Raw genomic sequence first — 144,179 nt, 5'->3', positions numbered from 1 at the left:
AGAAATTTGGTTAGGGTAGATAGTATGAGGTTGTCATTTATGACAACATATACTTAGTATGAAGTAAGGAGCTCATAAAGATACAATTTTTGTTGAAGGGCTTAGAATATTGTCTAAGTTTCATAAATGCTATCTATTAGCACATGCACAGTTTTGATTTGTGAGATTCATAGAGACATTATTCGCATATGCATAGTTACCTAGTGACAGTACAATATGTTAGGATACCATACCTAAGTGTGGGAGTTAGTACAGTTAGTACAAAAAGAGATATTTCAGGTTTACCAGTTACAATTATGGACAAACATACTAGGATAGAGTTAAGGAATCATATATTTTAAGTTAAGGAATTTTTTTGTTTATCAAAATAATTACTTGACTAATTAGGGATGAGATTATAGATGTTAAACCTAAGTGGAAAAAGTATGATTATACATTTTGGGACACATGTGAAAGCATGAAGGCTGACAATACAAAATATTATTGAATATCATGGTATAAAGGAACGCTTTGAAATGTGAAGTTGAGTGTAGTTATTGTGATATCTATGCTATTGTGTTGTGGTGCAAACTTGATGATAAAATGAGTAAAGGTGGAGAATGTGAAGTTAGTACAATGAGCTACAAAGATCATATCAGATATTGAAGATATCAATAGTTGTAAAGAGGTTTTTATATCTATTCCTTTTGTATACCAAATATCATTGTATATTGCATGTTTGGGTAGTGATCTCATCTTGCATACATTTTTTAACTGTAATAAAAATTCCTAATAGGGCTAAGACTTCTAACAAGGCATAGTCCTCTAATAGGGACTGAGACACTATACATATGTAATAGAATCTTAAAATAGCCAATGTCTTTCATAAGATTCTTTTGATTAGTGGATCATTTTGTGGGTACCATCCCCACCAAGGCTTTTGTAAAATTTTAGCTTAACCAACAAATAATCTAGCTAGAATGATAAAACAAAATATGCAACTTTAGAAAGAAAAAATTCAGAACAAAAGATGAAAAATGGAAGTTCTCATTAATTACAATGAAAGAATTACAATAATATAGGCTTCCTCAAAGCATAAAGCAAAGGAAAAATAGGAAAAAAATAGAAAAAAATAGAAGTATTCCTTAGTTATCTTACATACTAAGAAAATGAGCTTTATCCAATAAAGCATGGATAAAAACATAAAACATGCTAAGTTTTATTTTCTAACACCCCCCTTAAGTCTAACTAAGGAGATAAAAGCCTAAGAGTAGGAAAGAGGAAAGAGGGAAAACTCGGAAGGAACAAACCCCCCCTCAAAATATGCATTAAAAAAACATCTTTTGAGACAAAAGAAAAGTGTAGACGATTGTCGAATGATAACTGTCACAGTGTTGAAAAAACCTCTTTTGAAGCCAGGATGAAAATCAGGATCAATTTGCATGAGTGCCCCCAACGATACTACTCGAACAATGAGTTGATGGCAAACTAGGAAAAACATCTGTCAATCGAAGATACAAAAGAGAATAATGTGCATAGTGCATAGAAGCCCCCAAAAAATGAATAGATGAAAAAAAAATGCAAAAAGCCTATTAGTTAAGGATGTAGATGACACATAAATCTGTACAAGTGACCTGAACAACACTATTCAACCATGCAAAAATAAATTGCTAGTTGAAAATGCAGGTGCCAATTGTCTACAAAACTGATCAACTATAGAACCAAGGAAACATCAACACGAATTGTAGAAAACCCTCCAAAATATTCAAATGAAAGACATGACAGGTCCACTAAAATTATGTGTCACTAAGAAGAAGATGAAGGCAAGACCCATGCAAAAAGAGCATTATCTTGGCCTGTCTGTGATGGACCAACAAAATTCAATTCAACCTCTATTGCCATTACTATTCCATGCAAGTCTCTACTTCTAAGATGAAGCAAAATCTTTGAATTCTATTTAAAATAACAATATAGCTTCAAGCAAGCAAAGGCAAAAAAATCCATTCTTCAAAAGCTCTATGTTTCTTCAATACCTGCAACAAAAATATTCATTCTCCTTTCTAGTGGCCATGATCTCTGATACCATGTAAAATTTTATCTTAACCAACAAATAATCTAGCTAGAATGATAGAACAAAATATGTAGCTGTAGAAAGAAAAAATTTAGAACAAAAGATGAAAAATGGAAGTTCTCATTAATTACAATGAAATAATTATAATAATATAGGCTTCCTCAAAGCATAAAGCAGAGAAAAAACATGAATAAAATTGAAAAAATCAAATGTATTCCTTAGTTAGCTTACATGCTAAGAAAATAAGATTTATTTGATAAAGCATGGATAAAAAAAAAAAACATGCTAAGTTTTATTTTCTAATAGTTTTCCCTTGGTTAGGATTTCCATGGTTAGGATTTCCCTAGTTAACAAAATATGGTATTATGTGTTTCATTGTTTTATGGTTGTGTTTACCTTTCAACTTAATTAATTAATTAATTTATGAAAGTTATAAGATTGTGAATGATATCCATAGTTGGGAAAAAGTTTGTGGAACACTACTTCACCCCCCTCTCCGAATTTCCTATTTCTAACAGTTGGTATCAGAACAAAGTTACTGAGAAGGGGCCTAATACTTTTAGTAAGATCTATATGGATATGGATTAGTTATAAAAAAACCTAGAAGAAGCTCTTGAGAAACTTGATGTGCTTACAAAAGAAAGAGGCTTAAGAAAGAGAATGGGATCTTGAAGCATGAGCTAGAGATTACAAATATGAAGTTGAGTCTAAAGGATGATGACCAGAAGATTGAATTGGATTTGAGATATGAGATCAGAGAATGTAGATCCGAGATCAAAGCTTACAAAGGTGACATCATAATTTGATTCTTCAAGATTACAATATGAAGAACTTGAGAAGTACAATGCAATTTTAAAAGGAAAACTTACACAATCCAAGCAATATCTTGAGGAGTTATATTCAAGCATTGAGAAGCTTGATGGGTAAATTTTTTCACAGACATCCTTGTGATAAGAAAAGTCTTGGATGCTTTGGAGGAGAATCATCTAAGAGATCCGAAGTTACTAAGGAACTAGATTTTGTGATCCAAAAGCCTGAACCACTACAAGAAGATCTGAAAAAGGTTGAGATTAATTAATTTGAAGAAGTACCTAAACAATTTGAACCACCTAAAGAAGTAAGGAGGTAATTTAATAGAAAGTGTTATGCATGCAATAAACTTGGTCATAGAATGGACTATACAGGTAAGTATACTAATCCTATTTTTTGTTATTGTTATAATTGTTACGATTTTGGGCAATGTAGGAAACCTATATTTAGCAATAATAATGGTAGATAGTGTAGAGGTACAAACCTTGCAGATAATAGACCTATTAGAGGAACCAATATTATAAGAAATAGTATCATGCTTTATAAGTGCAACAATTTTGGACATATTGCTAGTGATTCTAGATTACAAACCAAATAGTTAGGACCTAGATATGCAAACAATGTGATAACATGTCAGATTTGCAACAACTTAGGACATACAACAATATTTTGTAAAATGAACAATGCGAGAATTGAAAATGACATGAGGATCAACACGAGAAACCCAAACTTTAGAAGCAATGTGAATAGTGTTAGAAGGAATGAGAATAAAAACAATACTTTGAAATAAAATGTGAAAGAACATGTATAAGACTTCAATGAAGCATTTGTTAGAGCTTAGGATTAGGAAAGTTCACAAGTTGTCATAGAAAAGTAGTCAAGTGAAATACCTAAAAACAAGATGAAGTCAGTAATTGTTATTAATCAACTCCTATCTATTTGAGCAACATAGTTCATAATAAATGAAAGGAATTAGCATCAGAATATTATTTGAACCTATTGGCTTATGAATTAATAGTTTTTTGAATAAACTAGTAATAAGAACACATACACCCTGGGGTAGATAATTCCCATGGTCAATGCACCTATTCAGACACCAAGGCCAACTATAAGGCTATATTCTCCTTTTTCTTCTTCAAGCTCTACAAAAGCTAGGTGTGTGGACCTTAGATTCTTTATATGGTACCAGTGTAAAGGCATATAACTGAATCTAGATAAGAAATAAAAACCCCTCAATATTCTATGTTTATGCAAACATTCATAGATATGAAATAGCTAATAACATGACACATGAATTTGATAAACCAAGTGAGGGTAACTCTTTTCAACTCTTAAACATAAATGGGAAAATATATTCGATTAAAGATTGAATCGACATAGCCCAAGTATCCAACAACAAAAACATGTAACCTCTAAGCTGATCAATCCCTTATCCATTGGGCATAAACCAATTCTAAACACACACATGGATACCTGATACATACTCATATACTCAGATATATGATCTATCTATCTACTTTGTCAATAGGCATTTGTTTTCACAAGAACTCTCATACTTATTGAATATCCTCTTGGTGAAACATGCAACTCTATCATTGTAAATAAACATTTACATGGCTCTTTGTTTCAATAGAAAATCTATCCAAACATACAACCTCAAGGGATTGCGAAAGAGTCTAAGTTCTTTGTTCTTGAACACAAAACATTCTAGAAAATAGAGGAAGGAGATGAGAATCAGAATGAAACTAATAAAATGAAGCTTTTGTATTGATCTAATTGAAACCAATACATCATCTATATGCCAAAACTCAAAGAATATACAAAGGATGACTATACAACTTAAATTCTTCAAAAGAAATACAATTGTCGCTATTCATAACAAAAGAAAATATGCTAAGAATGGTATCACAGTAACCAAACTGGAACTGGAACCAACCTTATGGTTTCTTAGTTGTAGAAAAATAGAGCGAGAACAAACTTTGTGGTTTCTCAGTTGTAGAAAAATGGAATCGAAACCCTTACAAAGAGAAAAGAGAATGAATATATAGAGAAGAAGAAAGCTCCCGGATTTGAAATCTGATTTTGACAAGTGTCATGCTGAAAACTCTTCATCCTGTTGCTATTAAAATAGATCTCCTCTCTTCCGTGAATCAAATTTGATCACAACTATTATAGAATACTTGAAATATCTTCGCAAAATTAATGAGAAAAACATCCTCTAAAGGAAAATCTAATATCAAATAAGATGTGAGAAGTCTTCAATTTGATTTTGCTTGTCTTCTATTGCTCTTGGCCATGAAAATCCAACTGCTTGTGCCGACAAAAACCTTATCTGCAATTGCCTTCAAAAGACATTCAATTCATCATTTATGGTCACCAGTGAATCTAATCTTATCAAAATCTAATTTAATCCCATCTCATTCCACCTGAAAACATAAAATCTACATTATCATTGAGAATGCCCCAAAATCATAAAACCTCCTGTAGCTTCTTCTTCTGATGGAGATCTATGCAAAATTTGACCTCAGAAATGGAAAATTCAGATTCTTCTAGTTTCGACGATATATCATAGTGCATATTTCTGATAAAAATAATGCCTCTAAGGTCAGTTTGAAATTTCCATCCCCATGCCATGAATTAGACATTATAATTGGAAAATTTAAAATAACTATATAGTTGAAAACTATATGATATCATTTAATTTATTTAAATCTTCCTAAAAATGCATGCTTATAACCAATTAAACTTGAATATTCAACTTATTTTAATTTTAATACTTGCCCCTTGCCACTTGTCGAAATCTTATTTCCTGGTTGATCTGGGCGGGCCCACATTTCCCTATACAATGTTTGCACAACATTTGAAGTTTTTGAATCTTCTCCTCCCAATTGTACGATTGATTGTAACATCGTAGCCTATCAAACCTTTCCCTTCGATCTCATGCCATGTCATGAAATCTTATCTCTTCTTACCAAGCTTTACGATCCTACGATGCAATTTTTGGGTTGCGCCATGTGGCCTCACCTCCTCAACATTAGAATGGTCAAAATATGTTGGCTTTGGTCACCAACTGCCTACAGTGGGCCCCTCCAATGACCCTCCACATCTCTTAAAAGACGTTGTCTTAACAAATACTTATTATTTGTGTCTCCTTTCTAAAAAAGCCCATTATGTCTGTTGCATGTGGGATAAAATATCTCGCATCCTCTACACTTTGTGTTTTCCATGGAATGCTCTTTGTACTTTCTTTGGACTGCGGGTCTGCTTTTCCATGAAGCCCTCCCTTTTGCGTGGAGCATGTAAATCGAGTCTTTTCTCTGGTCCTACACTCTATTCTTGCTTCGAATTGCTGTGGATTGTAGGCATCTACCCTCCTCCAGTTCAAGACACCTCTAGATGCAATGTGGCCTCCATCCCTCTGCAAGGATCCACATGCATCAACTGTTGCTGCCGGCTTCTACACACCATAACATCCTAGATCATATAGTGCCCAAGTTAACAACACTCTCCATCTCAATTCAAACCTCCTCCATTTTGTCGTGGGTGTTCTTCACTCTCCAGCCATGGACGTGGGTGCTCCTTCAACACCGTGGGAGTGCTCTGCTCCTTCCTATGCCCTGCTTGTGCTTGCGTGGAGCTCTTTCTAAAACCCATGGAGCTTTTTTTTTCTTCTCTTCGCTATTGTTTGTGCCTCTGTAGTAAGGATCACACCTTTCACACTTACACAATGCCATTAACCATGCACTGGTCTATCCTTTTGTTTACACCAATTAGTGGTATAACTGTTAGAGAGATTCCTTATGCGACGTCTGGAGAGGCGAGTAATCTTCCATTATTGCATGTGATAGCATTGTAGAATTGAAATGACAAGCTGTAATTTTATTCTCTGATTCAAGTGCCTTATCCAATATGGCATGTAGATGACTATTCTCAGTAACACCATTATCATCCATGGTAGTGTCATCCTTCACATATTGCCTTTATATATTAGTCTATGTCATCCACTTGGGAAAGTATCACCCTGTATTTGTTCAAGTTGTATCTTTACATCCATAACAATAGTAGAAAACTAGAAATGGATATGAAAGCATTCTCCTTTGACAACCTTAATTAATATCTTCACATTTTATGTAAATCACAACACACCCAAGATGCACCCTCAACCCAACAAAAGCCACACATAGAGTCCTGCATGATATATCTGTGATAGTCCGAAAATTTTGTTTGGAGGATAGATGATAAATGTCTAGTCATGGGCTTCAAACTTCATAGGTACATATGCTCAAAGTGTACATGTCCATAGGTATGTTGAACATCAAATTGCACACACTTTATCTCATCATTGACAAGATTTTGCATTGCTTTGGCATATAACAGGCAGAATAGGCCTTCACCTCTCCTTTTGATGCATGAGCATCTTGGGTTTGCTTGCAATCTTGCATGTTTGAGAGAGATTTTGGTTAAAGGTTATGGAGCTTGGTTAATACTGGTGCTTAGTATACACTGGGATCTCGACATGGTCTTGGGAGTTCGGCATGGTCTATGGAGATCGACATGGTCTAGGGAGCTCGGCATGGTCTATGCAGCTCGACATGGTCTTGGGAGCTCGGCATGGTCTATGGAGCTCGACATGGTCTAGCGAACTCGACATGATCTATGGAGCTTGGCATGGTTTGGAAGCTCGGCATGATCTTTGGTTCTCGGCATGGTCTTTGGAACTCGACATGGTCTATGGAGCTCGGCATGGTCTTTGGTTGCTTGACATGGTCTGAGAATTTGGTGTTTGTTTCAGGCTGTATAACTAATTTTCCACAATGAGTTAAAGGATGAAACTATCAGAGATTGAAGAGGGCCTATACTTCTACCTACGGTTCAAATCTCGAGTTCTAATTCATTTGGAACTAGAAGATATTGCAATTTTACTAAGACATCAATTTTGGGAATTTAATTGTTGTAAGAGGCCGACTTGTGGCATTTAATTTATCTATTTGTATTTAATTTGTGTTCTAGGATGACTTGTGGCTTAGATTTGTTTAAGTAGGGGTTGGGGGGGGAGTCTTTAGGAATTAATCATCCATTGTGGAGAAAAGGAGGAGCTTGGGGAGAGTGAATTTTGAGAAGGGCTAGTAGCTTCTTGTATGGACTAGCTAGGAGCTTGGGGAGAGTGCTTTGTATTTGGGCGTAATCAAGAAGGCCTTACAGCCTAAAACATTGCATGTAATCAGTTATATTTTATGAATATATTATTATGATTTGGTATCAAATCTTGCATTGTTGCTTCTTGTTGTTGTGTTTCCACTGCATGGTTATATAGTTGGGGGCTAGGACATCTCCTTTGGGGACTCCCCTACCTTGCACTATGTCACCTTTGATTAATTAAATCAATCGTTAAAAACAAACCCATATCTTTTCTTCAAATCAGAAAGGTGATGCCCCACTACTGGTGTGTTATCACGATTTATAAGTTTGAAGTTAGGTTTATATTTTAGATCTACAATCTGCTCCCACAATAGAAGGATGGAACCCCATACTCACACATATGATTCTAATTGTTCTCAAAAATGGAAATACTAACGTCCATCCCTAGATTTCATAAAAAATCTCCATTTCCCCTCCAAAGTCTGAAAGGCCTGGAGTATCAATACTATTGATCTTTGTATCCTTGTACACTATTTCTACATTTTAGCTGAGTATAGTTATCCCACACTTCCCTTTTAGATCATTGGAATCCATGATTCTTACTCAGGCTAATTCTCACGAAACACCTTTTCTTGCTTGAGTTATTGCATCGACTAAGTTTTGTCCTTTCATGATCAACAAGAGAAATAATGTATATTCCTTACATCTCTTCTACCTTTCATCTTCTCAACGGGCTCAAAGTATTATAAAACTACAAACCACATTTCCTTGATATGAAACTCATTTTGAAAATGCCTACTTCCATATTAACAATGGCATATTAATAATCAATATCTCTTTGGACTTCCTTGTACCTTATTCCACACACTTGTTGCATCCTGACTAATGATAATATGTGTAAAATGAATCCAAACTTGGTGATCATAGTCATTTTAACCTTTTGAGACATTTTGTCCTTCATAACATATTGTTGATCTAACAAAATCAGTCAGGCCCCAAAGTGGGTCTGGCTAAATTATTTTCGAACTGAAACAAATGATATCTCAAACTAATCAAATGAACACTTGACACTTACTGGAATCAAATTCGAGCACTATAAAAAACTTTCAAACTTATTTACCCTATTTTCACAAACTAATATTTTCTGACAGGAAGGCCTATAGGTTGACTTTAAAAATTGATTGAAACAGATAATTAGGCTTTGAAAATTGACATGTTGATTCTTCATTCCACATTCCTTCACCCTATCAAATCTTACCTCATGAAAACTTTAGGGTCAAAAGATATTGACCGCCAAATATTTTTAGTTAAAACTGCCTACAAACATGTTAGAAAACCATAAAACACATTTGGTTTCGACTTCAAAAATAGGACAAACAGATACTTAAGGGTACAAAAAATGGGGAATTAGTTCATTCCCATGAGGAGAATATAGATTTGTGACTTGGGTTTATGAAAAATAATGAGGCGCATTTGAAAAGTTTGCGAAATTAGGTACTCAAAATTGTAGAACAGGGGACATCAACATAATTGTGATTTTCGCAAATGGAATGGCCCTGGGAAAGTGTGCAGATGGATTGGTCAAGACTTCAAAAGTAGCATACTTGAATTATTTTTAGATTAAAACATGATGGTATAGACCATTTGATCTCATCATTCACGGATTCAGAGTTATGACATCTCGAACAAGGGTACTGATCAATCTACATTTTAAGACACTAATAAAACTTTATAAGTTGCATTTGGAATCACATTTGAAAATTGATCAAATGAATTCGACATAGGCTCAAATCTGGAACATAGCAAGTGTCTAACCTCTAGAATGTAATGCAAAAAGAACCTTCTTATTATGGTCAACTAGGTCAAAGTTATAATCAGTCAAAGAGGGCCTCCCAAATTTCTGAGAAATATGCATCAGCATGATAGAGATAAGTAACCGACTTTGACGGATTCAAAACCTAGTCAAAATATATTGAAATGACTTGAAAATTGAAATATAGGTTCATTGATATATGTACTAAGTACTCCCAAAGTGATGAGTCATGAAACAATGCAAACTAGGCCTCCTGTTGTTGTTTGACACTAGCAAAAATGCAAAACTGAACACTGTTCAATATGAAACTTCACAAAATGACTCGGAATGGAAGTTTATCATTATAGGATGCATGGATATAATGAATGCAAGGTTTTAGAAATATTAAACACTTCTTAGGCTTGAAAATGAAAACCAGACACAAAAGCAAGAAAATGCATTTATGGGGCTCAAAATGACTCAAAATTTTGTAATGGTACTCAAAACAAGAATGTAATTTTGAGTCCCATTAGAACCCTTGGGTGAAGGGTTGAGATTTTCACAGTCAATGTGAGGTAGAAGAGGATGCAAGAAAGATATGGTTAAGTGCCCATGATTTTTTGAGCTCATATGTGTGTGTATAGAGAGAAAGAAGATCTATGCAGGTTGATAGAAACAATTTTTTTTTGCCTACATACTTGCATAATTAATGCATAAGTTAATCAAAAGTGATTTTAAGGTCAAAACCAGATGATGAGTTTGATAGATTTGGAACTTTTGTGGAGAGTATGTAGTTGGCTTATCAAGCCAAGTTTGAAAATTTTGTCAAGATAAATGTAGATAACACAATGAAAAAAGTTATGAAAGCGACGCAAATGACACCACAAGAATTTGTAGCAGTCAAGAAAAGTATATTTGGGATGAAGTAGATTGGATAAGAGAACATCTTGTTTGTGCCACCATTGGTAAAAACACCATTAGAATCAACACCATAATTAACTGAAGGAGTTTTAATTACTAAGCCACCAACAAAAGCATCTACTACATCTTATGAAATAGTTGCATCAGTGCAACCACAATTTATTCCACCAGTTTAGTCTAGTAGAGAGGAAGAGGAAGACGTGAACATTATTGAAGTTAAATCATCGAAAGGCACTAGGAGATCAACATAGTTAACACAGGTTATGAAAAAAAAGTGAATTCACCTAGACCTAAGAGAGAAAGAAGATGACTACTAGACTTGGAAAGAACCAAAAGGTTACGGTCACCTATGAAAGAAAGAAAATGAGGAGACAAGTTGTTACTATTGAAATGACAAGACAAGAAGAGGAAAAATAAGAGAGAAAAATAGAGACTACTCGCAAAGGCAAGAAGTAATGGAAGCCTAAGATTGAGAAGCTAAATTGCATGACTACTAATGATGGAAACTTTGTAAAATTAAACATGTGTTATCACTTGTATGAAAAAATTGAAAAATTTCAGTTAGAGAATGTTATTATTAGACACATATATTGTCTAATAAGAAGTTTGCAGGTATTTGAGATCATATTCCTAAGGACTTGTTTGAAAGGTTAGTAAATAGAAAGAGAAGAGTGGTAGAAGGAGACAAGATGAATAGAGAAAGATTAATAAAAAATTAATGTGAAGTAAAAAATGATGAAAACCTTGAGAGGATAATGAAGAGAATTGAGCCATTGTTATGGTATAAGACAATAGATATCCTTATAATGGGAGGCAACTACAAATAGGTTAATAGAGAGACAAAGTAATCTATTGTAAAGATTATTGCTAAAGGTAGAAGACTTATGAAGAAAAAATACTGTCTTCATCAGACGTAGAAAAGAAGAAGAAATCACAATGTTAGGGGAAGAAGTCCCTACTCATGTCACAACAACAAAACCAATAGAAGTAGTCTCCTTCATCAATACTAGCAAAAGACATAGAGGATAAAGAAATGAAGGAGGTAGAGGACAACAAAACAATAGGAGCACCAACTTCATAAGCCTCTCAGATTATAATTGGTACAAACACAATGAATGTTGATAGCACAAGTATTACCATTCATACAACTGAAGATCCCTTCAAAGACTATGGCCCTAGTGTTGACAATTTGGTAGGATATAGTACTAGTTTTGAGAATAAGGAGGAAATTAAGGATGAGGGAAAAAAAAAGAAAAAATGAGAAAGTGGAAAAAGAGAAGAAAAATGATGAAGTGGAAGAAGAAAATAAAGATGAAAAAGAGAAGAAAGATGAGGAAGAAGGAAATAAGGAGGAACACTAGACAACATTAGAGATAGAAAAGAAGAGCAATGAAGATAGTTAGGATTTATAGTTGCATCTAGTCACTTGTGTTAGAGATACAAGAAGAGAAATAAAAAGTTCTTCAAAGTCACCCTTAGAAGCTTTGATGACAAACATAATGAGTTCTACTCCAATAGAATCAATAAAACACATTGAATTAGAAATGCTCAAAAAATTATCAGTTTTGACCACTAGTAGAATAATTGAGAAAGGTAAATGTATAAAAGGAACTCAAGAGATTCTTGAGAGATGAAAAATAAGATGGAAATCCTAATGGGTATCTAAATTAATGAGGTGAATTTATAGAAAAAGGCCACTAGAATTCTAGAAGAGTTTGATAGTCACTTTAGGACTATTACTTAAGTTTGTATAGTCAAGGCACAAGCAGAGCATGATACAAATTTATTCAGTAAGGTATGTCATAATATGAAGCATGACCTGAAAAATCTAGATATTTGCATTAAAGAAATGAGGAAATGTGTAAATGAAGGAAAGGAAATTTATGAGAAATGTGCACTAGCACATGAATATATGAACACCTTCACTGTATAAATCAAGATAAAATAAAATGAGATGAGGAAAGTAACTAGTGAGTTGAAGATGGCAGATTTTCAAGTAATCCACTTGGAATGGAGGATCAAAAAAATCTATGATGAGAGAAGGATGCTAGAGAGCAGTAAAGAGAAAACATTGCAGATCTTCTCTTTGTTGAGAAAACATCTACCCTTGAAGATTGATACAATGTATAGGTAGCTTGAAGATGATATGAAAATAAAGAAAACTTATGAATAATTAATCTATCCATATTTTCAAGCTACTAAATTAGAATCTTATGGATTATGTGCACTTTTAACAGTTTCAGATCCAATGAAAGCTGCATGGAATGAAGGTCTAACTAGTCTAAAGAGAAACTTTGCTGGCTATACTGCATTGTTGAATAATCCATCATCATGAAGAAAATGGTGGTAGCAGTACAATTTTGCTTTGTATATAGTTTTTTGGCTCACCTTTGTCATTGATGTCAAAGGGGAAGTGAAGTAAGGAAAATTGTATGTATCGGTAAGGAGTGTAGTATGTAAAATTAAAAATATTTTATGTAAAGGGAGATATAAGCTAGAGTATAGTCAAAAGGGGAGATTTAAGTAGTAAAAATATTGTAATTAGGAGGTATAAGGATGTAAAGATGGTTTAAATAGGAAATTATCCACATTTTGAATTTTGTAAAGGCCATGTGAAGATTCACAATTTTTGAAGTTTTTATTTTTGGGCTTAGCCAATTTTCCCATATGTTGCCATCAATACCAAGGGGGAAATTGTTGGAAATTTGGCTAGGGTAGATAGTATGAGGTTGAAATTTATGAAAAAATATACTTAGTATGAAGTGAGAAGATCATAAAGATATAATTTTTGTTGAAGGACTTAGAAAATTATCTAAGTATCATGAAGGTTATCTACCAACACATGCACAATTTTGATTGGTGAGATTCATAGAGAAATTATTGACATGTGCTCAGTTACCTAGTGAAAGTGTAGTATGTCAAGATACTAGTACCTAAGTGTGTGAGTCAGTACAGAAAGGGATATTTCAATTTTACTAGTTACAATTATGAACAAATAGCCACAACATAGTCAAGGGATCATATATTTTATGTTAAAGAAAATTTTTTTAATCAAAATAATTAGTTGACTAATTAGGGACATCATCCTAGATGTTAACCCTATGTGTGAAAAGTATAATTCTATATTTTGGGATATGCGTGAAAGCATGAAGGCTGAAAATATAAAATATTATTAAATATAATGGTATAAAGGAAAGATTTGAAATATCTATTGTGTTGTGATGTGAACTTGATAAAGAAAGTAAAGGAAGAGAATGTGAAGTAGGTAAAACAAGCTACAAAAGATCATATCATATATTGAAGATATTAACAGTTGTAAAGAGGTTTTTGCATCTATTCCTTTTGTATACCTAATATCATTGTATATTGCATGTTTGAGTAGTGGGATCATCTTGCTTGCATTTAATAAAAATTCCTAATAGGGTTGAGGCTTCTAACAAGGTCCAGTCCTCTAACAAGGACCAAGATACTATACAGATGTAATAGACTCTTAACATGGTCAATATCTTAGAAGATACTTCTGATTAGTGGATCATTTTGTGGGACCCATCCCCACAAGGGTCTTCCCTTGGCCAGGTTTCCCTAGTTAACAAAATATGGTGTTATGTATTGCATTTCTTTATTGTTGTGTTTAGTGTTCATCTTAATCAATTTATTTATGTATGTAAGTTATAAGATTGTGATTCTTATCCATAGTTGGAAAAATATTTGTGGAATATTGATTCATCCCCCCAATATTTCCTCTTTGTAACAAGAATCTCCTAGTAGGGATTGAAAGTCTCCTAACAAGGAATCACATGTATTTATCACATTTCATTAACTCCTAATAGGGCCCATCCTTTTACAAGGAACTTTTATATTTGTACATTATCTTGTGGATACCATCTCCACTAGGGTTTTCCCTTTGATCAAGGGTTTCCTTAGTTAACAAATTTGGCGTTATTATGTATGGTTATCTTTCAATGGTTGTTCTATCTACTGCTTACATATTTCAAATTTAATAAGGATATTGAAAGTTGGTTTAATTTCATAAATGATTCACCCCTCACATCCCCCCACCCCCCTCACTCTCAATTATATTTTTGGACTTTACTTTCTAACAATTGGTATCAAAGCATTAGATCCTTAAAAGAAAAGCTTAACATCTTAAGGATATCTATGGTGTAGTTCAGGAAAGAAAGTCCAAAGTATGATTGTTGGAAAGAGAAGATGAAGACATGTTTTTTATGCATGGGTCCAAGTTACTAATTGATTACTAAAAATCAAAAGGATATGATTGAAGAAGACAAGATTGAAGGTTGTGATGAAACCCGGGAAGATATATTCTATTCAATATGCTTGCTAAAGAAGCACTATAACCAACTCTTCCTGAAACTAAATTTTCTCAAGTAAGTTCTTTAAGACTTGCTCATGAAATTTGGAAAGCTTTGCAAAGTACATTTGAAGGTGATAAAAATGCTCAGAAGGTTATATTATATAATTGGATATGCTTATTTTAATATGCTAAAATGATGGAAGATGAATCTATAAGAAGTTACTTTGGTAACAAAGCAAACATTGTTACATGAATTGAGACTTGTAGGGGAGATAATATGAAGATGAAGTCATATGGAAGATATTGAAGACTTTAAAACATACATATAGATAGACAAAAAAAATGATTGAACAAGTTATTCCCTTGACAACTAATTTTACAAGAGAGAATCTTCTTGAAAAACCTTAGTTAGTAGAAATGTGGATGGGACAAAGTGGAGAATTTCCTAGATTTGAAACTGCCTTCAACACATTAAGTGTTCAACCTATGTTGACAAGGAGTGCAAGTGTTGATTATGCAAGTAGCGTAAAAAAAATAGATGAAGACAAGAAGGTTGAGGAAGGGCTTTCCCTTCTTATATTATCTGGTCATAACCTAGAAGGCCTTATAGTTGAGCATGTATTCTAATAATTTGATGAATCAATAAGAGTGTCGTGTTCTCTCTCTCTCCTTGGCATTGTTCTCTATGGGTCATGTTTACTTAGCAAAGTGGTTGGATAGTTGGATAGTTAGGTTGTGTTCCAACTTCAACTTTACCTCCTCATGCAAAGACTTTATAAAACCAACAAATTCTTCCTCTTCAACACTTCTCTTCTTTTCACCAACAACATCCCTCAAATATGATATTTCTCTAGGTTTTATTCTAGTAACAATCTCAAAAGGTGTTTTTCCTATACTTATATTCACAGAATTTATTTATGCAAACCCTTACGCCACGCTCTCTTCGTGGAGGCATCTTCTTAACTCAAACCCACAACCACACAGTCCTGGTGCAAACTACCTCACAATCGGCGCTTTGTCTACACACTCAGGAAAATCGGCTTTGATACCACTTGATGGGGACACAACCCAAGAACAGAATGGACACAATAGAAAAGGGAAATTGTATTATTTGAAAAATAAGCTAGTACATTCAGTACAAAGAAAATAAACTTCAAAACATGCCCTAAGGGCTTACAATAGCATAAATGTGGAGATAATTTCTCCTTTCAGTACCTCTGCTCAAACTCCACTCCGAACTGCTTTTTACAATGCTAGAAATCTCTTTAAATAGACCCCAGAGGGTTAAGGACTAGGAGTACATTCTAGAAAGTGCTAGTAGGCATCCACCGACCAAATAGAAGGTTTCAGAAGCTGCGTTAGAAGTCGATGCAAATCTAGAAGAATCCAAAAATGGTAATCGAACTTTCGGAAGGCATAACTTTGAATCGTAGCTCCAATTGACGAACCGTTTATATTTTCGAAAAGCTCTCGAAGCGCTCTATAGCCCTATGGACCAGCTTCACTTGTCCCCCATTTTTTGGCCCTTTTTGAGGTCATTTAATGCCCCTAACTTGACTTTTAAGCATTCTTAGGAGGTCTCCACAATCCAAAAAATTGCAATAACTTTCAAACTGTGGGGCCTTTTGACCTGATTCTTTTTCTGGAATGCTCTAAATTACAATTACATTCATCTAGCCAATTTACACCTCCTAGTTCACCAAAATGATGGCTCAATTACATACTCCTATTTTTTTAGGATTTACACGAACACTGATAGTGGAACTATGAGAGTTGGAACCTTTATTTGACCCAAATGGGTATCCAAAAATGAAAACACATGAAACAGAAACTAAGTCTAAGTATTTTTTTTTGGGTGACACAAGATTGCCCTTATACCTCTGGATGCTCTTGCATCAGACACCCAGGGTAGATTGAAAAGTGACCCTATCACTTTATGAATGGTAGAGGAAATCCCAAATGGGAAACCTCAGCTACTGAAATCCAAGTTGAGTCCTCGATTAGTCATCCCTTCCATTTGACCAAATACTCTTCATACTGCCTATTTTTTGTACTCCTACCCACACGATGATCTAGAATGTCTTCTATCTCCTCCTTCTTAGAAGCAGGAATTGGACATGGCTCTAACACCAGCTCCTCATTTGCACCATCATCATGATACTCTATTAAATCTGCAATGTTGAAAATGGGAGAAATGTGAATACCATCTGGCAGCTCCACTTCATATGCATTTCTTGAGTCATGTTTCTTCAAAATTTTGCAAGGGCCAAATTTCTTCATTTTCAGCTTGTTGTAAGTACCGGCTGGAAATCTTTCTTTTCGTAAGTGCACCATGACTAGATCCCCTACTTGGAATTCCTTATGTCTTCTCCTTTGATCAGCCCTAGCTTTATACTCTTGATTCATCTTGGTAATGTGTGCTTGAACCTCCTCATGTAGACGCTTGACATGTTCAGCAAATTCCTCAGCTTCAACACTTGTCCTCCCCCCTTGTTCTATCTTCCTCAATTCTGGTGCAGTCCTTGGGCTATTCCCATATACAATTTGGAATGGTGATTTTCCAGTACTCCTATTTATAGAGTTATTGTAAGAAAACTCTGCTTGTGGTAGAATCAAATCCCATCCCTTGGGCTTATCCCCAACTAAACATCTCAGCAAATTGCCCAAACTTCTATTTACCACTTCTATTTGGCCGTCAGTTTGTGGGTGATGTGTGGAACTAAATTTTAGGTCTATTCTCAACTTCTTCCAAAATGTCCTCCAGAAATACCCCACAAATTTAGTATCTCTGTCAGAAACTATACTCCTTGGAAGACCATATAGTCTTACCACCTCTTTGAAAAACAAGTCTGCAATATGGACAACATCATGAGTTCTGTGGCATGGAATGAAATGTGCCATTTTGGAGAACCTATCAACCACCATGAATACTGAGTCATTACCCCTTTGTGTCCTTGGCAATCCAAGAACAAAATCCATACTTATGTCCTCCCATGGCCTTGATGGAACAGGCAATGGCTGATATAGGCCAGTATTGTGACTAAACCCCTTGGCAACTTGACAAACCTGGCAACTCTGTACAAACTTCTTCACATCCTGTGAAATTTGAGGCCAAAAAAAAATGTTCTCTAAGAATGGCAATGGTCTTATCTCGACCAAAATGTCCTACCATCCCTCCACTATGTTTCTCCTTAATCAGATTTTCTCTCATGAAACTCCTTGGAATGCACAATTGACTACCCTTGAACAACATGCCATCTTGAATCAAATAGTCTAACCACTTGGTTCTATCTACAACAACAGGTTCTTTAAGAGCTTTCCATGCTTCAGCAAAATCAGAATCCTCGAGGTACAATTTCTTGAGCTCATCAAACCCAACTACTTCAACCTGCATTACTGTAAACAACAACTGTCTCCTACTTAGTGCATCTACAACCTTGTTAGATTTTCCACTTCTATGCTTCAACACAAATGTATAGCTCTACAAGAACTCTACCCACTTCATATGCCTTTGATTCAATTTACCTTGGCTATTTAGGTACTGTAATGCCTGATGATCAGTATACAAAAAAAATTCCTTTGGCAATAAATAATGCCTCCATTTCTTCAAGGCCTGAACTATTGCATAGAACTCTTGATCATAAACAAAATACTTCTTCTTTGCATCATTCAATTTTTCACTAAAATATGCAATAGGCTTACCTTCTTGGCTTAATATAGCCCCAATAGCATTTCCATTGGCATCATAATCCACCTAGAAAACCTTTCTAAAATCTGGAAGTGGCAACACAGGTTGTTATGTTACCTTCTTCTTCAGCAATTCAAAACTTCTCGCAGCTGCTATAGTCCATTTGAACTCTTTTCTATCCCCTCTTATTGTATCAGTTAGGGCTGCACATATGCCACTGAAATTCTTAATAAACTTCCTATAAAAACTAACTAGACCATGAAATGATCTTACCTCAGTAGCAAACCTTGGAGTAGGCCATTCCAAGATGGCTTTTACCTTCTCTAGATCCATTTTGAGACCTTCGGGTGATATAGAAAACTCCAAATAGACTAACTCCCTTTTTGGAAAGATACACTTCTTCAGATTAATTAACAGTTTCTCTTCCCTTAGCCTCTCAAGGACACTACGAATATGCAGTAAATGTTCTTCCAAAGTCTTGCTGAAAATTAAAATATCATCCAAATAGACAATAACAAATTTTCCCAAGAACTTCTTAAGTACCTCATTCATGAGCCACATGAAAGTGCTTGGGGCATTTGTCAATCCAAAGGGCATGACTAACCACTCATAAAGACCCTCCTTGGTCTTGAAGGCTGTTTTCCACTCATCTCCTTCTCAAATCCGTATCTGATGATAGCCACTCTTGAGATCTATCTTTGTGAAGTACTGAGCTCCACTCAAGCAGTCCATAAGATCAGCCATCCTTGGCAAAAGAAACTGGTACTTGACGGTTATCCTATTTAAAGCTTGAGAATCTGTACACATCCTCCACTCTCCATCCTTCTTTGGTGTGAGTACTGTAGGTACTACACATGGACTCAGGCTCTCTCGAATCAAGCCCTTCCTCAACAGCTCCTGAACTTTTCTATTTAGCTCCTCTGTTTCCTGAACCTTTTCACCTTCCTTTTTCATGGGCTTTAATTTGTGGTGAACTCCATCCTTTGTCAGAGAGTATGTATTTGCATGTCCATCATGTACTGCATGTCTATCAAACTGCCATGGTCTACCCAACAATAGATGGCAAACATCCATCGGAATAACATCACAGAGAACTTCACCATGGTAACTCCCAATTTTGAATTTCACTAAACATTGTTCACTTACCAGGACCTTATGATCATCTTTTACCCAAGCAATCCAATAGGGTTGGGGATGTTTCTCCCTCTTGAGCTTCAGCTTAGAGACCATCTCTTCTGATACCAAGTTATCAGTGCTACCACCATCAATGATCACGTCACAACATTTATCCTCACACTTGCATCTGGTACGGAAAAAACTCCTCCATTGTCCTGGTTCAATCTCACCACCTAGTAGGACTCTTTCATTTACCAAGGTCTCTCCTCTTTCTGCATCCTCTGAATGTGATGATTGTGCATCCTCATCCACATGAACAACCCTAGCTTGGCCCTCAGCTCTCCTATCTGTCCTTCCTTGTCATTGAGGGCATTCAAAGGCACGATGACCTTCTTCATTGCAATGGAAATAGGTACCACAGAAGCCTCCTCTTCCTTTTCCACGTCCTCTACCTCTTCCTCTCTGATTTTCAAAGTCTTGATCATGGGAGCGGTTGAAACCCTCATTCCTCTGGTTGCTGCTAGTACCCACATCTTCATTTTTCTTTTGGGTTTCATTGCGGCCTCCAGATGATCTACCGCTTCCCCTTCCTCCTTGATCGCACCCTCTTTGTCTTCCTTCAAACCTTTTATTCAGCTTCTCTTCAACTTGTAGGGAAAACTGGTATGCCTTTTCAACGCTGGTCATTCTTACCAGACTTAATTCCTCCTGGATGCTAGGTCGCAACCCACTGATATAACGAGCAACCTTCTCCTTATTTGCTTCTGCATGCCCCGCTCTAATCAAGAGTCGATAAAATTTCTCTGTATATTCTTGGACTAATCTTCCTGCTTGCTTTAATCCATGCATCTTCTTAAACAAATCAAGCTCATAGTCCACAGGAATGAACTGCTTCTTCAATTTTTCCACCATGCGATCCCATCTTGTGATCTTCTCCTTTCCTCTTCTGTTTCTTTCCAATTGAACCTCTTGCCACCAGATTTTGGCATGGCCTTTCAGGTTGGCCTTTGCAAACTTAACCCTATCTGGGTCCCTAATATCCTCATACTCAAACTATTCTTCCAGTTCATTGATCCAATCGATCAACTCATCTGGTTTCAGACTTCCTGAAAATATACCCACTTCAATTGTAGGTCTTTTTCCAAACTTAGTAATGGCCCTAAAAAGCCTTTCCTCTGCATGATTTAGAACTTCCCCGTCAAATTCCCCTTCTGGTCCCATTTCTTCTTCTTCGTTGTCATCTTCACTTTCATCACCTACGGCCACAGTTGCTCCTCTACGGAGCTCCTGCTGCAATGCTTGTACCTGCCTTTGGAGGGCTCTAACCTCCTCAGGATTAATAGCTCTAGCCCTTCCACCATGCTCTCTTCGTGGAGGCATCTTCTTAATTCAAACCCACAACCACACAGTCCTGGTCCAAACTGCCTCACAATCGGCACTCTATCTACACACAGGAAAAATGGCTCTGATACCACTTGATGGGGCCACAACCCAAGAACAGAATATACACAACAGAAAAGGGAAATTGTATTATTTGAAAAATAAGCTAGTACATTCAATACAGAGAAAATAAACTTCAAAACATGCCCTAAGGGCTTACAATAGCATAAATGTGGAGATAATTTCTCCTTTCAGTACCTCCTCTCAAACTCCACTTCGAACTGCCTTTTACAATGCCAGAAATCTCCTTAAATAGACCCCGAAGGGTTAAGGACTAGGAGTACATTCTAGAAAGTGCTAGTAGGCATCCACCGACCAAATAGAAGGTTCCAAAAGCTATGTTAGAAGTTGATGCAAATCTAGAAGAATCTAGAAACGGTAACCGAACTTTTCGGAGGCATAACTTTTGAACCATAGCTCTGATTGACGAACCGTTTACATTTTCGCAAAGCTCTTGAAGCGCTCTATATCCCTATGGACCAGCTTCACTCGCCCCCCATTTTTTGGCCCTTTTTGAGGTCATTTAATGCCTCTAACCTAACTTTGAAGCATTCTTAGGAGGTCTCCACAACCCGAAAAATTGCAATAACTTTCAAATCATGGGGCCTTTTGACCTGATTCTTTTTCTAGAATGATCTAAATTACAATTACATTCATCTAGCCAATTTACACCTCCTAGTTTACCAAAATAATTGCTCAATTACATACTCCTATTTTTTCGAGATTTACACGAACACTGATAGTGGAACTATGAGAGTTGAAACCTTTATTTGACCCAAATGGGTATCCAAAAATGAAAACACATGAAACAGAAACTAAGTCTAAGTTTTTTTTTTTTTGGGTGACACAGGATTGCCCTTATACCTCTGGATGCTCCTGCATCATGTGATGGATGAGACTCTAATTTTCCTTATATTACTTGTAGCCTTCAAAATCACATACTCTTCATATTTCATACATTCTCATACTCATTTGTATATGAAAAGATATCTCTTATATATACCAATCCAAATAATTACCTTTTAAGTTTAGCTACAACATTATATTAAACAATCTTCACTAAGTTAGCTCATTGCTGGCACTCATGTTTAGAAGTCCTCTCAGGTGATAATTTGACACTCAACAACATAGTAAACTAAGAAAACTTTGGCACTCAATTGGCACTGGTGCACAATCTACATTGATCAATCAAGAGTAGGTGTGAACTTGGTTAATACTGATGACTCAAAAAAATTGTAGAGCTCAGTTGACACTGTGACATCTCATTGAAACTTGGTCAACATTACATTCATTTAGCTTGGTTAACATGATTAGCTCAGTTAACACTGCCTTAGCTACTCTGGTCAATTAACACTCCATGTTGGCTCAGTTAACACTGTCTGCAAGGTTAAGTCTATGGTGCTCGGTAACAATGCAACCAACTAAATGATTAAATCTTTTGGCACTAACTAAGAAATAGTCTGAACATAAGGCCAACAATTATATTTGGTGGAAATGACTTTCTATGTAAATCATTTGTTGATCAAATAAGAAAATAATTTAAGATGTCAATGTTTGGTGAGATTAATTTTTTTTCATTGGCTTACAACTTCATCAAAAAAAGGATTCTATATATGTGACTTAGTCTAATTATATAAAAAAAATCTTGAAAATATTTGGAATTGATGAATCAAAACTAGTCTATACACCTATGGTGATTAGAGTGAAATCATCAAAAGAAGATACTACTGTTGAGGTAAATAAGACACAATATAGATCAATGATTGAAAAAATTTAATATGTTGTACAAAATAGAGCACATATATCACATGTTGTTGGAATTGTTGCAATGTTTTCCTCTAATTTTAAGAAAACACATATGACTGTTGTCAAGAGGATATTCAAATATCTTAAAGGGACTATTTTTTTTGGATTGTCGTATAAATAAGATGGTAAATTTACTCTTAAAGGCTACACTGATGCAAATTGGGTTGACAATGTTTATGATTAAAAAAAACAAGTGGTGGAGCTTTCTTTTCAGGAGAAAGAATAATTACATGGCTGAGCAAGAAATACAACTACATTTCAAAATCTACTGTTGAAGTTGAGTATGTTGCTACTGCAATTAATTTTTCTAATATTGCCTAGATTAAGAAATTCTTAAAATAAATGGAAAAGGAGATAATCAAGCCTATTATTATTTATTGTGATAATAGTAGTGCAATAAATACATTAACAATTCTAGTGATGCATGAAAGTACAAAGCATTTACCAATCAAGTATCACTATTAGAGGGAGAAAGTACAATAGAAACAAGTAAGACTTGAATATCTAAAGTCTAAAGAATAAATTATTGACATATTTACTAAGCCATTGCCTAAGGATGCTTTTGAGTATCTAAGAGGTAAGATGGGGGTCCTTCCCTAGTCCAAAATTCACTAAGTAAAGATGCATGTTGCATCAATATAAGTATTATTAGACATATCTTTGTAGAATTGGTACAAGAGTGACACAAGAGCATCCTATTTGTAAGAAAAATCTTGCATCACTAAAAAATATTTCCTTTTTGTTTCTTGAATAAGGGTTATCTCAATATAGAGTTGTTTTTTTTGGAGGCTTACTAGTTAGTAAGTCTCTCATACAATCATAAAATGTCATAATTTCAAAGGTGGATGTTCATCTTGGATATATCAACCTGCTAGTTGAGACTTACTTCCATATCATGAGTATTTGTGAAGTAATTGTGGATTTTTGTGTGTAGTTTTGGTATAAATTTTTTAGGCTCAATTGTAAAGGCCTTAGATGCACTAGATGGGATACAAATTGGGGACATATGGAGCTTATGTTAGTTGAGCCCTGTAGATCTAAAGATGAGGATTTTGAAAAGTGGTTATAATAGCCAATAAGAGAAACGATTCAAAAGTTATGGTCTTCTAAAGTTGGTCTAACTAAAATTTTCCAAATAAGTGTCAAAGGTGTATTGGGCTATCTCTATATATAATTTTAGGGTTAGTCAGTCTCAAGGGTTAGGGTTTGATGTTTGAAAAACCTCTCGAGTAGTGTATAAATGACAAGGACACAATCCAAGACAAAAAAATGTACTAAACAAGAAAGGGGAATATTATTATAAAAAATGATATGCTATTACATTCAGTACAACAAAAATAGAATCCACAACATGCCCTACGGGCTTACAATGTTATCCGATTCTAGAGAAAATCCTTCTCATAGTACCCTCTCCCAAACTCCACCAAAAATTTCCTTTACAATACTCGAAATGTCCTTAAGTAACCCGAATTAGGTTTAGTTTTATGAATAAATTTTAGAATATACCATTTGGCATCCACCGCCAAAATAGAAGGCTCTAGAAATCTCATCAAAAGTCAGTGTAAAATCAGAACAATCCAGAAATGGTAGTCCAACTTTCGGGAGGCATAACTTTTGATTCGGGACTCCAATTGATGAACTGTTTACATTACCAAAAAGCTCTCCAAGCACTCTATAGCCTTATGGATCAGCTTTAATAGTCCCCCATTTTTCATACCTGTACAAGGCTGTTTAGTGCATCAAATTTGACTTTGAAGTGCTCTTAGGTGGTCTCCAGGCAACTTAAAATTATAATAACTTTCAAATCGTAAGACCTTTTGACCTGATTCTTTTTCTAGAGTGATTTAAATTACAAGTATAATAATCCCCCAACTTACACCCTCTAACTCATCATAAATATGGCTCAATTACAAAATTATCTATTTTCTACATTGACACATATCCCAAGGTGCTCAAAAACTTTAATCCAAAAAATCAAAAGTTGAACTATGAGAGTTGGAATCTTAATTTAACCCAAATGGGTATCCAAAAATGAAAACACATTAAACAAAAACTAACAAGTTAAGCATATTTTTGGGTGATACAAGATTGCCCTTACACCACTAGATGCTCCTACATCAGACACCTAGGTAGATTGAAAAGTGACCCTATCACTTTATAGCTGGTAGAGGAAAACATAAATGGGCAACATCCATTGTAGATATCCAAGTTGAATCTTATATTGGTCATCCTTTCCACTTCACCAGGTATTCATCATACTGCCTGTTTGTGGTACTCCGACCCAGACGATTATTTAGAATTTCTTCAATCTCTTCCTTCATAGAAGTAGAAATTGGACATGGGTCCAACATCAACTCCTCATCTACACCATCATCATGATATTCTGTTAAGTCTGTAATATTGAAAATAGGAGAAATGTGAATCCCATCTGGAAACTCCACCTCATATGCATTCCCTGAATCATGTTTCTTCAAAATTTTGTAGGGGCTATATTTCTTCATCTTCAGCTTGTTCTAGGTACCAACTAGAAATCATTCCTTCCTCAAATATACCATAACTAGATCCCCAACCTGTAACTCCTTATGTCTCCTCTTTTGATCTGCTCTAACCTTATACTATAGGTTCATCTTGGTAATATGTGCTCGCACCTCCTCATGTAGGTTCTTGACATGTTTAGCAAAGTCTTCTACCTTAGCACTTATCCTCTCCTCTTGCTCCATCTTCCTCAGCTCTGGTGTAGTCCTTGGATTACTCCCATACACAATTTGGAATGGTGATTTACCAATACTCCTATTCACAGAATTATTGTAAGCAAATTCAGCTTGTGGTAGAATCAAATACAATCCCTTCGATTTATCTCCCACTAAACACCTCAACAAATTGCTGAGACTTCTATTCACTACTTTTGTTTGTCCATCAACCTACAGATGATGTGCAAAACTAAACTTCAATTCTATATTCAACTTCTTCTACAAAGTCCTCTAGAAATACCTAAAAATTTAGTATCTCTATCAGAAACAATACTTTTTGGGAGACCATGTAGCCTCGCTACCTCTCTAAAAAACAAATCCACAATATGCACTATGTCACGAGTCTTGTGGCATGGAATGAAATGTGCAATCTTGGAGAACCTATCAACCACCACAAATACTGAGTCATTACCCCTTTGTGTCCTTGGCAATCCAAGAACAAAATTCATACTTATGTCCTCCCAATGTTCTGTTGGCTCCTGATTTAACAATTTTGAAACTGACTAAGAAATTAGACGAATGCATCTAAGGCTAGCAACTTCCTATGATAGATACACCTGACTGTAGTCTTGGGCCAACTATAAGGCATAACTCCTTCTTCACTTTAGGCTCTGCAAGACCTAGGTGAGTTAACCTTGAGGTTCTGAGATATGGTACCAATGCATTTAAACATAAATCTGAACCTATTTACTGCAGATGAAAACCCCTATATCTCCTAATAGCTCATGTAATAACACATATCTATAGTAGAAAATTGCAAATCCTATGACATTCACAAGCTGAGTGAGGGCATTACATTTAGGTTCTTCAACATAAAATGTAAAGATGATTTGAATTTTGATTTGATTTTATGTGGGTGGGGAAAGTAGATGAAAACTAGGTATGAACAACAAACTTATGATCCTGTAGCTGATTAGTGCCTGATCCATTGGGCAATTCATGAATCTCCCTCATAAATTTTGGATATCTGATACTTATTCATATATTCAGATATATGATCTATCCATTCACCTTGTAAATAGACATCAATGTTAAACTTAAATCTCATTCTTACCTGATAACCTCCTCAATAAACCTGCATCCCTATTGAATCTCTAAAGCATTTACATAATTCTTTGAATTACAAGCAACAATGAAGCAACATATAGCCTTAAGGGACTGCACTTATGATTTAGGTTCTTTGTTCAAAGACCATAAAACATCATAGCTCAATTGAGAAAGGAGACAAGATTTAAACTGAAACTAAACACTTGTTGTTCCTTGTATCGATTTCATTGAAACAATACATAAAAATGCATGAAATTAACTCATAAAGAACCTAATAAACTAGACTATACAATGAGAAAATGCTATCATACAAGAGAGAAAATGGCAGAAAATGAGAAACTAATGGGATGGGAAGGAGGTATCACAACCAAAGCAAAAGCTTCATGGTCTGGAACCAACACATCCCAGATCTTCCATGCAGACTTCATCAATTCCAAGGCCAATTCTACTAACTATCTTCATTCCAAAGAAAACTTTCTAATATTTTCCAACCCTTACAAAAGAGAAGAAGAAAGTATAAATATCAAGAGTGCAATTCTCGGATTCAACTTGCAAGTGACATGTGTCACCTTTGAATTCCTTCCTAAGAAGTTGAAAAAGCCTCTCTCTACCTTCTCTCTGTAATTGAATATCTAATTCCATCATTTGGCCTCTACAAGGTATCAAATATCTCAGAAATCTCATGATGAAAGAATGTAACTAATTTTGGTGTTAAAAATGAAATCACGGTAAAAGTGAAAAACCAGTTACAATAACCTCAAGAAGCCAAGAAAACAACTCAGAATTGATTTTCTTCACTTCCACATTTCACCAAGCCTTCATATCTGTCCTTTAACCAATTATGATGATCAATGTTTAAATTTGCCTGTTCTGCAAAGAACGGCCCAAAATTCACAAATTACCTTATAGCACGAATTGGTGAATACCTGTGCACAAACTGACTTCATATTTGGAAAATTTAGATCTTTCCAGTTCTGGCGGTATATTGGAGTGACCATTTTTGATAAAAAATGTTTCTGTTATGGCCTTCTGAAGTTCAGGTTCTCAATTAGAGCTTCTCATTAAAAAATGCAAAAATTTATCCTTATATATAGTTTCAAACTATATGATAAGTCAAATTTTATTTAAAAAATCTTCCCCTGCATGTGAAAACTTTGAAAAAAATAAACTTTTATTTGAGACCTTTGAAATTTCCTAGCCTTTCAATTTGGGTAAAACTTGGTTGACCAACCTTGACATGTGGCACATTTTGATTGGTTTGCACCTGTACAACTGGGTGCCACATGTCACCACATTATCTGTCATGCTCATCACCATGTCAACATGCCACCATATACTCGCTATGTCGCTATACTAATGAGTGAGCAACTTCCCTATAGCGAGTTAATGATGGCCGCACGATCCGCTACATGTCACGATCTCAGTAGTTGGATTCCACATCAGCTCTCATCATCCTGTCGGCTGCCACTTGTCAAATTTTGGTTCACTGACACTACCACATCACTGCCACACTGGATCCGTGACCGTCTAGTAGATTTTGAGTTTTTTCGACAACTCGCTATGTCGCTAGCCAAAAATTCTGGATTTTTCGACTAGCAAGGTAGCGACTGGCCAAATTTTCTAAATTTTTTGGCAGCTTGGAACATTGTTGATGTCATCATGCTCTACGTGTTCATTTTTTCAAAATTATTCTTTATTCACCTCCAACAGGCGTCATCAATGGGTCCACCACAGGCAACTAGCGCTTCAAAAAGCACATGTCTTTGAGACATTGTGATATGGGCGTGAGTTTGTATTTAAAAAACTAAAAACTTCCCAGCATAATGAATGTGGGATAACTCCACTTTGCTTTCTTTTTGTCTCTGCTCTAAAACGTGGACCGCAAATTCCTCATTTGTCTGGCTATCATGAGAGCATTTTGTTCGAAGAGTATTCTGCCCAGAAGTATATTTCACCATTGGTCATGATCTATCCTCAGCAAATGGATCAAAGTTCCTAGCCACAACTTCACCTTGGGACTCGTGGCTCCCTTTGATTGACTGGTGGCTTCTTTCTAAACATTGCCCCTACAAATTTTCTTTTATGGCGCGATCTTTTTACATTTTTCAAGCTACTCTCCTGGCTCTCCTTGTTTCATAATGTGGGGCTCATTGTCAGCCGCATCAAGTTCTCCACAATCAACGATCCTGCAATTCCTTCAATAACTTGTCCAAATACAACGTGGTGATTGCCCAACCATGGAGTTTGACTATGCATATAAAGATTTGACTGCCATTTGTGTTAGGACCGACATTGGCCATACTTAGAATGCCAGGTCCAACATGAGCCAATTTAATTTTTTATCTTCAAATGTGCGCACATAGATGCTCTTTCCTCCCGTACCATCACCTCTGTCGAAGTCTTCACCCTGAATCATAAAGTCTCTTATTGCTTGAGCCTCTTCTTTTACGTGTTTCTCTTTTAATAACTGCCTTTCATGTGGAAGTAATCTCCCCTGCATATTGGCAGCCCTTTTTTTTATACACTGACTTTTTATGCCGTCTTTCATTTTCCTTGCCTGCTCACGACTATTTCCCTTTAGCATGAAGCATATTTCCTTGACGTTCAAGCATGTCAACTCCTTGCATTTGATATGTAGACTAAGCCTTTGCATGACTGCAATTTGGTCAGGTGAAGCATTTGACATGTGCTCCCTTACCTCATCCATAATCCCTCTCGAACAACTTTATTCGCTTTGCTACAATTCTTAAATCTCCAGTCTTCAAAATCTTCATGCTTTCTATCGTTATCTTCATTAAAGCTAGATTTGACATGCTTCCAGATTGCTTCCTGTTTATAGCATTAAGTGGTCTAGTAGATAAAATCTATAAGAAGGGGTATCAAATGCATTCTTTGAGATTCCTTTTTTGCACACTGCCTCTGCTCTAATTTTGCATGTAAATAGTCACTGGGGAGATGACTTGATCATTGAGTATTACATGTACTGAAAATCCCATAAAAATATGCTAAAAGGCTTGTCACTGACTCAACTTCCTTATGTTCATGAAAACCCATTTTCATATGCATAGCTCCCTTTAAAACAGATTCACCAAACTATCAAATGAGCCAGACTAAAGAATCTATTCCCACTCCAAGAACCTCTTGTATGGTACTTCACAAAAGTTGACTGCCTTCTCAAAGTCAAGACTCTTGAAAGTTTTGTTATATTCTATTGAATATCTGACTGTGTCTATTCTTCCCCTTACAACCATGTGTAAATCTTGACAATTCCTAGCAGCATGGTTAAGCAACTATAAAAAACATGTGTGATTGTCGTCACAAATATAAAGCGATGAAGTTTCTCTAAGCCTTCAAAATTCACTTCCATAGAAAGGTTAATGAAATGAGAGAGTCACTACCACTAACACTTTGTCAAAACCATCACTTTTATCAATCAGGTGAGATTCAGTCGGGCCCCAAAAATGGGTTCGACTAAATTTTTTTCATTTTTGGACAACTGAACCATCAAATTGATCTACTAAACATCTTGAATTGATTGTATTCAAAAATGAGCATTGCTCTGTCATTAAAAACTCATTTGATCATTTTCTACAAATTGTCAATTTAATGCCAAAAGGTCTGTTGATTGGCCTTAAAAACTGACCTAGACCTCTGACCAGGCTCTAGAATCAGACCCATTGATTCTCTCTTCTACATACTCTTACCCTGTCACATCTTGTCTCATGATGAATTTGGAGCCAACAGATATTCGCTGTCAAAGTTGACCTCTTAGAACTGCCTGCAAGAAAATGCGTTAGAAAGCAGTAAATTGGGTTCAGATTTAGCTTTGAAAATTGGGCAAATGGACACTTGGGAAGATGGAAACTGGGACATTGGTTCTTTTTCATGAGGACATTATAAATCTACAATTTGGGCTCATGAAAAATAACAGGACACAAATGGCAAGTGGTCAAAGTGGGCTACTTGGATTTTGCGGATTGGAAATACTGACAGAAAAGTATTTTTTGCAAAAGGAATTGACCTAGAAAAGTGTGCAAATGGATTCGTCAAGACCTAAAAATTGGCACACTTAAAGTATTTTTAGAGTACAACATAATGGTACAATCCATTCAATCTTACCAATCATGGATTTCAAATTATAACATCACGAACAAGGGAACCAAACAATTTGCATTTGCTGACACCAGTAAAAAGATAGAAATTGTCTTTGGAATCACGTTTGAAAACTGATGAAACAGATTTGTCATGAGGTAAAACTTGAAACATAACAAGTCTTTGACATCTATAATACAACACAAAAGGAATTTTGTCATTTTGGTCAACTGGGCCAAAATTACAACTCGTCAAACAGGGCTTCCCAGAATTAGGTGCAAAGTGCAAATGCATGAAAATAGTAATTGACCAACTTCGAGGGATTCAAAACCTAGTCAAACAGACTCGAAACAACTTGAAATCTGAAACATAAGTTCTTAGGTATGGATATTAGGTACTCCCAAAGTAGCAGGTCATGAAACATTTCTGGGTGCGAGATACTCAATTGCATAAACAACCTCTTGTTGCTATTTAACACTTACGGTAAATGCAGATTTGAAACTAGTTCAAATGATACTTTGCAAAATGGCTCAAAATCTCAAATTAACTTCATGGAACATGGGGACAGGCTGAATGGAAGGTGTTAGAAACATTAAACACCTTAGGGGCCTCAAAGGTATAGCCAGGTACAATCTCATTTAAAAGCATTTATAGGGCTCAATTTTCTCAATGGTACTCAAAATCGGGAAGGCAATTTTGAGTGCCAACATGTTCGATGGAACAGACAATGGCTGATAGGGCCTAGTATTGTGACTAAATCCTTTGGCTATTTGACATACTTGACAACTTTGCACAAACTTCTTCACATCCTGTGACAATTGAGGCCAAAAATAATATTCTCTAATAATGGCAATGGTCTTATCTTGATCAAAGTGTCTTGGCATCCCTCCATTGTGCTTCTCCTTGATCAAGTTCTCTCTTATGGAGATTCTTGGGATACACAGTTGACTTCCCTTGAACAACATACAATCCTAAATCATGTAATCTAGCCACCTGGTCCTGTCTAGAGTAACAGATTCTTTACAAGCCTTCCAAGCCTCTACAAAGTTAGGATCCTCAGGGTACAAATTCTTAAGTTGATCCAACCCAACCACTTCAACCTGCATTACTATTAGCAACAACTCTCACACTTAATGCATCTACAACCCTATTAGACCTTTTGGTTCTATGTTTCAATACAAATGTATAGATTGACATGAACTCTACCCATTTCAAATGTCTCTGATTCAATTTACCTTTGCTATTTAGTTATTGCAATGCCTAGTGATTAGTATATGAGACAAATTCTTTTGGCAACAAATAATGCCTTCATTTCTTTAAGGCCTGAACTATTGCATAGAACTCCTAATCATAAACAGAATACTTCTTTGAATCATTCAATTTTTCACTAAAATAGGCAATAGGTTTACCTTCTTGGCTCAACACAACCCCAATAGCACTGCCACTAGCATCACAATCCACCTAGAACACTTTTTTGAAATCAAGAAGTGCTAACACAGGTTGCTCTATCACCTTCTTCTTCAAGAATTCAAAACTCCTTACAACTCCTATAGTCCACTTGAACTCTTTCCTATCCCCCCTCATTGTTTTAGTTAGGGGTGCACATATACTACTAAAATTCCTAATGAACTTCCTGTAGAAACTAGCCAGACCATGGAATGACCTCACCTCAGTGGCAGACCTTGGAGTAGGCCATTCCAAGATGAATTTTACCTTCTTTGGGTCCATTTTGAAACCCTCAGCTGATACAACCAACCCAAAATAGACTAACTCCCTTTTGAAAAAGCTACACTTCTTCAAATTAATTGATTATTTCTCTTCCCTCAACCTTTCAAGGACACTACGAATGTGCAATAAATGTTCATCCAAAGACTTACTAAAAATAAAAATATCATCTAGATAGACAATAACAAATTTTCCCAAAATTTTCTTTAGTACCTCATTCATAAACCAAATGAAGGTGCTTGGCACATTGGTTAGTCCAAAGGGAATGATCAACTACTCATAAAGACCCTCATTGGTCTTGAATGCAGTCTTCCACTCATTCCCCTCTTGTATCTGTATCTTGTGATAGCCACTCTTGAGATCTATCTTTGTGAAGTACTGAGCTCCTCTCAAACAGTCCATAAGATCATCCATTCTTGGAAAAGGAAATCGATACTTGATGGTTATTCTATTTGTAGCTCAAGAGTTTGTACACATTCTTCACTCTCCATCCTTCTTTGGTGTCAGTACTGTACATTTTTCACATGGACTCAGGCTCTCTCGAATCAAATTTTTCCTCAACAACTTCTAAACTTGTCTATTTAGTTCCCCAGTCTCATTAGGAGTCATCCTATAAGTAGCCTAGTTAGGCAAACTAGCTCCAGGGACTAAATCCATTTAATGAGTGATTTGCCTTATTAGTGGCAAACCTTCTAGAACATTATCAAAGATGACATCTCCATACTCATTTAATAGACCTAGAACTTCAAGTGGAATTTCACTACTACCTTCCTTATCTTTTCTAGGAATTAAAGCAGAACACAAATGTTGATGTTTCATGCTATCCAAAAATTTTCTTCCATCAACAAGACATACCCTAGCAATACTACATACCTTTTCACCCTCCTTTTTCAAGGGATCCAATTTGTGGTGAACTCCATCTTTTGTTAGAGAGTATGTATTTGCATGGCCATCATGTATAGCATGTCTATCAAACTATCATGGCCTTCCCAACAATAAATGGTAGACATCCATTGGAATGATTTCATAGAGAGCCTCATCATGGTAACTCCCAATCTTGAATTTCATCAAACATTGCTCACTAACTAGGATCTAATGATCATCTTGCACCCAAGCAATCCGATAGGGTTGGGGGTGTTTCTCCCTCTTGAGCTTTAGCTTTGAGACCATCTCCTCTGACACCAAGTTGTCAGTGCTTCTACCATCAATAGTCACATCACAACATTTACCCTCACACTTGCACTTGGTACAAAAAAACTCCTCCTTTGTCCAAGTTTAGTCTCATCTCTCTATAAGACCCTTTCATTAACTAGAACCTCTCCTCTTTTATCATCCTCTAAATGTGATGACTGTGCATCATCATCCACATGAGCAACCCTTGCTTGACCATCATCTCTCCTATGTATCATTGGTGTTGAGGGAATTTGAATGAAAATAGGTACCATGGAAGCCTCCTCTTCTCGAACCTTGTCTACATCCTCTACCTCTTCCTCTCTAATATCCAAAGTTTTGATTACAGGAGTAGTTGAAACTCTCATTCCTCTAGTTTTGGCTAGTATGCACATCTTCATTTTACTTTTGTTTCTCATTTCGTCCTCCAAATGACCTGCTACTGCCCCTTCCTCCTTGATTGCACCTTCTTTTCCTTCCAAAAAACTTTTTGTTTAGTTTCTTCTCAACTTGCAAGGCAAACTGGTATGCCTCTTCAATGCTAGTCATTCTAATGAGACTGAACTCCTCCTGAATTCTAGGTCTTAACCCACTAAGGTAATGGGAAACCTTCTCCTTGTTTTCTTTTTCATACCCTACCCTAATAAGGGCTTGGTAAAATTCCTCTGTGTATTCTTGGAAAATTTTTCCTACTTGCTTTAATCCTTGCATCTTTTTGAACAAATCAAGCTCGTAATCAATAGAAATGAACTACTTTTTTAGTTTGTCCACCATGCGATCCCATCTTGTGATTTTCTCCTTTTCTATTCCATTTCTTTCTAACTGAATCTCTTGCCACTAGATTTTGGCATGGCCTTTCATTTTGGACTTCACAAACTTAACCCTATCAAGGTCCCCGATATTGTCATACTCAAAATATTCCTCCAGCTCATTGATCCAGTCGATCAACTCATCTGGGTTTAGGTTTCTCGATAACATGCTAACATCAATTTTAGGTCTTTTTCCAAGCTTGGAAATGGCCCTAAAAAGCTTCTCCTCTGCTTGGCTTAGGACTTCTATGTCTCATTCCCCTTCCTGCCTAATGTTTCCTTCTTCTTCATTTTCTTCCTCACTTTTGTCACCTACAACAACATTCATCCCTCTAAGGATCTCCTGCAATGCCTGGACTTGTCTTTGGAGGACTATAACCTCAGGAGTAACAACTCTAGCCCTTCTACCATGCTCCCTTCATGGAGGCATCTTCTTGTATCAAAATCCACAACCACACAATCCTGGTGCAAACTGCCTCACAGCCGGCGCTCTATCTATACACTCAAGAAAACTTGCTTTGATAGCACTTGATGAGGACACAATCAAAGATAAAAAAAATGAACACAATAGGAAAAGGGAATATTATTATCAGAAATGATATGCTATTATATTTAGTACAAAAAATAGACTCCATGACATGCCTTATGGGCTTACAATGTTATCAAATTCTGGAGAAAATCCTTCTCATAGTACCCTCTCCCAAACTCCACCAAAAACTACCTTTACAATGCCCGAAATGTCCTTAAGTAACCCAAATTAGGTTTAGAGTTAGGAATACATTTTAGAATATGAAATTTGGGATCCAACGCCAAAATAGAAGGTTGTAGAAAATTCATCAAAAGTTGGTGTAAAATTAGAAGAATCCAGAAATAGTAGTCCAACTTCTGGGAGGCATAACTTTTGATTGAAGACTTTGATTAATGAATTGTTTACATTTCTGTAAAGCTCTCCAAGTTCTCTAAGGCCCTAAGGATGAGCTTAGCTAATACTCCATTTTTTGAGCTCGTATGAGGCCATTTAGTGCCTCAAATCTAACTTTGAAGTGCTCTTAGGAGGTCTCCATGCAACTTAAAACTGCAATAACTTTTAAACTATAAAGCCTTTTGACCTAATTCTTTTTCTAGAGTGCTTTAAATTACAAGTATAATCATCCCTCCAAGTTACACCCTCTAACTCATCATAATTATGGCTCAATTGCAAAATAACCTATTTTCTATGTTGACATGTATCCCAAGGTGCTAAAAAACTCTAACTTAGAAAACCAATAGTGGAACTATGAGAGTTGGAATCTTAATTTGACCCAAATGGGTATCCAGAAATAAAAACACATTAAACAAAAACTAACATTAAGCAAATTTTTGGGTGATACAGGATTGCCCTTACACCATTGGATGCTCCTGCATCAACAAATTCCTATATAAGGAATGCTCATACATTATCTAGGATAGATCTAGGTAATAGTTCATAGCTATGTGTTCTAATGTATTGTAAGGAAGGAAGCCATGTGAGTTTGTATATTGTATTTCAAAATTTGTAATTCTGCATTTGTGATAATAATAAGAAGTCCATATATTGTTGTTATTTATTTGTTTCTTTTACATATTTTTAGTATTAAGGGGAACACCCTTCATCAAGTGGTATTAGAGAAGGAGTTCATGATTGTGTAAAAAAACCATTGATTGTGAGGCAGTTACACTAGGACCATGGTTTGGACTGAATGTTTAGACAAATCATTGGTTGTGAGGTAGTTTGCACTAGGCTTTTAGTAGAAGCATGAAAGTGCCTCCATGAAGAGAGTGTGATGGAAGAGTTGTAGGTGTTATACCTGAGAGGTTTAGAGTACTCTAGAGATAGATGCAAGCATTGGAAGAACAAATGCATAGAGGAATACATCTTACCAATATAAGAGATGAAATTGAGGATGAAGGAGGAGAAGAAGAAGAAGCTAAAAAAGTGGTAGTTTTAAATCAAGAAGAAGAGAGGATTTTTCAGGCCATCTCTAAGATTGGAGAATGACCTAAGTTTTAGGTTCCCACATTTTTGAAAAATCTTAACCTAGAGGATTTGACCAATTGGATCAATGAATTGGAGGAATACTTTCAATGTCAATATATTGAGGATCGTGATAGGGTCAAGTTTGTGAAGGCCAAACTAAAGGGTCATGTGAAGATCTAGTGGCAAGATATTCAGTTGGAGTGAAATAGAAGAGGGAAGGAAAAAATCACAATATGAGATTGGATGATAGCTAAATTGAAGTGACAATTAATTTCCATGGATTTTGAGCTTGATTTACTAAAAAAATTCAAGGGTTGAAGTAAGTGGAAAGATATGTTCAAGAGTATACTAAAGAGTTCTACAGAGTTCTCATCAAAATAGACCATGCAGAAGCTAACATGGAGAAAGTTGCCCATTATCTTAATGGGTTATGGCTAAGAATTCACGAAGAATGGAATTTTGTCTAAATGAACAATATTTAAGAGACATACTAGTTTTCCCTAAGAGTTGAGGAAAAGATGATTAAGAAGTTTGATAACAAGAAAAGTGAAAGAGGTAGTGGTGGAAGATTTTGTAGACAATCTTATGGAGGCTGAAATGATGATCAGAAGAACAAGGATGAGACCAATAGTAGCAACAAAAACTAGAGGGTAAACAATTCCAATTGTTTCCATGACTAGAATAATGTGAAATTAGAGAGGAACAGGGCAAGGATTCAGAAGATGAGGTTTCTATGGAAAAATTTTTCACTATGGAGAAGAAGGGCATAGAGAATTTGAATGTTCCCAACACCAAGGAAGGACTGATAGAAGAACAAAAGTCTAGGACATAATTGTATAGGTTTGTGAAAATGCCAAATCATCACATTCTGAAGATGTTGAAAGAGGAGAAGTCCTAATTAACAAAAGAGTCTTGCTGAGTGGTGAGAATGAACTTGATTCAAAGAAGAGTTTATTTCACACAAGGTGCAAATGTGAAGATAAGTGTTGTGATGTAATAATTGATTATGGAAGTTCTGACAATAAGGTATTAGAAAAGATGGTGACAAAGATAAATATCAAGATATAGAAATACCTGTGTCTGTACCATATTTCCTGGGTGTCACACTTGGACTCATCACACTCTAGATACCTAAGGAGGGCAGCATCTAGATCCCATCTCTATAAATTTTTTCTATGATAAAATACCATGAAGAATTGCAAATAAGGTGGTTCTTCTCATTCTGAGATAGAGTTTCCAGAATGGTCTAGCCATACAAGTAAGAATAAATATGGTGGTAGAAGGATTAGTGTTTTCCTATGATAGAAAAAATCATCCAAGAGTCAAGAGATTCATAGTTAGGGTAGTATATCGTCTCCACCAGGAAATCATGTTAAAATTCATTTTACGACATTTGAAGCATGGAGGCCAGAGTAGCCATGTCATCAACTTCCTTATTATCCACTTGGGAAATCTTATAAAATGTGACATACAAGAAATACTTCTTCTAGTCATATACCATCCTCTTGTAAGGTATTAATTTCTCATCCTATGTCTTGTAGACATTTTTGACTTGATTGATTATCAATTTTGAGTCTCCATAGATATTCAATTTGTCTACCCTAGATCCAATGACAATCTTCATACCATTGATCAAGACTTTGTATCGAACAATATTGCTTATACAAGGAAAGATAATCTTGTAGAGAATATATCTAAGTTATGATGAATAAAGTTACAACACCATATCCTTGTTATGTAAAAGATATGTCAAAGAAAATCTTCCATGTTTGTTGTGTGAGAAGTAATATGGAATCATTGGGAAATTTAATTTCCATAGGTTTATGATCATGCAATGGTGATTGTTCTATCCTATCAATGATGAATTTCCCTTTGATATCCTTTTAATCCACATATTCAATGTTAAAATCACTCAGAATCATGACCCATTTCGCCAGTCTCCTTGTTAAAGTTGTCTTACTCAACAAGTACTTTAATGGATCTATTTTTTCAAATTTTATAGAATGAGTCAATATATAGAGCCTAATATTTTGGAAAGAAAAGAAACCTTCTAGAAAGGCCTTCTCAATTACAGTTTTCTTCATTTCATATGTGACTAGTGTTTGACTAATGTAATAGATAGATCTTCTTTCTTATTTTCATCTTCTTGAGCCAAGGATATGTTTGTTGCTAAAATATACAAGATTAGAGTTTTCCCTTGGATAGGAGGCATCAATATTAGAGGATTCAAAATTTATTTCTTTAGCTAAGTCAATCTTTTGTCACATTCTTCATTCTATTTGTATGTCACACCTTTATGTATAGTCTTAGTAAATAGTTGTGACTTGTTAGCTAGCTATGATATGAACCAATGAATAGATTGTTGTCTTCATTTTTACCCTCTCATTTGACTAATGTTATGAGGTGGTTTCATTTCCATGATAGACTTGACCTTCTCAAGATCTACCTTGACACCTTTGGGTGACACAATGTATTCCAAATCAGTTACTTGATGTGACACTGCATACACACTTCTTTGGATTTAGACTAAGACTAAATTATTCCATTCGGTCTAAGATTGGGCCTAATTCTTCAAGGTGTGTATTTATCTTAATGCTCTTAGCCAATGTGTTATCAACATAACCTTCCATAGTTTTATGCATCATATTATATGAAGATGGTTGTCATTACATGCTTATATGTTGCTCATGTGTTTCTCAAACCAAATGGAATTACATTCCAACACAATATACTCCAAGCACATGTATGTGTTGTTTTCTCTTGATCCTCTAGTACAATCTTGACTTGGCTATATACAGAAAAAATGTCCATTAATTAGTACATTTTATATCCAACACTCATATCCACTATCATGTCTATTTTGGGCAGTGGTAATTTTTCCTTTAGACATGCCTTGTTTAAGTATCATAAATCATTGTATACTCTTATGTATTTGTTAGGTTTTGATATCGGCACTATGTTGGAGATCTATTCAACATAATCAATGGCCATAATAAATCTAGCTTTCAATAATTTCTCTAATTCAACCTTAACTAATAGTGCCACATGAGTGTGCATCTTGTGGAGATTTTGTTTCATGGGCTTTATTCTTGGTGTAATGGACAAATGATGTATTATAAGATCATGAACAAGTCCTAGCATGTTAGAATATGTCCATACAAAGTTGATCTTCTTTTCTCTAAAGAAAGCCATAAATTGTTCTTTTTCCTCTACTAATAAAGACTATGTTAGGTGTATAATCTATGGGTTTTTCTTTATATCCCAAGTTCATGGGTTGTGTTAGATCTATTAGAACAAATGATCTTTCTTGTAAGTGACTTGGAAGTGTATCTAATATCTCATCTTCAGGCACCTTGAGGAGTTTTCACCCATAGATGCATCTTTTATTTCTAGTATTTTTAGCTTTGATACTACTATAATATGACTAAGATATTTTCCACACTTTATTTGTGATGAAGGATGTTAGAGTTCTGGCAATATTTAGGTAGCAAGAAAGAACATAGTCACTTTAGAATGTTGGGACTTCACTGGATGTAGAGTTAGAGTTATAATTAATCAGCTCAAGATAGACAAGTGAGAGAGAATTGATAGGCTATAATTCATTCAAAACATAGTCACACAAGCATGGACTAATAAATCAAGGCCTAAAGCGATCTCATCTAGAGGTGTGTTTAAATTACTATGATACCTAATGTCATTCAAAGAGGACATGTTAACATAAGTATAATTGATCTTGGAAGACCTGACCATGGAATTCTCTCCTACTTTGAGATGGTTTTCATAGGCATAAACCATGTCTATTTCATTGTCTATAGTTGTATAAGATAGAGATTCAATTTCATACACATGAGAATTAGTACTTTGATCAATTTCTTGATTTTGTCCATCTCTCTTGTCGATTGAGCCCTACAAGATTCACCTTGTTCAAAGTGAGTTTGAATTTGTGCAAGTATATATATTTCATTATGTTATTTAGAATTTTTGGTTTGAATATCTTTTAGCTTTTTGTTGGTCATGGGAGTGATTAAAGAAATCTAATTAGAAGTACTATTCTCAGTTGTATTGACAGGTGGAATAAATCCATCAAGTTCTTCAAATAGTGTGGAGAGTTCTATATGACTGGGATAAATAAATTTTTTCTCATCATCTGAGATCTCTTGATTTTCAAGTTTTGACTAATTCCTAGGTTCTAATGAACTTTTAGGTTCTAGCACAAACTTGCTTATTGCTAGGTGAAATAGTAACTTCTTGAAACCATGTCCCATTATATCATGTGTTCTCTTAAACCCTATTTCAATAGGCTCTATAAGACCTTTGTTATTTTTTCCTAGAGGAACCCCCAATAGCCTAGTCCCTTTATTAACTTAAGGCCTAATCTACATTTTCTATAGGAAACCTCACAAGTTTTGATTTTAGTGTCATCTATGTCTTCTTCCCTATATATCTAAACTAAACTAGCTTTATCCTCCAAGGGTATCGTTGACTATACAAAAGTGCTATTATGAATAGTTTTAGGTTGTATAGAAGAGGGTTTCTTATCTTTAGAAGTTCTTGATATCCCTACTTTTAAATAGGATATAGACTTTTTTGATTCAGGTCTAGAATGGTTAAGTTGTGCACAGAAAGGGATTTTTAAAATTTTACCTTGTCATTTTTACCCTGAAAAATAAATCCATAGCACTACCCCATGTTTCAAATTAATGTTCAAATTTCTTAAGTCCTAACCTTTAATTTAATACTATCCATTTTCCCTTATTCACAACTTTGCATGATCTATAGGATTTTGTCAAAAAGGGTTGCAAATTAGTGATGCATGTATTAGTCTCAAGGTCTTATGTCTCTTATAAATACTCAAATCCAACGTTGTGATATTGTGATCTATGTGAAAGTGTGACTTGTCAAGGATTGTTTTCCTGTAGATAAAGGATGTTGCAAACTTATGATAAAGCCTTTAGTCACTACATCTCTTTCTTTTTCCATTTAACTATTTTTATGTTGCGATAAATATTTTGTAAAGAAAGCACAAATTCTCCATGACTAAGAAAGTATAATGAAGAGGGGTTGTGCCTGTGAGATTAAAGTATTTTTGTTTTTGGGCATCACATTGTAGTGGTTAGTCAAAGTAACATCAAAGGGTTGCGATGTCGTGATAAACTATTTTGGTAATAGATCACAACTTCTCCATGGTTAAGTGGGTAAGGTGTTTTAATGTTGCAAAGTTGCTAGGAAGGTTCACACATGGTTGAGTACCACTTTAAGGGTTTGAATCAAAATAGTAAAATGAGGTTGTGACTTGGCGATACAATAGAGCATAGCTTTGCAAGTTGATTTTCATGGTTGAAGTAAGAGGCTGTGAGGTTGCACAATGAAGAAAAAGTGGTAAGCATGAGTTTGTAGCTTCCTCTTGTAGTTTAAGAATAATAGTTGTGAAGTAGAGATAAATGGGATATTGTGACTTCAAAAGGATATGAATGAAGACAAGAAAAAGGTTGCAAAGCTCAAGGAAATTGAAAAATTGTTAGGATTTTTAGTTAGCGCTACATTGTGATAGCCATGGGTTATAATTTAAATCAAGAAATGAGGTTGTGATAAGCATAAAAAAAAATGGATGTGACTTCACATTGATTTTGAAGGTTATGAGATAGAATCTCATGAAGATGTGACAATAGTTAAGTAGGGAATTGAGCATGACATCACAACCTTCAATTGAAGAGTCATACAAGCCTACGAAGAATATATAGGAGGGGTCTAGGCAATGATTTAATGCTATTGTTGACATGTGAAAACTATTGTCTAGTTGTACAAACTCTGCCAAAACTACGATACTTTTTTTTGAGAGTTTGAAAGGAATTCATCCATGCAGAGTTTAATGCCATTAAATTTGGTTCTAACTTATAAAGGCTATTAAATTATTCATAAAAATTGCATTAGAAAAAAGTTTCAGAGCCAAGAAAATCATAGAAAAGAGAAATTCATGGAGATTTGCATAATTAGCTTATGAATTTGAGATGGCAGAAGAAAGTACATTGAAAGATGAAGTTGAGATAGAGGAAGTTCCAATGTCTACAGTTCAAGCTAAATTGAGGAAGTTGAGTCATTATATTGAAGAATGGTTAGAATTTCTCCATGGTTCATCAAATGCCAAGTCCGTTAACACACATGAATGGAGGGATCCCTACTCATTCTATAGAGACACTATAGTTTGAGATACCAAAATGAAATATTATGGTTCTTTTATAATAATAGGGTAAAAGACCCTCCTATTTCAAATCCATGGGATAGAAATTTGAAAAAATTGATTGTACTAGAGGTGTTTGTTAATGCACACTTGGTTGAAGCTCTAATCAAGGCTTACAATCCTACTACCCATTCATTTGACAAAAGGGACATGAACATATTATGTACATTGGATAGAGAAACATTTATGAACACATTTAGACTCCAGGGACCGATGCGTGTAGAAATTGATTCGGAAATGTTTGAAAATACTTTTCAATCACAAAAGATTTTCTTCCCTAGTAGGGTCATGCAGTTGCATATCCCAAGGAGCAAGAAGCAGATGGGAGAAATTCCCAAGAAGGTCAACAAACTTATGCCATTGGATTATTTCTATAGATATTTTTAGTACACAGTTTTTGGTGTGAACAAGGTGATGGGTTTCGATGGAACCATGAATGTAATAAGTGTTTCTTATGTGATGGTAATAAAGATACAAGATTAGTATACAAATGTGGGATATGATTATGTGAAACATATACTTACTATGATGCATAATAAAATTATGGCTACAAAATAGGGAAACATGGGAAATTTCAAGTTCCACCACTACTCATTGCTTATGCATATGATCTTATATATAAAAATTGGCCACATTAGCCTTGACTTCATTGAACACACTAAGGAGATGGGAGAATCACTCCCTATGTAGCTATGGACCAAGGTATGTAGCATATTATGCCCTAATTCCAATTTTGCTTATTTTATAATGATTTTGTTTTCCCTATCATGAATATGTTAGTTTTTGTTGAGTTTCAGGATCACTGCAAATGTAATGGCACTTACTATTCAAAGGTCTGTGTTTTCCAAAATTCAACTCCCTCTCTTATAGAATAATCCATGAAGGGATATATCCCTTCAAGGGACATGCTCATAATCACTCCTTGTGTAGTTGTGGACCAAGGTATGTATCATATTATGCCCTTATTCCAATTTTGTTTCATTTTATAATGATTTTGTTTTCCCTATCATGAATATGTTAATTTTTGTTGAGTTTCAGGATCATTGCAAGTGTAAAGGCACCACCTATTCAAAGGTTTGCATTTTGCAAAATGCAACTCGCTCTCTTATAGAATAATCCATGAAGGGATATGTCCCTTCAAGGGACATGTTCATTTGTTGATATAATAATTAATTATTTAAAAACACACACAAACATATTTTATTATTATTATATATATATATATATCACACACACATAATATAAACTGTACATAACTCCAGTTTAGTCTCTTGAGTTTATCCAACAAAAGCTACCAAACATTAACACTGCCTCTTTTTTAGGGAGGATAAACACACGAAAAGTATTATACCATTGGTAATGTTAGGCATGGAAAATTTAAAGGATACCTTTGATCAAATATTTCTATTAGTTTTATATCACATATAATATCAAGAGTATAGGTCTTCAAAATATCAACAAAATATGATATTCACCAAAACTTTGAGTAATGGTCTCTAGAATATCAACACTTGATATTCACCATTTACTCAATAAGGAAATGGTATGCTAAATATCAATATATGATATTCATGATTTTGATATTGCATTTGAGTATTGGTCTCTAGAATAAAAATAAATGATATTCACCAAATAGTCTTTGAGTAATGGCCTCCAAAATATCAAGTTATATGATATTCACCATGTACTCGATGTAATGGCCTCTAGAACATCAATTTGCATTAAATTCATCATATACTCAAAAGTGTTTATAAGGTATGTCTATACACATTCTCATAATGCTTACCATATAAACACCTGCTAAGAAAAGTATGATCTATTATGATCTATATAGATATCGTAAGATATCCATAATCATAGAAAAAATTATGTTATTGTAAGATTTTCACCTTTCAATAACTTCTTCAAATATAAGTGACATCATTTGGAAGTAGTCACTTCCTCATGATATACACAAGGGGTAGGTCCATTAAAATCACATAGACACAAGTTATATTCATGAACTACAATCATCTTGATGGCTACAACCTAATGATCATTGGAGAATCCATCTTAACATGGTTTGCTCCCTCTGAATAATTGAAGGTTGAATCATATCCTCTACCTGCTCCCTCTCTTTTAAGGTTTCTTGAAATGTCAGACTCCCTCTGAATCTCAATCTTCTAAGCTCCTCATCCAAAGATGCTTATGATGAAGTGTTAGACTCCCTCTGAACCTGATATCAATCCTCCTTTTCTTGCAAGAACATTCTCAGAGGAAAAGATCAAGACACATTTCTTTTATGGTACGTATTGAAAATAAAAATAAGAATGTTACATTTATTAGGATATTAGTAATCTAACTCATACCTATTACTAATAACAACATAAATATTTATAAAATAACTCTTTATTTTATATTTTCAATAAAAGAAGTAAGATAACATAATACACAATGTTACCTTTCATATTCCTATAATAAGTCTCTTTGTATTTAACAAATATTATAAAAAAATATCACGTTGATTGAATATATATATATATATATATATATATAAAATTGTACATATATTGTCAATTATATATCCCATATGATGTTTATTTAAGCTTAGAAAAGAACATTTATAGTTGATCATTATTAATGAAGCATACCTTAATACTTCTCTTTATTGGATTGATGCCCAAATCCTTTACCCATTATGGTAGTATCACTTCAGTCCCACCTTTAATATATATCAAGGTGTTTGTGAAGTTAAATCTTAAACTTGAATTGGATAAGGTGTTAAGTCCTAAATTAGTCGTTGATGTTTGTGAAATTAAATCTTAAACTTGAATAGGATAAGGTGTTAAGTCCTAAATTAGTCATTGATGATAATTCACCCCTTTGGTCATATCAAATGCCATATGTAATATGTCTTTTCCACTTTGTTCTCCATGGTTTATGAAGGTCTATGGCTTCCTCCTTGCCTTTTCCCTTGTCCTTGGCACTCGACAACCCTTCAACATTTTTTAGTTCTACAATCTCTTTCAAGACTTTATCAAAACTTCGTCTAAATAGTCCTATAGACATAATATTATTTGATTCAATTGTATCTATTGTAAACCACTGCCAACCTTGACTAATAAGATATTGTATTCAAATAATCTTGGACTTCTATGCTTTTTAGTGTATATATGTAGGTCATGGTATGCTCTTGGATTGTATTGATGATGAAATCCTCTCAACAAATAAAATAGTTTAGTTTTGAAAGTCCACTGTAGTTGCAAGGGATTTATGAATATTTTCTAGTAGATTATTTAGCATTGAAAAATGTATGCCTTCAAATAAGAACCATATCTAAATATAAGTTTGGGTGGAGGATTATAAAACTATTCTTTGTTTTAATAAGACATATATTGTAAATATTGTTAGACCACTTGTAATTGACAAGGGTAGTCTCCCATAGTGACAACTTGAGATCAATGATATCAATTTTATGAACTTCTACTATGGTTTAAAGGATCAAACACACTGTATCCCATATTGCTTTTGTAGGAATTTTCCTATTGCTATGCATCAACTTTCAAACACCTTTGTTTCATTCATGCACATGCCTAATAAGATCTGGATACTGTATTTTCTATTTCCCATAATCATATTTTTATATTCTATGAATCAATTTTTATACGAGGTTGCATAGATTTTTTGTTTTCACATGACATAGACTTGATTTATTACTAGCAGTTTATGCACAATATGCTTTAATGAAGTAGAATTTAAGAAAACTCTTGTTCATCAAGGTTACTGCCATGAAATTTTTTTTCATATTGATAGAGTAACAACTTAGGGGTTTCACATGGATCAGTGTAGAACACTACAATTGAGCTCCCCATCCATAACATGAGCCTCCTTTCTAGATTATATTTTAGCTGACTTGATCTAATCTACATAGAACATAGGTCTTAGCCCTTCTCAATGTGGTCTCCATTTCTACATCCTTACATTTGCAGCCTAGCTATTTATCTCCCTATCAATTAATGCCTTAGCCATATCTGTGATTGTAGTCCTCTATTATGTCTGATATCATGTTGAGTTTCAGGATCACTACAAGTGTAATGGTGCTGCCCGTTCAAAGGTCTGTATTTTCCAAAATGCAATTCCCTATCTTATAGAATAATCCATGAAGGGATATGTCCCTTCATATTCATTTTTTATTATAATCATTTATTATTTAAACATATACACACATATATACTTTATTATATATATCAAACACACACATAACTCAAATTCAGTCTCTTGGTATTATCCAACTAGAGCTACCAAATGTTAATAGTTCCTAATTTTGAAAGAGTTCCACGAGAGATTAGGAAGTTACTTAAGCCAACTTTATGTCATGATAAGTGTGAGTAATAAAGTTTGTTCTTATTAATTAAATTATATTGATTTAATTATTAAGTCACTTATTATCTCTAGTTTACGTAAACTAAACTTTGGGCATATAATACTTAATTCTTTTAGTAATTATTATAATGCAACCTAGGTTAGTTACCTATTAGGGTTTTGATCCTTATTTTCAATTTTGATTATAGAAATTTCTTTATTTCTTATCAAGAATGTCTCATTTGTGGATCTGCGAATTCTAACATCCATAGCTTTTGCTTCTCTCTTTCTATGATAGGTGTTTGCATGTAGGTGATTCTTGGGAGCTGTGGAGTTGAGCTTTCATAAACTTCAACATGGTATCAGAGCTAGAGATTGATTTTTTTGTTTCAAATAATTTATCATGGGTTTTAATATATGTTGTATCAGCCTCATGTCTCTTCTAGTCTATTTAGACATCTTTTCTAACATTTATGCAAACACGCTGAGATAACGTGCCACTCTATTGCATTTTGGGATCTTACACATCTTTGTGCATTTTTGTACACTCACTAAATTATAAAGTTCCTTGGGGGGTTTCATGTTGGCCATATTTTACATCTTAATTTTTTAAGTGAGTGTTCCTTCTATGACATTAGCCTCATGATGTGTCCATGAAATGTGCCATTACAGGTATTTGTACTTCTTTTGCACTCTCAATATTTCCAATTCTTCTTTCTGTAGGAGATATTGCATTTAGTTTCAGTGTTCATGTCTTATCTCTCAGCATTATAGGGGTTTATGTTGCTTTTATTTATTTCTTGGTTTGATGGAGTGAGGTATGTATTCAATATTTTGATGTAGGAGCATCTAGTGGTGTAAGGGCAATCTTGTATCACCCAAAAATATGCATAATGTTAGTTTAAATTTAAAGTTTTTTCATTTTTGGATACCCATTTGGGTCAAATAAAGATTCCAACTCTCATAGCTCCACTATTGGTTTTCTAGGTTAAGAGTTTTTGAGTACCTTGGGATATGTGCCAATGTAGAAAATAGGTTATTTTGTAATTGAACCATAATTATAATGAGTTAGAGGATGTAAGTTAGAGGGATGATTATACTTGTAATTTAAAGCACTCTAGAAAAGAATTAGGTCAAAATACTTTATAGTTTGAAAGTTATTGTAGTTTTAAGTTGCCTAGAGATCTCCTTAGAGCACTTCAAAGTCATATTTGAGGCACTAAATGACTTTGTATAGGCTTATGAAATGGGGGATGAGAAAAGCTCATCTATAGGACCATAGAGTGCTTGGAAAGCTTTCCAGAAATATAAATATTTCGTCAATCGGAGTCCCAGATCAAAAGTTATGCCTCCTGGAAGTTTGACTACCATTTATGGATTCTTCTAATTTTAAACTAACTCGTGAAAAGTTTTTTAGAACCTTCTATTTTGGCTGTGGATGCCAAATGACATATTCTAAAATGTATTCCTAACCCTAAACCTAATTCAAGTTACTTAAGGACATTTCGAGCATTGTAAAGGTAGTTTTTGGTGGAGTTTGGGAGAACTTATTGTGAGAAGGGTTTTCTCCAAAATCTGATAACATTGTAAGCCCATAGGGCATGTCATGGAGTCCATTTTTGTTGTACTAGATGTAATAGCATATCGCTTCTAATAATAATATTCCCTTTTTCCTGTTGCATTCATTTTTGTCTTGGGTTGTGTCCTCATCAAGTGGTATTCGAGCAAGTTTTCCTGAGTGTGTAGACAAACCACCAATTGTGAGGTGACAATTTGCACCAAGACTATGTGGTTGTGGATTTTGATACAAGAAGATGCCTCCATGAAGGGAGCATGGTGGAAGGGTCAGAGTTGTTACTCCTGAGGTTAGAGCCCTCCAAAGACAAGTCCAAGCATTGCAAGAGGAGATCCATAGAGGGATGAAAGTTTTTATTAGAAATGATCTACTACTACATTCAGTATAATGAAAATAGACTCCACAACATGCCCTATGGGCTTACAATGTTATTGGATTATGGAGAAAACCCTTCTCATAATACCTTCTCCCAAACTCCACTAAAAATTGCCATTACAATGCCAGAAATGTCCTTAAGTAACCCAAATTAGGTTTAGGGTTAGGAATACATTTTAGAATATGTCATTTGGCATCAACCACCAAAAAAGAAGGTTCTAGGAAACATGTCAGAAGTTAGTGTAAAATTAAAAGAATCCAAAAATGGTAGTCCAACTTTTGGGAGGCATAACTTTTGATTCAGGACTCAGATTGACGAACCATTTATATTTTTGAAAATCTCTCCAAGCACTATATAGCCTTTTAGACCAGCTTCTCTCATCCTCCATTTTTTTGGGCCTGTATGAGGCCATTTAGTGCCTCAAATCTGACTTTTAGATGCTCTTAAGAGGTCTTCAAGCAACTTAAAATTGCAATAACATTCAAACTGTAAAGCATTTTGACCTGATTCTTTTTTTTGGAGCGCTTTAAATTACAAGTATAATAATCCCACCAAATTAAACCCTCTAAATCATTATAATTATGGATCAGTTACAAAACAACCTATTTTTTACATTGACACATATCCCAAGGTGCTAAAAAACTCTAACCCATAAAACTAATAGTGGGGCTATGAGAGTTGGAATCTTTATTTGACCCAAATGGGTATCTAGAAATGAAAACACTTTAAACATAATCTAACACTAAGCATATTTTTGGGTGATACAAGATTGCCCTTAAACCACTGGATGCTTTTGCATCAGACACCTAGGGTAGATTGAAAAGTGACCTTGTCACTTTATAGCTAGTAGAGGAAAACCCAAATGGGAAACCTCCATTGTGGATATTCAAGTTCAGTCTTATATTGGTCATCCTTTCCACTTCACCAGGTATTCTTGATACTGCCTATTTCTGGTACCCCAACCCATACAACTATCCAATTTTTTTTCAATCTCTTCCTTTGCAAAAGTAGAAATTAGACATGGTTCTAGCTTCAACTCCTCATCTACACCATCATCATGATATTTTGTTAAGTTTTCAATATTAAAAATAGGAGAAATGTGAATCCCATCTAGCAACTCTAGATCATATGCATTCCTTGAATCATGTTTCTTCAAAATTTTGCAGAGGCCAAATTTCTTCATCTTTAGCTTGTTATATGTACCCATTGGAAATAATTCCTTTCTCAAATATACCATAACCTGATCCCAATTTGGAACTCCTTATGTCTCCTATTTTGATCTGCCCTAGCCTTATACTATAGGTTGATCTTTGTAATATGTGCTTGCACCTCCTCATGTAGGTTCTTGACATGTTGAACAAAGTCTTTTGCCTCAACACTTGTTCTCTCTCCTTGCTTTATCTTCCTTAGATTTGGTGCAGTCCTTGGTCTACTCCCATACATAATTTGGAATGTTGATCTACTAGAACTCCTATTTATAGAATTATAGTAAGAAAATTTTACTTGTGGTAGAATCAAATCCCATTCCTTGGGTCTATCTCCTACTAAACACCTCAGCAAATTACCCAAACTTTTATTCACTACTTCTATTTGTTTATCGATATGTGGATGATGTGCAGAACTAAATTTCAATTCTATCTTCAACCTCTTCCACAAATTCCTCCAAAAATACCTAAAAAATTTAGTATCTCTATCAGAAACAATACTTTTTGAGAGACCATTTTACTCACCACCTCTCTGAAAAACAAATATGCAATATGCACTGCATCATGAGTCTTATGGCATCAAATGAAATGTGTGATCTTGGAGAATCTATTAACCACCACAAATATTGAGTCATTACTCCTTTGTGCCCTTGGAAATCCAAGAACAAAATTCCATACTTATTTCCTCCCAAGGCTTCGATGGAATAGGCAATGACTGATAGAGTCCAGTATTTTGGCTAAATCCTTTGGCTGTTTGACATACTTAACAACTCTGCACAAATTTTTTTTACAACCTATGACAATTGAGGCCAAAAGTAATGTTCTCTAATAATGGCAATAGTCTTATCTCAACCAAAGTGTCCTCCCATCCCTCCACTATGCTTCTCCTTGATCAAGTTTTCCCTCATAGAACTTCTTAGAATACATAATTAACTTCCTTTGAACAACATACCATCCCGAAACATGTAATATAGCCACCCAGTCCTATCTAGAGTAATAGGTTCTTTACAAGCCTTCCAAGCCTTTGAAAAGTTAGGATCCTTAGGGTACAAATTCTTGAGTTCATCAAACCCAACGACCTCAACCTGCATTACTATCAGCAACAACTATCTCCTACTTAATGCATCTACAACCCTATTAGACCTTCTGCTTCTATGTTTTAATACAAATGTATAGATTTGCATAAACTCTACCCATTTTAAATGTCTTTGATTCAATTTACCTTGGCTATTTAGGTACTACAATGCCTGGTGATCAGTATAAAAACAAATTATTTTGGCAACAAATAATGCCTCCATTTCTTTAAGGGCTAAACTATTGCATAAAACTTCTGATCATAAATAGAATACTTCTTTGTATCATTCAATTTTTTAGTAAAATATGTAATAGGTTTACCTTCTTGGCTCAACATAACCCCAATAACACTACCACTAGCATTATAATCCACTTGGAAAACTTTGTTGAAATCAGAAAGTGCCAACACATGATGCTCTATCATCATCTTCTTCAACAATTCAAAACTCCTTGCAGCTCCTATAGTCCACTTGAACTCTTTTCTATCCCCCCTCATTGCTTTAGGTAGGGGTGCACATATACTACTGAAATTCCTAATAAAATTCCTACAAAAACTAGTCAGACCATGTAATGACCTCACCTCAGTGGCAGACGTTGGAGAAGGTCATTCCAAGATGATCTTCACCTTCTCTAGGTCCATTTTGAGACCCTCAATTGATACAAAAATCCCTAAATAGACTAACTCCTTTTTGACAAAGTTACACTTCTTCAAATAAATAAATAAATTCTCTTCCCTTAACCTTTCAAGGAAACTACAAATTTGCAATAAATGTTCATCCAAAGACTTATTGAAAATCAAAATATCATCCAGATAAACAATAACAATTTTTTTCAAAAATTTCTTTAGTACCTCATTCATGAGCTGCATGAAGGTTCTTGGAATATTGGTCAATCCAAAGGGCATGACTAATCACTCATATAGACCCTCCTTAGCCTTGAATGCAGTCTTCCACTCATCTCCCTCTCGTATTCATATTTGTGATACCCCCTCTTGAGATCCATCTTTGTGAAGTACTGAGCTCCACTCAAATAGTCCATAAGATCATCTATTCTTGACAAAGGAAACTAATATTTGATGGTTATTCTATTTATGGCCCAAGAGTTTGTACACATTCTCAACTCTTCATCCTTCTTTGGTGCTAGCACTATAGGTATTGCACATGGACTCAGGCTATCTCAAATCAAACCTTTCATCAACATCTCCAGAACATGTCTATTTAGCTCCTCAGTATCATTAGGAGTCATCCTATGAGCAGCCTTGTTAGGAAAACTAGCTCTAGGGACTAAATCTATTTGATGACTAATTTGCCTTATTGGCAGAAACTCTTTTTGAACATTATTAGAGATGGCATCTCCATACTCAGTTAATAGAATTGAAACTTCAAGTGGAATTTCACTACTACCTTCCTTATCTTTTCTATAAATTAAAATTGCCACACATATGCTAATGTTTCATGCCATCCAAAAAATTTCTTCCATCAACAAGACATACCCTAGAGCTACTATATACCTTTTCACCCTCCTTTATCAAGGGCTTCAATTTGTGGTGAACTCCATCCTTTGTCAAAGAGTATGTATTTGCATGACCATCATGTATAGCATGCCTATCAAATTGCCATGACCTTCCCAACAATAAATGTCAGACATACATAGGAATGATGTCATAGAGAGCCTCGTCATGGTAACTCCCAATCTTGAAGTTTACCAAACATTACTCACTAACTAGGACCTTATGATCATCCTGCACCAAAGCAATCTGATAGGGTTGGGGGGGTTTCTCCCTCTTGAGCTTTAGCTTTGAGACCATCTCCTCTAACACCAAATTGTTAGTTCTTCCACCATCAAAAATCACATCACAACATTTACCCTTGCACTTGCACCTAGTATGAAACAAACTCCTCCTTTTTCCAAGCTGAGTTTCACTACTTAGTAAGACACTTTTGTTAACTAGAACCTTTCCTCTTTCTGCATTGTCTAAATGTGATGAATGTGCATCATCATCCACATGAGCAACCCTTGCTTGACCAACAACTCTCCTATCTGTCCTTCCTTGGCATTGAGGGCATTCAAAGGCACAATGACCTTCTTCATTACAATAAAAATAGGTACCATGGAAGCCTCCTCTTCCTGAACCTTGTCCACATCCTCTACCTCTTCCTCTCTGATCTCTAAATTTTTGATCACAGGAGCAGTTGAAACCCTCATTCCTCTAATTTTAGCTAGTAACCACATCTTCATCTTTATTCTAGTTCTCATTTTGGCTTCCAAATGACCTACCACTACCCCTTCCTCCTTGACTGTGCCCTCTTTGCCTTCCATCAAACTTTTTGTTTAGCTTCTCCTCAACTCACATGGAAAATTGGTATGCCTCTTCAATGCTAGTCATTCTAACCAGACTTAACTCCTCCTGAATGCTAGGTCCTAACTCACTAAGGTAATGGGAAACCTTCTCTTTATTTTCTTCTACATGCCTCACCCTAATAAGGACTAGGTAAAATTCCTCTGTATTCTTGGATAGATTTTCTAGCTTGCTTTAACCCTTGCATCTTCTTAAACAAATCAAGCTTGTAATCAATAGGAATGAACTGCTTCTTTAGTTTGTCCACTATACAATCCCATCTTGTGATTTTATCCTTTCCTCTTCTATTTCCTTGTGGTTGAATCTCTTGCCACCAACTTTTCGCATGGCTTTTCATTTTTTTCCTTTGCAAACTTAACCCTATCAGGGTCCTCGATATCCTCATACTCAAAATATTCCTCCAGCTCATTGATCTAGTCGATCAACTCATTCTGGTTTAGATCTCTTGAAAACATGTTGACATCAATTTTAGGTGTTTTTCCAAGATTGGAAATGGCCCTAAAAAGCCTCTCCTCCACCTAGTTTAGGACTTCTCTATCTCCTTCCCCTTCCTGCCCAATATTTCAATCTTCTTCATTTTCTTCCTCACTTTTGTTGCCTATGACAACATTCATCCCTCTATGGATCTCCTCTTGTAATGCTTGGACTTGTCTCTAGAGGGCTCTAACCTTAGGAGTAACAACTCTAACTCTTCCACCACACTCCCTTTGTGGATGAATCTTCTTGTATTAAAACCCACAACCACATAGACTTAGTGCAAAATGCCTCACTATCAGTTCTCTGTCTACACACTTTGGAAAATTTGCTCTAATACCACTTGATGTGGACACAACCCAAGACAAAAATGAATGCAAAAAGAAAAGGGAAACATTATTATCAGGTGTGATCTACTACTACATTTAGTACAATGAAAATAGACTCCAAGAGATGCCCTATGGGATTAGAATGTTATCAAATTCTGGAGAAAACTCTTCTCACACTACCTTTTCCGAAACTTCACCAAAAACTACCTTTAGAATGCCTAAAATGTCCTTAAGTAACCAAAATTAGGTTTAGGGTTATGAATACATTTTAGAATATGCTATTTGACATCCATGGCCAAAATGGAAGGTTCTAGAAAACATGTTAGAAGTTGGTGTAAAATTAAAAGAATCCAGAAATGGTAGTCCAACTTTCGGGAGGCATAACTTTTGATCAAGGACTCTGATTGAAAAATTGTTCACATTTCTAGAAAGCTCTCCTAGTGCTCTATAGCCCTAAGAAAATGATTTTATCATTCTCCATTTTTTGGGCCCATATGAGGTCATTTAGTGCCTCAAATCTAACTTTGAAGTGCTCTTAGGAGGTCTCCAAGTAACTTAAAACTTCAATAACTTTCAAACTGTAAGGCCTTTTGACCTGATTCTTTTTCTGGAGTGCTTTAAATTACAGATATAATCATCCCTCAAACTTACACCCTCTAACTCATTATAATAATAGCTTAATTAAAAAAACCTATTTTTTGCATTGACACAAATGCCAAGGTGCTCAAAAAGTCTAACCTAGAAAAACAATAGTGGGGCTTTGAGAGTTGGAATCTATAGGTGTAAATATGTATTTACTATTTACACTTACTTAAGTTTACTTAGGTTAATGCATTATTTTATTATTTTACATTATTTTATTTTGTGAGACACTTAGGAGTTTGTGTAACTTTATGAGTTGTCATGTTGACAACAGAGAAGTATGCAACTCTATTTTAGCACATGGTGTCTACAACACTAGAGTTTTCATCATTCAATGAGTTGTCATATAGACAAGATAGTTATTCACATTCCTTTTTTTTGCACATGTTGTCTACAACACTGATTTGCATGTTACACCTTTGTAGGCTTATCCTCTCATCATCGCACTTACTTTCGTGCTTAATGGAGGATAACCGATATTTGGTGGACATGTGCCTGGTTGTATGAATTATCATGTAGTTGATTCTGAGGCATTGTAGATGCATCTTAGAGGCTTTTATATACAAGCACTCATAGTGTACTCTCAAGGCATATTCAATGAATATATCATCATTTTGATCATACTCTCTATTTCTGGTCTTCAGTTGTACTTGTGTTTGAGTTCTTAGTTCTTGGGTGAATTTTTTCATAAGAAAAATTCTTACATGGTATCAGAGCTTGGAGATTTTCTCATCACATAGCCATTCGAGACCATTGTTGCTTCAATACCTCAACCTAAATCTAGAGTATTGCAGAAATTAGGAGTGTCTAGAGCCAGATCTAACCTCACCATTACGTCTAGAATGTTGATTTGGTGAAGATCTACTATAAACTCAGCTACCCTAGCCCAAAGTTGACCGTGAGGGATTTTTTTTTTTACAAATCGACATATAGAGGCCCCGATTTGCAATTCGGGTATGTTCATTTATAGATCTATTTGATTAATTTTTCGAGTCTATAATTTAATTCTCTACATATTCGACTATATTTTTTTGAATTTTTTTTTGCCCTTCGGGCAAGTAACAGAGAATTTTTTTTGTAGGTATCCGACTAGTAGATCCTGACCCTGCATAGATGAATATTCCTCTATTATTATTTTGGCAGACAATATTTATTGTAATGGGCACTGTACCACATTACTCTGGCCATGGCATATAATTTCCACTAGTCCGCCCACAAAATTTGGCTGACTAGCCGCTGGCCAGGCACATCCCCCGATGATTGCAACCTCCATCTGGTAGCTTTACCTTTGAATGAATCTGCATGACATTTTGTTTTTAAACTGTGCATACTGCAGTCTCCCAACAAATGTTGGATAAATTGTACAAAATTTTCTAGCTTGCATAACAAAACCAACAATAGAGTTTTAAAACCTCCAGCTGGTGTCAAACTCTCCAGCCACGTAGAGATAGGGCCATGCAGCTTGATGTCATTTTCCCATGCAGACACCAAGCCATGTACACCTGTCCACGCTAGCAGACAGCTCATCGACCACACAATTTTTGCCACGTGTACAACACCACATCCTCAAACATTTGTGCAGATACCTGCATATCCAGTCAACATACTTTCATACTGTCACATAGATGGCCATGTCACCTAACACATAGGCATCTATACTATGCCACATCGACAATATGTTTGTACCTCGTAACACGTTAGCAAGTTGTACTGCTACATCACCAGGCTGCTGATTTTTCACTGACATTAACATTTCATAAGAAAAAATTGATGGCCATCTGATCATTATGCATATTCATTTTTCAACTATAGTGATGGTCATTTGATCGTCAAATTTAAGCTAGCATTTTTCCTTCCATACCCCTCTCCAAATTGCTTTTTGATTTGGTAGCCTAACTTTGTGAGGCCATAACTTAGTCATTCAGACTCCAATTCAGGTGCAATTTTTTTGAAATTGGGTAAAAGTTCTTGAACTTTCTAATGGTTAGGTTCTTTTTTGGTTTTGGTGCAAATATTTTTCAAAAAATGTATTTTTTGGTGACTGTACTTGCTTAATCCTGCATTTTACAACTTCAAACGCTCCATACAAGCTCATCTGGACAGAAAAATAGGTTTCATTTTTTTGAAAGTGCATTATTTTTTGTCTACTTTCTAGATTTGTAGTCAGATTATAGGGTTGTGTGGACAAAAATCTCACTTTCAGAACTAGGGCTTTTCTGAATTGTAATGCTTTGATTACTTTTCACAATTATTGTACATCTGAGCTACAATGCTTAGTTGCAGATTTGGGCCTCAAATGGAAGTTGTAAAAGAAAAATTAGAAAGTCCACTTTTTTTATTTTGAGAAGTGGTCCATTGTACATGCACTACATATAAAGTGCCAAAAACATCTTTTTTGGGGGGTCTTTTCATTGAGTGAAAAGGGGGGTGTGTACTATGTTTTTTGTGTCTCTTTTGTGTGCTCTTTATATTTTCTACATCATGGGTTCATTTAAATGTCCACCTCTAACTTTATGCAATTATTCTACATGAAAAGATATTGCATGGAGTAGATTAATGGAAAAAGGTTATAGTCTTTATGTTGATGGTACAATTACCAAACCTACTGATGCTAAATAATTCATTGAATGAAAAAATAAGACCAATAGGCTTTAGGAATTATTAGGAGTTGTGTACATAGAGATCTCTTCTTCCACATTGCTAGTTTCACAGAATCCAAACCAGCTTGGGACAAACTTGAATTATTGTATGGTAAGGTGGATGAAGGAAAGGGATTTCAAATTGAGGATGATCTACTTCTCTTGGATCCAAAGAACTTTGGCACAATTTAGGATTACATCAACAAAGCCAATGAGTATAGGGCACTAATTAAAGATTGTGGAAATCCCATTAAGGATGAAAAGTTGATTCATCACATCCTGAAGAGGCTACCTTCAGAGTATGCTTCATTTATTTCGAGTTTCAATACTCACAAGTTGACCATGGGAACTACTTACCAGAAGCCTACATTTGATGCATTTGTAGAGATTTTTATTGTTGAATAATCTCACTTGATAGATTTAAGACTTCTCACAACATCAAAGACCAAAGCCTTGGTGGCTAGTGATGAACACCAACCAAGTCAAGGAGGAAAAAGTTCTAGCAGCAACAAGAAGAAGTAGTGAAAGCTAAAATCACAATTTGAGACACAACAATCCTTCTCATAGTAAGGAAATTCTTCTTCCAACACTAAGGGAAGTAATGAAAAGAAGGATAAAATTTTTTGTGCATATTGCAAAAAGCCAAATCACAACTAGCATCATTGCAAGACTAAAAGAATTGATGAGTTGGAAAACCTACTCAGGAAGAACAAGATTCAAGTGCCAAGTACTTCCAAGGATTCAAATCCAACCTTTTCAAAGGGAAAAGGGGAAGCACTTATGGAAAACACAAATTCTTCAACAGAATGGATACTTGACTTAGGTGCCTCTTATCATATGGGTTCTTCAAAGGAAGACTTTTCTTCATTGAAGTAGTCATAGGTACCGCACATCTTTGTGGGAGATGATACCAAAATGGAAGTTGAAGGAAAAGGACATGTGGAAATGGAAAATGGAGAATTCAAAGATGTTCTCTATGTTCCAAACCTTAGCTCCAATCTCCTCTCAATTTACCAAATCACTCACCTTGGAGATGGTCACAAAGTGTAGTTCCTTCCAAATTTAGTGATGGTGCATAGTCTTCGAGATGATTCATTGGTTGCAGTGGGGAAAGTCAATGATGACAAGAGGATTTATTCATTTTCCAATTTTGTGCCTAAGTCTCCTTCTCAAGCCTTGTTGACTCACTCTAATTTAAAACCTACATTATGGCATGAGCGGTTTGGTCATCTTGCCTTTCGCTCTCTTCAACAACTTTTCTCAAAACACATGGTCAAAGGTCTACCTAACATCAACTTTTCTAAGGGTGAGTGTTCATCATGTTTAGTGGATATGCATCTCGAGGAGAAGTATAATAAAGGAAAGTCTTCTAGAGCACCAGTTGTTCTCCAGTTGGTTCAGATGGTTTTAGTAGGACCTTTTGTGGTGACATTAGTCAACCAAGGCCACTACATCCTTACTTTTTTTGATGAATTTTCATGATTCACATGGGTCTACTTCCTTCATCAAAAGAATGAAGTGTTTCATAAGCTTCAAGCCTTCAAGACTCATGTTGAACACAAATTAGGGAAAGCCATCAAGGCTCTATGGGTGGACAATGAGAACAGATATGTGGATAGAACACTCAAAGACTTTTGCAAACATGAGGGAATTGATCTTCAAAACCCACCAGCATTCAGTCCACACAATATAGATGTTGCAGTTATGAGGATTAGAACTCTCAAGAACATGATAAGTTGCATGATTAAAGCCAAGTCTCTTGATCCTACACTTGAAGTTGAAGCCATTAGCAATGCCACTCACATACTTAACAGGTCTCCTGCTAATGCTCTAGATGGGAAGACTCCTTTTGAGGCGTGGTGTGGCAAAAAACTAGTTGTTAGTCACTTCATAGTCTTTGGTTGTCCAACATGGGAAAACCTATCTTCCAGGGGATGCAAGGCACCAACACCTAGTCCTTATACTTTCATTGGTTATGAAGACAATGCTAAGGCAGACAAACTCTTGGATCTAGAGACACGAGATTTTTGTGGAGAAGGATGTTCACTTTGAGGAAAGTTCACCCAACTTATCCTCTACTCCTCTCCGCACATCATATACAGTGGAAAATGATAGTGAATCCCACGATAGTGCATCAATGGATTTAGACATGTAGGGTTCTATCAACAGTTTTAGTGAGAGGTCACATCATCAATCTAGTCCACATGCTTATATTGCCATAGGGAAAGGTCTAGCATAGAAGAGTACATGTTGTCTTCCAGCTCCAGCTTGAATTGATGACTACATGGCATACATTGCAGAATTTTTTGTGAAGTCACACACCATAGACTTGGGAAAATAGTCTTGGTGATTTACATCTTCTCTTTGATGAAGATGATCCTTCTACAGTTGTTGCAAGGGCTCACTCTGACCCTCATGTCCATTCTCTACATGATCAATCTTTACAGGTTGGCGTGATTGTGGATCCTTATGAACAACAATTGTCAGAGGTTTCTTTATCAGTTGAAGAGTTAGATGGTTCTTGGGATAGGTTCAACAGACATCCTTGCCAGATCTGCATTAGTTCTTTTAAGCATGGTTGGAAGGGGCAAACATCAACATCAACACACAGATACTTGAGCAAGTTTCAGGGCCACCATATATCTTCAAGATTGCACCTTTGCCATTGTTTCTTCCAAAGGGGAGGAACATCGTTGTCCACTCATGGACCAACTTCTTCCTTGTAGCAGTAGTCATTTCTCAACATTCTTCATTTGTGGGGGGGGGGGTGGCGCAGGGGGGGGAGGTGGTGACTACCTTGTCTCTCTTCCTCTTCTTTCTTATGGGGGGTACTTTTTCCTCTTACGAGGTCTTGTTCTTCTCCTTTTTCACTTTTGTATATATTGGATGTATGTCGTAATAGGGGGGTCTTGATTACTCCATCCATCCATGCATCCCTCTTCATATCTCTTTTTGGGGGAGGGTTTTTCCCATGAGGTTTTCCCTCTTTCTCCACTTTATGAGAGATTGCATTTCATTATGTACATGGGTACCTAACATGGCCTAGTAGTCGGGACCCATTATGCATTTCATCCTAGTTTTTGTAAACTTAAGGACATTCTCCTAAGTTGCACTTAAGGGGGGGTGTTGGTGTAAATACATATTTACTATTTACACTTATGTAAGTTTACTTAGGTTAATGCATTATTTTATTATTTTACATTATTTTATTATTTTATTTTGTGAGACACTTAGGAGTTTGTGTACCTTTTTGAGTTGTCATATTGACAACATAGAAGTACACAACTCTATTTCAACACATGGTGTCTAAAACACTGGAGTTTGCATCATTCACTCAGTTGTCATGTAGGCAACACAATTATTCACAGTCCCTTTTTACACATGTTGTCTATAACATTGATTTGCATGTTACACCTTTGTAGGCTTATCCTCTCATCATCGCACTTACTTCCCTGCTTAATGGAGGATAACCCATATCTAGTGGACATGTGTCTTGTTGTATGACTTATCATGTAGTTGATTATGAGTCATTCTAGATGTATCTCAAAGGCCTTAATATATAGGCAATCCTGGTGTACTCTCAAGGCATATTGGATGAATATATCGTCATTCTAATCATACTCTCTATTTCTGGTCTTTAGTTGTGCTTGTGTTTGAGTTCTTAGTTCTTGGGTGAATTTTTCCCTAAGGAAAATTCTTATAGAATCTTTATTTGACCCAAATAGGTATTTAAAAATAAAAACACTTTAAACAGAAACTAACACTAAGCATATTTTTGGGTGATATAGGATTGCCCTTACACCACTAGATACTCCTGCATCATATTTGATCCTATGTACTAGGTGATTGTAGTGGCTGAATATCTATGCATTTCGGTGAGATGCATCATTTACCATATATACATTCTTTCATTCCTATTTTTGGAGGGCATGAAGATACCTTCCATCTTAAATTTGAGATTTCTTTATATCGTTGTTTTTTTTTTGATATCTCTTTCCAGTGATGATGGTTGGTTCTCCATAATTTTCTCTAGGCACTTTCTATTCAATCATTTGCAATTTCGCAATTAGGTGGATATCTTGGTTGTTTCAAGTCTAGGGATTGATTTTGTTGCTTTAGACAATTTTTTTATCGGTGCAATATATTTTTTATCAACCTTATTTCTCTTCTAGTCTATTTATACATCTTTTGTAGCATTTATGCAAGCACACTGAGATAAAGTGCCACTCTATTGCATTTTGAGATCTTGCACATCTTCATGTTTTGTTGTACCTGCATTGTATTATAAAGTTCCTTGGGGGGTTTCATGTTGGCCATATTCACTATATTCCTTTGTCAAGTGGGTGTTCCTTCCATAATATTAGCCTCATGATATGTTGATGACATGTGCCATTATAGGTGTTTGTACTTCTTTTGCACTCTCAATGTTCCTGGTTCTTCTTTTTCCAAGAGATATTGCATTCAATTTTATTTGGAAATAGTACCATAATGAGGGTATATGGGTTCCCAAAACTTCCCATGTTATACCAAGATTTTTGTCAGAGAAGTTAGGGATTATTGAGTTTCTTTGCTAATTAATCTTAATCAATAGGGAACATTTAGACACTACTAAGAAAAAAGAAATATTTTTGTGTATGAGTTTCAAGGTAGGAGACTTTACAATTGGTAAACATGCTATAGATGAAATTGACGAGTTCCTTAGACACTATATATTTTCGTCCTTAGTTGGCTAGGACTTATGACCCTAAAGATGTAGTTAGAACAACATTGAGGAGCATGAGATGTTATCATTTGCATCTAAGAAAATCATTGTGGGAGGAAGATGTAATACAAAATTTTTTTTTGAGGATTTTTGTAGAGATAGAACCCTAAAATGGAAAGATATAATGAGGGTTGAAGAAGAGATAAAAAGAGTTGACCTTGCATTTCTAGCTTTTTATAGTGAAGAGAAATATTTGGACAAATTCAATAAATGTATTGCAAATTATTAGGAGATCATATTACACATGCTCAATGAAATCCATGAGCAAGATGAAGAAATGGTGAGTCCTATTTCCCTTGAGCTTGATGTGTTCCTTTAAGAGGAAGAAGAGGAAGGGAAAACTAAATAATCACATGGACTCAGGGCCATAAGAAAAATAAAAAAATTGATTGACATACTCCTAAAGGCTAGGGAAAAGGCCATGTAGATCTTTCCTAGAAACAATCAATATTTTTTCTGACTTAAGAGAATTTTTTTAACACACCAAGCTATAGAGAGTGAGAAGGCTCCTAGTGAGTTGAATTCACTACAAAGATGTTAGATGAAACAATTATCCAAGCCCAGGAATTCTTGTAAGATGATGATTTTTTTAAGAGTGATGAATTCAATTTAAAAAAAAAATTTAAATTAAAACAAAATCTACCAACTTTGGCATTGGAGCTTGGTGAGTCAAATGAAAAGGTTGATGAGCTTGTAGATAAGTTGTAAGCCTATAACCTTGAAATAAAGGTACTTACTATGGAAGAGGCTAGATATTTGGTAAAGAAAAATGGGATGTTGTTGCTCTATGGGTGGGATCTAAGATCTTCATTTATGTTATACCAGATTAGAAAACAAGAGAGATCAATATCTTTTGAAGCATTTGGCCCTAGAGGTCTGTGTTGGATCTTGATTTGATAGGACTTCTAATGCCTCTTGAGAATGTAGAGAATACCTAGGATTTAAAAAAAGATCATGGTGGATATCCCCATACAGGCCAATAGGACCAATTGATAAACTTTAAAGTCTCATTCCCTTTGAATTCCATAGGATTCGAGCAGGTATACCTTGAAATTTACAATTATCTTTTCTAATAATAAAATTTATCACAAATTTCATTATAACATACATTTGCCTCTAACTCTTCTAATCTAGAGACAACAAAAGGGATGCAACTTGGCTAATCCTCCATAACCTAAAGCTCTCTGAACCAAGTATATGCTAACTTTTCAAATCCACTAAACAAAACATAAGATATTTTAGATTTTAGATTTAATTGTTTAGATACTTCATAGAATTGATCCTACTTGTTCAATGTCCACTCCTGACTAGTTCTTTATCTATTATTCACAAAATTTATATTCGATAGCAGATCTATTCTCCCACTTTTTGAAAAGAACATCAATACTCAACTTTAGATCTCATTCTTATCAAAATCTCCCTATGAAAACTTTAGTTCTCTTAGATCACATAATCCATTTGATTATGAGAAAAATATGAAATAAGATATAATTTGAAATGAATTACAACTAAAACTAAATTGACTTTGTCATCAAATCTCGTAAAAGTAAAAATAACAAAAGGATAGACAAGATCCAAATTGGGAAACTTAGAATACTCCTTCATTTGTATTAATTAACTTGAAATAATATAGTGAAATGTCATATCTTATAAAAATACAACTCCAAACAGGCTTAACACAATGTAACCTTGTATTTTCTTCTATGAACAAGAAACAAAGAATAATTCTACATAGTATTCTTGGATCAACCCAATATGATGACTAATTTTCATTCTATCAAAATTCAGACCCTTCTCTAGCCTTGAGAACTCACTTATATAGATGAGTTGCAACAAGCTTCAAGAATAGATAAAACAAGACACATGTTACATTTTTACTTGACAATACATTTTGATATAGAAAATGACAAATAATCAATCATAGAATAGTTAACAATATACAACTAGCCACCCACATTTTTAGGATCACTTTTGTTCTTGTCATGTAGGCCTACCCATAACAAATGAACCATAAAAGTAAGATACACTATTGAAATAACTGACCCTTTCTCTTTTTGACATTTATTGATGACAGTTTCTAGCATGCTTCTCAATTGTCCTTTATTTCTGGTGGTGTAATTATTTCTTCAACTTTGTCCTGATTCTATTCATCAACTTCCACCTATAGGTTTTCTTCCTCTATTTTTTTTGATGTGTCTCCTTCAACTACTAGTTCACTAAATTTATCCACATCAGTTGTAACCTTCTCATTTGGTTTTGTAACCTCTTTTGTTTAAGGAGAATTCTCTCTAATAGTTTCTGGAGGAACCTCTTCAATACGTGGAGGAGCAACCTGTTTAGGAGCTAGAGGAGTAACCCCTTTAGTAGGTGGAGGATCCTTTTCTCTTTCCTCTTCCTCCTATGCCTGACCCTTAGTTTTCATTTGTGGATCCTCTTTCTTAGATGCATGCTTTATTATCCATTCATTGTAAACAATATCATTTGGCCAATTAAATTCCATGATCTCTTTTTTCATGTGAATAACTTCTTTTCATTTTTCCCTCAACTGCTTAACATTAAAAATATAATATTTATAAAAATTTCTTGCTTCTACCTTTATCTCTTTAGTTTCAGAAAATATTCATTATCATAATTGTTTAGTATGTCATTCATTCTATTGTTGAGCAAGACATATAAATCTTCATCCCACTCTTCAAAAAATTTCAAACTGAGATCCTTATAAAATTCTCTATTTATATCAAACTCTACGAAACCCATGACATCCTCACTCATTCTCTCAATTGCATTAGCAATGTGGGATTTGTCTATGATATTCGTACATACATTGATCATTTCTTCCTCTCGATCAACACACTTATGCAACATTTTCCTCAGTATATCTTTACTTTCTTTCTCAATATTTAGGAGCTTTGATATCTCATGGTGCAACAATATAGTACCAATTCTTGATTCTAGATGCAAAATAGTGCACCTCACCTTGTCCTCATATTGCTTCAATACTTCCAATTGAACAATCTTAAGCTTACTCTTTTCTTCTTCAATCTCTTCATGTGATAATTATCCATAGTGTAGTAGGGTCTAGGGGAATTCAATGATAGGTTCAGTAGGGGGAGGTGGAGCTGGTCATAATGTAATCATCATCTATAAAGACTCACCAATTGTCTTATGCTTTCCTTGCTTCTTCTCAAACATTGCAATAACCTTCTCCATCTCATTGATTTTTCTCCTTCTTTCATCATATGCTTCTAACACTTTCATACTTGGTATTTAAATCAATAAACTTTTTTTTTTTCTTCCCTAGCCACATCCAAGTTGAAATTAGCCACTTCTTTGTTGACGAGAGCTGACTATTCATTGTCAGTCTCTTCCACTCTAAACACCATTAAGCTTCCCATTTGGCTTGTGTCAGATGCTTCTTGATGCCTTGACTTTTTTTTTTTTTTTTCTAAGGACCACATCACAAAATCCTCATGGTCTTCACTATACTTTATCCTTTATGACCCTCCTTGGCTTCTTCTTCATTTTTGTACTTAGTATCCTGTTCTTTTATGATGGTATCAAATACCATAGCATTGGAAATACCCCACTCAGGGAGAACGAATACACCAGAATGCTTTAACATTTATCTTCCTACTTATGGACTATTTTTTCCAAATCTTTCCATTAATTCCTATTTAATCTCTTCTCTTATAATAGAGTCCTCTTTATCAGGTTGCTCTATTTTCATCTTTTTGCACTTTGCCTCAAAATTTGACATACTTGACCTTCAAACAGATTAAACAAAAGCCCTCGATTCAACGCAATCATCATTTGAGATGAATTTCTTGCAGGCTCACTCTATCAAATGATCAAACTCTTTCCCCTTAAAATCCTCTACTATAAAATCCATTACTATCATTGGGGGCTCCTGCAACAACCCTTCCTCCAATTATATAGTAGTTACCAAAATATCATTACAACCTCCCATTTTCATTGCCCTTTCTATTGTCAACTAGAGTCCTTTTTGCACATTTTTTGGTTCTGTAGACGGGCTCAATGTTATTGGCAATAAATCTATGATTTCTTTTTCCCCTTCATCCTAGAACCTTTTTCTTGGCATATGGTTTTTCTGGGTGATAATACTTTGATACCCTTCAAATACGCCCAGATATGGCATGCTTTCAGATTGGAGATCTTATTTACCTTTTGGAAAGATCGCAATGTAGTCATTTATGCTCACAACACACTTGACATTAATGTGGCTATATACACTAAAGCATGTATTTATAACAATGTCATGGTGCAAATTCAAGTATAGATGGATGAAGTGGCTTTGCAGGTGGCTCACTTACAAGATCTTTTGGCTCACTGGGGAAATCCCCCATGTATGGTTGCTCATGTTCCGCTAGATTCGACCTCCAGAAAACATACCCCTCCTTGTGGTCACCATTGAGGACATATTAGTTTCGCTCATTTCTTGTGCATGCCTCGCTCTTAGTAGTACCACTTTCCCAGTGGTGGTGCTTTTGGTTGGTGCCACACTTCTAGAGGTTCTGGTGGTCGACATCGCTCGGCCTCATCTCCTTGAAAGTCTAGTTTAGGGTGGTCCCCAATGGCTGCTCCTACTACTCCTGCTACTAGTTGGCCCTTTGCTCACTCAGACCCCAAGTGGGTGTTTCCCTACTTGGACTTAGCCATTTCTCCTCCCAAACCCAAGGGAGAGAAAGATGAAGATAATGATGTTGCTGATGATGACGGTTGGGCTCCCCCTGAGCCATATGCTCACCCCACTTTTGGGTGGGGCTCTAATGATAAGGATCCTCCTTCCTTGGCTAGCACTGTGCTGGAAACATGAGGATTTCTTTTTTTTCTATTATTTTCTAAAAGTTTTTTGATGAATAGCTAATTTTCGGCCAATATAACTTTATTTATTTTTTTAATATAAGGAAGGGACTATTCATCACAAAAAATATTTAGCCATTGCTTGTTCATTATCAAAATACATGGAGGTCTCCAAAGGTGAATATTCCTCAACATTTGATGATGTTCCTTCCTCTAGTTTCTACTACTTTGTAGAGGGCTTAGCAGGAGGGCTCTTAGAGTGTTTTCTCTTATAGACTCAAGCATGATGAATAACTATGTTCCTCACAAAAACATACCTATTTCTCCTTTGGAGAGTGTATCATCCTGGGTTTATTTCAAATACATTCGAGAGTATTTTCATCACCTTGTTAGCCTTATCAAGGTGTACATTTATTAAGGCATTCTTCTTCTCATTCAAAAATTGAAAACTCTCAGCAAAATGTGTCATTATCTTATTTAATTTGTCATCCCATTTCTTTGCATCTCTCAACAGGTCATAATATTTATCAATAACATTAATCATATCCATAATTTTTCTTTACACCCTCCACTTCTTCTTTATTTCTTGCTCTTGTAGGGAGAATTTTTTTCTAATGATATCCTCATGTTAATAGAATTTATATGTATGGCCTTTTGCCTTAGTTATTTGTAACATCTCATAGAAACCTTCAGGGTCTATGAATATTGCATGCAATTTCTCCATATAATAATTTTTTCTAAAAACATTCCTAGATGCTTTCACCCTCCTTTGGTTATGGAAAAAGGATATGCTATTGTGAAACTAGGAAAAATCATTTGTCTTGACCTATCTGTTAGCTCCTTGTCTTCAAACCCTCCAACTCACCATAGAAATTATGTAACACCTACCTTAAGAGGGACTTGGAAGGATAGCACATAAAGTTTTCCTTGGAAACCATAAAATCTAAAAACTATAGACACTAGATATAGGATTATGTCTCCCCAATTGTGACTCACCTTCAATCTGGTAGCATATTCTTTAGGTCTTATTAATCCCAACATGACCTTGGGGTTCTGGGGATTATCTACAGATAACAATGCTCTCATCTTTGAAGTGAATTATCTATCAAACCTTACAAATCTAGCATTTGTTACTTCCTAAGACATATCATCACTCCACAATTGTACTAGTATCTTATCCCCTACACATTCCTTTTCTACCTTCATCTCCTTTTCAAACATAGACATTCCTTTAAAAAAGTACATATACATGATCAAATAGTATACAACTTGAGTTGGAGGATTGAAATATTTTTTTAATAGTGGTTGTAGCATGAATGATGAAACCAAGGTTATATTTCCAACTTTTATAAAGTTCTCTTAAAGAGGTCCTCTTCTAAGGTAAACGATCTAAGCTTCATATATTGTTTTTCATTTCTCAAAGTTAATTTCTTCATGGAGATCAGAGTGAGGGTGCAACATAAAAACTTCATGGATTAAATTTTCTCTAACTTTAAACATGCCACCTCTAGAGTGATTTCTCACTAGATATAGAATTGGGTCATACCCCTTAGCAATCAGGGTTAAGAGATCAACATCCATGAACACTCTTGGGACAACCAACTTTCCCAAATCAAATTTCCACACATTTCTATGAGGGGTATCTTGATTTCTCTAAGAAAACCACCTCTTGAAAATCTCAAAACTACATGTAGATGTATGTGAATCTTTGAGAAAATTATCCTTATCATACAAACCCTCATTAATTTTCAACCTAGGGGTTAGGAATTAAAGCCTTTCCCTTAGCTTAGTAATTTTTTGACATGTCTAATTGCTCTAGAAAATCATCATGGATGATCTTATCCTGATAAATTGTTTTTCCACTATATATAGGAATGTCTATTCATGAAGCAAAGAGTTAGAGAGTTTGGTGTGAAAAATTGATAAGGAGAAGAAAAAAGGGTTTTGCTTCATCAAGTGACCCAAGAGAAGAGTTTACAATGATGTACTGAGCAAGAAGGCTTAAGAGAATGAATGCTTGAAGGGTGAACAAGTTGTCAGAGCTGTAAAGAATGGAAGCCAAGTAGAGTTGAGTACTAAATAGAGATCTATAATCTGCAAGTAAGGTTGTAAGTTGTATCAGATCAAAGTTCTATTGTTACTTTCTAACAATTGTATCAGTCTACGGTAAATTCTTTGGAGTAAGGTTGACGTAACAGTCATTGGAAAATCCTTTAACAGGGTGGCATTCCAAGTGAATGTCCTAAAGTCCTCTAACAAGGCTCACTTTTAGTAGGGTGACTAAAATCCCTTAACCGGGTCACATTTAACAATGTGTGTTGTAGCCTTTAATAGGGTTGGCCTTTAACAGGGCATCACTTCAAAAGAGTGAAAAATGAGTAGCATGTTGCTAGTGATTTTTCTCAAATTGAGTTTCCACATTAAATCATTGTTTCAAACGTGTTGATGGATGTCTTGTGTTTCATGCTTTACATTTTTTCAAATTGATTTGATAGTAATATATAAGTTTTAGTTGATACACAATGAATGCATGCACGGGTATGATTGTTTATGGGTTCACTGAATTGTGAAATTTTTTATTTGTACATCTAGACCTTGAATAACTGATTCACACCCCACCCCCCTCTTAGTTATTCTAAAAGAATTCCAAAAATTGGTATCAGAGCCATCTGCTTAAGAGGATTAATTTTAAGGTACTAGAAACACAAAGATCAAGATGTAAAAAAGAGTACCCAAGCTCAATAGAGATAACTTTCCTACATGACAAAGTTTGATGAAGCTACACCTTGGAGGACTTAGAGATCATGCACAATCTTGCATTTTAGTGGAGCATGTTGATCCAGTAGGAGCCCTAACCATTGGAGATATGAAGAAAAAGAAAGAACACAATCAGGCGATGTTGGAGATTTCCTCTTCCATAAGCTATGCCAAATTTGATGATATCAAAGATCTTGATAGTGCAAAGATGTCGGATACCTTGGCCACCATCTATGGAGGAGACAAAAATATTCAAAGAGCCAAGTCAAAGAGCCTGAGAGGTAAGTTTGATGACATGAGAATGGAAGAAGGTGAGGCTATTGCTCAATATGTTGCTAGGATTAAAGAAGTTGTTAGTGCAATCAATGGAGCAACTGGTAAAATAGATGATGATACTATACTAAGTAAAGTATTGAGAACATTATTGTCTATTTATGCCATTAGAGTTTCTACAATTTAAGAGTTAAGATGTATATTAGGAAATGATCTAACCCTTGAAGGTCTGGTGGGTAGACTCACTGCTTTTGAGCTATCTAATTTTGGCAACTACAAACCAAAGAATATTGAATCAGCTTTCAAAGAAAAAATGTCATTGAAGGATTTTGAGGAGGTAAAGTAGAAGAAGAAGAAAAGAAAGATAAAACATGCATCTGGTGATAGCAACATAGATGAGGAAGACATTGAACAATTGGAAGTATTGCTGGCAAGAAGATTTCACAGAGGAAAAGACAAATTCAAAGGCAAGTTACCCATCATTTATTCCAATTCTAATGAAGTTGGTCATATAGCTGCAAGATGTACATAGAAGAAGAACTATAGAGAAGGAAACAAGCACAAAAATAGAAGATAAGATGATGGCAGAGACTATAGAGACAAAGGCAAGAAGTCATGCTACATTTTTGATGAACATGATGATGAAGTGGTATATGTTGCAATGAATGATGAATCTGATGAAGATGAGGCAACTGCATTTGTGACTTGTGTGGACAAGAATACTAAATAGATCATTGATAGTGGATGCTTACATCACATGACTAGAGACAAAAGTAAGTTCATTACCTTAGCTTGTTATGATGGAAATAGTGTAAGGTTTGGTAATGATGCACCATATTTGACAAAAGGAAAAGGGTCTAACAAACTCATAGACAAGATTTCATGTGATAATGCATACTATGTTAAATGATTGAACTATAATTTTTTAAGTGTGTCACAATTGAATAATTTAGGATGCAAAGTTGAGTTTGAAAATAAATCTGCTAAGATATATGACACAAATGGAAACTTGATTGGAAAAGGTGGTCAAACTAGAAGTAATCTATTCTATCTGGATATAGAAGATGCTACTTGTCTTATTGCAAAATTTGATGATGTATGGCTTTGGCACAAGAGATTATGTCATATTAATTTTGATAATATGATTAGTATTAGTAACATGAAAAGAGTAAGAGGTATTCCTAAGTTGAAGAAACTAGATAATATAGTATGCAAACAATGTCAACTAGGAAAGATGACAAAGTCAAGCTTTAAAAATAAAGCTTATACCTCCAAAGAAATACTAAAACTTGTTCATACTGATTTTTGTGGACCAATTGATGTGAAAATCTACAAAGGAGATAAGTACATAATGCTATTTGTTGATGATTACTCTAGGATGATGATAGTCATGTTTCTAAAATAAAAATATGATCCTTTTCAATTGTTTAAGTGGTACTTAACAAGAGTTGAAAAAAAAATAGGCAAAACTCTGAAATGCTTGAGATCAGATAGAGGAGGATAATTCACTTCAAATGAGTTTGAGATGTTCTGTAATGATAAAGGAATCAAAAGATAGACATCTGCACCTAGGACCCCTCCACAAAATGGAATTTTTGAAAGAAGAAATAGGTCTATAATGAACTGTGCCAGAACACTCATGATGGAGAAGAATGTTGCTCTGAAATACTGGAGAGAAGTTGTAAGTACTGTTGTATATACCTTAAACTATGTGCAAGTCAAGAAAGGTACTCATTAAACACCTTTTAAACTATGGTATGGATATCCACCTAATGTGAAATACTTTAAGGTACTTGGAAGCAAATGGTATATTCTTAAAGATGTTAGGAGTGAAAGTCTAATGCAAAAAGTGAAGAAGGTATATTCCTTGGTTACTCCAAAAGAAGTAAAGCTTACAAGTGTTTAAATACTAACACAAACAAAATTGTGGAAAGTCCAAATGTGAATCTTGATGAGTTTATAGAAGCACATGAGGCTGAACTTACAAAGGATCCAGAAAAATACAAATCATTTGTATATTCCTATGAAGGAATGCCTACTAAAGAAGATGTTACAAATCAAGTTGCAAACCAATAGCAAGTCTCAATAACTGTTGAGTCACAACCTATGAATGCCAAGTTGCATTCAAGAACCAAGCCGCATTTAGATGCTGAGTTGCAAAATGAAGAAAATGTGCATTCTAATTCTGAGATCAGCACACATGAAAGTGATGCTGAAATACCTGACAAAGACGTACACAGTGACATTGAAGTCGAGTGACAAAATGTAGTTACAAGAATTGAGCCTCGATTGTCCAAATATGTCAAAAGACATCATCCTATAGATCAAATAATTGGAGACAAAGATGTAAGGCCAATGAAAAGAAATAGATTGAGAAGTGAATCTTGTTTGTTAAGCATGAAAGAACCTAAGATAGTGAAAGATGCATTGGAACATGATGATTGGTACAAGGCTATGGAAGAAGAAATTCAATAGATAGAGACAAACAAGACATGGAGTTTAGTTCCTAGACTAGAGGACAAGAATGTGATTGACACCAAATGGGTATTCAGAAATAAGCTAGATGAGAATGGTGAAGTGACAAGGAACAAAGCAAGACTAGTTTGAAAAGAGTATGCATAAGAAGAAGGAATTGATTATGGTGAGACATTTTCCCCTATTGCAAGGGTGGAAGGAGTGACAATCCTTCTTACTTATGTTGCATACAAAGGTTTCAAATTTTATCAGATGGATGTTAAGTTTGCATTTTTGAATGGCATACTAGAAGAAAAAGTCTACATAGAACAACTAGAAGGATTTGTTGATAAAAAAACAAGAACATGGTATGTAAATTGCACAAAGCCTTGTATGGATTGAAACAAGCACCAACAACATGGTATAAGAGAGTTCATACTTATCTTGTCAAGATTAGATTTGAAAGGACTGATGATAAAAAAAATTTGTACATGAAGGTAGATTAGGACAGAGGTATACTATTATCTGAAATATTTGTTGATGGTATCATATTTGGAAGAAAAGATGCTTTGTGTAAGGATTTTGTAAATAAGATGAAGCAATAATTTAAAATTTCAATGTTTGGTGAAATCAAATTCTTTGTGGGACTATAAGTATATAAGATGAAATATGGTGTATATATCACTCAGTCAAAATATGTCAAAGAGATATTGAAGACATTTGGACAAGAGGATTCCAAACTAGTAAGTACACCTATGTTGATTTATATGAAGAATAAAAAAATTAAATTGAGAGCCTACACTGATGTTGATTAGATTGGAAATATTGATAACAGAAAGAGCACTAGTGGATGAGCATTCTTCTTAGGTAAAAGACTTGTTACATGGGCTAGCAAGAAGTAGAGTTGTACTTCCCAATCTATTGCTAAAGCAAAGTATTTTGCTACTGCTATTAGCTACATAAACATTGTATGGATCAAAGAGATACTTAAGGGAATGGAGGAAGAAATCACAGAACCAGTGACACTTTATTGTGATAATACAAGTGCTATCAATAAATCAAAGAATCCTGTGATGCATACAAAGACAAAGTATATTGCAATCAAATATCATTATGTAAGGGAATTAGTTCAAGATAAAGAGGTAAAGATGGAATATATAAATGCAAAGGAGAAAATTTCTGATATCTTCACAAAATTGTTACCTAAGGATGCTTATGAGTATCTAAGAGGTAAAATAGGGGTGATAACCCTATCAAAGGCTATGTAAAAGATAGAGGGAGTGCCCTACATCAAACAAGCTGACATTCATTTAATACAAATTGATGCAGTGGATCTTACTTTAAGAATTGCCTAAAGTAATCATAGAACTGAAACTACAAATTAGTCACAAGCAAGGTGACAAAGGGAGAAATTAAAGAACCTGCAAAAGTATATATCTGCATATATCAAAGATGCCAAGTGTTGAATATATGTCTTTGAAATTTTTGTCAAAGAGGCAAAAAGTACATTAAACTAATCAAATGCAAGTGAACAATGGAGAAAGTATATCAATAGAAGATCAAAAGAAAGAAAGAGGGAGAAAGCAAAAAGAAATTAGAAGAAGGATTAGAACAAAAGAGGGAGATATTCTACTGATCAATTAAGTATGAAAGAGAGAAGAAACTTAGAGGGAGTTATATTTTGTAACCTAATCAGAAGTGGAAATTGTTGATAGAGGGAGATTGGAAATCTTCAATACAAGTTTTCTTTTTGGTATTGTCTTACTATTTCAACCTAGTCAATTTGATGGAACAAGATGTTCATCATTTATTTGATTTGGTTGATCAGTTTGGTTTTCCATCAGTGCCAAAGAGGGAGATTGTTGATATCTAATTGTAAAGAGCTTTGATTAGAAAGATTGTTGAAGAAGACTATGTGTTTCAATCATTGTTTTGTTTGTAATGTCAAACCTGCTATTTTCTGGTAAGACAATTGCTTGTACATTTTAAGTACTTTCACTTAGTTGATTGATGAGGGAGATTTGATCAACAAAATGTAACAAAAGTACTTAGAGGAAAGGTTGAGTTATGATTATGTAATGAGGCAAAAGGATTAATTAAGACAGTGATAACATAATGTATTGATGATTTACTTGAGGTTACAAAATAACTAGCTATAATTAGAAAGTTCAAAAGGATAAATTTATATAAAAAAAAAATTCCAAGCTTGACTAAGTGGATAGTAGGTGCTGAGAAAAGTTAGTTCAAGCTGAGAAAAAAGTTAGTTGGAGCCGAGTGAAAGAAAATTCTAGTGGATGTTAAGTAAGTTAGTAGATGTCGAGTAAATTCCAGTTGATGTTGAGCACCAATAAAATACAATTGATGTCGAGTAATTTTATAGTTAATGCCGAGTGACGTAGTATGTGCCGAGCATTAGAAGATTGATAATGCTAAGCTGCTGCATTATGACAAAGATCAAAGATTTGCCAAATAAAATCCAACAAGTTTTTTTTCTTGGAACTTGTGAATCAAGAGGAAGATAAGATTGATGAGATGGTGGCACAAAATTTTATGTAAACTATTTCGAAGACAAATTCAAATGGATTCTAAGAGAAGTTTTTAAAGAAGACAAGATATGGGGTAGATACATTGTATCCTACCTAATCCATCAAAAACCCTAATTTTGATGATGGATAATGAGCAGGAAAATGTTCTAATTTCCTATATATAGGAATATTTAGTCATGAAGCAAAGAGTTAGAGATTTCAAGGTGTGAAAACTTGATAAGGAGAAGGAAAAAGGGTTTTGATTCATCAAGTACTGACCCAAGAGAAGAGTCTGTAATAGTGTACAGAGAAAGAAGGCTTAAGAGAATGAATGGTTGAAGGGTGAATACGCTAACATAGCTGCAAAGAATTGAAGCCAAGAAGAGTTGAGGACTGAATAGAGATCTGTAATTTGCAAGTGAGGTTGTAAGTTATATCAGATCAAAGATCCACTATTACTTTCTAACAATTGTATCAGTCTAGGGTAAATCCTTTGGAGTAAGGTTTAATTAATATTTATTGGAAAATCCTTTAACAAGGTAGCATTCCAAGTGAATGGCCTAAAGTCCTCAAACAAGGCTCACTTTAAGTAGGGTGACTGAAATCCCTTAACCAGGTCACATTTAATAGTGTGTGTTTTAATCTTTAATAGGGTTGGCCTTTAATAAGGCATCAATTTAGAAGAGTAAAAAATGATTAGCATATTACTGGTGGTTTTTTCCAAATTGGGTTTCCACATTAAATCATTGTGTCAAATGTGATGATGGATGTGTTGTGTTTGATGCTTTATATTTTTGCAAATTGATTTGACAGTAACATATAAGTTTTAGTTGATACATAATGAATGCATACATGGGTATGAATTTTTATGACTTCATTGAATTGTGAAAAGTTTTATTTGTACATCTAGACCTTGAATAACTGATTCACCCCCCTCTTAGTTATTCTAAAAGAATTCCAACATCTAATTGCTCTAGAAAATCATCATGGATGATCTTATCTTGATAACTTGTTTTTCCACTAAATTCTTTTCAAGGAGGCATCTTAGAATGTATAAAAATCACACACAACTTATTTTTTTGTGATTTTCTTGTGTAGAATGAAAAATTTCAAATGGAAGGAACTACTTACCCTTTCACTTTTAATCTCTGTGATTTTTCTGCACAAATGATCCCTAGCTTTCTTACAATTTTTAGCAGTGATGAATGTCCCTTCTCTTTTCACAATTAATCAATAAGCTAGACACATTTGATCACATATGTAATGTAAGCACTAAATTTACCATTTATTGTAGTCGCATGAATTTGAAATAAATTATCTATCAAATCGTTGCATAGAAAGGGTGAAAATTTTCAAAAATGGCTTTAAATATGATCTCTTGATTCAAAATGATCAAAAAATTTTGCTTTAATTTAGATGGTGAATTATCATTCAAGTAATGATGGGGTAGTCAAACCAACCATAAAAATGCCAATTGAGAGAATGTTGTAATTTTTGGACCCCTATCTAGTTCTTTTGAAAATTCATGGACACATGTTACATTGTTGCATTTTCTCTTTCATTAAAAACCTTACACCTTCCTTTAGTGAGAATATGATAGCCACTGATTCACCTTTAATCCAATAGTATCTGAACTTGAGTAAAGTTTTGAAACTTAAAGACATGCATCAATTAGTCACTTTCTTGCATTTGTTAAAGACCTTGCACTTTCATTATGTGAAAACATGACAATCATAGATCTCCCAAGATCTAATGGCTAAAAACCATATGCCCTTCGCTCTGTAATCTTGCCCATCGTGGACACATGTCAATCAATTTTATTCTTTCTTTTGGTAAAATAGTTGAAACTTCTTATTACAAGAAAGTGATATCCATCAATCTCATTTCATCTGATAGTTGTAAAACCTGGTGATGTATATTCATTTACAAGAGGATGACTGGCCCACGTAGGACACATGGTGATATGTCACATTCTCACTTCTGGTAAAAGTCACACATCTTTTGATGGAGAGAAAGAAATAGCCTTAGATTTGTGAAGATCTAATGGTTACTAAGAGATTAGTATAAATTGGAAATATGAGACACGTGGCACACCATTGCATTCTTTCTTTCATTAACAAATCTACACTTTGTGATAGCAAAGAAGCGACATCCATTGATTCAAATCCCATCCAAAAACTTTGAAGTAAGGTGAGTATGTAGACATTTTATGCTTTGGATGGCCCCCCAAGATATGTGGCATGATGTCACATTCTCGCTTTCATTAAGAATCCTTCACAATTTAGTGAGGATGCAACAATTGTTGATCTTCCAATATTTGATGGACTAAAAATTAAGTGACCATTTGGGTTGTTTTTCTTGGCAAGACAAGTGTTCAACCAATAGAAACAAGCCATGTGGCTTCAAATCAGTGTACTAGAAGACATCTTTTGTTAGGCCCACATATATTTATCAAGAACTTTAAAAGGAATAAACCCCACAAAAGAAAATTTCATAAAACTATTTAATTAAAATGAGATGCCAACGTGCAAGGAAAAAAGTGACATAATAGTGGATTTATGTTTTTAACTTAGGGTTTCCCTCTAAAAATTCAAAATGGCACCTGATAAGTTATAACAATATTAAATTTTTACCCAAGGATTACAATAATAAAAATAAATAAAACTTAGCCCTAAAATCATGGGTAACAGTGGATCTATATGAGGATGATGAACAATCCCTATTCATGCAAGGGCTCAAAATTTCTAGAAGAAGTGGACCAAAAACTTGACAACTTAGAGAGCACAAGGAAATACTATACAACAAAATGAGCAAGTGAGACAAGAAACAAGAAAATAACACAACTATACATAAAAATCACAAAATAAATAACCCTTCTCTACTACTTATGGAAAATAATACTTCCTAGCAGAAGTATTTTCTCAAAAACTATCCATGAGCTAGTAGTTAAAGAGTATCACCAAAGAACTCTTTCAACATATGAATCTTATCCTAACTTGGATTCAATTAGATAGGGACCAAGCCATATAGGATCAAACTTACCATGTTTCCCTTTATCTTCCAATCTTGCATTCCACATTAGTACCATGTCCTCTGGTTAAAATTTCCTGCTTATTACTTTTTATCAAACAAGTGTTTCACTTGTAATTGTAACTTAGAATTTTCACTGAAGCTTCACTTCTTTGTTCATCCAATCTAGCAAGCTCATTAATTATTTCTTGCATTCCACCAATCTTATCCTCATCGTATTTCCTTATAAATTTATGCATCCCCAACAGGTTATTCTGAGGCAACCTAACCTAGATTCCACACACTAGATCAAAAGGTGCTACTCTAGTAGCCTTCTTGATTGTTACCTTGTCTGCCCACATTGCTAGGGGTAACTTTGAATCCCAAGCCTTTTTGTTATCATCCAAAATCCTCTTGATAATCTTCAAAACACTCTTGTTTGTGGATTCTTCTTCTCTATTTCCTTGGGGATGATAAGGGGAAGAAGTTGACCTAAGTATACCATACTTATCAAAGAATTACATATATTCACCAAGTTTGAAACACATTGAATTATCTATCACAGTTCTTTTTGGGCATCAAAACCATGTAATGAGATGATTCAATAAGAAATTAGTTACCACTTTGCTAGTTGATCTTCTTATTGGAATAAAATCTACCCATTTAGTGAAGTGATTAGTTGCTACTAGGATCTAGGAGTGGCCTCCACCAGACTTATTTGCAATTCTCCTATAAAGTCAATGCCCCATTTCTAGAAATGCACTTCTACTTCTATTGGTTTAAGGGGTACATTCCCAAAGAATTTTAACCTTCCAACAAATATTTGGTAAGGATTACATTTCATCACTAGTATATAGGCATCTTTAAACAAACTAGGCCATCAAAAACCTAATCTTAACACTTTATGAGCTATTTTCTTCGCCATATAATGTACTCCACACCCCATGATGCACTTCATTTAAAATTCTAATAGACTCTTCATAATCTACACACTTCAGCAATACTCCAAAATTTTTCCACAACTTTCCACTAATAATGAAATACCTAATGGCTTGTAATTTCAGTGTTCTCTTTTGATTATCGCTCATTGTGGGTGGGGCACACATATACTGTAAGTAATGGATAACATCAACATACCAGTCATCACAATGGTTGGTGTAGGAGCACCCACAATGAATGATGAGTCACCAAGGTTCTAAGAACACTTAGATGAGGTTAGATTAGTCAAATAGGCATCTAGACGAAATTGTAAGATTGAGTTCCAAGATTGGCACTATTATAAGTGTTAGGATTTAACCACAAATAGAAATAACAATTACATGCAAACATAAATAATATCAGAAATAAAAAAGATGAAATAGAAGAGAGAACAAGACACCAAGATTTAATGTGGTTCACCCAAACCCTGGGCTGCATCCACCAAATAGCAAGTCCAATATTATTACGATCCAATGATTACAACTTGATTACAATTTGTAATCCCTTACAACTCAATACCACCACAAGAAGAAATTTTTGCATCACACCATATGAAAAAATCCCTAACCCTAAGCCCTTTTATATTAGTATTTTTTCTACTTTAGGGTTAAAATTAGTTACAACATGTTGGCCATAACTTTGTGAATAAATAATAGATAATTGGTTATAGTAGCCAATTTTTTTTAGGTCAATGTTTCGAATCCCAATGAAGTATGTAGAGTACTTCCCTGATCAGTCACCAAAAATTAACAATCTCCCACTTGGGGACTGATTAGTCTCCATATTAGACAACAATCTCTCACTTGGAGACTGATCTTGTAGCAATACCGCTACCACATGGGGCTCCCGCTAGATCAAACCACCTTAGAATCTGTTGTTCTTTTATTCTATTTAGTTTAGAAGACCAACCAAAGTTGAAGAGTAATTCAACTTCTCCCTTGTCACTACCTTTGTAAACATATCTACAAGATTGTCATCTATATGTATCTTGTATAGCTTTAACTATCCATCATCCAAAACTAACTGAATAAAATGGTACCACAATTGAATGTGTTTTGTCTTTGAATATAGAATAATTTTTTCACAAGATCAATAGCACTCTAACTATCTGTAAACAAATAATTATCCCTCTAAAGGTGTCCCAATTCTTCCAAGAATAACTGAAGCTATATCATCTTCTTGGATGCCTCTATAGTAGCAACATGCTTTGCCTCTATAGTGGATAAAGAATTAGCCTTCTATAACCTAGAAACCTAGCTCAATGCTGCCCCACCAATAGTAAATACATAACCTATAGTACTCTACCTAGTATCAATATCCCTTGCCAAATTTGAGTCAACATATCCTTGTAAATAAGTAGTAGAGTCTCCAAAGTGTAAACACTTATTAGATGTATTTAACATCCAATTTTTTTGAGTATTAACTAACAACTAACATATCAAAGAAATATAGTTATTACTTCATTTTTATAGGAAGTAAGTTATATCAGTTATGTTCATGTGAATGAGATGAACAATTATATTTACTTAAATAGGAAACTCATAACTAACATCTAAAAATACCATCAATGAATTTACCATGGAAATTAAAATTCTACATACCATGGAATTTGATTAAAAATTCAATGTAGGGATGCTTCTGCAATCACCCAAATTAGTCTACAATATCACTTAGGATCAATTGAAAATTACCATCAAATACCACTATATCAAAATCAAATGATGTTTACCATCAAATGCCACTATATCATTTAGGGCATTACATACCACTATATCAATTAGGGCATCAATTACCATTGTATCATTTAGGGCATCAGATACCACTGTATCAATTAGGGCTTCAGATATCACTATATCATTTAGGGCTTCAGATACCACTGTATCATTTAGGGCTTCAATTACCATTAGATTATTTAAGACATCAAATACCACTGTGTCATTTCTTTTCTTCCAATTTCTTAACTATGGCAATAACATAATATGAGAAGATATGCTCTTAGTCATTATTCTTGTAAATAAAATATTGAGATAACAATCCATTAGATAAATCTATCTCTCACAAATAAATATGTTCTACATTTAGTTAGAAGATCAACTGATTTAATTGGTTTCCAATTATATTGACAATAAGAGTTTCTTTCATTTAAAGAAATAATTTTAACGATGATACAACTCAATTACTCTTACCTTCTACTTGAATATATTGCATAGCTTATCTTTATCTGTTGCACATCCTAACATCTTATGGAGAGGGGAAACATTATCAAGGGCTTAACCACCCAACTTTGGACCATAACTTATCCCCACACAATTTCTAATGTGAAATTCCCTCCCTACCCAGAATAGACATAGATCATCTTGTCATCCACTAAGCATCCTAGTAATCTAATCACACCACTCAACTTGACAGAAGGGGAATACAAATAACGTGATCATGCATGTGCTATTAAGTAAGATTTATCTATTTTTTTTTTATTGTATTAATTTTGATTTTACTCTCTAATCCTTGCAAGATTCCATCTCACCTCTTCACCTTTTCCATGACTTAACAACCAGTGAGTCCTAGTTGTTTAGAATTTCAGAGCATCTGACTCTTATTGATTCATGAATATTGCAATCTTCCAAGATTTCACAAACTTCTTTTAAAGAAAGAGACTTGCATAGATATTTATCAGATGAATTTAAAATTAATTGGCAAATGGTTTATGAATCCGAGATATAAAACATCAATATTCTTATTGCTAAGCAACCCTCTAAAGTTATAAGTGATGGTAAATTATAGCTACAACTATGAAAATCACTTGTAAAAATATAAGGGGAATAACATGAGCTGGAACGATTTTTCACATGATTTGATATAAGTTTGGGTTTGTCCTAAAGTATTACAAATCAACTTGGTAACCAACTCTCCTTCAGTTGTTGTGGATAGATTACAATGTAGAGATACTTAAACCTAGCGAGATCAAATGCCTAGGACAAAGTTTATGGCGCTGCTTGTGTATTTAAAGTGCAGATTGGAAAGGACAGAGAATCAACTTAAGAGAAAATAATGAAGGGCATATGTTATGGGGAGGCAATAATAATACTGGAAAAGAAAATTTAGCAAAGAAATAGTAAGGTGAATAAAATATATATCCATTTCTTCTCATGACTTCCATATAATAAGAATAAAATCGTGCCTTCTTCGCTTCTGCAAGTTTAAAGATTATTTTCCAATTTATCATGCCAAGTGTTTAATCAGTTAAAAGCAAGAAAGAATAAAATTGGAATAATTTGAATATTATTATAATTTGAATGCTATTATAGTTTGAATATTATTATTATTTTATATTTATATATCTACATATAAATATATTAATGAGGTGACATCACTTTATTAAATTATTATAATATAATCGTGCCATTTCATTTTTATATTTATATGTACATATACATATATTTTATAATAATATGGCGAAAGATCATTTAAAATTCTTTGAGATATGTATTATATTTTAATTAAATTATTTTATGTTTTAAATTATTTATTTAATAGCTCATGCAGTTTCATCGATTGTATCCTGATGTTCAAATCACGAGGTCCTCAACCCATTTGCCCAATGATGGTGATGCTCCTACGCCTAATTCTTTTTTGAGAATATTTCCACCCCTTCAACGTGCTTCCTGCAAGAAAATTCTCTACAATTAAATTATCAATCAAGTTATTTAATCATAAATAATCATAATGGCTAACCACCTTTTCAGTTCATGAATTCATGATAAATAATCACTAGCATGTTATTTTCACATGAAAATATAATGACTAACTATCTTACCATTTTACAGGATTATAAAAAATTTAATTGTTAACTAACTTCATGTGAACCTCAATGGCTATATTTTAAATTAGGTCAAAAATTGGGATGTAACAATGTACCTCTCAAATATCTGAGAATCCATTTGATTGCATTCCAATGCTAAATTTCTAGATGACTTATATACCTATTAACGACTCCTACTGCATGTGCAATATTTGGCTATGTACATACCATAACATACATCAGGCTTCCTACAGCTAAAGCATAAGGTACCTTGAACATCTTATCTTCCTCTTCTTATGTCATAGGACACATCTCCTTAGTCAACTTCAAATGACTAGGTAAAGGTTTGCTGACAACTTTAGCATTCTTCATAGAGAAATGTCGCAACACCTTCCCAATATAATCAACTTGAGATAAAGTCAATTTTCTATTCTTTGTATCTTTACAAATCTTCATACCAAGGATTTGTTTTGCTACCCCCAAATCCTTCATAGCAAATGCATGTGCTAATTGGCATTTCAACCCCTTAATGTGATCCATGTTAGACCCAGTTACAAGCATATGACCAACATATAAATATAAAACAATGTAGGTATCATCATCCAACCTCTTAAAGTAAACATAATGATCTAAATGACATCTACTATATCCATGCTCATGCATAAAATTGGCAAATTTCAGATACCATTGCTGAGGTGCTTGCTTCAAGCCATATAAACTTTTCTTCAATCTACACATTAAGTTCTCCTTACCTTTGAATTCAAATCCCTATGGCTAAGTCATATATATCTCTTCATCCAAATCACTTTAAGGAAGACTATTTTAACATCAAGTTGCTCCAAATGCAAATCTTCAGTAGCCACTATACTTAAAACAATGTGAATAGAAGTCATTTTAACAACAAGAGAGAATATCTCATCAAAATCAATGTCTTTTTTCTATGCAAATTCTTTTACAACTAACTTGACTTTAAATCTTTTCTTACCTCCATCCTCTTCTTTCAACTTATAAACTCACTTATTTTATAAAGCCCTTTTACTTGCAAGGAACTTGCATAAATTCCATGTCTTATTTTTCAGCAAAGAGTCCATTTTGCCTTTCATCGCAGACTCCCACTATATTTTAGTATCCATTTTCATAGCTTCATCATAACATTAAGGTTCACCAGTAAAATAGAATACAAAGAGGGATAAAATCTTTCTAGAGGTCTACTTAGCCTTGTTGACTGTTTAACATTCACTGGTATGAGTGGTACTTGTTGTTGCAATTGTTGCACATCATGAGGAATTGTTAGAACATTATTTTTTGCAGTATCATCTAGCACTGCATAATCATCTTCTTTCTTTTCATGTTGCTGCAACAGATCTTTGTGCAACACTTTTTCATTGAATATGACATCCCCGCTTCTTACAATTTTAGAATTTTCAAAATCTCAAATCCTATACCCAAATTGGTCAATGCCATATCCAACAAATACACATTTTTTTGACTTAGCTTCTAGCTTGGTTCTATTTTTAGAATCTATACAAGGAAATGCTTCACAGCTAAAAGTTTTGATAAAAGAATAAATCACCTTCTTACCATTCCATGCTTCCTCTAGAATTTCACAACCCAAAGGAGTAAAGGGATCTCTATTAATCAAATATACAGTAGTATTAACAATCTCTACTCACATTTTAAGGGCAACCCAACATGCAACCCCATGCTCCTTGCATGCTCCATTATAGTCCTAGTCATGCGTTCAACCACTCCATTTTCCTATGGAGTCCTTGGAATAGATTTCTATCTATGAATACCATTATTGGAGCAATAATTTTCAAATTGATTACTACAATACTCACCACCATTATTAGATCTAAGACATTTTAATTTCTTACCAGTCTCATTTTCAACCAAGCATTTCCATTTCTTAAAAATTTAAAATACATCAAATTTCTATCTAAGGAAATAAACCCATACTTTTCTAGTTGCATCATCAATAAATGCAACATAATAATGAGAGCCACCAAGGGAAGAGTTGGTCCCCATACATCTGTATATACAAGCTCTAATCTCTCACTTTTCTTTTCCTTCCCAGTCTTCACAAAATTCACTCTCTTTTGTTTTCCATACACACAACTTTCACAAAAATTCATATTAACACATTTTAGACCTGGTAAAACTTTCTTTGAATGAAGTATTTTCATACCTTTCTCACTCATATGACCAAGTCTATTGTACCAAAACACCATATCAGAATCTACAATAGTTATTTATTCTCCCTACTCAATATCAATAACTATTCCTCACCATTCATTTTTCTCTAAAATAATTAAAGTAGAAGGAACAATATGACCTATACAAAGATATAAGGTGCCTACTTTCACACTTTTTTCTACTATAATGAAACTTTTTGAAAAATTCAAATTTTTATCATGAAAAGTAACTACACAACCCTCATCATCGACTTGCCCTACTAAAATTACATTACTACTCAACCTTGGAACATGTCTTACCTCATGTAGTAGCCAATGATTCCCATTCTGCAACTTAATCTTAACTTTTCCCTTTTCAACAATCTAATAGGGTTCATTATCTGCCAAATAAACAAGTCCAAAATCCCCTTAGACATAATCAATGAGATAACCTCTATGAGGTGTAGCACGAAATGAAGCACCAGAATCTAAAACCCATGAATCATCAACACTTTCTACAGATAGAAGCAAAACATCCTCTTTAGATTTGTTACTTACCACATTTGCCTCCTTGTCTCTATTTTTCTTTTCCCCTTCATTTTTCTTTTGAGTCCAACAATCTTTCTTCTTATGCCCTGGTTTCCCACAATACCAATAGTTGTTTGGTCCTCTTGATTGAGACCACTTCCCTTTTGACTCTCCTCTTGATTTCCTATGATTTGTAGAATTATTTTCTATCTCAGTCATTCTACCTCAACTTTGTGCATTTAAAGTACTTCCAGATGTAGATCCACCTGAGGTTTTCTTATGAGTTTTCTCACTCAAAATAACACCAATCACATTATCATATTTTAGAGAATTAGATCTAGAAAGAGAATTACTCACAACTATTACCAAGTTATTCCAACTTTTAGACAAAGAACACAAAATTAAGAGAGCCCTAGTTTCTTCATCAAAATTAATACTCATAGAAGATAGCTAACTAGTAATAGTATTCAACTCATTTAAATAATCTGCAATAGATCCACCTTTTGCCATCTTCATATTAAATAAATGCTTCATGAGAAATGCCTTGTTTGAAGTAGAGGGCTTTTCATATAATTTCACTCAAGTGTTTATCAACTCATTTGTCACCTTTTCTTTTGTAATATTAAATGCCACCAATGGTGCTAGGTATAATCAAATGCTTATGAATGTGTTTCTATCTAAAAGATCCCAGTCATCATTTGTCATAGATCCCCAATTCTTGGTTTTTCCTTCTGGTGGCTTCCATAGATCCTTCCGATAAAGATAGTCTTCCATTTGCATTTTTGCATAATTGAACATTTTTCCCATTAAACTTTTCAACCCTCAGCTTACCCTCGTTTGTCATCACTCCCACTCAACCATGAGACTCCTAGTCAACCGTGAGATTTTCCTATAGAGGATAACTAAAAAAAAACCTCACTTTTATACCACTTGTTAGGATTTAACCATGGACAAAAATAACAATTATATGTAAATATAAACAATATCAGAAAACAATAGATCACATAAAAGAGAACACAAGACACCAAGATTTAACATGGTTCACACAAACCTTGAGCTACATCCACCAAAAAATAAGTCCAATATTATTATGATTTGGTGATTACAACCTGATTACAATCCATAATCTCTTATAGCTCAATATCGCTGCAAGAAGTAATTTTCACATCACACCTTATGAAACAATCTCTAACCCTAAGCCCAAAGAATTTATGAAGTGTGTACAATACTTCCCTAATCAGTCACCACAAACTAATAATAAGCCCTTGGTCAACTATGGTTAAACATGGTCAAAGGGCCTAGAATCTTTTAAAAAAAAATTATTTCTTGTTTTATCATGTTTAGGACCTATTTGGGTCATTTGGACTAAGTTTGAAGTAGTTCTAGTTGCAAGTTTGCAAAAATTGCTAAAAGGTTGTCAAGCAACTTTAGTAACTTTTTACAAAATAATGTAAAAACTTACCCAATGGCCATAAAAAGTTTGAAATGTTATTATGACCATTGGAAGGCCTATAATAATCCCTTTCAAGTGGGCAATAAGTAGAGAAAATGTACTTTTCAACTTTCAATCAATAAAATACATCATTTTAATGCAATTCTGCCTTCTGTTCTATGTTGTATTGATTTGTCCAGATTCATCTGGTGTTGAAAATTAAATTTTTTGATGTGTAGATGAATTATATTTGTAATGCATCTAGTTTGAAGCCTCCATATATCTCCTAACTCATGTTATTGTCATTTTTGCACAAGTAGGTATGGATTTCTTGGTAACCTAGAGTTTGGCATAGGAAAGGATTTCACCATGGAAATATAACAACCATTGGTGAAATCCTAAAATTTTCATAGTACTATAAGATCAAGTGGTTTTAGGAATGTACTTGTAGGGCCCATTAGAAATTTGATGCCCTAGGCATGCAAGACTCATGTGCATGCTAGGAAAAGGATGCAACATCTCCCACAACTTTAACCAGACTTGGCATCAAGGCTTGAAATCAAGTTTTTAACTTGTATAGGGTTTCCCTCACATGTTCCCATCATTGGTTTGTATAATGGAGTCGTAGAACATGTACTTCTTTTGTAAATGGAGGCCTAATTGCCCTAGTTGCTTAGGCGAGAAAGTGAAAAAAAAAACCCATTTTTTTGTGTCATCAAAACTTGGTGCCCTAGTATGTCTTGTAAGTCCCAAAAGAGTTTCCAAAATAGTAATTTTTTCCCTAGGTTATGTGGAGATATTTCCTTCTAAGTTTGATTTTTATTAAAAAGGGCTACTAGCCTTTTGAGTGATTTAACAAAACAACCATATGCCAGAAGTTGCATAGTTTTCTTTTAACCATTGGATCATTAAATTATTGACCTAAATAGACCATTTCCATGAGTATGGGTCTCCCTTGGTCATTTCATGAAGTTTAGGGTTTTTTTTTTTATCAAATTGTGTCAATTTGTGCATTGTGGGAAAGTCATGATAAGTTTTCTTATTCATGGGATTCCTTAGTGATTAGGGTTTTCCTAGTTTGGATGCAGGGTTGTGATAACCTAATACCATCCTAGAAGCACTTGTAATTGGTTCTTGTACATTTTGATCACCTTACCAAGACATTTGTTAGAGAACTTCAGTGAAGAGGGTTTTTGGACCAGTTGATCCTCCATTGATCAATCCCACTAGGCTCCATTGCATCAATGGTCCATATGTCAAAGTAATGATCTCTTATAATCATTCATGACATTTATTTTATTTTCATTTAGATTTTTGTGTGTCATTATTTTTTCCAAACCTTGACCTCTTACCAACTTTGTGATCTATATAGCTACATTAAATTCTTGAATTCTATTTATCCATCGAGACCTTCTACCTAACACATCTTGTTGAGAAAATATGTCTTTAACTATAGCACTTGGGAAAAATGCCATGACTATAGTTCCTATAAGATAGCATCTAAGAGATTTATTTGTTTTGACCAAGGCATAAGCCCGCTTTTCATTTATATCATATTTGAGTTCCATAGCTTGAAGGGACTTACTGAAAAAAGGCCATGGGTTGTTCAAAATCTTCCTCATTCTTTTGTAACATGACTAATGTAATTCTGTGAAATGAAGAGAAAGAAAAACTGTGCATAGGTTTGTTATTGTTAGGGGTTCTTAAGACTAGTTCATTCTTAAGTTTTTGTAATATCCATTTTAAAGTTGAAATCAATAAAGATTATCTAACAATAATAATAATAAATAAATAAATAACATTATAACCTAATATAAGATGTCAAATTGATATAATATAATATTATATCAATTGATATAGTGATAATATGTAAATAATATGAGATAATTATATAACTAATAAACAATAATAAAACATTTAAATTGACAATTAAATACACAATAGAATATTATTATAATTATAATAAAATTATGAAACTAAAATATATAATAAAAATAATGAGTTTACAGTGACCCTCAAAATATAACTAATAGAGGTCATATCAAAATTATATAAACAAGTGTTGCGTGCAGCATTAGTCCCTGCTTGCGGTAGGGTTGGCAGGAAAGATTGAGCTGATGTTCTCGGTCAACACACAACTTTAGTTCTTTCGCAAGTTGAAGAGGAGAGAATGATGGAACTCGATAGAAATAGAAAAGAATAAGGACTTCAATGTAATAGAGCTCTACATGTACTACTATAATTGGATCTACTGGTTGCAGTACTTGTCAATGCCAGTGAAGTGTATAAGCATAATGTGTATTTTTCAATGCATCAAAGCCAAACAAAGTTTGATATTGATGCATTAACAAAATATATGAAGGGGGTTCATGATGAAAATTTTATTACAATTAACTCAATAAGATAGGAACTGCACATAAATTGAAATTTTATTACAATTAACTCAATAAGATATGAACTGCACATAAATTGAAGGTGCAAGGCAAAGCAAAGAGTTCTTGCTCCATCTACTATGTGTGGCTCTAAATAATATGAGAAATAATCAAAGCACTGCTCTTGCTATGTTACTATCTAAAATTCCTTACTCTGTGGAGCTAGCACATAATGTTGTTGAACTCGAAACTATTGGGTTTCCTGAATGCTCTTTGTGAAACATTTCATTTTCAAACATGGCTTGAGGAGGTATTACACTATTTTATTGAAATAGTAATTAGAAAGGTAAGATTAGTGATATACATTTGTTATTATCAAAAAGCCAATTCTAGTTACACTAGGTATTACATTATTTTATTGAAATAGTAATAAGAAAGGTAAGATTAGTGATATAAATTTGTTATTATCAAAAAGGAAATTCTAGTTACACTTTTTCGCTATAGTTGTAAGCATTCAATGTTTTGTTTTGCGGTGTAGAATACAGTTGGCTATTTCCTCTAAGAAATGAATATATGTTTGAGTGCATTGTAACTATTTGCATCAAAAACCCTTGTATATACGTATTGAATAGAGGGAAATGCAGAGCATGTTAATTATTGTTAGTTGGACAGCTATTATTTTTGACCCAGAAATAACAGTAGTATTTATGGGTAGCTTGGACAGCTGTTCGTCCTTATCTATGTATAGAAACATTAGTTATGGGTAGTTTGGACAATTGTTTGTCCACTTGCCGAGAATTAGTAAATGGTTGTTGCAAGGATAATTATTTACTAATTTTAGTGATTCCCTTTTGGACACCTTGCAACCAATTCTATTATTGGTTGTCGAGTTGTCTTAATCTCAACCGTTGGTTTGATTTAATCTCGATCGTTGGTTTACCAACAGGAGTAGTATAAAAAGGGGTCATTGGGTCATTTGGAGAGACAAGTTTTGGAGAAGCATTTTGCAGTGATAGAAAATTGTCTTGCAGTGTTAGCAAGGGCCCAGTGTTAGCGTGGGGATAGCAGTGAGGAATATCAGCGAGAGAAATTAGGAGGTTGTCAGAGTTCTGCCAGTAAAGAGGCAAGGAATTTTGTATCTCTTGATTTGCTGAAGTTTAATATAATTCTTCATCTATAGAACTGGTTTTCCCTTAGGCGTTTATCCAGGGACAATTTGTCCGAAAATATTGTGTTCATTGTGTTGCACATTTCTTTTTGTATTTTATAAGTGAAGTTGCAGTTGTGTTATTTTTCGATATTAGCTGAGAATTTATTTTCAGCAGTTTAATAATCATTTATGATAGGAGATTAATAATCAGTGACTACAATAGTTAGATTTTTCACATGGTATCAGAGCATTGTTAAGGGTAGAAGAGTTTTTCCCTAGGAAAGAAATTTTGATCTCTTTAGATTTATTATTGCTTTAAACCCTTGAGATGGCTTCAGCTGGTTTGAGAGATCAGGATAGATTGGATGGTGCCTCAAATTTTGGTGTCTGGAAGGCCAAAATTTCTTTATTGTTGGAAGAGAATGGTATCAAGGATTATGCTACCAGTGTTGTACCTGTACCAATGCATGCAACACAGCTTGCAACATATAGGAAGGACGATGCCAAGGCAAGGAGGATAATCCTTGATGGTGTCAAGGATCATATTGTTGCACATATCTCGGAGCTAGATACAGCGAAGAAGATGTGGGACGCCATTCTGAATCTATACCAGAATGCTACCACCAACAGGAAGTTGATTCTCAGAGAGAAGCTAAAGAATACTTGGATGAATCAGGGAGAAGACGTCACAAGTTACCTCACCAGGCTCAGACTTGTCAAGGATGAGTTAGTAGCTGTTGAAGATAGCCCTAGTGATGACGAGCTAGTGAGAATAGCCCTAAATGGGTTTACTAAACAATGGAGTGTCTTTGTTCAAGTTGTTAGTGGACGAGATACTTTACCGAGTTGGGATCGACTATGGACTGATTTCACTCAGGAGGAGTTTAGACTAAGTCTTGTCAATGGGGCCAACAAGAGTCAGAAAAATGAGGTGGAACAAGAGAACGTTGCCCTAGCGGGTAAAAGGAAAGCAAAGAAGGGATCTAGCAAAGGATAAAATTCACAAAGTGAGAAGAAGAAGAAGGACCTTTCTAAGGTCAAGTGCTTTGGATGTCACGAGTTTGGCCACTATGTCAGTGATTGCCCAGAGAGGAAGAAGGGTAAGAAGCAGGTGGCAGCTTCAGCTGTATATGAGCAATGTTAGTATGCTAATAGAAACCAAATTTAAATAAAGCTTCTACAAACTAAACAAAATTCATAAACTTCAAGATAGACTAAGATGAGCTCTCAATTGAGAATAATGAGCCATTAATGGGCTCTCTCAATGAGAAGCTCTCTTGTTGAGTAGCTTTGTCTAAATAGATAGGATGTATGCTCAAGGTTTTATGCTTCAAAAAGGGCTTCAAATGGAGTTGGAATTTGGGTGTGAGTGTATGGTTTTGATGTAAAATGGCTTCTCAAAATGACATTATGAATTTACTTCATGGATTGTGTTATTTTGCAAAGGGGAAAGATCCAATTTATAGGCAAGAGGCTTGAGGGATTGAGGGCTAAGATGCAAGGATGGGAAAAAGCTCATGGAGGGCTCAGATTGCATGAGAGGAGAGCACATGGATTGTGCTTCCTTACAACCAATCAAGGAGTGACACATGTCACATGGTGAGAGGATGGAGGAAAGGGGAAGGATGAGTCAACAAAGGAGGCTCAAGGGATAAAATCTTCATAAAGATCCTCATAATGACTTGTAAGAGCAATAAAAGGGCTTGAAAGAGTCATTTATGGCCTAGTGGGCTTCATAAAGTTTTATGGTTGAGATATTTTGAGGGAGATGAGAGAAATTTTGACTTGGGATTGATTAGGAGGGTTTTAAGTTTTCTTAGGCTTGTGAAAATGATTAGAGGATGGATTAGGATGGTTTAGGATTAGCTTAGGGATAGGCAAGTGGATGGCATTTAATGAGGGTGGGTGAAGGAGGAGATATTTGTTAACTTTGGCTTGGGTTAGTAAGTTTTAACCCATGTTTAGGGAATGTGACAAGGTTAGGAGGGGATTAGGATTAGGTTTAAAGACATCTTCTAGAAGAGTCTAGACTTTGGATGAGGATAAAGACTTTCTAGAATAGTCTAGAATTTCTTAGGATGAGGATGAAGACTTTCTAGAAGAGTCTAGAACTTCTCAGGATGAGGATAAATTAGATTTTTAGAAAATAAATAAAGTTTTATTTATTTCAAGGGTTTGGGTTGAGGAGATATTTATTAAAACTTTTTTAATAAACATAAGGATTAATATTTAATCTTAATTAAATATTTTGAGTTGGGATTAGGGGTAGAAAATGATGGGATTAGCCTTTAATCAAAATTAAAGAAGGATTAGAAGATTTTGGAAGAGGTTAGTGGTCTTAAGAAAATTGGCCAAGTTTTGGGCAAAAAATAATTTTTTTATTTATTTTGAGTTTTTTGGTCAATTTATTAATTAAATAATTAATAAATAAGGAAATAATGTTTAAATAAGATTTAAACATTTTTGGGAGAGATTCTTTAATTAAATATTTTTAATTAAGATAAAGGGATTTAATGACATAAAAATAAATAAATAAATTAATTAAATAATTAATTAATAAATGATGATGTCATCAGGACTTTTTCAGAAAATAAAAATACTTTATTTTCTAAAGATTTTTAGGTGTCTACATTTTGCCCCTCTTTGATGTGATGCCGCACGTGGCATGGCATCAAAGATAAGAAAATAAGAGGCCCAAGGCTAGAGCAGAAGAGGAGAGAATGGATTGTGAGATGCCCCCTCAAGAAGGCAGCAAAGAGAGAAAGCGAGGCTCGTTGGCTTCTTAAAAAGTACAAGAATCTCGGATGAGCAAGGAAACTCAGATTGGCAAAGAGAAGGGGCTGAATTAGCTCAAACTCTCACTATAGGAGAATGATAAAGGAGAATTAGATGCACAAGAGGAAGCAAGCTTAAGACTTTAGGGAAGGTGGAGGATGAAGGAGCAGAGCGCTATAAAAAGGAATCTAGGATAGGGAGATGGATGAGGGGATTATAAAGCTGATGCAATAGGATTTCAAAGAGTCAGATTGGTGGAAAATGGGTTTCGAAGATCCCTAGGACTAGGATTGTGGATCTCGAAAGATGAGGCTTGGTGGATTGATTTGGATTGGTGGATCCCTAAGACTAGGATTGTGGATCCCTAAAGCTAAGAGTGATGAGTGATTCAAAGAGATACTGATGCATAAGCTGGGGTAGGAGAGATAGATGCTGGATATGGATGGGGGATAATGGAGATGAAGGAAAACCATTGAAGCTTTTTGAGCAGGGGGATACTTCAACGAGAAGTACCACCATGTAGTTGAGCACTAGATTTGCTATAGGACTATTGGTTAATTGCCAAAGTTACCAAGAACATCAAGGCTTTTTTCACCAACTGTCCAGATGACTGACGAATTGACTCAAAACAAACACACAATGATTGCCCTAGCATCACACATGAATCCTAGAGGAAGCAACGTGGAAACGACACTGGAGAACCCACAAGCAGAAAATAAAAACAAACGAAAGACCTGATCAAGACCTTATGCTCTAATTGCCCCATTTGCAGCATACCATGATATGGAAGATCGTGGCAACCTTGAGGAGGGAACAAGGAGATTGCTTGGAAAAGATACTTCAAGACCCAAAAGGGAAGAGTTCAAATCAAAAGAAAGCGAAAATTCAAAATAGAATCGTTTGCCAACGAAATGGGTAGGACGAGGTACTAACGGACCAAGATCAGACATGAGGAAAGCTATATCCTGCAAGGACCTATCGGAGAGCACCTAAGCTAGTGGATTTGGATGAGTGATGCATCTGGCAAGATGAACTAAGAAAGATAACACTTTGGTGACAAGAAATCTAGCTAAAGGATGCATTGGAATAGCTAACCAAGATGTGTGATGTGTGCAAGATGCCGATCAAGGAGGAACTGACACAAAAGCTGGATAGATACAATGGTACTAAGCTAAAGAGGATGTACAAGCTGACGGACCAAGATATTTATAAGCTGAAGCTGACCAAGATAGCTACAAGCAGGAAAAAGCTCAGGATGATAGGATAGTAGGATGGTTCGATGTTGTGCAAGATGCAAAAACTAAGGGTGGGGTGATAGCGAAAGATATGGATTTGACAAGATGCATCCAATGATGATGATAGGGACAATGCTAAGGTTGGTGGTAGCTGAACAGATAGATGGCACTAGAGTGAATGGCTAATGAGAGGATGACATTGGATTTGCATGAGGATAGCCTAGAGCGGGATACTAATGACAAGGGAGGATGGACAAGACAAGATCTCCAAGCAATACAGTGCCCCAAGTCAGAAGATGACATGTGGAAGGAGGTCTTACGATGGATGTGATAGGATTCAAGCTAGGATGAAAAAGCGAAAGGCGCTAGGGAGATGGATGATAGCTGGGATGATTGGCTGAAGTTGCAGAAGATCAGTGGATAGTGATAGATAAAAGCTGGAGGATGAAAGATAGGTGGATAAATTGGAAGGTGGAGCTGGATGGAAAGATGTGACCAAAAGCATGAGGATGATAGGCTAAGCTGGGGATGGCGGGATTACGCATGACGCTTGTTTGCCAAGTTTTCATCATGGTACTTGTCCAAGGCGCTTGAATTGCCAAGGTTTCACTAGTGGACGCTTTATTTTTCTTTATTTTTTATTTTTTGACTTTTTGACTTTGGACTTAGCTGGAATGATTTTGGCTTTCTTCAGCTATTTTTGGCTCATAGATGTTGGTAGGATGGATGAAAAAGGATTGGATTGAACAAGTGGAATGGTGGGTGGGAGTTTGATAGATAATGGATGCGAAGACATAAGGCTTGTGGGTAAATGGATGAGGAAAATGGAAAGATTGTCATTGGCACACACCTTGAGAGGTGATAAAGTAGTGGGAAAGATGGTTTTGAGCGAGGTTGAGGAGAAAATGGAGGAAGAGAAAGATAAGGACTAAAAGTAGAGTTGGAAGATGGAGGATGGGAAATTTAGGATAAGAAGCATATGGACTAAAAGTGGATTGGGGGGATGAAGGATGCTTATATGGGGATTTGGATGAAGGATGGATGGATGAGGCTTTTTGAGTAGCATGAATGGATGCCAATTGAGATTTTTCTTTGAGATGCATTTCTTTTATGAACACCTTGGGTATCCACATGATTTTTGACTTTTTTAGCTTGGGCTTTTGTGGCCTCTTGACTTTTTCTTTGATTGGGATTAAATGTTTCTTGTTTTGAACATGTATTTTAGAAGGAACATGTTGAGACTTGGATTTTTGTGGATTTTTGGATTTATGCTTTTGTATTTTGGCATCCAATATGCTTCTATTAGCCATGGGATGGGAACAAGAGCATGGAGGAGATGGAGGGATAATTGATGGAGTGATAGGGTTTAAAGGTTGGAAGGGATTCAAGGGTGAGTGCCTTTGATAATCTAGCTGGTGGATTTGAGGGGATGGAAGGATAGATTGGAACATAGGATATGGATGGATATAATTGCCCAAAATGGATGGAGGGAAGGAAGGATATGGGCCCAAAATAGATGCAAACGGGGAAGGTGTAGGTCCCAAAATAGATGGAGGGGATAAAGGATTCATATTAGGTATGTAAGGACCCAAAATTGATAGAAAGGGTGTGGGATTTAGATAAGGGATATATGGACCCAAAATGGAGGGTTGGAGATAAGAAGTAGGATGAGGGCCCAAAATAGATGCAGAATAAGATGGATGGGAACTTTGGGGTGGAGATGGAAGGACTTGGGACCATGCAGGAATAGCAGGGATACCAACATCTAGAAATACATTTTCATTTCTTTTTTCAATATGATGTTCATTATTTGGAACACAAGATGTGAGTCCATTACTAGCTGAAGGAGTTGGAGCTTCGAATATGATAATTAGTTCTTTTTCGATAGATCTATCATCATGGATTATGGGAGATGTATGATCATGAAGCAGAGGAGATGGGAGGATAGGATCTTGAGTGGGGTGGGCTAAGGGAAAGGGATCTTGAGATGGAGTAAGTAAGATGGTAGGATTTAGATATGGAGGGGATGGTAAAAGTGGATCATGTAGGGGAATAAGTGGGATGGTGAGATCTGTTGTTCTGTCAGAGGATATTTCAACATGCTTTTGGACAAGATCTTGACAGGAATGGATGGGAGTGGATGCATGAGGTTCATTATATGGGATTTGGATAATGCTTGGAGGAGGAGATGTGGATGGGATTTGGAGTGATTTGATGGGTGGTGGGAATTTGATGCTTGCGGGAACTGGAAGGATTTTAAGCAACTTGATGGATGGTATGGGGATGATAGCTATGGGAGATGGAGGTGATATTATAGATGGGGAAGCTTCATCACTGACTACTTCACTTGGTTGGATTAGATGACATGGCTTATCAACTATTGGAGGTGGCTTTTCTTGTATTTCCTCTAGGAGATTCCTTGGAGACTCGTGTGTCAGAGGTGGAGGTGGAAGATTGGAAGCTTGGTTGATTGGGTGATGGAGGAGAAGCTGGGATATCAGATGGCATGACTAGATAGTTTGGAATAACTCTTGGACTTTGGGGGATGGTTGGTGGAATGTTTCTAAGGCTCTCAAGATACCCTTCATAGTCAACAAGATTTTTATCATCATTGGAATAGAAGGTGGCAGGAGCAAGGACAATACGATCGAATACATCATGATAGGTTTGGGATTTCATGTTTTCATGATGAGTCAGATGGGGATGGGGTCTTGCATACGGATGAACACGGAAGCTCATGGTTGGATTTGGATTAAGTGCAAATTTTGGATTGGCTAATGAAGGATTTATTAGGGAGAGTCAAAGCTATATGATAGACCTAAGGAGGATTGGCTAGAGATTTTTGGCTTTCCTGTGGATGGAGGACTTCAAGGGCATGTTGTCAAAAAGTGAGAGTTTTGCTTTCCTATGCGCTGGATTGGTGGAGATTGTGTCAACTTAAGGATAGACTAATGATCCTATGGGCATGACATGAGATTGACCACTTGTGGATCCCAACCTTTAGCTCAAGGTGATGAGGGATAACAAGTGACAAAGCTAGATTACCCTAGACAAAGCTCTATCAAAGGGATAACCTTGGTGAGGCTAGTGGATTGGTTGGATTGTTTGGATAGCAAATTCTAGCAGAATGACAACAACTCTCTAAAGGCTTGGGTGTGATTTTGGATTGGGTTGCTAGCTAGCTGGGGGGGATGATTTGGAGAGACTTTAGATTTGGGATTGTTCTAAAGCAAGGAACTAGATAGATTCAGTTGCAGCGGGGGAGCTTGGATGATTTTCTGATGAGGCAGTGACTACGCTAAGTATGCCTTGAGCTGAGAGATTTTTGCTTTTTTGGGATTTTGACCAAAGTTGGAAAACATTCATTCAAAAGCTATGAACAAACAAGAAGACAAAATTTTGGAGCAAGCACGTCAAACACACCAACATCCTAGGAAGCTTTCTACAAGGATAAAATTTGTTATAGCTAGGGAGTCCTCGATATACACAAGGTATGTGAGGCCCAAATCTGTAGATGAAACCAAAAAGATGTCACACAGCCGAGAGGAGCGGTAACCCACTTCTCCTCTTTCACTTCTCAAGGGTATAAAGTTCCTTGAGGCTTAGCTCGAGTGACAAAATCTTGATCCTAAGAGAGGTGTCTTTTGATTCACCTTCCGGTTCTTATACTCTGTCGGAACGATGGAGTTGAGGTCGTCCAAGGGGTGATGAAATCCCCAAGCAGGCCTCCTAAAAAGAAACAAGGTTTTGGATCCTAATCTTATGCACCCAAGATGGCCTCGAAAGATGACAAGGGGAGAGAAGACTTGGATGAACTTGGGCTAAAAAAAAAAACACGCTTGTTCTTTTACCAACTGACTCTTATGTGTGCTAATCTAGACTTTGCAAGCACTCATGTTTAAGAGACAATGTTCAATTCCAACTTGACGCGCCAACAAAAGTAAATCGATCAAAGAATGCAAACAAGAAGAAGAGTTAGGGTCAAGAAAAGCAAACTCGCACGCCCGTAGGCCCTCCACGTCAAGTATCGATTAATTTCCTTTAAAGCATTCAAGAGTTGGTGTGATTTTGTTTTAAGCCCAAAGCAAAGATGTGTGAGCCTCGATTTGTCAAGCGCATGCCCAGAGGCCCTCCACATCAAGATTTGTCCAATTTTTATGCCCAAATGAAGTGTGAGCGAGATTAATGCGCATTCAAAGAATTTTCTAACTTAGAAAAACCACTAAAGACCCAAGTGAGTGGAGTTTGATCTTTGTGGAGCACTTAACACCCTCTTAGGTAGACTCATCCCCATAGATGGCGCTGAGATTGCAACAAATGGTTAAATTGATGGGTGATTAAAGAGGGTGAGTCCAACTACAAACTTATTCAAAGCATCTTTATTAGTTTTTATAACATAGAAGATTTCAAAAATGTGGATTCTTTTTATGCCCCAAAAGATGATTATTTGATCTATGGCATTCAAGATTGGATTTGTTGTTTTAATCATGCATTCATAAAAAAAAAAAACTTGATTTTAATCCATGGCACTCAAGAGTGATTTTAGCAACATGCATTCAAAGACAAGTGATTAAACATTCAAATTTTTTCCTTTGAGCATTTAAGATTGAGATTTTGTGTGTTGTTTTAAGAACTTTGAAGTGCTTTGTTTTAACCTTAGATCATTCAAGATTGTTTTGGACTCAAAAGTGAAAATGACTCTTTGGATTTTGGTTTTCATTCAAGATTTTTTGTTCTAGTTTGCATATTTTAAGCCCAAAAATGATATTCCTAGATTGTTTTGATGCATGAAAAACTTAAGAAACATTCAAGATTTTGCAACAAGACATTTGTTTGGAAAAAATAACAAAGCTTTTAGGACAATTTTTGGCAACCATTTAGGACTCTTAGTTTTCATGAGATTTTTAAAAGAACTTTAAAATATTTGCAAATGAGGTTCATTTTATTCTTGATTGATCCTTTGAGTTTGATTTACATTTTAGTGTGCACTTAGTGTTGATTTTGAACCTTTTGAAATGGAAGCTTGAAGTTCTTTTTAAATTTCCAAAAATGAAGTGTTCCTAACTTTGCATGAATGCATCTAAAACGTTGATGTTGCAAGGATGCAAATGATTGGATTGGTTTAGTTTCACTTGTTAAAAGATTTTTTCTTTTTTGCAAATTTTTAATTTTTTAATGGATTTAAGTATGATTTGGGGGTTCATTTTAAGCACTAAAAAAAAGTGTGTATGATTTTTCTTTCTTAAAAAAAAATGGCCAAGATCTCCCACAAGAAGAAGAAGAAGAAGTAGATGGAATAAGAAGAATATAGACAGGAAGAGGAAGAAGAAGAATATAGACAAGAAGAGGAAGAAGAATTCCAAGTGCTTTGTCCATCTATAAGCTTGAAAAATCTGCAAATACTATGAGATAGACTATGAGTTCCTTTGTCTTCTTCGTGCTCATGTGGACCTAGAAAACCAATTTATACAATCCTACCAATAGAAAAAAAAAGCAAAATTAGCCAAAATTAGCAAATGAAATACAAAACTTGACTAAAAAAGCTAATGAAGATGACCCATGTGGGTTCCCACTGGGTGTGGCAAAATGTATATGAGCAATGTTAGTATGCTAATAGAAACCAAATTTAAATAAAGCTTCTACAAACTAAACAAAATTCATAAACTTCAAGATAGACTAAGATGAGCTCTCAATTGAGAATAATGAGCCATTAATGGGCTCTCTCAATGAGAAGCTCTTTTGTTGAGTAGCTTTATAGATAAGATGTATGCTCAAGCTTTTATGCTTCAAAAAGGGCTTCAAATGGAGTTGGAATTTGGGTGTGAGTGTATGGTTTTGATGTAAAATAGCTTCTCAAAATGGCATTATGACTTTACTTCATGGATTGTGTTATTTTACAAAGGGGAAGGATCCAATTTATAGGCAAGAGGCTTGAGGGATTGAGGGCTAAGATGCAAGGATGGGAAAAAGCTCATGGAGGGCTTAGATTGCATGAGAGGAGAGCACATGGATTGTGCTTCCTTACAACCAATCAAGGAGTGACACATGTTGCATGGTGAGAGGATGGAGGAAAGGGGAAGGATGAGTCAACAAAGGAGGCTCAAGGGATAAAATCTTCATAAAGACCCTCATAATGACTTGTAAGAGCAATAAAAGGGCTTGGAAGAGTCATTTATGGCCTAGTGGGCTTCATAAAGTTTTATGGTTGAGATATTTTGAGGGAGATGAGAGCAATTTCGACTTGGGCTTGATTAGGAGGGTTTTAAGCTTTCTTAGGCTTGTGCAAATGATTAGAGGATGGATTAGGATGGTTTAGGATTAGCTTAGAGATAGGCAAGTGGATGGCATTTAATGAGGGTGGGTGAAGGAGGAGATATTTGTTAACTTTGGCTTGGGTTTGTAAGTTTTAACTCATGTTTAGGGAATGTGACAAGGTTAGGAGGGGATTAGGATTAGGTTTAAAGACATCTTCTAGAAGAGTCTAGACTTTGGATGAGGATAAAGACTTTCTAGAATAGTATAGAATTTTCTAAGATGAGGATGAAGACTTTCTAGAAGAGTCTAGAACTTCTTAGGATGAGGATAAATTAGATTTTTAGAAAATAAATAAAGTTTTATTTATTTCAAGGATTTGGGTTGAGGAGATATTTATTAAAACTTTTTTAATAAACATGAAGATTAATATTTAATCTTAATTAAATATTTTGAGTTGGGATTAGGGGTAGGAAATGATAGGATTAGCCTTTAATCAAAATTAAAGAAGGATTAGAAGATTTTGGAAGAGGTTAGTGGTCTTAAGGAAATTGGCCAAGTTTTGGGCAAAAAATAAATTTTTTATTTATTTTGAGTTTTTTGGTCAATTTATTAATTAAATAATTAATAAATAAGGAAATAATGTTTAAATAAGATTTAAACATTTTTGGGAGGGATTCCTTAATTAAATATTTTTAATTAAGATAAAGGGATTTAATGGCATAAAAATAAATAAATTAATTAAATAAATAATTAATTAATAAATGATGATGTCATCAGGACTTTTTCAGAAAATAAAAATACTTTATTTTCTAAAGGTTTTTAGGTGTCTACATCAGCAAGTGTGGAAGAACTCTCCAATAGAATGGAAGATGAGTTTGCACTCATAACTTGTATGGTTAGCTCAACCTCACAGTGTGTTTGGTATATAGATAGTGGGGTGTCATTTCATATGACAGGAGTTAGAGAGTACTTCTCCAGTTACAAGGAGGAGGACACCAACATCCAGACTTCTATGAGAAACTTGTCCAAACTCAACCCTGTTGGGAAAGGGACTATTCAGTTTCAGAGGGAGAATGGAAAGATAATTCCACTTCATGATGTGTTATATGTGCCAAGCTTAGGTATGAATTTTATTTCTGTATCTGTTCTTCAGGATAGGGGGTATAATGTACTCTTTAGAGGGACACATGTGTTGATCAAGCACAAGGATTGGAAATCACCCATAACTATTGGAGTTAGGAGTGGTCGCCTTTATAGATTGCAGTTTGATACTCCTAAGGCACTTATGAGCAACAGTAATCCTAGAGATCTTGGAGAGCTATGGCATAGGAAGATGGGCCATATTCATCATGGAGCACTTAGATTGCTTCGTGAGACAGTGATAGGTGTTCCAGAGGTGAGCACAGAGCATGATGATGTATGTAAGGGATGTGCGTTGGAGAAGTTTGCAAAAGCATCTTTTCCAAAAAGTGACACCAGATCTAAAGGTTTTCTTAATCTAGTACATTCAGATGTTTGTGGACCAATGTCGATGAAATCTCTCAGAGGATATGAGTACTATGTTACTTTTATTGATGACTTCTCTAGAAAGACCTGGATATACTTCTTGAAGACTAAGGATGAGGTTTTTAGTCAATTCCAAGAGTTCAAGGCTCTTGTGGAGAACTCAACAGGAATGAAGATAAAGGTTCTTCGGTCAGACAATGGAGGCGAGTACAAAGGAAATGTCTTCCAGAATTTCTGCACCAGAGAAGGAATCAAGAGAGAATGAACTGTTCCTTACAATCCACAACAAAATGGGGTTGTTGAGAGGAAGAACCGTTCTATATTGGAGGCAGCAAGAGCTATGCTACATGACCAGGACATGCCTCGTTACTTATGGGCAGAGATGTGTAATACTGCAGTCTACATTCAGAATAGAGTTCCACACAAGGTGCTAGGGAAGATGACACCAGAGGAGGCTTTCACAGGGAAGAAGCCAGATGTTAGTCACTTCAAAATATTCGAGAGTTTGGCATATTGCCATATTCTTGGAGATACATGTACAAAGTTAGATCAGACTGCAGAGAGGGGGTACTTTGTTGGGTACAGTGAGACCTCAAAGGCATATAGGATTTTTATTTCGGGGACTAAAAGAATTATTGTCAGACGAGATGTCAAGTTCATGGAGGACAAGGCATTCAGGAGATCCAGAGATTTGCTAGTAGATGATCAGAGTGAGCAGCCAATAGAAGCTCCAAGACCAAGTCAAGAGCAACAAAGCTCAAGTATAGTTACCAGTACGAGTGTAGACTCAGTTACTGAAGATTCACAGAGGATGGAGCAATAGGTGCAACAGGAAATGCATTTAGAAGACTTAGAGGTTGACATTTCATCCTCTACAATTGGTAGCAGGAACCATGTGGTTCTAGATACACAAAGGGATACTTAGGAGTTTGTTGGAGCTCCTAGGAAGAGTACTAGACAACGAAGACAACCAACCAAGTTTAATGACTATGTGGCGTTAGTTAGTCAGTTGGTAGATAGTGAGCCTTCTAGCTATCAGGAAGCTACAAAACATCAGGTATGGCGAGATGCTATAGTTGAGGAATATTTTTCAATAATGCAGAATGATGTGTGGGAGGTAGTACCTAGACAAACAAATAGGGTTGTAGTTGGATCACGTTGGATCTATAAGATAAAGCACGGTGCAGATGGTAGCATCGAGAAATACAAGCTGAGGTTCATGGCAAAGGGGTTCTCTCAGAAGGAGGGAATAGACTATGAGGAGACATTTGCTCCAGTTGCCAGGTATACTTCTATACGAGCTGTAATCTCACTTGCAGCACAGATGGGATGGCAAATCTATCAAATGGATGTCAAGACAACATTCCTTAATGGTGAGTTGAAGGAGGAGGTATACAAAGAGACCCACGTGTGCAGATTGAAGAAAGCATTGTACGAACTCAAGCAGGCTCCTAGAGCGTGGTATGAGCACATTGATACATACTTGCAGAAAATAGGCTTTGTGAAGAGTGAAGTAGATGCTAACCTCTACTACTTGATGGTTGGGGGTGAGATTCTCATTCTTGTTATTTATGTGGACGACCTATTTCTTATAGGTTCACTAGGGCTCATAGTGGATTGCAAGAGGAACCTTGCAGAAGAGTTCGAGATGAAGGATTTAGGACTTATGCACTACTTTCTAGGCATGGAAGTGTGGCAGACAGATGGGGAGATTTTCCTTGGTCAAGGGAAATATTGCATTGAAATCTTGAAGAAATTCGGGATGGAGGATTGCAAAGCCATGTCTATACCCATGATCACGAATTGGAAGAAGGTAGATACAACTAAGGAGAAAGATGTAGATCCCACTTTATATAGACAGTTGATTGGTTCGCTTATGTATTTGGTCAACACTAGACCAGATATAGTATTTGCAGTAAAATCTCTTAGTCAATTCATGGTTGAACCAAAGAGAATGCATTGGATAGCGGCTAAGCATGTGCTACATTACTTGCGTGGTACAGTCGAGTATGGGATCAGATATGTTCGAGGTGAAGATATCAGGTTGATAGGCTATACTGACACAGATTGGGCAGGAAGTATAATAGACAAAAGGAGCACTTTAGGGTGTTGTTTCAACTTGGGATCAGGAGTTGTATCTTGGTTTAGCAAGAAGCAGAAGTCTGTGGCTCTAAGTTCAGCAGAAGCAAAATACATAGCAGCTAGCATGGTGACATGTGAAGCTATATGGCTTCGGAAGTTGTTAGTAGCCTTGTTTGGTCAGAAGGTTGAGACTAGTATGATACATTGTGACAATCAGAGTTGCATCAAGTTGTTTGAGAATCCAGTGTTTCATGATAGGTCTAAACATATAGATATCAGATATCACTTCATCAAGGATTGTGTACAATGAGGTATTCTTCGACTACAATACATACCTACAGATGAGCAGGTAGCAGACATTCTGACGAAGGCTTTGGGAAAGACCAAATTTATCTTTTTCAAAGATAAGATGGGTGTCATGGAGAATAGCTTCCTCGCTAAGAGGGAGTGTTAATTATTGTTAGTTGGACAGCTGTTATTTCTGACTTGAAAATAGCAGTAGTATTTATGGGTAGCTTTGATAGTTGTTCGTCCTTATCTATGTATAGCAACATTAGTTATGGGTAGTTTGGACAGCTGTTTGTCCACTTGCTGAGAATTAGTAAATAGTTGTTGCAAGGATAATTATTTACTAATTTTAGTGATTCCCTTTTGGACACCTTGCAACCAATTCTATTATTGGTTGTCGAGTTGTCTTAATCTCAACCGTTGGTTTGATTTAATCGCGGTCGTTGGTTTACCAACATGAGTAGTATAAAAAGGGGTCATTAGGTCATTTGGAGAGACAAGTTTTGGAGAAGCATTTTGCAGTGATAGCAAATTGTCTTGCAGTCTTAGCAAGGGCGCAGTGTTAGCGTGGGGATAGCAGTGAGGAATATCAGCGGGAGAAATTAGGAGGTTGTCGGAGTTCTGCCAGTAAAGAGGCAAGGAATTTTGTATCTCTTGATTTGCTGAAGTTTAATATAATTCCTCATCTGTAGAATTGGTTTTCCCTTAGGGGTTTTTCTAGGGACAATTTGTCCGAAAATATTGTGTTCATTGTGTTGTGCATTTCTTTCTGTATTTTATAAGTGAAGTTGTAGTTGTGTTATTTTTCGATATTAGCTGGGAATTTATTTTCACCAGTTTAATAATTGTTTATGATAGGAGATTAATAATCAATGACTACAATAGTTAGATTTTTCACAGAGCACAAACAAAACAATTCCAATATTGAAATTGTGGCTTTTGTTGACCTTTTCCTTGGATTTGTTTGAGGTTATTCTGATTGTTCCAAGTGATAATTAAACCATTGTCTTGGTTTAAAAAGAGTTTCACATATATTTGATTAAATCAGCTTCAACTTTGTTCTGTAGACAACAAAGCATGGGTTAATGTAAGCTGGGTTGAGCTCAGTTGGTTCTTATAAATGTTAGCTATGGCTCTAGTAATGATGGGTATTTGAGTTACAAACAAGTGTCCAAATACAATTGTGCAACCCTTTGATTGTGTAATTTATTACATATATTATTAAGCTATAAATTTCAGGTACCCAACGATTTTGTTCATCTGCTAATAGATTAATAATTGATTCAAAGTGTGTTGAAACATAATGATTTACCAAACTAAATGAGGATATAACGCCAGTTGAATATATATATATATATATATATATATATATATATATATATATATATATATATAATTATAATATACTGCTTCCTCCGGGTTCATCTTTCTCTTATTCTTACCTTAAAGAACATATTCAAATGCTTTATTAGATAGCTCTACTGCAGCTGATATGAGGTCATCAGTGGTTTTCTAATGAAGAGATTTTTTTGCTTCAGAACATATGATTCCAAATGTCAAAACCTATGCTTCCCTCTTGCAAGCGTCCATAAAAAATAGAATAGTCCGCAACGGGACTCAGCTTCATACCCAACTAATCATCACTGGGTCATACGACTTTCACAACAACATGGAATCAAACTCTACAAGCAGATAAATTAAAATCATAGAACAAAACGAGAAGCCCTAATTATCACATGACTGACGGAATAAAGCATTGAAGTGAAAGTACCCTTTTATAAGTCATTCAACAAGAAGTAGGTTTGGGTTTGGAAACTACAATAGTTTTGAATGTGGATAAATAAACTCATTGTGTAAAAAATTAGAACCAAATGTATAACTTGTTACAAATCTTTTCCCTGTCATGAGAAGTAGCAGAAATTTTTTAAAGTAGTCGATGCATACCTGATATTCAGCAGATGAAACTGAGCAAATTCTATCCGGCAGATGAAACTGAAGGAATTCTTTCTAGTCCTAAAGCAGAGTTAAAAAGAGCTGAAGCAGGAACACCTATTTCAAGGGAACAGGCATGAGCCATGGAAGTAAGTAGATGCAAGCCTATGCAGTCATGTCAGTGGAGCATGCAAGGGACGTGTGTTAGATGCTGCCATAAACATGTGGAATACAGTAAAATGTATTTTTATACAAACAAACAAAAATCAAAAGACAACCCGAAAAAGTGTCCGCAACCAATAGAACAGCAATGAAATTCAGGAAGGAAATATTGAAAATAGAAACATAATAAAGAGGCCGATTTTTGTGGCATTGTTTACCGCTTAACCCAACTCCCAAGGCATCAACTAATAGAGAAGTGCAATGAAAACATAAGTTCCCGCCTATGGGTGGCAGGGACTAATAATGATAACAAAGGAAATTATTAAGAGAAAAGCCAATAGTCATGACTCTTCCCTCCATTCGATACAAACTATACAAAATAGGAGTAGCCATTCAAATTGAGGGAGAAGGAAGTTATCAATTTGAGACGTAGAATAAATAATAATAAAAGGCAGTTAAGACTATCCAATGATAAACACATAGCTCTGCGTTCCATACTTATTACTAAGATTTGCATGGCAATCATATCTATCACTTAGCAGTCTTGCATACCTTCTCTTCCTTAATTTTCATTTACGTTGGGAGATATGACATCATTCCGATACATATGAGAATACAAGTGTGAATTGTATCACCATCAACATATATAGAAATTTGTTCATTGTTCGAGTGACTAACACAAAATATTAAATACTTTATTAAAGTCATAATAATATACAAAGCGAAGAGATGTAGAATGATAGGATAAACTATTAGTACCAAAGATTGCATTAATTCAAACATTACAACTATGGTTCGATAAAGATGGGTATTTCTCGCACACGGAAGCAAGAATAGGGAATCAAGATACACCAATTCATGTATATAGGAGGAAGTCTACGGAAGACCTAGATAGCTAGCATCTAGACTGACGAACTCCACATACTCAACTCAAGGTTATGAATAAGCTATTAGAGGGTTGGGAAATAGGAAAGAATTTATTACTTAACAAGAGGAAAAGATATTCATTAGATAGATATAAGAAATACAAGGAAACACAAACTCAGAATAGTGCAACCTATAAAAAGTGAAGGGTAGTGACAATGTTGAATGGAGTAAGGGTATTGTGCACAAACCATGAAACTCACAAGTAGAGAATGATTAAAATTTACCATCCTTTATTAGGAAGTGTTGCATAATAAAAAAATATATTACAATATATTAAAAGGTGTAAAGTAGAATTACATTTTTCTTGAGATAGTTAAGAGAAATAAAAGAAGTAAGTAATTACAAATGGAAAGAAATATAATTAAGGGAATAATATATCGATTGAGATTAATGTATAATATTAGTGGATATAAGATAATTGGAGTAAAATAGATTAAACATTGAATAAGGATAATGACCCCTATCGGTCAATTGAAGTGAATCCATCATTTGGCAATAGAAACTAAGACCCGATTGAGGACATTATAATGGTATCAAAGCATGATCTTGCCATCCTATAGGGTGAATCTTAAAAAATGATCAACATATAAGAACACAAATTATCACAGGAGAAGAGATTGGAAAAAAGATATCTAATCAACATTTGATATAATTATAAACAGAACACATACACTATCAGATCTTCAAGAAAGGAATTTGTAATGAATAAGAGGAAATTTCCAACTTATATAATCATCCACAATAACCATAACATCTTCTGCCAATAGCCTAAGAATATCCTCAGCAAACTTACAACAAGACTTGCATCAGTATAAATATTTTAGTTCGTCACACCTACCAACATTTACATAATTGGATGTTTGATCAATCCAATAGAAACAAGTTAGATCATATTCATTTGAGGAATCCGTTGCATTGACATATGTCGATAGAACATAAAGTTGTGTAGAGAAACCTTCTATTCAAAGTAATGGTTTCATAATAAAAAAGGAATTTACATGAAGAGACGTTACAAATAGGGAAGACAACATATTATATCGGATTGCCATTCAGAAATGATTTACTATCAGTGATGCCTATAATCAATCAACATGAGTTATATATATATAACTCTCCCATCATAAGGGAATTAAGTCAAACATATCAATCTTCCAGATCCAACAACTCATTACAATTGGAGTTACAAGAAGACTTTATTGAAATAGAAGATGTGGAAGAAGATCAAAGAAGACATAACATGTACCTATCAACATATAGAAAAGAATATCATCAATAGCAATGAGTATTCGGGGGAAGGATTCAAGTAAGAGGAAACAATAATTCAATAGTGTTTAGATGTAATTGAAAAGACCACAACAAGAATACTAGTCAAAAATAAATAAGACCAATCACTAATTTTGTTATTTCTTACCATTGATGAAAAATTCTTTCAGGAAATATTGAATCTGTTGAGATTAAGAGAAAGAAGAAATAAACTACTCCAAGTAGACACTTGTAAGAGGAAAATAATGCATAAGGAATTAACAAAGAGAGATAATGGTATAGGGGCCCAAGGTCCTAAATAAGGCAGCCAAACACCAATGTTGGATAGAGTAGGAGGTTAATAAGTGTCCAAGATGATACAAGACATTTAGAAAATCTCAAGAATCCCTAGAATGCATTTAGACAAGTTTCTTGCATGTTGTAATAAGGCATATAGGCAAGTCAAAGGTTGGTCAACATTGGTCAACACTATGAGTTGACCAAAAATATTCATTTTTTAGTATTCTTTCATGGTTTGTTAATGTTTGGTAAGAATTTGAAGTCATTTATTTTGGAATATTGAAAAATTACAAAAAGCAAAAGTTGTCATGCAACTTCTCTTACAAAAATGGAATATCAACAATCAGATGACTGACTGGATTAAACATGTAAGGATGAATGTGTAAGGTCATGAGGCTTGACCTAGAAATTGAATATCTTCAACCTAGGAAAGGGTTGGAATTTTTTGTATGAAAGTTGAATCAAATAAACAAGTGTTTTGGTGGGAAACCATGTACAAATAATGAGTACATAAGATCTACTTGTAGAGTGATAGTAAGTATATGTTATGATTTTGGAAAAAAAATTCGAGTTTCTTATGAATGTACTAATTTGATTTGGTCATGTAGAATAAGTTTTTATTGTTCTTGGATTTATTTATGCCTACTAACCTAGTTTGCAGTTAGGGTTTTATTTGAAATTGCTTCTCCCTCCTAATTCCTGTAAGAATTTGCCTTAGGGAAAAATCACCCAAGACCAAGAAGCTCAACAACTAGCAGAAAATAGACCAATAGAGTATGATCAAAATAACAATATGAAATTCAATTGATGTTGTTGTTGATGTTCAAGTATACTAGAAGTGCTTGTATATAAAGGCCTCTAGAATGACTAGGAGTTAGTAATATGATAAGCCTGACAATTAAGCACATGTTCACCAAGAGTGGATTATCCTCCATTGAGCATAGGAGTTAGTGCGATGATGAGAGGATAAGCCTACATAGGTGTGTCACATAAAATTATGTTGTAGACACCATGTTCTTAATTAGAGTGCAAAAAAACTATGTTGTCTACATGACAACTCAATTGATTATGCAAAGTCCATTGTTGTAGACACCATGTGCTAAATTAGAGTTGCTAACTCTTGTGTTGTCAACATGAAAACTCATATGAGTATGCATACTCCTAGGTGTCTAACTTAATAAATAATAAAATAATGCATTTATCCTAAGTAAACTTAAGAAAATTGTAAATAATAATTATTTACACTAACACCCCCCCTTAAGTGCAACTTAGGAGAATGCACTTAAGCTCACAAAAGCTATGATGAAAATGCATAATGGGTCCCAGCTATTAGGCCATGTTAGGTAACCAAGTACAAATGCAATGCTCTACATACAATGCAATGCAATCTCTCTGAAAATGGAGAAAGAGGGAAAACCTCATGGGAACCCCCCCCACCCCCCCCAAAAAAAAGAAGAAGAGATAAGTACAATAAAGAAAGATGCATGTATGGATGAAGTAATAAAGACCCCCCCATTATGACATATATCATGCATATACAATAGAGAATCCCTCCATGAAATCCCACCCTTAGCGAAGGATCTCATAATGATAAGTGCTTGAAGACAAAAGAAAATCCAATGCCAACAAAAAACATTTCTCCCTTTAAGAAGAAGATACACCAAGTATATGTGCAAGTATGCTTCTCAATATGGATAGGAAGATGGAAGAGGAATCCAGATGTAGTATGGTGTGGATGTTGCCTCTGAAGTCTACTCATATGTTGAAAAGTCCTTGATGAATGTAGATGTCACGAATCAATATAGTGGATGCCAAAAAGAAGGTGACAAACAAGGTAACATATCCATGTATGAAGCTAAATCAACCTCCAAAGATGATGAAGCATTCTGATATGAAGATGTAGGAAGAGAAGCAATGTTGCCTCCCCTTAATGATGAATGCTCACCCATGAAAGAAGCTCCTTGATGACTAAAGAAGCTGCACCATGAAAGATGAATAATGTTCCTCTTTGTGGGAAGAAGTGGTGCCATAGGTGTAGTAGAGAATGCTCCTTAAATGGTAGGAAGAATCCTCAAAAGATATGATGTCTAAGGGAACTAGAATAAAATCTCCAAAGATTAATATTTCTCTTCTAATGTGAAAGAGTTCTCGTCCAACTGCTATAAAGAAATGTCCACAATCAAGTTAGTCTTGAAAGAAAGCTCAAATTCTTGAGGGTTAGAGTGTGCCCTCGCAACAAGTGAAGAAGTCTCCTCAACAAAGAGAAGATTGATGTCATCAATGATGTCTCCCACATCTTCAATGTAAGACTCCACAAACAACTCTGAAATGTCTAGAAGGAATTCATCCCATGAAGCTGAAGTAGGAAGACATGGTAATGCCTATTGCACTGAATCAAGAACATCTATGGTTGGAACTAGATTAGTAGAAGGAATAGGAGCAACAAGAGGTATGATCTCAACTGGAGGTGAAGGTACCAATACTGGAGTGACTAGAGGTAGAATGTCCTATGGAAATGGAGGAAATGTAGGATCTTCATATGCTTTCCAAAGAGCCATCCAAATGTCATAAAGACCATTGAACTTGTCAACAATTTTAAATTAATCAGTATTGATACTAAAATAAATGACGTCCAAAATTATTTTAGTAGATGTCTGATCATCAGAGGGTAGTTCTTTGGAACATAAATAAGGAAATACTTCCTTATGCTCTCTTCTTAGATGATCAATTATCAAGGCACTCCATTTCTGATGTTCCTTTTTGTCAACCTCAGTCTAACTACAAACTGACATGTGAAACAAAACTCCATGAGATCAATAAATGTATGCACCCCTCAGAATGCAAAAATAATCAATCAACCCCTCCAATGTATGATTTGGCACTTTATAGGTGTGCATTTATAATAGGCCACTTGCCAATTTAGGCCATAGTGGACCTCTAATTTTTTAGTTTACAACCTCCTCTTATAGTTCAAATCTAGAATTTTACAATGTAGCTCAAAAATACAACAATTTTGAAGCAATAAAATGCAAAGAAAGGACCTATTTAGGAAAGTGGTGTTTTTGTCCACACAAGCCTATAATCTGATTGCAAATCTAGAAAGTAGATGAAAAATTAGGCACTTTCAAAAAAAAAAGATCTTGTAAATGTTTCTAGATGAGCCTATATGGAGGATTTGAAGTTGCAACATGTAGGATTTGACAGGTATAGTCACCAAAAGCTACAATTTCTAAAAAATCCACATTCCAAAACTAGAAAATAATAGCACTACTAAAAAATCTAGGAAATTCTAGCCAAAAAAAAAAAAAAATTGCACCTGATTTGGAGCCTGGATGACAGAGATATGGTCTTCCAAAGCCAGACTATCAAATCAAAACTGAATCTGGAGAGGGGTCTAATCAGCAAACTGTGAGGTTAAATTTGATGTCCAAATGACCATCATGATAGTGCAATTTGGCCTACAGATGATAGTCAAATGACCATGAAATTTAATGCCACATTTTGATGATGTCAGCCAAAAAGATGCCTCCCTGGGTGATGTGGTAGTGACGTCAGTTGTATGGATGAGCTATGTGGCAATGTATAGATGTATGGAATTTTGATGACATGTTAATGACATGTGTCCACTTAATTGGCACCATCTTTACAGATGCAGTAGGAGGTCTACTGTCATGTCAATGTTGACTGTGATAGTCGTAGTGAGTGGGCTACATATGTAGTGGATCTAACTCAGCTCACTAAAAAATGTAGATAAAACTATCAAATATGGGAGAGCACAAGGAAATAATCACTAATTTTTCCAATAGTTGACATGGAGGGTCGCTAGAAGGTTGAAGGACAAGACTACATGGCCAAAACTCGTTGCTGGCGATATAAAATGGAGGCGAGAGGACAACTTGATGTCAGTAAGTTTATGCTGCTAGAGTTTGTTACCAATTGCCGACGAGGATAATAGCTGGCAGTGGTGTGGGACTTTAGTTCCACATTCACCACTGGTTGAATACTTGGGCTTTTAAAACCAAGAACCTGCAATAGTTGAAAGCATATTGAAATCTGGTGGGGTTTGAAGTATGATTGCTGGATTTGTATAATGCTATTGCTGGAATGTGATGATCTAATGACAGAATAGGAAGGAATACTACTGGTTCCTAGTATGGCAAAGGCTAGTGAATTAAATTGGAATATACTGTGTAGGGGCTAGGATTTGACCACCCAGTTCCTGCAAAAAAAAAATCTCTGTAGGCCTACAAGGCCTAAAAAAAATTCGAAAGCATAATCCGAAAAAGAAAATGATGTAGAGAAAATTAAATGTAGATCTAAAAAAAATAAATGTACAGATCTAATAGATCATACCAAATTTTTAAATTAGGCCTTCAGGTGCTAGTTTGCAAAAACAACTTGCCTCAATTTTGACTATTGCCCAATATAGAAAAATTTATAGCCAAAATTCTCCAAATCGACACTCTAGATGCAATGGTGAAGTTTGCTTTGACCCTAGATTCTCCCAATAGCTGCAGGTACTCTGGATCTAAATTGAGGTGTCCTTAGGGAGGTGAAGCAAGAATGGTCTCCAATGGCTATGAAATGATGCCTCTATGGCTCTAATACCATGTAAGAATTTACCTTAGGGAAAAATCACCCAAGACCAAGAAGCTCAACAACTAGCAAAAAATAGACCAATAGAGTATGATCAGAATAACATTATGAAATTTAGTCAATGTTGTTGTTAATGTTCAAGTACACTAGAAGTGCCTTTATATAAAGGCCTCTAGAATGTCTAGGAGTTAGCAATATGATAAGCCTCACAACTAAGCACATGTCTACCAAGAGTGGATTATCTTCCATTGAGCACAGGAGCTAGTGCAATGATGAGAGGATGAGCCTACGTAGGTGTGTCATGTAAAATTATGTTGTAGACACCATGTGCTTAATTAGAGTGTGAACAACTGTGTTGTCTACATGACAACTCAATTGATTATGCAAACTCCAGTGTTGTAGACACCATGCACTAAATTAGAGTTTCTAACTCTTGTGTTGTCAACATGACAACTCATATGAGTATGCATACTCCTAAGTGTCTAACCTAATAAATAATAAAATAATACATTTATCCTAAGTAAAACTTAAGTAAAGTGTAAATAATAATTATTTGCACTAAAAAATCCCATGGTGGAAGTCCCTAGTTCTTGATGTATAGAAGCATATGAGGATAGAGATGACTATTGTGGTTTTTTGTTTTACCACCACTCACCTTCTTGGGACATTCTGACAACATTTGATATGCTTGGTGTGCTGACAGTTAGGAATAACATTGCTGAAGGCATGGGATAGATCATGGAAGATTGAGATTTGGTAGATGATAGGATGGAAGGATGTCCTAAACATTTGTGGAAGCATTTCTGATATGGGTTTCCATTTTGAAGGTCTGCTCATACAAATAGTGTTATTAAGCCTAGTTAGCCTTAAACTAGGGCTCAAGAGTTAAGGGGTCAGGAGAGTCAATCAAGAACCCATTGTTTGGAATTAGTTAGGTATTCATATGATTTGAGAGATTATGTAAATGGTTGGGTGTATCCTTTGAATTTTTTTGAATTTTAGTGTTTATTTTGGTTGGACAGGGCTACTAGGAAAGAGCCCCTATTAGGCTTCCTAGAGCAACTTACAAGTTTGGCTTAGAAGGAAGCCCAAAACCTATCAAAGGGTTATGAAACTTGGTAGAATGGTGGAAAAGAGTATTAAGATGTGTATTGAAGTTTGAGATCCTTGAGGGTACAAGGGAGTGAGGTGTGGGGAAGTTTGGTTTCATTTTTGAAGGCTTGGGGTTACTTGGAAGATAGGGATGACATTGTGAGGTGAAGTTGGGGTGTTGAGGAAACCAATCACCACCACCCTAGTCTGGAGTAGGTCCTAAGGAGGGATATTAGGATATCCTATTAGAGTACACCCATTACTTGCATCATAAGTCATATCAGAGCTTAGTTTGGATCTTGTGGATTGGAAGTTTGTACCTAATAGAATTATACATAAGGGATATACAAGATGGTGACAAATGTAGAATTGGCCAAGGAACTTCAAGAATAGAAAGATGAGAATAATAAATTCAAATAAAGGTTAGAGAAATTGGGAAATAGGATGAGAGTAGTATACAAAACTACTAAGAAGATTAAGGAAGACCTCAACAAAGGAGGAGAGATGGAGGAGTAGGAAGAGTAGAATGTCGATGATGAATATGAGATGCCTACATATCAGGAAACATTCATAAAAGATTTGGAAAATTTTGGGAGTAAATCCATTGATAATCCTAATTTTGGAGGGAAGATGAATCCTGATGCCATAATGGATTGGATGGAGACTCTTGAGAATCATTTTGAATTTCATGGAATAATAGAGGGAAAGAAGGTGATCAGGCTAGCTCAATCAAGAATGAAAGGAGCAGATCTCACATGGTGGAATTTCATTCAAGAGGGGAGAGTTAGAGAAGGTACGAACATAATTACTTTATGAAAGGTAATGTCTAATATGATAAGGGATAATTATGTTCCAGAGGACTATGAAGTCCAATTACACATGAGAAGACAAAATCTAAGGAAAAAGGAATTGATTGTGAGCTCATATACAAAGGAGTTTCATAGGTTCTACATTAGATCAAGGATAATGGAGCTAGATATTGTGAAGGTGGCTAGGTATCTAACTAGTCGGAGGTATAACATATAGGAAGAAGTGACCATCTTATGCCCCAATACAGTAGCAAAATTCTTTCAATTAGTAGTGAGGATTGAAGAAAAGATAAAGAGGAGATAAGAGAACTCCTATAGGGGTAGGGGAGGAATAAATAATCAGCAAAGGGGAAGAGGAAAATTTCCAAGCATGCCAAAGGATAATCAATAAAATGAGTAGAGAAATGATAGTGGTAACAGGGGTGAAAACTCTCATAGATAAAATAAAGGATTCAAAGGGAAGAGGAGGCCATTTAATAGAGGAAAAGGGTATGAAGGTGGACAAGCAAGGGGACATGGGACCCTGAAGTGCTATTCATGTGGCCAGCCAGGACATACAATGGCTCAATGTCCACTCAAAAACACAAATCTTCCTAACTAGAACAAATATAAAAGGAATTAGTTAGCCATGACTAATGAATCTTTCTATAGTGGTAGTTCCAAAAAAGTTAAGAGTGTAGCACTATTATTTTAGGGAGAGAACATGATGTTGAGGAGGACTATGTTGATTCATTTGAAGATAGAGCCACCACAAAGAAAATCCCTATGTAGAAATCAAGCTAAGGCATATGTAAAATTATGTAGGATTATAGTTGACTGTGGATCCATAGAGAATGTTTTATCTTTAGAGATGGTTGAGAAGTGTAAACTTAAGAGGTTATCCCATTTAGCCCCCCACAAGTTATCATGGTTAAATAAGAATTACCACTTTACAATTGAAGAGCAAGCATGGGTAGAATTGGAACTCATGGAGTATAAGGATAAGGTCCTATGGATGCCTGTCATTTGATCCTAGGAAGACCATGACAATATGATGTGAAGGCCCAAAATAATGGTGAAAATAACACCTTTTTGATAGAGAAGGATGGTAGATAGTTTAAGATGGATCCTTTACTTGAGCATATGGTTAAAGACCAAGATAATTGTGTAGTCAAACTAACCATAGGTAAGGAGTTCATACAATTAACTGAGGATAATTTTCAAGGGTATGCTCTAATTGCTAAGCCAAAGGAGGAAGTTAGGAACAAAGAATCACTACCTATAGAGGTTTTAAAATTACTAAAATAGTACCCTTCACTAGTTGTAGAGGAAAAACTAGGAGCATTACCACTTGTCAGGAGCATAAGACATCAGATTGACTTAGTGCCTAGTGCAACATTTCCTAATAAGCCTACCTACAAGCCCACACCACAATAGAATGCAAAGGTGAGTAAACAAGTTGTGGAATTATTGAATAAAGGATTAGTGAGGAAAACCTTGAGCCCATGTGCATGTCCATTAGTTTTAGCACCCAAGAAGGATGACAACTAGAGACTTTGTGTTGATTCAAAGGAAATCAATAAGATCAAAATTAGGTATAGGTTTCCCATGCCTAGAATTGAAGACCTAATGGATTATCTAGGAGAATAATGTATTTATTCTAAATTGGACTTGAAATTAGGATATCACCAAATTAGGATTAGAGAAGGGGATGAATGGAAAACAACTTTCAAGACTAATGAGGGAATATATGAGTGGCTAGTGATGCCATTTGGCTTGAGAAATGCACCTAGCACATTTATGAGATTAGTGAATGATATATTGGTACAATTCATTGGAAATTTTTTGATAGCCTATTTAGATGACATTCTAATATTTAGAGGATCAGAAAAGAACACTTGGAGCATCTTAAAATGGTGATGAAGATATTGCATGAGGAGAAGCTACATATAATATTGGAAAAATGTGAGTTCTTTAAGTCTGAATTGGTTTACCTTTTTTTTGGGATTCCAAAAGGATGCCTAAAGATGGATCCTATTAAGGTAGAAGCTATTTTGAATTGGCTTAGTCCTAAGGTAGTAGGGGATGTTAGGAGATTTCATGGCTTAGAAACCTTTTATAGGAAATTTTTTAGGGGACTCATTGGGATAGTAACTCCCATACTTAATACCATAAAAGAAGGAATCCCATGTAAGTTTAGGTGGACTAAAATAATAGAGAGTTTTCAATTTTTGAAGAAGAAAGTGGTAGAATTATCCACCCTAATGCTACCTAGTTTTAATAAGGTTTTTACTATGGAGTGTGATGCTAGCAAGTATACTATAAGAGTAGTCCTTAGCCAAGAGAATCATCCCATTGCATTTTTTTTTAGAAAAATTGAATGAGGCTAAGGATAAGTATTCCACTTATGACCTTGAACTATACTCCATGGTTCAAGCACTAAAGAAATGGAAACACTACCTCATGCCAAAGGAGTTCATAGTGTATACTGATAATCATGCCCTAAGCTTCCTAAATAGACAAGATAAACTCAACCATAGACATGTTAAATAGGTGGAGCAGATTCAAGCATTTACCCTTTCAAAAAATACAAAAGGGGGACTGCCAACAAGGTAGCTGATGCTTTAAGTAGGAGGATACTTGTAGTCCAAGAATTCAAACTACAAAGTGTAGGATTGGAGCAGATCAAGGATCTATATAAGGAAGATTATGATTTTAGAGAGGCCTATAATTTTTTTTTGGAATATGCTAACACTTTTCATGGTGAATTGTTTGACTATGTATTGCAGGATGATTTATTATTCAAAGGAAGTAGTTATGTATTCCTAAGTCATCAATGAAGGAAAATATCATAAAATAAAAACACAATGGTGCTCTTGAAGGACATTTTAGAGAAGACAAGACACTAGAACAAGTAGCAAGGTTCTATTATTGGCCTAGATTACAAAATGAGGTGAGGAGGTATGTAGAAAGTTATTTGATTTGTCAAAGGGCCAAAGGCACATCATCTAATGCAAGGTTATATCAACCTTTTCGAATACCTAGAAAACCTTGGGATAGCATAAGCATGAACTTTGTCATTGGGTTACCTAAAACAGCTAGAGGAGTAGACATGGTGTTTGTAGTAGTTGATAGGTTCACAAAAATGGCTCAGTTTATAACTTGTAGGAGAAACCATGATGCATCTCAAATTGTAATCATTTTCATCAAAGAAGTAGTGAGAATTCATGGACTCCCTATGACAATAGTGATTGATAGAGACACTGAATTCATTGGACATTTTTGGAGAACCTTATGGAAGAAACTTGGCTCACATTTGGCTTATTTATCAACTTATCACCCTTAGGCTGATGGCCAAAATGAGCTAGTGAAAAGGCCCTTGGGAAATCTACTTAGGTTCCAAACAAAACAAGATGGTCTAGTTTGGGATCAGGTAATCAGTCAAGCTGAATATGTATATAATGACTCTATTAATAGGTCAATAGGTAGGACACTTTTTGAGGTAGTTTATGGGTTTCACCCAAGGGGACCCATGGAACTAAGGGATTTACAAGACATGAAATAAACAAGTACCGTAGGGGAGACACTTGCAGAACTGATGAAGATAGTCTATGGTCAAGTATAAGATCACTTGGAATAGTTAGTAACTAAGTATAATGATAGAGCATATCAGAGGAAGAAAGAGATTCACTTCAAATTTGGTGACCTAGTGATAAAATTTCTAAATAAAGATAGGTTACCTAAAGGACTAGGCAACAAACTATAGATGAAAAAGATCGATCCTTACACAATTTTGCATAAATATAGAAACAATGCATATGAATTGGAACTACCATAGGGGATAGGCATATCACCTATTTTTTATGTAGCAAACCTCACATTGTACAAAGGGGACAACATTAGCATGAATCCCAATAGGAGTAGCAGGGCAGATTCTAAAGTGTAATGGGTAAAGGACGTACCTCCCAGAAAACCATTGTAGCTAGAGTGTATACTAGCTACCAAGACAATCAAGAATATAAGAAAAAAAAACATATATTCTATTCTGAAAGATATTCTATAAATGAATATTCTTAAGGAAGTAAGGCAGGGAATCAAGTATTCTTTGAAGGAATGAGTATATACTGTTAAGTAAAAATATATGGATATGCAAGGATGGATGCACCCATAGTGGCTATCCATAAGGCCTAAGATGAGAAAGAACTCTCTCCTAGGAAGGATGTATGCATCAAGATTGATTATCCATAAGGTCTTAAAGAGAGAAATATTGTGAGAAGATGGTGCTTAGTGGAGAGTTTTTCTGTTAATTAGAGCCCCAGGAAGCACTCCCTCTGGAGCTAGGCATATGATTACAACCTCTCCTTAAATAAGGGGTTTAAAGTAGGAATTAGGGTCTTATATTTTAATAACTTAAAAGATAGGGTAATACTCTTACCATGGGTTTGAAGTAATAACATATAATGTAGGTCCATCTATCAAAGAGCTAGTCACCACCAATTCTGGTAGCACAAAAAGTGTAATTAGAGGAAGGAATCTATGAAAAAATTTAACATCTGTATGATCTATGTTTGCATTGTGTCTTCATGTATCAATGTGTATACTTTATGTCTGCATCATGTCTTCATACACTAATGTATTTTTTATTTTTACGTTCTTGTTGTTAACATATATCCTAGAATAAATTTCTTAGTGAGTGTCAGGGATTTAAGGCATTCTTCGAAAGTGCCTAGAATTATGAACATCCTTAGTGAGTGTCAAAAGAAAGGCATTCTTCAAGGAAATTGAGATAGAGACTGTATATCTTTGAAGGCTCACTCATGCAAGAAGAAAGCAACACTTAGCAAAGTTGATCACAAGTGCCACCATAAAACATACAAGTTCTACCTTTAAATTATTTTTATGCATTCTAAATTAATATTATGATAAAATATCTTTAAGTTTAATAAGGCTATATGGGATCATTCTAACTTAATGTTGAAATCATGTTTTCAAGATGATTGTACCATATATTGGTCTCATATGGGAAGGTTTGAATTGCTTGAGGGCAAGCAATTTGAGGAAGGGTAGACTGTAATGTCCTCCATTTTTTAGTTACAATTAATAAAGATGATCTAACAATAATAATAATTATAATAATACATAAATAAATAAATAACATTATAACCTAATATAAGATGTCAAATTTTTATAATATAATATAATATCAATTGATATAGTGATAATTGTTGGAATTACAAGGGGAAAGAGTAAACTTCTAAGGGAGGGGGGAGGTTGGTGAATCAATAGTTTAAATGTGGACCCATAAAACTTTCACCATTCATTCATCATATGCATTCAATATGTAAATTGAAATAACATGTAAATCATATGCATCTAAATCATGTAAACATGCAAGAAATCACACACATAACACCAGACATGATTACCCAAAAACCCTCCGAGTGAGAAGGTAAAATTAAGGTGGGATGACACCCACAAACCTTCACTACTACAATAATAAAGTGTACCCAATGAAGGTTACAATGACTTGACCATGAATCATGGTCTACCTTGTGAAAGATCTACCCTATTAAAGGCTTACAAAGACTGTTAGGTCTCACCTTGTTAGAGGATTTCAACATCATGTTAGAAGTGTGCCTGGTTAGAGGACTTCAACTTACAATTAAGTAAGCACCCTGTTAAAGGATTTCATATAGCTTGTTAGGACTACTCTATTAAGAGATTTAACTAAAATCACCTGTTAAAATGTCTCACAATAGATCCTGTGATTGGCACTTTCTTTCTTGATGACAGATCACTTCTACACAATGTCTAATTGATCCTTCATGATTAGATGTCTCAATGCTATATCCTTTTCTATATCCTTTGTTCTTCTCTAACTGATTCTATAATTCACTCTTAATTCTAAGTCACCTTGAATGCTCTACATGCAAAATATCTTATTCGCTCCTCCAATTCGATCACTCACCCATAAAGAGTTTAGGGCTTCATCCTCCTTAAGAAGACTTAGGTGGCTTAGGGTTACGTATGAATCTACGGCTGAGATACATCCATATTTCTTCTTAAACCTTCCCATTTTCTAACTGGCTACGTGTAATTGCATAAAGAATCCAAATATAGATTCATCCTTATCTCCAAAAGATCATAATCTATCCTTAAGTCATCTCAAAAATGGTTTACATAGTTTTTTGTGCCATTACAAACAAATATGTCAAAAATTGTGTCACTCAGCACATGAAGTCTCTAATGCTTGGCATGCACTATTCTATATATTGTGATTCAACACCTAGATTACTTGGCTCCTAAAACACTCGACATTGTCTATCTACTCGACAACTGAGTGACTCAATAGATGAGTGATTCGACACTCATTACAACTTGGTATGGTCTAATATTTTCATGCTGTGCTTGACATGTATTACTAGTTTGGCATGAACTGAGTAAATGGCTTAAGTGTGTTAACACTCACTTGTCAAAACCAATTTGAGATCAACAATAATATGTAAATAATATGATATAATTATATAATTGATAAAAAATAATAAAATATTGAAATTGTCAATTAAATACACAATAGAATATAATTTTAATTGTAATAAATATAAAATTATAATTATAATCAAATTATGAAATTTAAATATATAATAAAAATAATGAGTCTACAATGACCCCCAAAATATAACTAGTAGAGGTCATATTAAAATTATATAAATAATGATTACAAAGGAAATTATTAAGAGAAAAGCTTATAGTCATGACTCTTCCCTCCATTCGATATAAACTATATAAAATAGGACTAGCCATTAAAATTGAGGAAGGAGACTGTTATCTATTTGAGATGCAGGATAAATTTTAATAAAAGGAAGTTAAGACTACCCAATGATAAGTGTTCACCATTCCCCCCCCCTTTCTAAAAAACTAGTTTATTCAGGGTGATAGCCATATTCACACTCATTGAACTTATCATTTTTCCATGCAAGCCAATGGGGATGAAATAAGGAGCTTTGAATTTTTCCTTTATTGTCCTAAGTCTTTTAAGGCTTCATATCAAATGAAAGATATCAGTTGTGATGATGCAATTATCTCTTTTCGCTCAGTCGGAGGCAGTTAAGGCTTAATTGGCAAGGGGGTCATGAACGTGCAAAACAATCAAATTCAATGCCATCACAATTTTTCAGCTCAAAGGGATACCTTTCAGTTTTAAGTTGCAATGTTATGACTAACCATTAGTTGTGCGATTACAGACATCTTCAAACTTGAAAATTTTTAAGCTACGATGATGCAAAATTAACTACTATAGTTTAGATTTACATATTTTTACAATTTCACACAGGGTCAAGGCTAACCCAAGTTTATAATGGCAATGTTGTGATTGCTTTAGTCACTCATTCATAGGGTTACCTTTTGGATTAATAGGTTAAGTTGTGATGGTGCAAGTAGAGTTAATTTGAATGCTTTCACATGATCACAAGGGCTAAATGGAAGGGGCAGATACTAGCTACAAAGTTGAGAGAAAAGAGTTAAATAGTCAAGAAGGTAATATTCACAAAGTTATGGGTGTTCATGATATTGTAAAAATTTAGGTTGCGACTATGCAAAAGGTAACACATGCAGTGAAGTTAACATCAATCGTAGGATCATAGGAATTTGGTGCTAATTAAGAAATAAGTTGTGAAAGTGTGATAAGGGATAGAATAACTATTCTCACACTATCACACAATTAGAAGACTCTTAAGTCTAAACTATGGCGATGGTGCAAAGAGAAAATTGCATGTTGAGTGTAGGGTCACAACAGTTGGAAGATAGAGTAAATTTAAGTTGCAAAGTAGTGATAAACATGAAACATGAAGAGGTCACAACTTCATTGGGTCAGACAGTTAATGAGGAAAACAAGTTGTGAAGTCATGAACATAGAGTAGTCCAAAGTTGATGGTTGACTCCATTTGACTAATGACTATTGGACTAACTGCCAACCTTCTCCTTTGGTTCGTGACATGGCTTAATCACCTCCTATGTGTTCTATAAGTCTAGTGGGTTGTATTGGGCATTAACAGGTTGATCTTTTGGTTCAACAAAAACTCTAGCTTGTAACAAGTGGTGCTAGAGCTTGGTCATAGGTTTGAATCCCCTCAAGTAATGCTGAGTTGGGAATTATTGGACTAACCACCAGCCTTCTCCTTCAATATTTATGACATGGCTTAACCACCTCTTGTGTGTTCTATAAGTCTAGTGGGTTGTATCAAGCATTAACAGGTTGATCTTTTGGTGCAACGAAAACTCTAGCTTGTAACAACAACATGGTTGACTTGGCTTGTTGTGAAGAAAGAGAAGCAACTTGTTAATGGAAAATTAATCCTTTTGATCAACTAAAACTACCTTTGGATATTCTCCATGCTTGATAAATACAGTTCCATTCCTTCTGTTGCCTAGTTATCCATCTACCCAGTTAGGGAGTAATGGATGCCATTTCTTGTCTTTTCATGCTCTATTTCACATACCAAATTAGATATTCTGCATTTGATTGTGTGTGTGATCAAATCTTTTCTTATATTGGCAATGATTATTCTTTGTGAATTTAATGGTAGTAGTTGAAATTTGGCTTAGGAAAGAAGTCTTCTTAGTTATGCTTGAACTATAAAAAAAAAATTTGTAGTCTTTAAGAGGGTAGGTCTTTTCTCTGATTCTATAGCAATCATGTTCTATACTCTGCTACTATAATTCCCCTTTTCCTATGAATGGATATAATTATCCACTATATGTCCTTCTTTCATTAATATATCATGCAATACCTTCTTGCCTTATATTGATGTATTGATTTCATTCTTTAGCTATATGTTGTGTCTCTTTATCTTTAAATAATATAAAGTGAAGTTCTTTCCTTATCTCATTTATTGATTTCTGAGTTGTACATTATTCTTGAGTCAAAGTTAAGATAAAATCTATGTATCTGAGGATTGTGTTGATTAACTATGCTTCCTGGATAGGGATAAGATTGAAAAATACTATTTGGTGTATCACCCCCTCTAGATTAGAATAGGTAGTTTTCTTTTATGCATTCCTTCTCCCTCTTACTCTCAAAAAGTAGGTAGGTTCCCCCTGACAGTAAGGAAGCCAACCTTCTCTGGAGACTCAATCTCTAATTGCAAAGTCCCAAACTTTTGAGATTATTTCCATGTTACACAAGGTTTCCTTTAGGTCAAAACTTTAAGCAAGGGTGCACACTTTCATGTCAATAGTTTTTGGCATTCCTAGTGGGACTAATATTGAAGATAGAGAAATAGATTATCTCTATCACCAGTTAGGATTTTAGTACAAGACACCTTTCTACTCCTCTTGTTGATATGTCACAACCTATAGTGCCATCTTTCCATTTGAATAGATCATTATTCCATATGGCTCTCCCTATAAATAAAGTTCTTTCCACCTTCAATAGTGGGAATCCTCTCATTTTAGCCCAGAGACATGATATCCCAGTATTTGCTCTTAAAAGTCTACCAAATTTTATTGGTGAAACTTCCATTTTTCCTATTGAGCACATTCAAGAGATTTCAAATATTGGTAATATACATTATATTATAGAGGATGATGTTTCTATTATAATTTTGGCAACATCACTAAAGGAAAAAGCTTTGCAATGGTATAGGGAATTACCAAATAATTTAATCACTAACTAGGATGAGTTAGGTGAAAGGATTTGTAAACATTTTGAAGATAAAAGTGATCACCTCACACTTTTAGAGCAGCTAACTACCATTAAAAGGAGCACCCCATGAATATAGGATTAATTTTAATTAGATATTTCTAAAAACATTGGATAGAATACCTACTAGAGTAAAGGCTACCCCTGGTAATGCTTTCTTGCATTACCTTAGAGCTCTCAATAGTGATATTGCTACCACAGTGAAAACCATGGGAGGGGATACTTTACCTGATGCATATGAAATTTCTATATGAGTAGAAAATATCTTGATACAAGGAGGAAAGTTGGGTCCAAGGCCTCCAATGCCTTTCTTCCTAGACATACCTAATCATCAACTTGAAACAACCCCTATTCCTATCACATCTACAAGTCAACCTCTTGCTATATCCCCAATAGTTTCCACATCTGCCAATGTGTTAGGAGAGTTGAAGAACATGTTGCAAGGCCTAATGTAGAATATAGACAAGAAGTTGCAAGATCAGGAAAAGAAGATGGGGGATAACTTCTTAGTGGTGCAAAAAATGAGCAATGAGTCTGTGAGTCTTAAGAGACAAAAAGATCAAAGGAGTAGGCCTTCCCAACCTCATTTCAAAAACCCCGCATTTATTAGATCACCAAACCAGAGTCAAGGTTATGTCCCATTCAACCAAAATACATTTGCAGGTAATGCCCCTTCAAATACAATCACAAATATAAATAGGGCATTAGTTCCTCAAGAAAACCTTTCTCAAGAGACAGACTTTTGTCCTTCTTGAAATTATTCACATGGTTATTGTATGTGCCAAAGTGAAGAATCCTCTCAAGCATTGGTCACATAGGATCAAGTAGCAGAGCAACAATGTACTGCTCATCAATCTATTGATGCTTCTCATCTACAACTGCAGGGTGATAATTCTTTTATGAACCATCAACTAAAAGAACATCACAATACTAGATTAAAAAAAGAAGAGCTATTAAGGACATCAAACCTCCTCCTCCAAATTAAGCTTCAACTTGAAGTACTGCTTCTCATATATGAGTGATGAATGCATAGTGAGGTGTTGCTACCTAAACAAAGAAAAACATAAACAAAGGGAAGTCTATTAAATCTTAGACTGCTCACTTTTAGTCATCAATCCTTGTAGGTCCCAAGGCTCCAACTAAAGCAGTAGGCACTCCTTTCAACATGGTAGATAAAAGGAAGAAGACTACTATTAGTATCTCCATAAGGGATGTTGTTTCTGCTATACCATCATAGAAGAAACTACTGCAACAAGAGTTAGAAGGCATAGGAATTGACAATTAGTCAACTGGAGAGGAGGGTGCAACAACCTTGGTGCAACCAATAAGAGAAGGAGAATCAAGTAAGAAAAATAAACCTCCTCCCTATGTCTCTTTGATCATAGGGGACAAGCCAATCCATAATTTCATGATTGATTTAGGGGCTAGTAGTTTTATAATGCCTAGGTGTGTAGCTGACCTCCTTGGTATTAAATATGAGCCAATGGTTAGATATGTGCTCTAGTTAGATGCTAGGTCTATCAAAATAGTAGGAATCTTAAAAATATGGAAATGGCATTACATGCATGCTCTAGTTGCACTATCACTCAAGACATATCACTAGCTGAGCTTGAGCCATATTTTTCCATCTATCTTTCTAGAAAATTCACTGCACAAATAGTTGGTCATATTGTAGTAGATTTTTCCTATATGTTCTTTAGGACAAGATATGGGACAAGAGCCTCTTTAAAGAAAGAACCCCAGTCCCTTAGTCACATAGAGACCTACACACCTAGTCCTATAAACATGAATTTTATAATTCATGAGATAGATGTTGAAGGCATAGTAAATGAACCTACCACTTCTCTAACAGAGGTGCTTGATTATCTTTTGGATGAGTGGCCTGTTGGTTATCAAATTGATCACATGTAGGAAGCTCTAGAGACAAATCTTTGAACTTATTGCATTTTTTAGTTAAATGTCCCAATCCCAATCTCATGAAAGAAAAGGAAGATAACAATAGATTGTAGAATAGGTTCTTTGATGGTTCAAGGAACATAAATGGGTTAGATGCTAGTATTATTCTTGTTTCCCCTAAATTGGAGAAATATTATTTCTCATATAGGCTCCAATTCAGCCGCACTAATAATGTGGCAGAGTATGAAGCTCTGATTCAAGGTCTCCAACTTGCACACAAGAGAGGCATTAAGCTCTTGAAGGTTTATGGGGACAATGAGTTGGTTGTGAATCAAATCAGGAATCAGAATGTCACAAGGAACAACCTTCTCAAGTTATACAAGCATAGAGTGTGGGATCGACTTGAGGGCTTCCAAGCATTCAACATTCAGAATATCCCTAGAAATAAGAACAAGAATGCTAATAGGATTGCAATAATTGGTTCTTACCATGACATGCCAGAGCATGTTGCTGATGAAAAGAAGCAAACAATTAGAATTTTTGTAAGGCCTAATGTCCTAGATAATTGCACAAATTGGCAAGTGTTTGATTCTGATGTAAAAATTATTAATTTCTTTCAAAATGAAGTAGAGTTTTCTATTAGAAATCAATCTAAGCTGCAAAGTTAATATGGGGATCAGATTGTGAATCTCAACTCCAAAAAATTGCCCAAAAGTCTAATCACTTTAGAGGGCATATTCAACTCTAATGATCAAGCAAGATGCAAAGGTTCAAACTTGACTACAAAGAGGGATGGCTACATACCTATCACTATTGCTGATGGAAAGAGTCTCAATTTGGGAAAGGTATGCACTAGGACTGAACAAGAAGTTTTGATTAATTTATGTCAAGAATTTAGTGATGTTATTACTTGGACATATGAAGACTTACAGATTTTTGATACAAGTTTATTCTATTATGCTATAGATTTAAATCATGATGTAAAGCCTGTTAGACAAAAATAGAGGCTAGTTAACCTTAAGATAGAACCTTTAATGAGAAAAGAGCTATCTAAGCTCATAGAGGCCAACATTATTTTCCCTAGCAAGCACTCTTAATGGGTAGCTAACCTTTTCCTTGTTAGGAATAAGAATGGAGAAATTAGACTATGTGTGGATTTTAGGGACCTTAATAAGGATTCTTTTAAAGATCACCATCCCCTTCCCTCTATGGAACAAATTCTATCAAAGGTTTGTGGTTCAAAAATATTTTCCTTCTGAGACAGGTTCTCAGGTTGTAACCAAGTGTTAATCCAACAATCTAATAGATACAAGACTGCTTTCACCACTAAATGTGGCACCTATGCCTATAGAAAAATACCTTTTGGACTAACCAATGTAGGTACTAAATTTCAAAAGGCAATAAAGATGGCCTTCAAAGGTTTCTAGAGAAATTTGTGGTAGTGTATCTAGATGAAATATCTATCTTCTCAAAGAATGCATTATATCTTTTTGATCATTTGAGATAGGTATTCATCAAATGCATGGAGTATGGTGTGTCTCTGAACCCTAAAAAATGTGTGTTTTCCATTGATCAAGGAAATCTCCTAGGACACATTTGCTCAAGAAGTGGGTTGACAATAGATCTAGAGAGGGTGGAAGCAATCCTCTCTCTTCCACTTCCTAGTCATAAAAAGGATTGTAAAGCTTTCTTGGTAGGATCAACTTAATAAGAAGGTTCATCCCTAATCTTGCTTCCATGGTGAAAAATCTCATAGCCACATTGAAGAAGAACATAATGTTCACTTGGGCTAAAGAAGGGAAGACTAGTTTTTAGGAGATAAAGAAATCAAATGCATCAACTCCCACTCTTGTCAATCCCAATTTTGAGAGAGATTTCATCCTCTACTCCCTTGGAGGAGAATCAAGTATATTATCTATCCTCACATAGTTGAATGATGAGAATTTGGAACAACTCATTACTTTCTCTAGTAAAGGGCTCAAAGATTATGAGGGTAAATACAACTATGTAGAGAAGCAAGTCCTTGTTGTTGTAAGAGCTCTGAAAAAATTTAGACACCTTCTATCTCATAACAAGGTCCAACTCATGGTCCTACATGAAAGTGTGAAGGAGTTCCTATTGAATAAATATATTAATGAAAAGAGAGCCGGATGAATTACTAAAGTCATGGAATATGATGTTGATATTAAGATTACGAAGCTTGTTAGAGGTAAATGATTGTGTGAGAAAATTGCATCATCATTTGAAACACTTGAAGAGGCTTCCCTCCTAATGCAAGATGAAAAACCAATAGAGAATGAAAATCAGAATGATTGGTTGCATGATATGACTACCTTCTTGATTAAAGGGAGATATCCCCATGGACTAGACAAAGCTAAGAGAAGAAAATTCAGATTATAGTTTATCCCTTATCTCTTGGTGGGTGGGATATTATTCAGAAATGATTTTGATGGAGTCCTATTAAGATGTATATAGAATTATTAGATTAGTAGGTTGATGAAAGAGTTTCAAGATGGCCCTCCTGGTAGTCATTTCTTAGCTAGAATTACTGCAACAAAAACAATGAGGGCTGGTTATTATTGGCCAACCCTAATCAATGATTGTCATAGCTGGGTAAGGAAGTGTGAGAAATGTGTATTCTTCTCATAAAAGCAAAGACTAGAAGCCCTTCCTCTCCATCCTATTCAAGTGGACCAACCTTTTGCTCACTGGGGTTTGTATTTTATTGGTCTAATAAATTGACCCTCTAGTTCTTGTCACAAATGGATTTTGGTAGCTGCAAATTATTTTACAAGATGAACAGAGGTCATGGCTCTGAGAGATGCAACAGATGCCCAATAGTTGAATTCCTTAATGGAATTGTGACCAGGTTTGGTGTTCCATCAACTATCATATCAGATAATACTAATTATTTTGTTGGAAATCAAATATGCTCTTAGGTGTTAGAACATGGAATATATTTGGGCACTTCCTCAAACTATTATCCCCAAGGGAATGGTTTGGCTGAATCTTCTAACAAGAACCTCATTAGAATCATGAAGAGGACAATAAAAGATAATCAAAGGTGTTGGCATATCAAGGTGAAGACTTCCCTTTGGGATGATATAATTACACCCAAGAGATAGATTGGGAGCTCACCTTTTATGTTGGTTTATGGATGAGAAGAAAGGCTTCCTATTTCACTAGAGTTCCCCTCTCTTGAACTGACTCATCAATTAGAGCTAGCTAAGGATAATGCCATGAAAGTTAGACTGGCATAAATAATTGAATTAGAAGAGAAAATATAGCAAGCCATGCATACACTTGAGGCATTCGAGCAATAGGTCAAAAGAAGTTTTGACAAGAAGGCTACAACTAGATTTTTTAGAGGAGACCTTGTCCTCAAATGGGATGCAGATAGAGCTAAACTTGGTAAGCACTCCAAATTTGATCCTATATGGAATGGCCCTTATGTTATCACCAATTGTAAAGAGGCCAACACTTTTTAGCTATCTAGGCCTATTGGTGATGCATTACCAATTCAAGTTAATGGAATTTACCTTAAACCTTGTTTCTAGACAAAGTTAAGGTTTGTTGTATATATTAGAGTAGTTTTCTTGTTTCCAATAAGTGCACGGGTATAGGCTTTCTCTAAGGGGGATAGCAAAATTTTTTTGTTTTTGCAATTGAAAGAGAGACAAAGTTTGGTTGCTTTAGATAGTGTATAGGTCTCATTTTTTGTGACTCCAACCTAATGGATTTCTCAAAGGTCACTATTCCATGCTTAGTAGGAAAGCATCCCCTTTGAGTTGCCAAAAATGTTCACCATTCCCCCCCCCCCCTTCTAAAAAATAGTTTATTTAGGGTGACAACCATATTCATGCTCATTGAACTTTTTACTTTTCCATGCAAGTAAATGGGTATGCGATAAAGGGCTTTGACTTTTCACTTTATAGTCCTAAGTCTTTTAAGGCTTCATATCAAATGAAATATTTTGGTTGCAATGATGTGCTTATCTCTTTTTTCTTAGTCATAGGAAGTTAGGGCTTAACCAATGAGGGGGTCGTGAATGCGTGAAATAACCATATTCAATGCTAGTGCAATTTTGTAAGTCAAAGGGATAGCTTTTAGTTTTAAGTTGTGATGTTGTGACTAACCATTAGTCACATGATCGCATGCATCTTCAATATTAACACTTTTTAAGCCGTAACCATGCAAAATTAGTCATTGCAGTTCAAATTTACATATTTTTGTAAGGTCACAAAGGATCAATGCTAACCCAAGGCTAGACTAGTAATGTTCTGATTGCTTTGGTCACTCATTCATAGGGTTAACCTTTGGGTTAATAGGATAAGTTACAATAGTGTGATTAGACTTAGTCTGAATAGTTTTTCATAATTGCAAGGGCTAAATGGAAGGGGCAGATGATAGTTGCAAAGTTGCAAGCAAAGAGTTCAATAATCAAGAGGGTAATCTTCAAAAATTCCTGGGTATTTATGATGTAGTCAAAATTTAGGTTACAACTATGTGAAAGGTAACTCATGTAGTGAAGTTAACATTGATTTTAGGATCAAAGACATTTAATGCCAACCAAGAAATAAGCTGTGAAAGGGCAACAAGTGCCATTGTGTGGTTAGAAGACAATTAAGTCTAAACCATGGTGATGGTGTGAAGAGCTAATTGAAAATTGAGCATAGGGTTGCAATAGTTGGAAGATAGAGTGAATGCAAGATTCAAAGTAGTGATAAACATGAAACATGAAGAGATCACAACTTTATAGGGTTAGAGAGTTAATGAGGAAAACAAGTTGTGAAGCCACAAATGCAAAGAAGTCCACAGGTCAATAAGAAAATAGAAGACTGGGTGAGGTGGCAAAATGCCTCGATGATATTGGGTTGCATGGCAAGGTTGATGGTTGACTCCATTCAACTGATGACATGGCTAACTTGGCATGCTGAGAAGAAAGAGAAGCAACATGTTAATCGTAAATTGATCCTTTCGATCAACTGTAACTACCTTTGGATATTCTCCATTCCTAACAAATGCAATTTCATTCCTTCTATTGCTTGGTTATCCATCTACCCAATTAGGGTAGTAATGGTCATCATTTCTTATCTTTCCATGCTCCACTTTACATACAAGAATATATTTTCTACATTTGATTGTGTGTCTAATTAGATATTTCTTATATTGGCAATAATTCCTCTTTGCAAATTTAATGGTAGTAGTTAAACTTGGCTTACCATAGAAGTCTTCCCAGTTATGGTTGAACTATAAAAGAAAATTTCATAGTCTTTTAAAGGGTCGATCTTTTCTCTGATTCTATAGTAGTCATGTTCTATACTTTGCTACTATTATTCCCCTTTGCATGTGAATGAATATAATTCTCTGTTGTATCTCCTTTCTTTAATATATCATGTAATACCTTCTTGCCTTATATTGATGTATTTCTTTCATTCTTCGGTTATATGTTGTGTCTATTTATTTTTAAATGATATAGAGTGAAGTTCTTTCCTTAAATCATTTTATTGATTTCTAAGTTGTACATATTTTTGTGTTAATGTTAAGATAGAATCTGTGTATTTGAGGATTGTGTTGATGAACTATGCTTCCCTGGGCAAAGATAAGATTGAACAATATTATTTGGTGTATCAACCCCTCTAGATTATAATACATAATTTTCTTTCATGCATTCCTTCTCTCTTTTCCTCTCAAGAAGTAGGTAGATGTAGCTTGATAGTAAGGAATCCAACCCTCTCCAAAGACTCAATCTCTAATTTCAAAGTTCTACACTTTTGAGATTGTTCCCATGTTACACAAGGTTGTCTTTAGGTCAAAAATTTAGGCAAGGGTACAAACTTTCATGTCAATAATAAGCACATTGCTTTGTGTTCCATACTGAGATTTTTCATAATGATCATATCCATCTCTTAATAGTCATGTATACCCTCTCTTCCTTAATTTTCATTTACGTTTAGAGATATGACATCATTCTAATGCATATGATAATACAAGTGTGAATTGTATCATTGTCAATATATATAACAATTTGGTCATTGTTTGAAAGACTAACACAAAACATTAAATATTTTATTAAAGTCAGAATAATATACAAAACAAAAATATATGGAATGATAGGATAAACTATAAGTACCGTAGATTGCATTAGTTCAAACATTACAACTATGACCTGATAAAGATGGGTATTGCTCGCACATGGAAGCAAGAATAGGGAATCAAGATACACCAATTCATGTATATAGGAGGAAGCCTATGGAAGACCTAGACAACTAGCATCCAAACCAATGAAATCCACATACTTAGCTCAAGGTTATGAATCAATGATAAGAGGGTTAGAAAATAAGAAAGAATTTATTACTCAACACGAGGAAAAAACATTCATTAGATAGATATAAGAAATATAAGGAAACATAAACTCATAACAATACAACATGTAAAAAGTAATGGGCATGGAAATATTTAATGGAGTAAAGGTATTAACCATAGATCATGGAACTCATGGGTAGAGAATGATTAGCATTTACCATCCTTTGTTAGGAAGTGTTGCATAATAAAGAAAGATATTACAATATATTAAAAGGTATAAAGTAGAATCTAAACTTTTTCCTTGAGATAGTCAAGAGAAAAAAAGAAGTAAGCAATAAGAGATGGAAATAAATATAATCAAGGGATGAATATATTGGTTGAGATTAATTTATAGTATTAGTGGATATAAGATAATTGGAGTAAAATAAATTAAACATTGAATAAGGATAATGACCCCTACTGATCAATTGAAGTGAATCCATCATTTGGAAATAGAAACTAAGACCCAGGGGACATTACATATTTTCTTTGATATCCTACAATACAATTGAAGGTTCCCCATCCCACTAGATCTCTACTCATTTTTGAGCTGTTTGGAAACTGATCCACTAATCTAAGAAAAATTATTGATGAACCTCCTTAAAAAGTTTACTTGACCAAAAAATGATTGAGTTACATGTACATTCTTAGGTTTAGGTACCTTGGCTATGGAAACACTTCTTTCTATATCAATTCTAACCCCTTCTTTAGAGACCATATGACTTAGGAAATTACCCTATGTCACCCCAAATTCATATTTCCATGGGTTAAGGGAGACTCCATACACTAGATCTTTCATTAATTTTTTCTCTAAATATTTAGCACGATCCTCTACATTCTTGGAGTAAGTAGTTAAATCATCCAGATATATACTAACATGAATTATCTATGAAATCTGCAAAGGTGACATCCATAGCTCTCTGAAAAGTAGCTCCAACATTGATAATACCAAAAGGTATACTCATGTCTACATATGTACCCCAAGGTGTTGTAAAGGAAGTATTATATTTCTCAACTTCATCCACTAACACCTGGTTATAGCTTGGGAAGCCATCCATGATGGATATTGGTTATGAACTAGTTACTTATTGTAACATGACTTCCATGTTTGGAAACCCAAAATTATCCTTCAAAGATGCAATATTCAAATTCATGAAATCCACACATAGTGTAATCTCTCCATTTTTCTTTCTAATGGCACCAAGTTTGAAACCCATGTGGAATGCCTATTTGGTTTTATAATCTCACTATCTCTAAGTTTCACCAACTTCTCTTGTATCTTGGGGACTAGTGTAGGATTGATAGGTCTTTTCTTTTATCTAAAAGGCTTAATATTTTATTTTAAAGGAATCACATGTTTGAAAAGATCCACTCTATAGGCTTTTAGATCATCATATGACCATGTAAAAAAATTTCTAAATCTTCTCAATAATTGAATTAAGGAACTTCTTATATCAGGGATGATTACCTACATATGTATACCTTTTTAGGAGATTCAGTAGTTCCAAGATTTATCTCCTCTAAATCCTCTAGCTTTTTGTCCTTGATATCTGATTTAAGTCTATCTTGATTTTCAAAAACACTTTCTAACACAATTAACTCCTTTAACACTTTCTTTGTTTTGAGTTGTAGGACCTCTTCACAATTTTTTTTATCCTTTCCATCTATTGTTTCAATAAAGACACTACAATAGATAATTCTTGCCCATGGTATTTGTCTTCACATTTAAGTAACTTCAATATATTAGAGTTATCTTCAAAAACTTTCTATCTTTCTATGTTATCAAGGATGGATAGCCTAACTTGCACTTCTACTTTTGAAACTCCTCCAAAAATACTATCATCTAGTTTGATTTCCATGTTCTAAAATTAAATAAAGTCACCAACTTCATCCCAAAAAAAATTCCATTATTGCTTTAACCTTTTATTCTTTGATGCATAAGACTATCTAATTTGTGACATAACCAACTCTGAATCACCTATCAAACATAAATTTTTTATACCATGTTTGGTAGTCAATTTGAGACCCAAAAAGAAGTGCTTCATATTCGGCCATGTTATTTGTAGATGTGAAAATTAGAGTGAAAGAAAACCTAAAAATTTGTTTCTCTTATGAAATTAATACCACCCCAATACTAACTCCCTCTTTTGAATTGACACCGTCAAAATACATAGTCCATAACTCATTTCCTTTTGAACACCTCTCTATTTCTTTTAATATGAGTGCAAGTGCTTTCTACTTTTCTAGAACTGTCACCTCATCTCTAAAATAATTTATACCATTGTAAAAAAAGAATGTAGTATTATTATCTATGTTCTCCTCAATTGTATGGGTCACTATGGACTCTCTATTTATATTGATAGCCTTATCACCAACACAGAATGTAGTAGAAGATAAATCACAATGCAAACTCCCCCCATGGAAACACTCCATTTTCTTGACAATAACATACCATATTGAGTAGGGATATCCACTACTAGCACACTCATAGTAAGATCACTATCAGGGTATGAAACTAACTTGTATAGTAGTGCACCAATAGTTCCTATAACATGGTCTTCTTGGGAGTCTAAAGCACAATACCTTCCCAATTTGGTATCTACCTTTAGACCAAGAGACTCCATGATTTTAAAAGGCATAACAATATTTAGAGCATCAGTGTTTATCATACATTTTTTTTTTATAGTTTTACCATTTGTAATTGAGCTTAAGAAAAAATGATCAATATTTTCAATATAAGGTACTACAGAGTTGTCAAGATACATGGGTGCGATTTGGGATACTACTCCTTCTCCATCTTGCTTTATTTTATGTATGACTTGGCCCTTTTCTCTTACTGATGGCCTATTCATAATAGCATTACCCTTCTCAATTTCTCCTAACCATGCTAAGGCTTTTCTCTTATGTTTCTCTATCCTAAACATCTAAGATAAAGGGACTTTCGTAGTAATCTTTGATAACATAAGCATCATATCAAAAATATTACAGGGAGGAACTTCAAGATGCATACCTTTACTTTCTTGCAATTAATGAGTAACATCCTTAATTTTTTTATTTTCAATCAGGTCAGAACTCTTGACTTCTACAATCTCTTTCCTTTTGTCTCTATCTTGCACAGACACATTTTTCTTGGGCTCCCATTTCTTGTCTTTTACTTCTTTTTCTTTGACAACTAGTGGGTCCTTTTCTTTAATGGTCTCATCCATTTTGTGAGTTACATCTTTGATAAAAATATTAGATGATTTATGAGTATTTTCATTCACTATCCTATTCCTCATGTTATAATTACTCTAAACATGAGAAAACATTTTAGCATTGATCTTATCAATTTATATGGCCAACATCTAATCTCATTTTACATGCTTTTTTTCCTTCTTCTTCATCATCTGAGAATTTTTTTGATGATAACTTCCATGCAAATTCCTTTGATTATTTACATCCCATTCTAATTCATCAAAAGTTCAATTCATTTCATAACAAGAACTTACCAAGTTGCAAGCCACATCATCAATATTTTCTTCTCAAATTGATTATTGGGATTTTGAGATTGACTAAGCTACTACATAGTGATCAAGAGAATGAGGGGATTAGTAAGCCATACAACAAGGAACTTCCTCTATAATATTTACAGAACAACTTTGTAATGGATTTGGTGCAATTTTTTTCATTAGCACCCTTTATAAGGTTTTTAATAGGTTTGGCATCCTTCCATTGTGTATTATAAGGAAACAATTTCAATACATTCTATCTATTGAAATCATTGTTGAATTGAGTCTTGTCACTAGTGTGAATAGCCCTCTAGTTGGGGGCTTCATATTCTTCAATAGATTTAAAATTTGATCCATTTTTGTTTGCATGAATGTTGATGATACTACATTGGGGGAGTATCCTAAAAATTGGAGAGTATTGATATGTTGCATTCATGAATGTGTTTTTCATTGATGCCAACATAGTAGTGTTTCTGTTAGAGACTAGAAAAATAACAATCAAAAATCTTATGTTGCACAGTAAATGAGTAAGGTTTAGGTGATGCTTAGTTAAGGACATGTTACTAAGAGTTTCTTGATGGCATGGTTAAGAGGACAAAGTCTGAGTTGAAGATGTACAACAGTTGTGTTTGGTCTATTGAGAGTAGCACAAAAACATAGCATCTATTTGGCAGTTTTTGATGTTTGCATTATATCTCTTTAGCCAAGATATAACGAGGTGATGCACAATCAACTAGTGATTGAGGACAATTAGGTGGTGACATCAATGAGTGTGCAAGACTTGGAGTCACAAGTGAAATTTTTTGTATAGATTGTGATCCGGCAATGCTATTATAATTGTAATTAATTATATATCTTATTTTAATTATTGGGAAATCCTTAAGGTTGAGTCAAGGAATTATTATGAAAATATGGCATAAAGGAAAGACATTTTCTTTGATTATAAGGAGCTTCATGTATCAATTGTGTATTGTGTTTATGAAGTGGAAAAAGGAGAAGAGAGTTGACTGAATGCATGTAAGAGATCCAAGGGATTATTGGATGTGCAATTTGTGATCTAGTTACAAGATTTTAAGAACTAAAAGTATGGTTGATAGGATAGAGACAAAGGAAGTACAATTTAGTTCTATTATTTTTTAGAGAATAATATAGAGATCATTTGGGTAATGGGTTCATTGGTATTTTCCTTGAAGTTGTTTGGGCAATGGGTCCAACTATCTTCCACAACTCCTAATAGGGTTGGAATCTCCTAACAGGGATTCCAAGTATCCTAATAGGGACTCATATGTACTGAATATATTCATAGAATCCTAATAGGGTCCATCCTCTAAGAAGGAATATTTATATGAGTACATTATCTTGTGGGAACCATACCCACCAAGGTTTTCCCTCTGATCAAGGGTTTCCCAAGTTAACATATCTAGTGTTATTTTTTATGAGTACCTTGTTGTGGTTTTAGTTTACATTACAAATATGGTTAAGATTTTTTAAAGTTGGTATTAATGCAATCAAAAGACAACTATCTACACCTAGAACACCTGAGTAGAATGGGATTATTGAGAGAAGAAATAACTCTTTAGTAGAGGCAACTAGAGGAATGCTATTTGAGAATGATGTTTCTAAGGTATTCTTGAGAGAAGCAGTGAATAAAATAATATATACTCTAAAAAGAGTACATATTAGAAAAGATATTGACAAAACACCTTATGAACTATGGTTTGGACATTCACCACCAGTCAAATATTTTAGAACATTTGGGAGAAAATGTTATATTACGAGAGACAATGACATTGGTAAGTTTAATCCAAGAAGTGATGAAGATATTTTTCTTGGAATCTTTGAAAAGTAAGGCCTAAAAATGCTTTAACTATAGAACTAATGAATTGAAATGAGGTAGTGGGAATGAACAAGGTTCCTAGAATCCTCTTTATTGAAGGTTAAGGAACAATGAGTGTCCTTATTAAGCCAATCAACCCTAAACACCTATCAAAAGTGTTTTATAAGGTGGTAATGGTTATCACAATCCAAACCATTCCAAGGAATTCCTAATCACAAGGAAAACCTATCTCAAAGACAACTAATCACTAGTTTCTCTTAAGGGCATCACAAGGCTTATTTGACACAAAACTCCCAAAACACATATAAGGACAATGGGTGACTCCCAAGCATGGAAAGGGACTATTTAGCTCCAAACTAACATGAATCCAACATTAGGTTAAAACTATGCAACTTCCATTGGCCAATTGCTTCATAAACTCAAGATTAGGCTTATAGCCTTTGAACATGGAAACTCAATTTAACACAAGAATATCCTCACAACCCAAGAAAAGAGTCACTTATTTAGATACCCTTTTGGGGTTTATAAAACATACTGAAACCTTGGGATCTCAAGACAAGTATGCAAAAATTGAGTTTTTTTTAAGGCTCAGCTAGGAATGTAGGCAATTAGACCTCCATTTACAAAGGAAGTACCCTACCCCTTGAGTAAAAATTCCATCTAGAAATTGGAACATGAAGGGGATAATGTAATATTATCACACACCAATTTTCAATCCTTGAAACATTCTCATAGTCGAGTTATGGGAGATGTTGCTATGGATTCTTGGCATGCACATGGATCTTCCATGCCTAGGGCATCAAGTTTCTCTCTTAAGCCTACTTATTTTGTCCTAAAACCAAAACAAACCTAAAATAAATTTTCCTAACTTTGATTCCACCTAGAGCCATTAAATTATCATGGTGGAATCTCAAGGTATGAGAGAAAATATATGAAACCCTAGGAAAAGAGACAAAATGGTGACAATAGTGAGTAAAATAGGAATATATGGAGGAGTTGTAGGAAAAATTAGGACCTCATTCCAAGTGCAAAAAAAAGAAGATTCACCAAGATATCTACCCATTTTAGAGTTTTTATATTATATGTCAGAGGATGTTCGTACAACATGTTACAAGATCATATTTGACAAAAAAACTTGATATTTTTATTAATTTGAAGGAAAAATTACACATCTATGACTTTCACCCACATGAAAGGGCTAATTTAGGCCTTCCCAATGGTTATAAAAAATATTTGAACCATATATGACCATTGGGGTTCAATTTACAACATTTAGCAAAAAGTTGCTAAAAAAGTTGCTTGACAACTTTTAGCAACTTTGCAATTTTAGTGCATTTTTTGCCTAGGTTAACTAAATTGGATTCTAATTAATCCAATATGGAATAGAACATGTTAAAATATGAAAACTAACCTATCCTAAGATTTTAGGATATTTACTACCTCTGACCATAGTATACCAAGGGCTTATAGTATGTTAATTTTGGAACTAGGTCTCACAAATGGGTCTAATGAAATAACCAATATTCCTAATCAATCCTAAGGATTCACAAGAATTCAAAAGTACTATTTTCATTGTATTTAATGAACACTTATTGGGGTTCTCTTACACCATACTCCCCATGATCTTTAGAGCTCAAGTTCCCACTTGAGTCAAGTTGATCAATTGTGGTGCCACGTTGTAGGATCTACTCTTCAGTTAGCCAAGTAGCATCAATGTTAGGTAAATCCTTCCATTTAACAAGGTATTACATGTATGTTTTACTCTTGGTCTTCCTAAAGACTTTAGATGCCAAGATCTTCTCCAATTGCATTAGTTTTCTAGGTGGGGGATTTTTGACATAATATAATGTATCAATATTATCTAAACTTATACTTGCAACATCATAATCTACATTACATTTAAAGAGAGTTAGGTGAGAAACATTAAAGATTTGGGAAATAGACAATGTATGGGGAAATGATATTTCATAAGCATTTTCTCCCATTTTGTGCAAAACTATGCATGAGCCAACTTTCTTCACGTGTAGCTTAGAATACTTGCCCTTTGGTAATCTCTCCTTCCTAAGGTATGCCCAAACTTTATCTCAAATATAAAAATGAACTTCTCTTCTCCTTTTATCTACATGTTCTTTATATTGCTGAGTTTTTTGTTGCAATCTAGTCTTTACATCTTCTTAGACTTGTTTGATAAGTTTTTCCAAGTCTTCTCCTTGAGCACTGACTTTAAAGTATGATGGTAGGTCAATTAGATCCAATGGGCCTCTAGGATGTAGACCATACACTATTTGAAAAGGTTTCTTACTAGTAGACCTATTCAAGGAATCAATGAAAGAAAATTTTTCTTGAACAAGTATAACATTGCAACTCTTATTATATTGCTTCGTGAGACACCTAAGGAGGTTTCCAAGTGATCTATTCACCACTTTTGATTTTCCATCAGTTTGTGGATGATAAGTAGAGCTATAGGTTAAGTTTGTACCCAATTTCTTGTGGAGTGTACACCAAAAATATCCTTGGAACTTTACATCCCTATCTAAAATAATTGTTTTTTGTAAGCCATGAATTCTTACAACTTCTTTGAAGAAAATGTGGGCAATGTGTGAGGCATCATTAGTACTTTTTCATGGCACAAAGTACACCATTTTTTTGAACTTTTCTACAACAACAAAATGATGTAGGAGCATCCTAGGTTGATGTATTATCTTGCTCATTTGTGTTCATTCAGCCAGTTGTTTCCAAGTTGTAATCATTATCAAGTTGCAACAATTGCCAAGTGCTAGTAATTTTGTAGTATCTTCTAAGTTGAAGTTATCCCATGTCATGTTAACACTTGGCTTGCTATGTTATCCCATCTCACTCTACAGTGTGTGCCAAGTTCCATAGTGTGTGCCGAGTGTTCCTATTGATGCTGAGAGTCAGCATTTCAAACAAGTTTCTACATTTTTTATGGGAGCTGACTTGTAGGATTAATTCTAACCATGACATTTATGATAAGATGTTGTCTTGGGATGTGTGTAGACTATTTTAGGGTCAACCTTTCTATTTTGTAATATTCTCAAATCTTTTGTAAGTCATTTTTGTAATTATAAATAGGGTGTTTAGGCTTAGAGTTAGAGTAGATTTTGGAGAGTTTATAAGAGATTTAGAAGGACTAAGAAAGTTTGTTGCATATGTGTCTAGAAGTGCAAATTTGAAGTTGGATCTTGAATTTGGAATGTATTTTGTATCTGGTCGTAACCTAGAAGGCCTTACAACTAGGCATGTATTCTAATTATTTGATGAATCAACAAAGAATCTTGTTCTCTCTATGTGGTACTATTCTCTTTGTTTTTTTTCTTCCATTGTGTTAACTTTGCAAGGTTGGTTTGGATTGATGGGTTTACCTTTGGCCCTAGTTATTCTTTTCCTCCTTACATCAGATGGTATCAAGGCTTGAGGTTCATCCTTGTAGAGATTGGATTGTGTAGAACTCTGACCTATAACATATAGAGGGTTACGATCTTGCAAGAACCTAATTTGTAAAGATGGTTAAAGCTAGAGGAAATGCTAATAATGTAATATTGGATACATTGAGACAAATTGAAGCCAGATTGGATGTTGTGGAGACAACCTAGAGGAGAGGAGTGCATCTTGAGGATGTGAGAGATGATGAAGTAGTAGCACCAAACCCTAATGCAAAACATGAAAAAGATCAATATGAGAAAATATTGTTGAGAGTATTACCTACAGAACATTTGAAGATTGTTGTAGAAGTTGTTCCTTATGATGGGAAATTGGACACCAATGTTGTGTTGGATTGGATCTATGACATGGAGAAGTTCTTTGAGTATAAAAACACCCTTATAATAGGAAGGTGAAACTTGTAGTTAGTAGGTTGAAAGGTCATACTTCACCATGGTGGGAGCATTTGAAAATTGATCGACAAAGGAGAGGAAAGGAGAAGATCAAGACTTGGCTGAAAATGGTGAACAAGGTAAAGAAAAAATTCCTTCTTGTTGATTACCAAGTTAGCTTGTTGAGTACTATGCAAATTTGAGACAAAGAGACATGACTATGAAAGAGTATACTGAGGAATTTTATAGATTGGACATTAGATATGGACATGTGGATGATGATTTTGAGAAAATTGTAAGATATGTAAATGGATTGAGATCTAGAATTCAAGATGAGATAAGTTTTGTGAAATTGGAAAGTGTGGAAGAAGCATATCAATATGCCTTGAAAGCTAAGGACATCTTGACAAAGAAGCATGAAAAAAAATAAAGAGGTAGAGGTGGTAGATTCTAGAGAGGTAGAGGTAGATCTTATGGTCAAGGTGGTAGATTTGATAGTTTTGTAAAAGATAAAGGGAAATATGAATGGAAGAATGATGACAAAGATAAGACTGAGTGGAAAGATGGTAGTTCTTGTAGTGCCTCTCGTGTTTGCAGTCTATACCTTGTCTATTTTGATTCGAGAGATACTTGGTACTCTTATTATATGTACTTTTAGATGACCTGAGGGTCAGATGTTATACTTTGATTCAATACCATAGATGCTATACTTCTATGCTATTCAATTTATCATATTTTCAAGTTGATGCTATTTTGAGATTACAATAGATTTATGATGATATCTAGTTTTATGGTTTATTGCATTTTATGATATGGTGATTTACTTCATTCATGTATCTTTGCACTTTCTATGAATGTGAGTGGTGTAAATGGATTAATTAGTTATTCAATGTATTAATTGCTTTGGCTATTATATTATATGCAATTGCACTTGATTGTGTGTTTTA

The sequence above is a fragment of the Cupressus sempervirens genome, chromosome 3 (assembly GCF_028749045.1).
Source record: "Cupressus sempervirens isolate cs-2001-9-10 chromosome 3, ASM2874904v1, whole genome shotgun sequence".
In the NCBI taxonomy this organism is placed as follows: Eukaryota; Viridiplantae; Streptophyta; class Pinopsida; order Cupressales; family Cupressaceae; genus Cupressus; species Cupressus sempervirens.
This window is presented reverse-complemented; position numbering follows the sequence as displayed.